General features: G+C 38.9%; 1 long non-coding RNA gene across 2 annotated transcripts; it reads right to left on the reverse strand.

Annotated features, from left to right (window-relative positions):
* Positions 1–4708: 4708 nt before the first annotated feature.
* LOC125121530 (uncharacterized) lies at positions 4709–105693 on the reverse strand. Of its 2 annotated transcripts, none has more exons than XR_007133487.1 (4): positions 105532–105693; positions 79469–79555; positions 69449–69583; positions 4709–4790 (listed from the first exon to the last, which is right to left on the reverse strand). It is a non-coding gene; the product is annotated as an uncharacterized LOC125121530 (long non-coding RNA). The 2 variants fall into 2 exon arrangements; XR_007133488.1 differs by lacking the exon at positions 4709–4790 and adding an exon at positions 55627–56014.
* Between the last annotated feature and the right edge of the window lie 38486 nt (positions 105694–144179).

Genomic DNA, 144179 nt, shown 5'->3' on the forward strand with positions numbered 1-144179 from the left:
AAAAAATATCTTTAAGCAATTTCAAATGATTAAAGAGCTAAAAAAAACCTTATTTGTGAATAATTTCCTGATTTTTGGTTGAGGAAAAACTTTCTAAATTCAGAAACAGTGGAAGACAGCCCTTAGGTATCACCAAACATAAGTAATCATAATATGTATTTTTTATACATTGAAATTTTCAAAAAATTATAAAATTATTTACCCCCAAAACAGAGAAGATTTACTATCCCTAAGTTATAAAATGTCTTTATACAATAATGAAATTATATTATTTTAATTATAAGAGGATTGGTCTTAACCAAAGCTAAATAATGTAAGTATGTATTAATTTTCAAAATCAGGCTGTTAAAACTCCTTAGAGAGCCATCAAGCTAAATGAATGTATACATTGTTTATTTTTTTTTTAATGGGATAAAATTATTACCTGCTTTATGGAGTTTTCGTGAGGATTGAATTAAATAAAGCACACACTGTATATGTACAGCGCACTACAAGGAAAAGAATTAAAACAAAACTTTTCTGTTTCCTATAATTCCAGAGTATGTCTAATTTCAGACTCATTCTTTTTTTTTTTTTTTTTTTAGGGCTGCAGCATATGGAAGTTACCAGGCTAGAGGTTGAATCAGAGATGTAGCTGCCAGTCACAGCCACAGCCACAGCCACAATCACACCAGATCAGAGCTGCATCTGCGACCTACACTACAGCTCATGGCAATGCCAGATCCTTAATCCACTGAGTGGGGCCAGGGATTGAACCTGCATCCTCATGGATACTAATTGGGTTCATTACTGCTGAGCCACAATGGGAACCCCTAATTTCAGACTTCTAAACTTTGAGAGAGTTCAGGTTAGGCCGGTTATGTACTAGACAGAAGCAGCCATTGCAGTTTGAAAAAACATGGAGAGATCAATATCTGAAGACATTCTACCTGAGGATTTCATTCATTTCTTAACCAAATGAAACACAAATAAGTCAATACCCCAAGAAGTAGGCTCTAGTGTTATTAATCAATGCACAAAACACAAAACAGGGCAAGCCTGCCTCCCATCTCTGGAGCAATGATAGAAGCTTGTCAGTTGTCCCAGGCAAGAAGCAGTACAAAAAAGGAGTCCCCAGGCTTGATTGAAATCACCCAGGATATCTTCAGTGATCTCAAAGGATGACCTGAGATCTTTGGACAATTCTTTTACCAAATTTCTTTAAAATTTGAATATGTTTCACTAATTTCTGTTAGGAAAGTCTAAGAAGGTAAAAGTGGACAAATGAGAGAAAAAAACAACAACAAAAAACACTATTTAAGGAGAACTGAAATCTCTGGCTGGTTCCCAAAGCAAAACTCAGTGGTTCTAACACATTTTTTTTTTTGCCTAATGTATTCATTATATTTTTCTACATTTCCATTTTAATTATCGTGAAGAAAAGGCAGCAACCCATTTGCCATGTGCTGTAATTTATACTTGCTCTAGCAAGATAAGTAATACCACTCCAAATACATCATAAACAAAATATTTATTAGGAAAGCCTCATTAGCATGCATTTCATTCTGATAATAAGGTTTAGGAATTTAAATTAATATCAGTGTTATTCGAGAACATGGCTATTAACATTTAATAATATTTAGCATTTATATAGTCCTTTGTGTTTCCAAAGTACCTTAGTCATTAATTAATTAAACCTCAAATTATCATTGTGAGCAGGTTCAGCTCATGGTTTCCTCAGTTATAAAATTATATTCTTAAGGATTTTAACTTTTCCAACTAGGAGTTCTCACTTATAGTTATTTTTTCAAAAATTGTTTCATGCACAAGTTCCTGTCGTGGCGCAGTGGTTAACGAATCCGACTAGGAACCATGAGGTTGTGGGTTTGATCCCTGGCCTTGCTCAGTGGGTTAAGGATCCGGCGTTGCCGTGAGCTGTGGTGTAGGTTGCAGACATGGCTCGGATCTGGCATTGTTGTGGCTGTGGTGTAGGCTGGAGACTACAGCTCCAATTTGACCCCTAGCCTGAGAACCTCCATACGCTGCGGGAAGTGGCCCTGGAAAAGGCAAAAAGACAAAAAAAAAATTGTTTCATGCAGAATGAGATGGCCAGGGTACCCAGGTGGGAATCACTCAGTTGCAATCTGTCGGGGATATTCTACTTGTTAGCTGTGGGAACCAGAGCAGAGCTCTCTTTAAATCTTTCCACAATGTCTTGATTCTTTCTCTGCTGCTGTTTCTCTTGGTCCCCTACCCCTGCATCATCACACCCTGACATGACCCAGCCAAGGCCTTAAAAGTGACCCCATGTTTAATATTTATCCATCTAAGACTATGCCATAAAGATACCCTTTGATTCAAAATCAAAGAGTTTAGTGCCAGGAAACATCCACAGGGCAGTAAGCTGGGGGAGGTGGAGGCTTTGGGAGTAGCATGGGGGAGGGGGGACTCTCACTCTACAATATTCAATGGCTCCCTATTGCCCATATGCAATACAAACCCAAACTCCTGGGATCTGATATGTAAATCTCCTACAGTGTCATATTTGACTTCCCATTCCTTTGCAACCCCCAGCTTCACACATCCCCTCCCAACTACATAACACATTGACACAGTGCGCAGGTCTATTTAGACAGTGTAAACATCACAGACTTGAGAGGTGGCCTGGCTGCTCTTGGAGAGATTGCACCTTGGCAGAGTCCTTGTTCAGCATTGCTACCCCACTGGAAGCAGAATGGCAAATCAGACTGTCCTGTGTCTCAGCTGTATGGGCCATTGGGCTGCTGTGTCACTGGTGTCCTGAGCCACCCCAGAGCTTCCTCAGCAGGGAATGCTGTCCTCCGCTTACCTTCTTGGTCCTTAATTATGATCTTGGGCTCTTTGCTTTATGTAGGGAATTCTTAGCTTTGCTAAGAGAGTCTCCAGGCTTGTTCTTTGCCTTACATGGTATGTGGGGCAGAAGCCAGTCCCTAAGGGTCCGTTCCTGAGGGGCCAGGGCAGAGAGCTCTATCAATGTCCTCCAAAGGATAATTTTATCAAGGCTGAGCTGAGAAAAGCTCTGGAAACATTTGCACACTGCTAGAAGAAAGCATAAATTTATTATCAGCAGGGAGAAAGAAAATTATTGTCATCCATCAGAGTGGCGAAGACGACAGGAAAAGAGTCTGAAGGCAGTCACCCTGTGGGTCTTAGCCCTGCCTTCTCTTGCTACCTGCTGATTCACAGGCCTGGTCGTCAAAGACAACCTGATTCACTGGAGCTGTCAGTAGAATGTTCTACATCTCCAGTGGTCCAGAGGTCACCAGGTTGGAGCTGCTTTTGATACAGGATCAAAACAAATGTAACAAAGTTTGTTTAAATAACGAAATGGGCTCAGCCTTACACGGCCATATAAATACCAAACATGCTTCAAAATTCCCCTCGGGGACTGAATTTTGGGGTTGCAGAGATGGCTCGTTTTCCATGGGTCTTCAGTAAGTATCCCGTTATTAATTGAAAACTACTGTCAGATATTTAACAAAGATCTGCTCTAAAAAAAAAAAAAAAAGAAGAAGAAGAAGAAGAAAAGGAGAGAGAGAAGCCAAAATTTACCTTAACATTGTGTATATAACTACTGAGCTGATACCTTGACACACACAGGATGTCCAAATATGCATTACCAATTTGAATCCTCACAGTATTTAATGGACCCCTATTATCTCTATGCATACTAACCCCAAATCCTAAGTTCTGATATTTAAACTTTCTACGATTTATTTAACTTCCCAGTGCCTGGCTCCACACACACCTCCCCAACTCTCACATACAACTGCGTTTCAGGCAAGGGTCATATTTTTTATTAATACACTGACTGATATCCCAGCTCAGGGCTTCTATTTGAGCTGTTTTAATTACCCAGAACATTAATGTATCTTTCAGTTGCTCCCATTGCATTGGAAATTCTCAAGGAGATGGACTAGATAGAACTCATTTCTTTATTTTTCACTGTGCTTATAGAGCTTTTTGAACATGGTCAACATCCACAAAATACTTTTTTTAAAAAAAAGGATTGGGTTGAAAAAAATAAGCCAGTTTGGGTGCCTGTGTTAGGGCAGAGGGTAACTGAGTGGCAGGAGTGGTAAATTCAAAGGCCAGACAAACAACATCAACATGTAAAGCAAGCCTTGTGGGTGCTGAAGGAGAGGGAGAATATAAGCTTTGTTTAGAGAGCCTGACAACCACAGGGCTGCCAGCTGACTAGCCAGCCCAGACTTGCCAGATTTTGAATTAAAAAAAAAAACAAACAGAAATCTGGATTTTTATATGGAATCTACCAGTTTTTCATACTAAAGACAGATTCAGAAACTTGAATATGACGGCATAGTTAAACAAAACACATTTGTGGGTTAAGTTAGCCTGGCAGCTGTCCAGGGTAAGAATCCTACTGCACAGGTGACAAGGCTGAGTCGGTGGCTTGGGGTATAAAAGGGAAAAAATAGTCACAAATCTGTTTTGTTTTGTAGGTGATGGGATGTTTATTCTCTTGATTGTGGTGATAGTTTCGCCATCCATACAGATGTGAAAACTTACTATACCTTTTAAATGTATATACTTTATTGCATGCCAACTATGCTTTGATAAAGCTATTTTTAAAAGTTAAAAAAAAATAGGTCTTCCAACATCAACAGGCAGTAAAATCAAAATAAATGTATTTCCTAATTGCAAAGGCTTTCCGCCATCACTTGCCTTGGGTACCTGACACAAGACAGCTCAGGGCAATAGACCAGAGACTTCTGCCAACAGGTGCCTGGGACTCTTCATTCCAAGAGCAACTGCGGACAAAAGCAACAAAGTAAAAGACATGAGGCCTGGTCCACAACCTCTGAGTTTCTAAGAAATGAAGAACTAAGAGAATCATACAAGACTAAATAAAGACCAGAGTTGGTAGGGGGATGGTGGAGGGTGGGTGCAAGAAAAGGGTACTGTCAGATCTGGTTGGTCCCAGAGCTTGTGTTGTTTTTATAGAATTTGGCAATAAGTTTTTCTACAGACCTCCTGAAATCCTTATTTGGACCCATCAAAAAAAAAAAAAAGAAAAAAAAAAACCGGTGCAAGCCACGATGTGAATAAAGAATGAGCAGTGCTCTAAAGCCAAACAGATTATTGCTAATCAGCTCACTCTCCAGGCTCTTACAAATTCAGCAGCCATACGGCCCACTTAAAACAGGAAGAGGGTCCAGGGCTGATTTGCGGTGGTGAACTTTTCTGATGAGCCTATTTTCTCCTCTTTCATGAGCTCAAGTAATTAATTAATTAATTAGCATAGTCTTTTTCGTTTGATTATCTGTAAGACATATATGCGGTCTCTTGAGACAATCCACGCAAGCCAGAGAACGCTGCTGGCAGATCTCTCCTGTGAGGGGTCTCTCCGGGGACTTCTATCACCTCTTCTTTTAAGGGAAGTTAAATTCCAAAGGAGAAAAATTATGCATTCTCCTGTATACAATGGCGGGGTTTCTTCTTCCATTTTTCTTCTTGACTGAAAAGGCAATGATAGAAAATAAAGAGTAAGCTTTAGAATTATATTAAACCCTTGTCATTTGCGAGCTGTTATGTTAGTGATGAAATTGTATCTGGAATAAATCCTCAGCACAATGGATACAGTTCTGCTCTGCGACTCACATTAACATTAATAAGAGCTGCGCAGCCAAATTCCACAAATCACATGACAAATTATCTGCACTGGATGTGAAACCACAGGGAAAGGTAGGAAATCAGAGGGGACTGGATAGGTCAAATGAGAGGTAATTGAACAGATGAAGGCTAAACCGCTAGGAAGGGTACTAGAAAGTGAACACGAGTCAAACAACTGCATTGACAGGTGTAAAGAAGGTGGACTGAAAGTCCAGCCTGTGGAGTCGGGCGGGACTGTTGACCCTGTGGATCCTTCTTTTACTCACACGGCGATCTGAGAAAAGGCACGAATTTCTCTAAGTCACATCTGGATCGTTAAGCCACTGAGCAAGGGCAGGGACCGAACCCGCAACCCCATGGTTCCTAGTCGGATTCGTTAACCACTGCGCCACGACGGGAACTCCTTTTTTTACAGCTTTTTTGAAGTATGATCATCGTACTTCAAGTGTAAATGAAGTACCGTGCTTGGTAATTAATAAATATACAGTAAAAGAGAGCTGATATGATCACCGAGTCATAGGAAAAATCCTTAAATATCATGTCATCCTACCAATCCATTGCACAGAAAAGCATACTAAGACTAGGTGTATAATGTCACTTGCCTAAGCTCACATAACTAGTTAGAACCAGCTGGAAATGGAACAGGAAACCATAATATCTGTCTCCTTTTTTTTTTACAGCTTTTTTTTTTTTTTTTTGTCTTTTTGCTATTTCTTTGGGCCGCTCCCGTGGCATATGGAGGTTCCCAGGCTAGGGGTTGAATTGGAGCTGTAGCCACCGGCCCACGCCAGAGCCACAGCAACGCGGGATCCGAGCCGTGTCTGCAACCTACACCACAGCTCACGGCAACGCCGGATCGTTAACCCACTAAGCAAGGGCAGGGACCGAACCCGCAACCCCATGGTTCCTAGTCGGATTCGTTAACCACTGCGCCACGACGGGAACTCCTTTTTTTTACAGCTTTTTTGAAGTATGATCATCGTACAATAAACCATAATATTTAAAAGTGTACAATTTGTGAGCTTTAGCACAGATACACTCCATAGAAGAGTCACCACAATCAAGGGAATGACATATCCTTTATTCCTAAATTTTTTCCTTCCTCCTGTGTAATCCTTTCCATCTTCTTCACCTGCCTATGGTCAGCGATTTATCCACCTTCTTCCCTTAAAGATTATTTTTCATCATCTAGGATTTTATGTAAGTGGAATCAGAGTATATGCATATATGGTATGCTATCTTTTTTGTCTAGCATCTTTTACTCAGAAAATTTTTTGAGATTCACCCATGTTGTTGCATTTTTCAATTTTATTCCTGAGTAGTAAGTATTCCATACTACAATTTGTTCACGCATTACCGTGTTGATAGACATTTCAGTTGTTTCCACTTTGGGGCCATTGTAAATAAATCTACTGTGAACATCTGTGTACAAGTCCTTATGGGACATGTGTTTTCATATCACTTGAGCAAATATGAGGGGTGGATTAGCTGTGTCTTGCAAGTAGGGGGATGTTTAGCTTTTTAAGAAATTGCCAAAAGTTGTGCCATTCTGTTTTCCTACCAGCAGGATATGAGAGTTCCAATTTTCCGCATCTTTTCTTTGTGGTGTAACAAATTTCCACAAACTCAGTGGCTTAAAAAAACACACAAGTAGGAGTTGCCCTCGTGGTGCAGTGGAAACAAATCCGACTAGGAACCATGAGGTTTCGGGTTCAATCCCTGGCCTTGCTCAGTGGGTTAAGGATCCGGCATTGCCATGAGCTGTGGTATAGGCTGTAGACACGGCTCAGATCCCGCGTTGCTGTGGCTCTGGCATAGGCTGGCCGCAACAGCTCTGATTCGACTCCTAGTCTGGGAACCTCCATACGCCATGGGTGCGGCCCTCAAAAGACAAAAACAAACAACAACAACAAAAAACAACTACATGTATTAGTTCACAGTCCTGTAGGTCCGAAGTCCAGGCCAGTGTGGCTGGATTCACTTCTCAGATTCTTACAAGGCTAAAATAAAGATGTCATGCAGCCTGCAGCATCTGGAGCTTAGGTTTCTGTGCCAGGCTCACCCAGGGTGGTACAGTTCAGTTCCTTGATGTTGTAGGGGTGAAGTCCCATTTCCTTGCTGGCTGTGAGCCACAAGCTGCTCTGGACTCTTACCATCTGCCTGCTTTCCTTGACACGTGGCTGAATTCCATCTTCAAAGCCAAGGCTAGTGCATAGAATCTCTCTTCTGCTTTTCGTCCTTCTGATGCCTCCATAGTGACCTCTAGATCCAGATTTAAATGGCTCATGTGATTAGGTCAGGCCCATCCAAATAATCTCTGTATCACGAGGTCAACTGATTTGGGAACTTAATTACATCTGCAAATTACATCCTTTTGACATCAGTAATATTTCACCACATTCACAGGTTCCACTACTCAAGGGGAGAAGATTAAACAAGAGTGTTACACTGGGGCAAGGGCCATTGTGGGTTATCTTAGAATTCTGCCTATTATGGTATTTTTAGTTTTAATGTAGTGGTATTTCACTGTGATCTTAATTGGCATTCCCCTTAGTGACTAAGGAGATGAAATATTCTTCTGTGTATTCACTTGCAATCTGATTACCACTTTTAGTGAAGTGTATGTTCAAAATTGTACTCATTTTTCAAGGTGTTGTGTTCTTATTGATTTTGTAAGTTATTTATATATTGAAGATGCAAGTTTTTGTTAAATATATTTTTCCAAACATTTTCTCCCCATCTTTGACTTTCTTTTTCCTTTTCTCAACAATGTCTTTAAAGAGTAAAACTTTTAAATTTTGATAAAGCATACCGTATTGTTTCTTTCCTTTTATAATTTGTATTTGTGCCATATTTAAGCTATCTTTGCTAAAATCAAGTTGATTAATTTTCTCCTACTTTTCCTTACACAAGTTTTATAGTTTTAGGTATAACTTTAGCTCTAAGATCCGTTTTGAGTTAATTTCTCTATGTGGTGTAAGTTAAGGATGAGGGTTTATATTTGCATATGGATATCTAATTGTTCTAACACCATTTGTTCAAAAGATACTCCTTTCCCTTTAAATTGTTTTGGCACTTGTTTTGAACATCTATTGTCCATGTATGTGTGGGTCTGTATGTGGACTGTTTTCTGTTCCACTGGTCTATGTGAATATCTTTTTTTTTTTTGGTTTTTTCTAGGGCCACACCTGTGGCACATGGAGGTTCCCAGGCTAGGGATCTAATCGGAGCTGTTGCTACCAGCCTACACCAGAGCTACAGCAACATGGGATGAGCCACGTCTATGACCCACACCACAGCTCATGGTAACGCCAGATCCTTAACCCACTGAGCAAGGCCAGGGATCGAACCCACAACCTCATGGTTCCTAATTGGATTTGTTAACCACTGAGCCGCCACAATGGGAACTCCTACATGAGTATCTTAATGCTGAGTAACAATATAACAACAGAGTCTATGTTACAGGTGGCTTTATGTTGTCTTAAAAATCAAGTAGCATTAGTTCTTTACTTTGCTCTTGTTTTTTAAAATTGTTTTGGCTATTATAGACTTTGCATGTACATGTAAATTTTAGAATAAGCTTGTGAATTTCTGCAGAAAGCGTGGTTAGATCTTGTTTGAAAATTGTATTAAATCTATGGATCAATTTGAGTAAACTTGATATCCTAAGATTGTTGAGCCTTCTGACCAATAATAAGCATGCTTAATTTTTCTATTTATTCTGGCATTTCATTTCTCACCACGAATTTTTAAGATTTTGAATGTATAGGTCTTGCAAATATTTTGTCAGTTTATCCCTATTTTCTATTTTTATGCTATTATTTCTTTAATTTCATTTTGTCTGTTTGTTGATAGTATATGGCAATTCAGTTGATATTTGTGTGTTCAATCTATAAGCTGAAACTTTGCTAAAGTTTACTTATTAGTTCCAGGAGCCTTTTAGTAGATATCTTAAGATTTTCTATATAAATAATCACAAAATCTGGGAAAAAAGCTTTACTTCTTACTTTCCAATATGGATGTTTTTCATTTTTTTTTCCCTTGCTTTATCACACTGGCTAGGCTCAGAAGTGTACTGCTGAATAGAAATGTTAAGAACACAAATCATTAACTGATTCCCAGTCTTATATTGAAAGCACCTAGGCTTTCATCATTAAGCACAATGTAGCCATAGATTTTTCCTAGAAGCCCTTTATTATATTGAGGAAATTCCCATTCCTGTTTGCTGAATTTTTTTAATAATAAAATAATGTTGGATTTCATCACATGCTTTTTCTATGTCTATTGTGATGATCATATACTTACTTTCTTCAACTCGATGTGGTGAATTATGTAGTTTTAAACAGTTATTGTGATGAATTACATGTTAAATCAACCTTGCATTCCTGGAATAACTTGGTCATGATAACTTTACTTGGTAATGATATATTATGCTGCTATATATTGTTGCAATTTATTCATTAAAATCTTAAGAGAGTATGTGTTCTATGTTCACAAGGAATATAGAGGTCATTGATTTAAGATGGCTCTTCATTTTTAACATAAGTTTTTTTTTTTTTTGGTCTTTTTGCCTTTTCTAGGGCCAGCCCTGTGGCATAAGGAGGTTCCCAGGCTAGGGGTCTAATTGGAGCTGTAGCCGCCATCCTACGCCAGAGCCACAGCAACGCAGGATCCAAGCCATGTCTGTGACCTACACCACAGCTCACAGCAACTTCAGATCCCTAACCCACTGAGCTAGGCTGGGGATCAAACTTGCAACCTCATGGTTCCTAGTCGGATTCATTAACCACTGCGCCACGACGGGAACTCCTAACATAAGTATTTAATGTTATAAAATTCTTTAAGCACTGAATAACCCTCATAATTTTATGGTAACATTTCAATTTCATTTAATTTAAATACTTTCTAATTTCCTTTGATTCCTGGGTTATTTAGGGGTGTGTTGTTTATTTTCCAAATTTTGGAGGAATTTCCAAATATTTTCCCATTACTAACTTTTAATTTAATTCCATTTTGGTCAGAAAACATACTTTCAAAAATGTCAGTATTGCCTATCTTGGTAATATGCTGTATCCACTTGATAATTATGTGTTTTCTACTATTGGTGGTGGAAACGTTCTGTAATTATCAATTACATCGATTTGTTTGTTTCTGTTATTACAGTCTTCCATGTCCTTGGTTTTTCTGCCCAGTTGGCCAATGAATTATTGAGAAAAAGGATGCTGAACTCTTTGGCTATAATTGCAGAATCATCTATTTATCCTTTCAGTCCTATCAGTTTTGATTTCGGCATTTGGATGCTGTTTCTAGGTGCATAAACACGTCACCTCTTAATGAATCAACCCCTTTGTCACCATTAAGTGATCTTCTTTACCTCTGGCAATATTCTTTGTTCTGAAATTTACTTTACCTGATAGTAATAGAGCTACTTTGGCTGTTCTCTTTTTGGTTAATGTCACTATGGCATATCAATTTCTATCCATTTCCTTTTAATCTATTTATTTCTTTATAATTAAAATAGGTATCTTAACAGGCATGCTTCTTAAAATCAAATCTGATAATCTCTACCTTTTAATTCAGTTGTTTAAATTTTATTCCTTGAATATGAACATTGAGTATTAATCCACCATCCTACATACTTTCTATTTATTCTATCAGTTCTTTGTTCCCTCTTTTTCTTCTGCCTTCTTCAAAACTACTATTTTTAATGATTGCATTCTATCACTGTTGTTAGCTCTTAACCCCATCCAATGTTATTTCTCATGTAATTTTATTTTCTATTCCATAAGTTCAATTTTTTTTAACCTTACATTTCTCCCTAACATGCCTATGCTTTCCTCTACTTTTGTGAACCTTATCAAATACATTTACAATTTAAAAAATATCTTTATCTACTAATCCTATTTTACACTTCTGTGTCTTTTCTAATAATTGAGTTTTATCCTCATTATTGAAGTTATCATTTCTGCTTCTTTGCTAGCCTTGTCATCTCAGGAGTTGCTAGACGTTGTGATTTACTCTACTGGATACTGAATGGATACCAAATTCTTTTAAATATTGTTGAGCTTTGTTTTGGCATGTAGTTACCTAGAAACAGATTGGTCTTTCTGAATCTTGCTTTTAAGTTTTGATAGGCAGGACAAGAGCAGTCTTTAATCTGGGATTAATTTGGCCCCACGACTGAGACGATATCCTTCTGAGTATTAAAACCAAAACCTCTATGTTATGAGGTTTTTCCCCTATAGTTATTGAGAACTAGAACAATTTCCACCTTGGTGTGACTCTTCTCCTTTCCTGTGATTCTCTTCCTGACTTCGGGTCCTTGTCTCACAACATGTGCTTACTTGTGCTGAGCTCAGGACTCCAGAGGCATCTCCTGCTGGTCTCTAGAGCTTGCTCTTTGTGCTACTCTCTTGTCTCTGATGCTGCTCCCTGCTAGTTCTAGCCACATCACACTCCACAAAATCCCAACTCTGTCTCCTCAACTCAAGGGCATAGGCTCAGTTCCGGCTCCCTTTCCCTGTGCTGCCTTCCTTCTAGAAACCCACTCCAGGCAGCCCGCTGAGACTTTGTCAAACTCACTTCATTATTTTCCCCCTTTCAAGGATTACTGTCCTCAGTCTCCTTTTGTCCAATGTCTGAAACAACTGTTTCATATATTTTTGTCTAGTTTTTCAGCTATTTCAAGTGGGAAGGTAATGATGGCCCCTGTTTCTCTATTTCCATCATGGCTGGAAGCAGAAGTCTATGTGCTTATTTTTAATTAAAAATAAACGATATGCAGAAAAACAGAATTAAAAATAAAGTTACTTGAAATTGCCTAGCCTAGACAAAGTCACCTTTAATAATTTCCCTTAATGTTTAATATGCACACAGCAAACAAAATATTCTCTGATTTGCTTTTCAAGTCAATAAAAATAGGCTTTTATCATCAGTCTTAATGATCACGTACATTCCAGTGAATTGATGCGTTGTGACCTACTTAACTCATCCTCTATTGCTGGACTACCAGGTTTTTCCAACTTTTTGACATTTTAAAAATACTCTGATAAACCCCAATAACTCAAATCTGTAGTCCATTGTTTTTTGCCCTACACAGATGTTTTTAAAACTCTAAAACTTTCTAGGCTACATGTTTGTTCTGCGGGTTCACCTCATGTATAGTTTGCTGGAATCCTTAATAAGGAGAAAGGTTAGAAGAAAGATGATTGATTTTGACAGATGTTTTGACCTGAGGTTGATAAAACGTGAAGTTTTTGTCTTCAGCTCAGTATAAGCCCTCTTAGGGGAAATAGAGTTTTGTAAAGCCTCATTTAGATGAAAATATACAGAAGACCCAGGCTGCCAGTATATTGACTAACTGAAAACGCATAGTACCTTGGCAAGTTAATTCAAGTTGATGCTAGAGGCAATCGGAAAAGAATACAGAAATTTTTAATCATGGATTGTAGCTAGAACATGCACTGGTGGAAACTTACACCACAATTGAGTGGCAGTTGGTTTAGCCTGCTGAAATAACTCCATGATCTAATCCATGTCCCAAATGACGGATATCCCTGAGTTTGGACCTAATAGTTGTGTTTTATAGCATCTCAGGAGAGAGCCCTGGATTATGGGATAAAGAAAAATGAATAATACAGGTAGAAGTGCCATTGAATTAGTGTTGAGATATGTTAATAGTCAGTGAGGTGAATTTGTAATAGACTAAGATAACCTACATTAATGCATCTTACATTTGCAAAGCTTAAAAAGACAAATAGCTTGGAATATGTCCTGCAGCACAAAAGGAAATGTAGCCTAATGTTTACACACCAATCAAGAGAATGAATTCTCTATGTATTTTACTAAAAGATGATACTTTTATGTGTGCACAGTACAAAGTGTGAAAAAACTTTTCATTCTGTAATTGGGATCGAATGTCACAAGTGTTAGGAAAATAAACCCAAGTCTATTTTTTTCTACTTCTTGAATTATTTTTGTAGTTTTGAAAAATTAACCAATCTTCCTTTGGATATGTAAAACTTTAATAACAGACAAGGAAGGAAAGACAAGCTCTTCATAACAAAAAATGATTTTTTTGTCTTTTTGCATTTTTTAGGGCTGCTCCCATGGCATATGGAGGGCCCAGGCTAGGGGTCAAATGGGAGCTGTAGCCGCCGGCCTACGCCACAGCCACAACAATGTGGGATCCGAGCCGCGTCTGCGACCTACACCACAGCTCGTGGCAACACCGGATCCTCAACCCACTGAGCGAGGCCAGGGATCAAACCTGCAACCTCAGGGCTCCTAGTTGGATTCGTTAACCACTGCACCACGATGGGAACGCCCCCAAAATAAAATTTTAATGGATATTTATGGTTATGATTGATATAGAAGGGTCAGGCTATTGAGGAATAGTTGAGTTGAGGAAACTTCTGGAGAAAGGAGAGGTTATGTAAAAATCAGAGATGTCTGACAGAAGAAAAGCTATAACAAATTATTGGACAAAAAAAGCCAGCCCCTTTGGGGGTGAGTAAATAAGATTTGGCTCTGAAACTTGTTATGTTCAAAATCTGGACTAGAGAAAATGAGAAGAATTCAAAAATAAAATTGGGAACAAAAGTTCCTGTTCCACTTAAAGAGATTATAACAGTTTTGGAAAATTTTTGTGTGTTTTTGTCTTTTATCAAATATCTTTTCATTTTTATGGCTTAAAATTGAGATCTTTAATGGTATTTCAGAATGAGAAATTCATTTACTCATTTATTCAGTCAAATGTTTATTGAACACAAACAACTAGTCTAAGAATGTACTAATCTGGGGATAGAGTGAGGCGATACAGTACAGAGAAAACATTTTTTTAAACTACAGAAACTCTTAATAACCGCAAGTGAGATAGCGTTGTTAAAAATACGAAGGTGCTATTTGATTTGATTTGTTACCCTTGACTGTTCCCAAAGGAAATAGAACGATCATCCTTTCCCCACCAAAATAGCTCATTCGCTGCCTAGTCTAGTAGTGGCCTGAGTGAGGTCCCCACAGAGGAATGCTCTTCTCTCCATGCGGCGAAATTGCAAGGACCAAGTTGCATACATGGCAGCTGACAAACTATGGCACATTTCACAGCATCCTTTCAGACCCTTCAGACCTCAAGCATCACCAATCCTAATTAATTGTTTCTTTGCCATGAGCAGGAGGTCTACTTAAGTAGTAACCCTTGAAACTTTTGAATGGTACCGTTCACTAATTTCCTTATTATTCACCCTTCATTTTCCATATTGACTAGTCTTCAGGCTTTGACCTTGAAATTTATAATGCAGCCAGGGATTTCCTACACACTCCAGTGACTCACAGTGCCTCCCGGTTTCTAAATACTTCTAAAAATTCTGTAAACTTAGCTCTTAGTACACATTCAGCAGTCTAAAACATTTAAACAAGGCTATGTGCAGATTTTTTGTCGGGGAGGGGGGCACATCTGCGGGATATGGAAGTTCCTTCCCAGGCCAGGGCTAGATTCCCAGCCACAGATGTGACTTAAACCACAGCTACATCAATGCTGGATCTTTAACCCACTGCACTGGACTAGTGATAGAACCTACACCTCTGCAGCAACCCGAGCTGCTGCAGTTGGATCCTTAACCCACTGTGTCACAACAAGAACCCCTGTATGGAATATTTTTTGAAGGAGACATTGACTTTCAAGATAGAGGTAAAAAGGGAGAAAAGGTGAGGCTTGTGATCTAACAAATAATTCAATAAACACTCAGAAAGCCTCTGCTAAATACCAAGAACTGTACTATGTGTATCTACCTGTGAGCCACAGTGTCTTCCTTCAAAGAGTGCGTGGGCAAGATCTAAATAAATCCTACATGTCAAAGCAGCCTGTGCCATAATGTAATTCAGGTTTCGTAAGAGCCTAGAAGAGGGAAATGAGAAAGGAAGTTTTAATTTAAATGGAGACTTCAAATTTAAAAATAAGTAAGAATCACCAGCTAAACAAGAATATAACATTCCAGCAATAGAGAACAAAAAGTGAAAAATGTGGAAATGTGAAAAACTGGCATATTTAAGAAGACTCAAGAAGTTCCATGTGGCTGAGTCATGGGCTGTCATATGAAGAGCTTTCTTCCTGCTCTCATGTAGTTTCAGCCTCTCTCTGGATTTTGAAAAGAATGCATTTGTCAGCATAATATTTTTTATATGCCTATTCTATTATTTACTCAAAAAGGCATGTTAAAAATCTCCCCCTGTGATTGGGAATTGGTTTGTTTCTCCTTTAATTAATTCTGTTAATTTTTGCTCTATATGTGTTGTGGCTTCTTTATACATGCATTGTATGCACATCCAGAATTTAGGCTTCTTATAATTTCTTGGTGAAATAAATATTTTATTATTATTAACTATCCCCCTTTATCTTTACTAATGATCTATTCCTTAAAATCTGCACAACTAAATCAGTGTTTGCATGAAGTATCTTTTTCTATCTTTTTAACTTTCATTATTTCTGTGTCCTAGTATATTTTCTCTTTTGTAAACAGCACACATTTGTTTTTTTAATTTAGTCCGTCAATCTTTGTATTTTAATTGGAACATTTAATCTCCATTTATATTTAATGTAATGATTATTTTTATTTAAATCATTCATCTTACTATTTGCTTTATATTTGTATCATCAGTTGTGTACTTTTTTCCTCATATTTTTTGGGGGGATTTCTCTTTATTAATCTCTCCTCTCTCTATTTGTTTACTCATTATATATTTTTTTGTTATTATTTAGGGAGTTAAACTGGAGATAAAAATATCATTGACATATAAAAATCTAATGTTACTTTGTATTTTTACTAGCTTTCCAGACAAAGTGTTAATTTTCCTCCCTTATACACTGCAGTTGTGTATATTAATTATGATTTTTTATTCAGTCACATATATACCCTTTTCATTCCTTCCCTCATCCTTGAGTTTCCACCTGTAATCATTTACATTCTGCCTGAAAAACATCTTTTGGTATTACATTAGTATAAATATGCTGGTGGTTAATACTTCTGTTTTTAACAAAATTGTTTCTATTTAACTTTTATTCTTCAAGGATATTGAAAATAGTCTTTGGCTTTAGTTTTATTCTGTTGAGAAGTCATCTGCCAGTAGAGTAATTGATTTTTTCAGGATAATTTGATTTTTTTCCCACTCTGGCAGTTTTTAAGAATTTTTTGGGGTTTAATTCTACTCTGATTTGTGGATATATGGTAAATTTTTTTGTATTTATTCCACTCAAAATTTATAAGAATTCTTGACTCTATGGCTCAACAACTTATGCTAATTTTGGAAATTCTCAGATAATTGTTCTAACCCATTTTCTCTTTTATTTCTGGGAATTCAGTGATATTTATATTATGCTTTCTTATTTACATCTTAGATATTTTTATCTCTTCTCTGTATTTCTGATTCTTTTGTTTCTCCATGTTTCATTTTGGATGTTTTCTTATATCTATCTTCTAATTCACTCATTTTCTCTTCAGCTGTATCTAAAGCGCTGTTAAACTCATTCACTGAGATCTTAATGGTGATTGTTGAGTTCTTCAGCTTAGAAATTTATATGTCTAATTTCCTATTCATTGGCATAATTTTCAATCCCAATTCTCCTTATTAATTATCTCCTTGGAAATATTGAGAATAATTGTCCAAAAGTTTATTTCTGATTACTCCATTATCTTCTTTACATTTAATCTCTTTCCTTTTCCTGTTTCTCTTTGATTTTGTTCATGTTGTCTCCTTAATTGTCTACTTATTTTTTACTGAATACTTGACATTTATTTTAAAACTAATAAAAATAATGTAAGGTCCAGGATGGTGTTGCCTTCCTCCAGAGAAAATGTAAGTTTATGTCTGGAAGGTAGTTTAGAGTATTAGCAATGTGAGATAACTTCATCTAAGGAGGGATTCACCCCTGAAAAGATCAATTTAACTGACTATATCTTACTCCTAGAATACTGTCATTCTAGTTCCCTAAATTAAGCCTCAGGAGTTACCAGACACCCTGGAGTTCAGTGGTACTTGGACTCTATTTTATGTCGCCCTAAAGTCTAGCAAAATTCTTCTTAGCTTCTCAGCCTCTCAGCCTCCCAGAATCAATGGACATTCCTAGTGGAAAAGCTTCAATCACCTTTCTGGGTTTCCATCTTCTATCAGATCTTGGCCTCATGATTTTTCCTTGTTTCATTAGCTCTTTAGGCAGATTAGTTTGGGTCCAGCTTTTCTAATCCCTATAGAGTCATTGATCCAAATTACTTGACCTCTATTACCCAACACTGAAATTCCCTCTCCTAGTTCTTCTATCATAATCTAAAAACATGTTCATATCTTGCTAATCTTAAAATTTTAAAGCAAATCACTTCTTTGTCTCTGTACCTTCTTTAAATGTGCTCTATGGCTTACCTTCTCTGCACAGCCATATATCTCAAAGAAGAGGCTGCAACACTCTGTCCACATCATCATTTTTCAGCCACCCTTTGATAGTCTGGCTTTTCAATCCATTTTTCTTAGCTTTTTTATAGCTCAGAAAGTGCTATAACTGAAATCAGCAGTGAGCACCCAACTGCCAAATCCAACGAACTTGTGTTAGCACATACATTACTCTTTAATATTTGAAATTCTTGAAACACACCAGCCAGAAAATCAATGTAGTCTTATTTTTTGTTTTCTTATCCTTAAAGTTGAACCACCTTCCATAGGTGTAAGGGCTATCTGTTTTTATTTATTTGCTGTAAAATATCTATTCATGTTCTTGCCATTCATGAACCAAGTGTTCATGTCCATTTTTATGGGAGCTATTTGTATATTAAAGATTTAAGATTTTATATGAAATGCAGTGTTTTTCCTAGCTTGTCATTTGTCTTTTGACATTATTTTTCTTACCATACAGGTATTTTTCTTTTAATGAAGCAAAGCTTATTAATATCTTGGGACTTTTGACTCATATATAAAAATATAATTATGGAATTTCTGATGGTGATTTGTGCTAAGCCAGACTCAGGGGCACCCCAAGTATTTTTTGATAGTTTCTTAAAATCAAAAACACCCTAAATTCCCTGCCAGTAATCTTAGATTATGAGCTCCTAGGACTTTTTGTGCCATTATCCCTGAAAATCAGACATATGGAGGGGCTTCTATCAGGAGTGTGTTCCAACTTTAGCTCCTAGTAGAACATGAGGATTCTGTTGGAATTATCTCAGATTTCAGGGTTACATGTAGAGCTGGACAAAACATGATAATGGTCTGATATCCTGCCAGACACAGCTTGTCCTTTGAAAGTTATCTGACCTTACCTCAAAGGCAATCAAGCTTCAGCCTATTATATGACCTTTGGAACTAAGTGTAATTCAGCTACGATGTGCTTTTAAGAACCGGCAACTGGGAGATAGAGAATCTATTTGTCCACAGAAAAAGGTGATGCACTCTAGAAGGAGACCATGGGCACCAAAATTTGGAAAATTTCACTTTATAGCTCTAGGTTGTCAAGTATTAGTTGTATGTTTTATCAACCTTTCTGAGCCTTTCAAAAATATTTCTAATATGGGAACAATCTTTTGTGTCTAAAATGGGTGATTGCAGGTATTAAAAAACAAAAATCTAAATCCTTTTCTTTCCCCTGTGTCCACCACCCCGTTCACTTCTTTATTCATATTTGGCAAAGGATGTTATGTTCTATCTTTCCCCATGACATTCAGGAACAGGATCCTATAAAGAAAAGATATTACATGTGTAAAAGAGAATTGAAAAGATCTTAATGATGGAGACGTATGATTAAATATAAAATGGATGGGAGAGGGTGAACGCCTCAAATAAATGATAATATATGAAGTTTGAGAGATAGGAAGAAACAGACACTGAATATTTCTAGAATATAATTGAATCCGAGGAGCATCAATGTTATCGCAGATTACTTAACATGAGAAAGTTCAGGTAAAGAAAATATTAATTCTTTGAGTAAAGGAGTGGGGAATTGCAATAAAGCAGAAAGGGTCAATCATGAGCCAAGATTAGTGAAAGAAATGAAATAACCAGTAGGCTAATCCAAATGCTGGTTCCTTCATAACAAAATCCTTAAGAAATTGCAACAACATAGGGAAGCTGTTACGTTAAAGATCTTACTTATTAAAACTGAGTGAATAGGAACAATTTCCTGGACACTAAAGAATTGCTAAAACATTAAAACAGTGAATTTTGAAAACAGGAAAAAAAAGTATAAACTAATCAGGAAATTATTTAATAAAATAAAATTGACAGTAAGTATAGAAGATGTAAAAGAGAAATATTTGTTATTATAACTACCTTTTTCCTTACTGAAATTTCATACTACAAGAATTAAATAGATATGTTTTAAAATAAAAATAGTAGTCAAGAAATAATGAGAAAAATTAATTATAATATGAATTTAAATGTCCTTATAATGCCCCAATCTATTTTATAGTTCACATATTTCTTTTTAGTGAAAAGGATTTTAAAGAAAAAAACAATCCTTTAGTAAACAATAGAAAGATGCCTTTGCAATGCTATAAATCTATTTGTGTAAGGGTGGTGTTCTTTAATGGATACATGTAATTTCAGTCTCTGTGGATGTTCCATTAAAAAACATAATCCTTGAAGTCATTTCATTCCCTTTGAGCTGCAGTTTGAAATTCATCATGTGCAAATGCTTTCAATAATTATAATGGAGGGGAGATAGTGGTGGTAATTGTTTGATGCTCCATGTACATTTGCTTTAAATAGTATTTCAGTATTAATATACAGTCTCAGATATCAGTATGATAGAATATAGCAAGTGGAAAGCGTCAAGAAAAATGTGTCATACTTTCAATTAAAAACTTTAAATTTTTTATTTTTTCAGAAAACACACTTAATTCAAGGCCCTCAGTTCCACTGGGGATCAGACACACCAACTCCATGGGCTGGTCTTCTTTCTGAACTGACAGTTCACATCTGATATGACACTCACCTGCTAAACACATTTATGAATATGTCTCAAATCCTCAAGTCCCCACCAGCAACTTCCCTCCTGGGAGGCCTGAGGAAAGTTTTATTGCTTTCTGGCTTATGCCAGATATCATTATCACTGAATATTTCAAAACCTTCTCTTTCCAACTTAGCCCTAGTTAATACCAACTGTCTTCTACAAGCATGTGTTTTCTGATATGCTTTCCTTTTTGCTAGGCAGTGTACAGTCCGTTCTAGCTTCCTTTATCCATACACAAAAAGTGAACTGTCATAGTTCCAGTATGACATAGGGCAATTCTCCCTCTGATGTTGTAAAATATTACCCCCAGATGAAAACAGATTCATCGACTGTCCAAATTTCTTAAAACTCTGATTCGATAGTTACCTTTAAGTAACCTAGTTCTCTGTGAAATATGAAAACCTGTTGTACTTTTCCTATTAATAGTAATTTAGAGTGAACTCAATTACAATTGCTTCCATAGTCTAGTGTTATAAATAAAAATCTGATTCATGACCCAACATTATGCAGAAATAAAAGGTATTCAGTTTGGTAATGTGCATCTAATCCAAATTGATTGTGTTCCACCCCAGCATTCCAACCACTAAATTATCATTTATCTTTGTCTGTTAATAAACATTACAGATTCTGTCACTGTCCTTTTGAGATTACTATGCCGACCACATGAATCTTCAAATGACGATGCTGAGTAAATACTACTACTACTTCTTAATGCTAATATAGATTCTCTGCTTTTACTAGCCCAGGGAAGCTCTGTCATTCTGTCATGTTGGGTGACAATGTGTGAGGCAGGAAGTAATGTAGCCAAATATTCAGGGCTCCACACATCCTGTGAATATGTTGCAGGCCGTCTGAAGCAAATGCAAAGGGAGGACACACTGTAAAATAAAAACAAAAGTCTGCCAAGGTAGCACAATTATCCAGCAGTGAATCACCCCAGCAATGCATGGAGAAGCCAAAAAAATTACATCTGTACCTAAAAATATTTTGTCTGACATAAGCCAATCACCATAGTGGGGCAGCACAAAGAATTCATCAGACAGTAAAAATGAGAACCCATATAATAGGCCACTCCTCAAAGTAAAAATAGATAACTAAATAAGATCTTTCATAAGAGTTACAATTTATAATGTCATAAATAAAACGTTATTACATGTTTATAAAAGAAGTGGGCTAAAACTTGATCACCAATGCCCCACACTGACCACATTTAGTTAACTAGTTAAGTTAAAAGTGAAGCTGGAAGAGTGCCAGTGTGAAAGAAAACCTGAAAAAAAAATTTTTAAAGGCTGGAATTTACCAGTCAACATGAAATATTAGTCTAAGCGGGACTTGACAAAGACAATGTTGTAGGAAAACAACGGATGTGGAAGCAGAAGCTGGAAATGGGGACTAAAGAGCTGGACATGATGACACCACAGAAGACAATTTTAATGCTGAAATTTCTGAATGTAGAGAAACTAACCATGGAGGTGCACATGTTTTTTGATCATTGGTTGTGGGTCTTTCACTGCACTGCTGAGCAAAGGGGACACACACAAAAAGAAAACTTAATCTTGCCCTAATCATGCTGAAAAATGTAAGTGGAGAATAAAGACTAATGAACAGAAAATAGAAAGAGAAACTCAGCAGTGAACAAGCATTAAAACTGTGCTGCACACTGTTCACAATAGCTAAGAGATGGAAGCAACCTAAATGTCCATCAACAGATGAATGGATTAAGATGTGGTACATGTATACAATGGAGTACTACTCAGCCATAAAAAAGAAGGAATTGCAGCAACAGGGATGGAACTGGAGATTCTTATACTAAGTGAAGTACGTCAGAAAAAGAAAGAAGTACCATATGATATCACGTATGTGTGGAATCTAAAATATTGCACAAATGAACCTATCTACAAAACAGAAACAGACTCATAGAGTTAGAGAACAGACTTGTGGTTGCCAAGGGTTGGGGGTAGAGAATGGGATGGACTGGAAGTTTGAGGTTAGTAGATGCAAACTATTACATTTGGAATGGATAAACAATAAGGTCCTACTGTGTAGCACAGGGAACTATATCCAGTCTCTTGGGATAGACCATGATGGACAATAATATATGATTGGTTCACTTTGCTGTACAGCAGAAATTGGCACAATGCTGTAAATCTACTATAATAACTTTTTAATTTAAATTTAAAAAATAAATTAGGAGTTCCCATTACAGTGCAGTGGAAATGAACCTGACTAGTATCCATGAGGATGTGGGTTTGATCCCTGGCTTCGCTCAGTGGGTGGGAGATCCAGCCTTGCCAAGAGCTGTGGTGTAGGTAGAAGATGTGGCTTGGATTTGGCATTGCTGTGGCTGTGGTATAGGCCAGCAGCTGTAGCTCAGATTCGACCCCTAGCCTGGGAATGTCCATATGCCATGTGTGCAACCCTAAAAAGCAAAGAAATATAATGAACTAATTAATTAATTGAAAAAACTGTGAGCTGAAAACTACATATGCTATATAACACAACAGAAAGTTAAAAGTAAAATAGGATGTTGCATTATCACTCAAAGACAGTTCAAAAACTGAATTCATACCTTTGGTAAGGACTGGATACAACAGTGGGCATGAAAGCCTGGGGGCAGAGGAGAGTTAGGTAAAAGACAATTTGCCTCATAGAAACACTCCCTGAGGAATGGATATAGCTTTAAGGTTATCAGAAACCTTTTTTTTTTTTTTGTCTTTTGTTTTTTAGGGCCACATCAGAGGCATATGGAAGTTCCCAAGCTAGGGGTTGAATCAAAGCTGTAACTGCCACAGCCATAGCAACTTGGGATCTGAGCAGGATCTGCAACCCACACCACAGCTCATGGCAATGCTAGATCCTTAACCCACTGAGCAACGCCAGAGATCGAACCCATGTCCTCATGGATACTAGTCAGTTTCGTTAACCACTGAGCCACAATGCAGAACTCCAGAAACATTCTTGAATCTCTAGGAAAGAAATAAAATTAGGACAAGTTGAATCTGTTTTATAAAATGTGGTTTAAACAATAAGAACAATGAGATTAGGATACAAAATAAACATACAAAAATAACCATATTTCCACGTTAATGATAAACTATCAAAAAAAGAAATTAAGAAAATAATTTTACTCCAAAGAGCATCAAAAAATAAAATATTAGGAATGAATTTAACCAAAAAGATGAAATATCTGTTTGCTAAAAACTATAAAATATTGTTGAAGGTAATTGAGAAGACACAAATATAAATATATCCTATGTTCATTGACTAGAAGGACTAAATAACATTAAAATGTTCATATGATTCAGAGATCTACACATTTACTGTAATCCTTCCCAAAATCCAATGGCATTTGCACAGAAATAGCACAAACAACTCTAAAATTAAAACCACAAGATACCCTGACTAGAAAAAGAAGGGTCTTGAGACAGAAGAACAAAGGTGGAGTCATCACACTTTCTGATTTCAAAATATACTACAAAGCTATCATAATCAACACAGCATAGTCCTGTCATAACAACAGATATATAGACCAATGAAACAGAATAAAAATCTCATAAATAAATCCACACATTTACAGTCAATTGATCTTCAACAAAGGTGCCAAAAACATACAAGAAAAATATCATCATTTCAATAAATGATGTTGGAAAACGAATTCTTTACATGCAGAAGAATAAAATTGGACCCTACCTCACTTCACACACAAAAATCAACTCACAGTCAATTAATGACCTTAATGGAAGACCCGAAGCCATAAAACCATTAGAAGAAAACCTAGCTTCTTGATATTGGTCTGGGGAGTAATATTTTAGATATGACCCCAAAAGCACAGGTGGCAAAGGCAAAAGTAGACAAATGGTATTGCATCGAACTGAAAGTTTCTGCACAGAAAAGGAAACTATCAACAGACGATCAATGGAATAGGAGAAAATATTTACATCTGATAGAGTCAAATTAAAAAATATATAAGGAACTCAACTCAATAACAAGAAAACAAATAACCCGATTAAAAATGGCTAAAGAATAGACATTTCTCAAAAGAAGATAAGCAAAGGGCCACAAATACATGAAAAGATGTTCAACACTGTTAAACGGGGAAAAGCAAATCAAACTCATAATGAAGTATCTCCTTGCATATGTGCAGATGGCTATTATTTTTTAAGAGATAACAAGTGTTGGGGAGGATGTGAAGAAAAGGGAATCTTTGTAGCTGGCTGGTGGGAACGTATATTGGTAAGGCCACTATGGAAAAGAGTGTGAGAAAAGGAGGAGCTGACTGAAGCCTCTGCCACCTGTTGGCAACCTCTGGGTGATTATTCTGTACTGGGTGGCTGAGGGATGCTCCCTTGGAGCTCACTGTTCTATTTTACCATTCCTACCATGGAAGGTTCAGTCAGGGAGGAGGCCTTTTACAGAGAGCGGAAGATTTCTCCACTCAAGAATATGGGAAGTTCAGGGCTTCAGGGCTGGTTAATCACACTGCATGCTATGGAAAGAAGTACCAGCTGCAATCATCCTGCCTCTGAGGGGAAACTTCTGAGGGAGTCCTTCTGTGGGAAGTTTCTGAGGAAACCCTTGCTGGAGGAGCGTTCCAAGGGGAACCTTCTATAGGGAACCTGGGAGAAAATCTGAAGGCATCTTCTGGGAGGAATCTTCTTTAGAAAACCTGGGAAAAATTCTGAGGGAATGTTCTGAGGGGAATCTTCTGTAGGGAACCTGGGAAAAATTCTGAGAGAATCTGGGAGGAAATTTCTGTAGGGAACCTGGGAAAAATTCTGAGAGAATCTGGGAGGAAATTTCTGTAGGGAACCTGGGAAAAATTCTGAGAGAATCTGGGAGGAAATTTCTGTAGGGAACCTGGGAAAAATTCTGAGGGAATCTTCTGGGGGAAACTTTCTAAGGCAAACCTTCTGAGGGAAACTTCTGAGGCACACCTGGGAGAAATTCTGGGAATTCTTCTGGGGCAACAGTTGAGGGGACCCTTCCATGTGGAGCCTACCTTAGGAAACTTTTTAAAGGAAACTTATGTGGGAAAACTTTCAGAATCACAGAGAGTGAGTATAGACTAAAGAACAGTGGTGAAAGGGAAGGGTGAACATTTGTAAGGTTTTCCTGCTCAGCATCCAGTCTCCTTTTCTGGTAACAGCACCCTAATCTTTCTTAGGAAACTGTCTCTTCACATCTTTCATTGATGTGGTTCAGATGCTGCTGCCATGATGTTTTGCCCCTAGCGGGGGACCCCAGATGGAAGCCAGGCCAAGCAAAGGGCTTCCAACCCACTGGCCAGAGCAATTGTGTCAAGGGTGGACAAGTAATGCCAGACATGCAACAAAATTCAATTCTGGGATATTTGTCTAGATGTGGGCAATAAAACATTCTTTTTGTGTTGGCCTTCAAGCTGTACAATATGATTGACCTGGAACTGCTAGAGGTCACCATGTAGAGACAGCCAGTCTAGGCTTTTGATTCATGAGGTAAAATAAAGTTAAAATACAGAATGAATAAATACCAAGCATTTACTCACCATATATCTACACCCAACTGTATCTGAAATAAATCTTTAGAATCCAAAACTTACATTTTTGTTTATGTTTGCTTAAGCCAAATTTGAGTTGTGTTTCTAGCATAAATAAAGCAGTAAAATAAAAGATAAGTAAATTGAAAATAAGAAGTACAAGTGGAAATTATTAAGGGTGAGCTTGTCATCTACACTTAATAAAAATCTAGCATTTTGCATTTAGGCCATGTCTGTTTAATATTTTAAAAAAATTTGCTCATGAAGAAAGAAATATGGGAAGTTAATGTTTACTAACTAAATGGGAATTAAAAAAAAAATCTACACCATGGTTGTCCAAAGATAAAAAAGTTAATCTTATTTGTACCTGTTCACTTACAAGCTTACATCTACTGGTAAGTAGGGGAAAATGTAACTAGGAGTCCGATTCTTTTTGAACTTAGTCCATTATATTTATGCAAACAGACCCTTTTTTAAGGAAAGTTTTCTGTTTTGAAACAGTCCCTCACCCTTCTCTCCGAAGCCCTGAGTGCAGAGGGTATGGAGGGCTTTTCACCCTCATGGGAGCAAACATGGCGTCAGTTCCTCAGGGCAGATGACCTGTTTTCTCTGGACTCACCCTGGGAGTTCAAATACAAAGTTGAAATGACTTTTGAGTTGGCCCTTCTTGGACTGCTTTGTGCCCCCTGGTGCTCCTGCAGGCTCAGGGCCATCTGGTCACCCATTCATTCCCAGCTTGAGAAATCTATTCTGGAGCCCTAGTGACAGCCACCAGGCATGTCTCAGCTCCAGAAACCCCAAAGGATGAGCTCTCAGCAAGACTTTCAGTGTGATTTCTGAGTCACGTCCAGGCCCATCCAGGAACAAGGACAATGTGGCAATGCTGAATGAAAGGGCCTTCCCGGGCCTGAACACACACAGCTGTTTTGCTATAACTCTGTTCCTCGATGATATAGGGCAGCGTGCAAGCTAGCCTCCTCCAAGCACCCCCAAATGAGAAGAAGGGCAAGATCCTCAGCCACTTGTGTCTCCTTATTTTACCGATGGATTGATTGTTTGCTTTTTAGGGCTGCACCTGCGGCATATGGGGGTTCCCAGGATAGGGGTCAAAGTGCATCTACACCACAGCCACAGCAACACCAGATCCGAGCTGCATCTGCAACCTACACCACAGCTCACGGCAATGTCAGATCCTTAACCCACTGAAGGGGGGCAGGTATGGGTCAGCATCCTCATGGAACCTGCTGATCCACAACAGGAATTCCCCTCTTATTTTATTTAAACCATTTCCTTCTCTCTGGGCCAAAGCTCCAAGAGGAAAACCAGAAAGCATGTATCCATCTGAGTGTTGCACTGGTTTCACTTCTTCCCATAAACCCTAAGGCTGGAAAGCAGGCGGGCTTTCTGTTTGTTCCCGTTTTACTTAGATCATATTTTCCTTCTAATTCCAGGAAAGCCCAATGGCGACAAGGTCTCTCTCCTACACTACAGGAGAATGCTGTGGACTGAAGCTTCCAAGTGGCTAAACAAGGAGAAAAAGGGATGTGGGGGAACATTTTCTCAAAGCAAAATATCTGCGAAAATGACTGTCTCGCTGCATAATCTTATTTTGCCTGGCTTTGCTCTCTGCCTTTCAGCTGTAACAAATCCCAGTACCACTTTCAGCGGATGGAGGCAGAAGGGAGCTAGGGCAAAGATCCACACTGGGTAAGACACAAAAGCAAAGCACATCTGATTTTTAAAACAATGTCTCCATTACACTACAGAGTTTCCATTGTCGTTTTCACATGTATTATCTTAACTGATTCTCTCTATGCTTAAGGTTTATTGAAAACACTGAACAAGAGCCCTACAAGATACAATTGTTTATCTATGAATGAGAACATGAATCTTGGAAAAGATAAGAAATTTGCACCCAGTCATATTACAAGCCAAATTTGAGTTTATTTGAATCAAAATCCACATAAATAAAGATTGTAAGTGACTCAAGGCCAGGAAAGGGAACTATTCCATTTTAGAAAAGAATTGCATTTGCACAGTTTCCAACAGGAAGGCATGTCTAAGACCTGAATCAAAGAAGATAAAATATGGCAGGTATAATTGTCCAGGGAGGATTTAGGTTTAAAAGTCTTTTGTGTATGAATGGGATGGAGGCCACCTGGCTTGATAGCAACTCCTATGAAATGGGGGTGGAGAGTAGTGGTTCGTGGGCTAGAACTCTGTGGGACCATCCGTCTGCTTCAGGCGATTAAGAAAAGGTGGGGAGAGGCACTGAGGAAATAAAGAGGCCGTGAGAGCTTACAGGAAGGCAAATTTTGACTTACTGCAAAGAGACGCTTCACACTAAATAGGAAGTGGGGATTTGTACAGCAGTAAGATTCAGACACAGAAATAGCCAGGCAGGGGCTAAAGGAGCATCTGTGTACGCAAAATACCTACAAATCACTAAGATAAGCTCACCAACTCAGTAGAGAAATGGCATATTGACTGGACACCCTCCAGGCAAGGTCCCCCCTATCTCCTCCCTGCCCTGGGCTGGTAGGACCACAGCCACAGGCTCCCTGCCTCCCCCATGGCTCACAATGGAAGCCCTGCCAGGAGGTAAGAGGGAAGGGACTCAAGCCAGTGAGTTTATCTCCCCCTCTCCCCACCCTTACTCTTCCCATATGAGGCCACCAGAGCCCTGCATGCTCCAGGGAAGGTCGCACGCCTGTCTCGGATTGATTCTACGCTTCCACCTTCAGGCCTAAGAATGTAACTAGTAACGACACTGTCGCCTGCCTTGGGGTCCCACCCACATGTTTATAAATCATCCTTTTATTAAAATTTCCTTTACTTGCCTACCGTGGGTGTGCTCTCTGCTTCCTTCTGGAACCCTGGCTGACTGAGTCCACGACTTCAAGAGGACCCTCGCATCAGAGGAACCTCAAAAGCCCCATAAAGATGCTCAATAGCAGTATTCATCATGAAAATGCCAAATAAGGCCAAAGGGTTATCATTCCACAGCCATGAGATTGGCAAGAGTTAAACACTTAGTGGTAATAAATTTTGGCAGAAGAGTGCAGAATCATGGGCTCACTCCTAAACCAATGGCGGAAGTGCCATATGATACAACCCTTTAGAAAATAATTTGACATTCCCTAGGAAAGTTAAAAATGTGTATAACCTGACCCAGCTCTTCTATGTGCAGGTGTGGACAAGAAGATACATTCTAGCCATGTTTATAACGATAAGAAAAGCAAAACCTGGAAATAGATAACTCAAATATCTACTGACACACAATAAAACACTGTCCAGCAATGGAAAAAATAATGAACAAAGGTGACACACATCACGATGATACTGTTGTTCAAAACATAATCTTGAAGAAAGAAATCAATTTTCAGGGCACTTTTTGCAAGATTCATCCATCTGAAGTGCAAAGTCATGCAAAAGAAAATGACACTTTGTTTAAAGGATACACACATGGATGGCACATTCACAAAGACAAGCCAAGGAGTGACAGACAAAAAATCTCAGGTATTCTTTACTCCTGGCGGATGGGGGGGTGTGGAGATGCATGTAGGGTCTCTATGGGGATTGGTAAAGACTTTCTCTTAAGCTGGAAGGCATCTGAATTATTGTTTCACTTTCTGTACTTTACATTCATTTAAAACATTTTTTTTATGTACTCAGACTTTAACACAAATATTAAAAAGGAAGTCAAACAAAAGAGTCTATAAAAAAAACTAATGTTAGTAGATTATAAGAACACCGTGACACTATATTAGTTTTACGTTGCTGTGTAACAATCACTACTAATTGAGTGGCTTAAAACAAGGCGAATGTGGGATCTCACCGTTTCTATGGGTCACAAGTCCAGGCACATCACAGGCTGCCTTCCCAGAGCAGGCATGCTCTTTTTTTTTTGCGGGGGTGGGGGTGGTTGGCTGAGCATGTGGAAGTTCCCAGGCCAGGGATCAAACCCACGCCACAGCAGAGACCCAAGCCGCAGCAGGGACAACTCCTGATCCTTAACCAGCTGTGCCATGGGGGAACTCCCCAGAGAAGACCTTCTTGACCTCCAAGTTTTTATTAAACTTTATGTTATTACCTGTTGAGGCTTATTTTCTTCTTCGTACCTATCACCGTTCACAATTATTTATGTGTCCACTTGTTAACGGTCTGCATTCCCACACCCCCAGACTAAAAGCTCCAGGAAGACAGGACTGTTGCAGAGTTATGCTCCCAGCCTCCCTCTCAATTAGGTGGGGGATGTATGACTAGTTCTGGTCAGAGGACTGTGAGCAAAGTGATGCGACATTTCTAGACTAAAGAGCTAAGAACCAGAACGCCTCCTCTGCCCCAATCCTCCCTAACATCACGACTGAATGCTACCTTTCCTAGAGTTCATGGCCACAAGGCGAAGGAGGCCCTCCAACCTCATCAGACTGCTAAGAGCAAGGAATAAACTTTTGTTGTGTGATTGAGAGCTCAGTTTGGTTTGACAGTATGACCATAGCCTCGTCTGATTTTTTTTTCTCAGTCATTATATTTTCAAGAATTGAAGGAGAGTCTAGGGTATCAAATCCTCATCAATACTTGTTTAAAGAAAGGAAGGATGGAAAGAATGGAGGAAAGGAGGAAAGGAAGGAGGGAAGGAAGTGGGACAAAAACAAATTATAATTGAGTGAATTTAATGCTCACGGAGATGTATGTGTTTATGCCGTGGCTTCTAGTCCCCCATGTGCACTCTGGGGTACCCCGTGCACACTCCTCCCACCATTTGGGGAACCTTAGACATGCCTACTTGCTCCACTGCTCTGTGACTTTGAGCAAATCACTCCCCTGTCTGATTTTCCTGATCTGTGAAGTGGGCCTAAGAACATTTATCTAACCCACTTTGCGAAGTTATGGTGACGATAAACGTGTAGACACCCTCCTAATGCTTTATAAACTGTAAAATAATATGTAAGTAGAACTCATTATTGCAGTTCAGTTTTCTTTGGCTTTGCCTTGGGCTGGCTCAATTAAACAGAAATTTACACAACAGCATTTGAGTAAAGAGATAAAGGGCTGAGAATAAAAGTGCAACAACAGTGAGCCCCAATAGGTAAATACGTATTTGACCCAATCGCAAGTAAATTCTTCCGTGCTTATTAATAACAAAATTAGAGGTTATCATTGTCTAAAATTGGCTGTATTGTGAAAGGAAGGATATCCTATCTAACAAGAGTTTATATCTTTCATTACACCTCTGTGTTGCCCTTCTCAACGAGGGGTAGTAGAGATGGAGAATGAGGCGTAAGAGCATTAGGCTTATAACTGTCATTGTAATCCTGTAATCATCTACACGGGAAAAGAATCTGAAGAGGAATGAGTGCATGCGTCCATGTATAACTGAATCACTTTGTCATACAGGAGAAATAATTGCAACAATGTATATCAACTGTACTTCAATAAAGCTTTAAAAAATGAAAAAAAAAAAAAAGTCAATGGTAGAACTTGACTTGAAAGCCCAAAGGGCAGGCACAGTTCCAGGTCATGTCACCTGATCTCGCCTTGCATTATTAGGGAAAGTAGAGGCTGAAGAAATCTAAGGACAAGCCTCCAAAGATGAGGGAATATTTTTGTAGCTAAAAAAAAACAGCAAATAGGATTGTGCCAATAAATCTGTAGGGGAAACATATCAAAGAGACTCTGTTTAAGAATGAACATGGGGAGTTCCTACAGTGGCTCAGCGGTAACGAACCCAACTAGTATCCATGAGGATACAGGTTTGATCCCTGGCCTTGCTCAGGGGTTAAGGATTTGGTGTTGCCATGCGCTGTGGTGTAGGTTGCAGATGTGGTTCAGATCCTGTGTGGTTGTGGCTGTGGCTGTGGCATAAACTGGCAGCTGTAGCTCCAATTGGACCTCTAGCCTGGGAACTTTCAAATGCTGCTGATGTGGCCATAAAGAAAGAAAAAAAAAAAAAGAAGAAGAAGGAATATGGGGGAGTTCCCCTCACGTCTCAGTGGAAATGAATCTGGCTAGTGTCCACGAGGACGCAGGTTCAATCCCTGGCCTTGCTCAGTAGGGTGGGGATCTGGCGTAGCTGTGGGCTGTGGTGTGAGTCATAGATGTGGCTGGGGTCTGGCATTGCTGTGGCTGTGGTGTAGGCCGGCACCTGTAGCTCCGATTCGACCCCTAGCTTGGGAGCTTCCATGTGCTGTAGGGACAGCCCTAAAAAGACAAAAAAAAAATTTTTTTTTAAAAAAGAAGTAATATGTTTAGTTAGTAAGAGTAGTCTGAGATACAGCCATTAAAAAAGAATGAAATATTGCCATTTGCAGCAACATGGATGGACCTAGAGATTATTACACTAAATAAAGTCTGACAAAGGAAGACAAATACTTTATGATATCACTTATATGTGAAATCTAAAAAATAATGCAAATGAATCTATATACAAAATGGAAACAGACCCACAGACATAGAAACCAAACTTAATTACTGAAGGGGAAAGGGAGGGTGGGAAGGATAAATGAGGAGAATGGGATTAACAGATACAAACCACTATGCGGAGAATAGATACGCAACAGGATTTACTCTATAGCACAGGGAACTACACTCAATATCTTGTAATAACCTATAATGGGAAATAATCATCTTGCTATACACCTTAAATGAACGTAATATTGTAAATCAGCTATACCTCAATTTTAAAAAAGGGCGGGTAGGATTTCCAGTTGTGGTTCAGAAGGTGAAGGACTTGATATTGTCTCAGTTGAGGATGTAGGTTTGATCCCTGGCCTTGCTCAGTGGGTTGAGGATCTGGCATTGCTACAAGCTGCGAGCATAGGGCGCAGATGTGGCTTGGAACTGGCATTGCTATGGCTGTGGTGTAGGCTGGCAGCTGCAGCTCCAGTTCAGCCCCCAGCCCAGAAACATCCATATTCCACAGGTGCAGCCATTTAAAAAAAAAAAAAAAAAGAGTCTGAGCTATACTCCAGTTTGCAAGTACTCTTTTGTATTTCCTCACTGTGCAGGATGGTGACGTGACAGCAGAGTTGAGATCTTTCTGAATTCTGAATGACATATTCTCAGTTTTAAGGTAATGAATATGAGGATGAGTAATCAAAAATTTTATATATTATGCCCACGTGTTTCAAAAATCTTGTCTCCCGTGTATTTACTCAGTACTCGGTGATGAATAAATTAAACACAAAGCATATAAATCAACAGAAACCATGAGTTTACACACACTCTAAGCTTCCTCGTCCATGCAGTGAAATAACTGAACCCAAACAGATTCTCTCGGCCATAAGGCATAGGCGGAGAGTCTTCACAAGACAAGCAAAGCCTTCTTTTTACATCACTTTGGTACACAAACATATTTTGCATTTTTGAGTCAGTGGACTTCTGATCTTCATTTTATAACTATCTCTGTTGGGCTCTTGACCAAGCACAGAAGTACTGACCTTTTTAGTTTTCAACAGAATGTCCTTTTTTATTTAGCTTATTGTTAAATATATTCATCATTTGAATGGGAAGTGCCACAGCGCATTGTATGACATATGTAATATATATAAATCCATGTGGAAGGTGGGTGTATGTGAATGCGGCTGTGTCTAGTACTCATAATTCATTTTTAGGATCTGAAATTTTAAGTCAGTCTTACTCTAGAAATAAGGATGGTGGAATCTGGTGGTTTTGACATCTCAGTGTGGGCAATCAAGTCTTCCGATTTCAGGATGGAACCAAAAAGGGCAGTCAGTATGTCTAGGAAAAAAAAACATGGACTTCATCCCCAAATTACCATATTTAATTTATTTGATGATAAATCTCAATTTGAGAAGTAAGTCACATGAGGAATATGACTGCTGTGGTTGATCCTTTGATAAAACTTCCTCTGCCACTTATTAGTCTGAACTAACACCTAGGTCTACTCTCACACATGCCTAGGTAACCTTGAGTTCATGGCCGTGACTTGCCTAGGGGATGTCTACATTACTTTTGCACCTCCAATAGCCAGAAATAGCTCTTCATCTTTTCCTGAATCAAAGGTCACACATTCTTTTATGGCTGCCTACCAAAGTCCAGGTTTCAGCCTGAAATGACTTTTGCTCTCAGCTGATTTGCAGACTATAGGTAGATGAAAGGTCAGAGATGAGCTCTTTAAGTCTTTCCAAGTTCATATGAATTCCCCTCACTTTTCTGGGGTTCTCTTTGATAATTTAGCTCTTATGTGCCCCACAGGAAGTGACTTCCAGAATCCTATTATAGTATTTTTACATCAAAAAGTTTTTATATACAAGTATAATTTCTATCAAGGGAGAAAAAGCTATCAAGTTTCTTGGAAATTTTATTGAGAGTTCTAGTTATTGTGGTCATAATTTTCAGATACAATAATCTTTATTAACAGGGTTTTTTGTTATATTTACCTTAGTAGTAATAAAAATATATTTTAAACTTTGGATTTCAGTAAGTGAGCCCACTTCTCTGAGCTGAGAAATTTATCTAACCAAGTAGGTGTCTAGCTAGGTCCTGTAATTGTCATTTACTATCGGGCTTATTACCCCACAAAGTGAATGCTCACCTCAGGGTGGTTCTTACTGTGTCTGTGGGGACAGAACTGGGGAGGTGACATAAACCTTGTACAGCTAAACAAAAAGCAATGGCATCCTCCAACACTTTCAGGAACCTCCTTCAGACACAAACTGCAGAGTACTGAACAAATACAATGAAATATGATTTTAAATACGTGGACCTAAGATATAACAACATTTGGAGGAATCATTCCATTGGCTGTCAAAAGAATGGCTGCATCCAATTTCTAAAGCTTCAAACAAAGATGAGTCTATACAGCACTAAAGGAAAGGACTCTGGTTATTATCTGGACAATTTCGGCAGTAGAGATTATCAAGCCTGATGATCAGAACCCCAGCTTGGAATGACATTTGGTGGTCCACATGTCTTAAATTAGCCAAAATCATTGGCTAGGCTCTACTCGACAGAGGGCTTTGTCAAGTCAACCTCCAAGAAGAATGATAAATGGCAGCAAAATGCAGCAGCAAATCTTTAATCTCTGACCCTAATTTCAATCATCATAAAAGTGGGCTAATGCCTACCTTGCAGGGCTATTAAGAGGAATATTTTCACAATATTTTGGCTTGCAGTTAGAACTCATTGAATATTTGCCAAATAAGTGAGCTCACCATGCTAGCTCAAAGGACATTTTTGAAACTCCTAATGGAAGCCTAAATATATTGGTTTAGGTAGGCCTGTATGTTAATTCTTTGACACAAACTGGTTTATTCAAATTACGTAACCCATTAAATTGACTAGGCATGCCCGGGGTATCATATTCCAGCTAAGAAAATTTGAAGTTGCTGAGAAGAGAAATTCACTGTAAGGAGCCCTTCAACTGGGGTAGGTAAAGAGATACAATCTGGAGAGAAAACTTTTTTATTTTTCTTTTTTTACCTTTTATTTTTTTTTCTACTGTACAGCATGGTGACCCAGTTACACATACATGTATACATTCTTTTTTCTTACATTATCATGTTCCATCATAAGTGACCAAACATAGTTGCCAGTGCTACTCAGCAGGATCTCACTGCTAATCCATTCTGAAGGCAGGAGTCTGCATCTATTAACCCCAAGCTCCCAGTCCATCCCACTCCCTGCTCCTCCCCCTTGGCCACCACAGGTCTATCCTCCAAGTCCATGTTTCTTTCCTGTGGAAAGGTTCATTTGTGCCATATATTAGATTCCAGATATAAATGATATCATATGGTATTTGTCTTTCTCTTTCTGACTTACTTCACTCAGTAAGAGAGTCTCTAGTTCCATCCATGTTGCTGCAAATGGCATTATTTTGTTCTTTTTTGTGGCTGAGTAGTATTCCATTGTGTATATATAATCCACATCTTCCTAATCCAACCGTCTGTCAATGGACATTTGGGTTGTTTCATGTCCTGGCTATTGTGAATAGTGCTGCAATGAATAGGTACATGTGTCTTTTTAAAGTAGAGTTTTGTCCAGATAAATGCCCAAGAGTGGGGTTGCTGGGTCATATGGTACTTCTATGTATAGATTTCTGAGGAACCTCCATACTGTTCTCCATAGTGGTTGTACCAGCTTACATTCCCACCAACAGTGCAGGAGGGCTCCCTTTTTTTCACACCCCCTCCAGCATTAAAACTTGAAAGCCTGAACCCAAATGTCTTCCTAATAATCTGGTCTAGATTATGGACTGCAAAAGAAAAATCTCTTGATAAGGCCTTGGTGACAAATATTACACTCCTAGGGAAAGAGCAGATCTTGCACACAACTATCAACAGTGTGGGTTTTGTTCTATCATGTGGGAAAAACCTACTAGACAATATTTCCTCCTTTTCAGAGAGTTCACACCTAGGCTGCCTTCTTTAGACTATATTAAAAATTATTTTTAAATAATAATAATAATAATTTAAAAATTATTTTATTTTTGTAGATCCTAGGTTAGATTTAAATACCAAGTTTACCACTCATGATTTAGAAGAAGAAAAAAAAAGTCTTTGCTCATAGTCCTTTTCACTGGATTAACAAGTAGATGATGCCTAGAGAGGAGGCTTGTGCTCATTGATTATTTACCATGAAGCATTCACAACACATGGCAGCTATAGTTTTACGCTGTCCATGTAAGTCTAATATTTTGTATTACTTGTCATAAAATATTAGGCCAATTTTTTTTACCTATGTGAAGTTATTCATCTTCTATGTTTTCTCAGTGCTTTGGGATGGGGTGGGGCAGTGTCTTTAACTCAAGTTTAAACTTGTTGGTGTGGAGTTCCCGTCATAGCTCAGTGGTAACGAATCTGACTAGTATCCATGAGGATGCCGGTTCCATCCCTGGCCTCTCTCAGTGGATTAAGGATCCAGCATTGGCGTGAGCTGTGGTGTAGGTTGCAGACACAGCTCAGATCTGGTATTGCTATGGCTGTGGTATAGACCGGCAGCTATAGCTCCAGTTGGACCCCTACCTAGCTTGAGAACCTCCCTATGCTGCTGGTGCAGCCCTACAAAGATGGAAACAAACAAAAAAACCTTATTGGTGTATGTACCTTAGATAAAAATTGGTGGTGGCCCAGCAAATTACCCACGAGGAGAGGTAATCACATTATAGTTCTTTCCATCTGAACCATTCAACTTGGCATGTGCTTTGTTTCCTATTTGTGCTTGTTTGGTGAATGGGAGAGAGGAAGCTCTAGTAACCTATGTCACCTGAGATTCCAGATGTCTCCCTGTCTTATCTTTACTTGTGGGTACCACACACCCACCTGAGCAATGAAAACCACCGCATTTTGGAGACAGTGGTACCCGAAGTGAGTACCAAGAAGTCTCGCATAACCATAAACCACCCTTAGCACACCTTGGCTTTTGCATAGCATCTGGAGACAGGAGCACGCGGGGGACAACAGAGCTAATGAGTGTCAACGTCAACGGCGACAAGATAAATGAAAAACCTCATTCTCCCAACAGTGTGGTCTTAGCGCAGTTGAGCTATATTTTATTCTCCAGAATTTAAAGTTTTGTTTTAAATTCTGCACATCACAGCCATACTAAATATCCCCTTAGACAAGACGCAGAGCTGCTGAGTAAGACCCCTGCAAATCAGCAATGCTTTTTCATAAGACCAGCATCCATAATTTATATCTGCATACAATTAGCCTGTTTACATTTATACATTTCTGCTTCCTTTTATGTGAAATATTCCACAGGATACTTGGTAATGCATTCAGATAACCTTTTTAAAATAAAGACTCCGGGACCAAACAGTTTATAAAATCCAATACCTAATAAATACTTTATATGAATAAAAAAGTGTTTCCTTAATCAGAACGTTATATTTGTATTTGAGCTAGCTTTTCTTGCCTCCCAGGCCAATGGCCTGGCACCATATGGATCTTTACTTTTTAAATGTATTCAGGAAAAAAAAAAATCCTACTGCTCTTCTTGATGGTTTCATTTGCACACAAATATCACATCCTTTCTCTTATCCATCATTAGGTTATTCTAAGGATAATTTTGATGACCTTGGCCATGTCAACCCCTGTACTAATGTGAAGAGAGGAACATTCAGACAGTTCTCCAAAAATGCACTACTCATGGTATTAAAATTCTCAATTCCCTCAATACGTTTAGCCCAATAAGTGGGTTTCACGTATGGAAAGTGTATGTGGTAGAGAGGGAATTTTATAAATTCCTGTAAGTTCAGCAGTTTACCTGCAATGGTCTGGACGACTATGGATTTGGTCATGTTGGGACCCAGGGGGTAGGCTAATAAGGAAGCCTTTCAGCAATCACTGCAAGGAAATCATCCTTTCCTCCCTTTCCACTCGGAAACCAGGATGGCACGACCTGAGACAGAAGGACCCCTGCAGCAGCAGAGGCTAGGATAGGCAGTGGCTCCCATGCCGGAGTGAAACCCAACCAAAGAAGAGTCTGCCCCCCGAGATGAGCTTGGCAGTGTTGAATTTCACCTGAGCCCTGGGATCAGAGAAGATTCAAGGAATCCCTTTATCATTTTTTTTTTTTTTTTATTGGCTGCACTTGCAGCATATGGAAGTTCCCAGGCGAGGGGTAGAATCAGAGCTGCAGCTGCCAGCCTACACCACAGCCACAGCAACAATGCGGGATCTGAGCTCTGTCTGTCACCAACACTGCAGCTCACAGCAAAGCCAGAACCTTAACCTACTGATTGAAGCCCTGGATCGAACCTACATCCTCACAGACACTATGTCAGATCCTTAACCCACTGAACCACAATGGGAACTCCCGCACTATCCTTTTGTATTCTAGAAAACAGCTTACTACACAGAAGCACCCTTCTCCATGGAACTTAGGGAAGACTGATGGATGCCTGTTTACCTATGAAGAGGCCAGGCACAGACACTCAAAATTCTTTCTTTACTTAATGATTAGCTGAACTGCTAATTATTCTAAACAAAATACTTATTGACCAAACTTTGGGTAAATGTCTCTCCTTTCCCCAGGTACCTGAACTTTAGCCCAATCTCAGCTGGATCCAGCAGACAACCCATTGTCAAAACAGGCTGGCCTCAGGGTAAAACACTCTCTGATTTTCTCTCTGGCCATGCCACCTTTTCATCCATCCTATTTACTCACACTCAGTTCTTTCTAGCTTTGTCTACTCATTTCTATAAAACAGCAGCAACAACAACAACCCTTTTATTAGGTCACATTAGGTCACACAAGTTCCCAGCATTTATCCTATTGCAATAGTCCTTTTCCTCCTCTTGCAATAACTCTTTTGAATAAAGGCTCTTCTCACTAAATCCAGATTTATTTTTTTCTTTAATAGGCTCCCACCTGAATAATAAACTAGGAGGAAAAATATGGTTTGGGGGGGAGAGAGGAGAGAACATTGGACTGCAAATTAACACATCAACGTATTTAGAGCTTCTTTTTTCTTTTTTTTTGGTCTTTTTGCCATTTCTTAGGCCGCTCCCGCGGCATATGGAGGTTCCCAGGCTAGGGGTTGAATCGGAGCTGTAGCTGCCAGCCCATTCCAGAGCCACAGCAACACGGGATCCAAGCTGCATCTGCGACCTACACCACAGCTCACGGCAACACCGGATCCTTAACCCACTGAGCAAGGCCAGGGATCGAACCCGAAATCTCATGGTTCCTAGTCAGATTCAGTTAACCACTGCACCACGATGGGAACTCCTTTAGAGCTTCTTTATAGGTGGATGAAAATGCTCCGAACCAAGACTTGGTACTAACTTCTTGATGGACTGGTTGTTGGTCCTTGCTTTCTCATATGCCAGCGGTAGTGTCCAGGACCCTTCCCCTGCAGGTGAGCCCTTTCTGGTCCATGAGCCATTCTAGAACCGAGCAGGAGGCAGGCAGATTGAGACCCACAGCCCCTCCAGGTGGATGAAATTAGCTGCGCATCAGGAATTAGGCTCAATATCACGGAGCAGACGTAGGGCTGACCTTGCATTTCCTCTTGGTGTCCACGTGTTTCCTCCTCTAAATGGTGGCCTGCCCCTAGATGGTGTCATATTGAGCCAGATCAAAATATGGGCTCCAAGAGTTCCTGTTGTGGCTCAGCAGAAACGAATCCGACTCATAACCAAGAGGTTGCTGGTTTGATCCCTGGCATGGCTCAGTGGGTTAAGGATCTGGCATTGCCTTGAGCTGTAGTGCAGCTCACAGACGTGGCTCAGATCATGCATTGCTGTGGCTGTGGTGTAGGCCAGCAGCTGTAGCTCCAATTCGACCCCTAGCCTGGGAACATCCATATGCCATGTATGTGGCCCTAAAAAGCTCCAGGATGGCTGTCTTGTTATGACATCAGCCTCCATCTTGTAGCATCCTTCCTGACTCTGGCCCTGAAATCACATTACCACCACCTGCTTACTTCCGAGCATCTCTGACAGCCACACTCCCGCTGTAACCACTAGTTTACATCACTGGTTTCCATTCCTGCTGAAATCAAACCTGAGCTCCCTAAGTGCCTTTGGAAAATCCACTCAGCTCCAGAACCAGGTAAGGTTCCCCAGACCCTTGTCCCTTCCTGATTCTGGCTTCCTCAGCCAGCCTTAAATCATAGTGCAGTATAATTTAAGAACTTCCAGAAAAATTACACAGACTGGACACCTCTTACCAACATCATTTTTTGATGCCAGGTCTCTTTATCAGCTAGAAGCTTCAACATTTCCCAGTCATTTACATCACAATGAAAAAATCAATTCTTATAGAGACATTGCATAAAAACCCTAGTTGACCGCATCTATTGACAAAACTGAGGTGAGAAGAGGGACTTCTCTTATCGTTAGAGTATATAAGTGAATTTTGAGAACTTGATATCATGAAAGTATACATTGAGAAATTAAAGAAGTCATTGCAAGCCTTAGCCAGAAATATCTCCTAGTATCTTTATTATTTAACGAATTTATTTATCATTTCATTTATTTATTCATTCATTTAAGTAAATACTCTTAAGGTCTCTGTAGACGCCAGGCATTGTGCTGATACTTGGAATGCAACAGTGAACAGGGGAGACCAGATACCTGTCCTCACTGAGTTTGGGCAAGTGAGCATTTAAAGTGGGTTTAAAGGAGTTCCCTAGTGGCCTAACAGTTAAAGATTCAGCATTGTCACTACGGTGGTTCAGGTCACTCCTATAGTGTGGGTTCAATCCCTGGCCTGGGAACTTCAACATGTCATAAGTGCAGCCCCCAAAATAGATTAATTAAAAAAAAATAAAGTGGGTTTTAAATGTAAATCAACATACAGAAATTTGATATGCACATATATTGCAAGGTGAGTCATGCCTGTCTATGTGCAGAATAACAGTTACTAAGAAAATGGGAGAGAACATATAATTAGTCAGCAGGCGTCCAGCTTGAGATCTTAAGCCTTTTTCCTCGTCACTGTCCCACCATCAATGAGTTTCCTTCTCAGACTGAAATCTGGGACTCTCTTCTTTTTAATTTGAGGAAAGGGGACTTGATGCCGACACTCACTATGAGAAATACGAATGAGTGGGCATGCATGACATGGCAGTGAAGAAACACAAGCATTTTTTTACACACCATGCTGGTTTCAGTGTATAATACATGTCAGCAGGAAGGTACTTTACATTCCTTGACGTGTATTGGAGAGTTTTCCTTCTGGATGTTGGGGATCTCGTTCTAAGAATGTCAATGAAGTATAAAATTCTGCATACATAAATAGAGTTACCATTGATTACATCTTCCATTGGGAAGAACGAGTTACAAGGAGATGATTTCATTTATTTTTCAGAATGAAAAATTGAGTACATAAGAGAATCAAAAAGGGTCTGCCGAGATACCCTGAAAACAAGGCCACTTTCATCATTGTTTGTTTGTTGTTTGTTTGTTTGTTTATACAGACTCTGTTCTCGTAAGGATTTAAGGCAGCTGCTTCTCATTTTCAAGGCTTTCAACACACACATACTTTATTTGGTTTGTGATCGGTAATTAAAATTATTATATTCCAGACCACAGCATATGATTGTGGAGCCATTTTTAGTTCTGCTTTTGGAATTCATCAGAACTTAGATTATGTGCGTATGCGATTCTTGATTCATACACACAGCAACTGTACAAAAAAAGAAAGAAAGAAAGAAAGAAAGCCACTGCAAGAGCAGAAGTAAAAAATCTGCAGAGATTAGAGGACCCTAAAACAGAGAAGAGATTATTTTCAGGAGAACTAGGAACAAAATTTACTTGAAACTCTAAAATACTCCTCCAAACCTGAACCCATCCAAAAGTACCAGATGTGATGTTAGGATAAATATTGATACATCCTTATATTGTCAGGATGTGCCTGTGGCAATAATGCATAGAATGTTGGATTCAAAAGATGTCTAGACCACTCTGCTAGACACAACAAATATAAAACTTTGCACACTATTTTAGGAGCTGTACAGAACCCTCAAATCCTTCCACGGCTCAGAGAGGAAGAGAAATGACCTTGTGTCCCTTCTGAACAGACAAGGAGCTAAAAAGAAAACTGATTTAACATTTCCCACCACTTTCAGATATTTCTGAATCTGGCCCTAATTCTCCCCATGGAAGGGAATATAGTTCCATAACAGGAAAGCAAGAATTTTAAAGTAGTTAAGAATCCGAAAATGCTCCCAGATATAGATAGATAGATAGATAGATATCCTCCTGTTATATAAAACATACTTATTATTGTCATAGCAATCTAATTACAAGGTAAAATTATTTTGTTCATAATTTGCTTTCTGTTTCAGGTCTGTTTCTCTCCATCAGTAGGTAAGTTCCTTGTGAGCAGAGAAATTTCCTCCTATTTACTGCCATGCCTAGAAGATACTCTGGCATAAAGCACACTTTTTAATAAATATTTATGGCTTGAACATGTAAATATACTGGAGTGACATTGTTTCTGATTAGATGGGTGATAGATGATATCCTATTAGGAGTTTTTGCTTTAAGATATACATATATATTTCTTCGTGTTCATTTTTTCTAATGTGCATGTTTTTTAAAAAAAACAAAACCCTTAAAAAGAAATTCAGATCACTTAGAATCCCAGATATTATTCAGCTCTAATTTCATCTTGGCATATTTAAAGGAATAGACAACTAGCCACACCTTCCATTTTGACCAGAAAATAGGAATATTACAAGCAAACATAACAAAAACCTCTATCCATGAATAAATTTTAAATGTTATTTGCTATTTTTTTTTTCAGTGTCCCTTTTCTTTCATGGGTCTTTGATGGATAGATATGGAATAAATGCAGAAGAGGGCAGAATAATCAGAGAGCTGGAGGACCAGTCAAGAAGCAGCAAATTTGACCCTTTTTTACTCTGTTTTTGTAACATAAATATACACACGGCCCTATTAGAGAACACATCTTTTTAAATATTGTAAGTTTAGAGGGAAGCTCACAAGAACTTACACAAAAATGTTAATGGCATTTATTTCTAAGAAATATGGATGTTTCTTCCTTCTTTCCCCTCTCAATGCTCTTCAGTATTTTCAAGTTTTCTATAGTTTAAAAATACTACTTTTTCATAGAAAAAACTACAAACATTGAAAAATTATTTGAATTTTAGTTCTGAAATAGGATGTTAATTTGAAAACTCTAGAAAAAAAAACTTTTATACACTCCCAGAGAATTAATGAAAAGAAGTACTTAAAATGCCACAATTCAGATTTGTTAAGAAATGCTACGTAGAGAGTTCAATTGATCAACAAAGGAGAAAAACAAAGTGGAATTTAAAATTTTAATTGAAGGTTAACATGCCTTCACATCTCACAGCAATAGAGGACTTCAAGATATTCAAAGAGCATTGAGAGGAGTTGCTGGAAATCTTGATGGATTTCTGCCTACTGTGAAGTGAATTTTATATTTATCTTGGAGACCTCTGTGTTTAAAATGCTTGCTGCATGGGTTAAGGATTCAGTGTTGTCACTGTTGTGGCTAGGGTCGCTGCTGTGGCATGGGTTCAATCCCTGGCCCAGGAACATCTACACGCCCATGACGTGGGCACAGCCAAACAAATAAATACATAAAATGCTTGCTGCTGAAGCTGGGGAGGTTAAAGGAAATTTGTTTCTACCAGATGTTACAGAACAGTAAGATCTAAATATGATAATACATTACCAAAATCAAAGGGGATGCAAATAGAGGGGTAGCGTCTTCATTGAGTTTATGCTTCAAACCAGCTGGATCAGGAATTGCATCTGGGACACCAAACACAGTGTGGTGAACACTGGGGTGGCAACTGTTTATTTCTGGATCTTGCAGAATGAATCAAAGATAGTTAATTTAAGGGCTCTAGGAAGAGTAAAGCTGTTGATACTAACTAACCTAATAATATGCAAATATTACGACCCCACCTCTGCTTAATTTGTCTCCCTCCCTAGGGTGCCAGGAGAGTTCTATTAACCTTGAGTATGTGGTGAGGCCTTGCTGGATTCTTGCTTCTGCCCTAAGAAGATGCATGGTGCCCAGAAGTCAGACGGCACAACTGGCACCCAACCAGCCGTTACCAAGGGAAGAGAAGCAGTACTTTTGCCATAAAGAGTTTTCAGACTCCAAACCTCCCCAGAGTTGCTGTGGAGTCCAGCTGGTCATCCTGAGAAAGAAGAAGCCTTTATCCTCTTTCTGATGTTTTCTTCTTGTGCAGGTAAAGCTACTATCTTAAGGCTCCTGGCCAACCCATGCCCACCCCATTCCTTGTCTCCAAGGGAAAGAGGGAGAGAAAAGCAAGAGGTAAGAAGAATTCAGGGCAACAGGGGAAGAGCAGGTCTCCTAAACATCCATCAGAAACATTTCCCCCCATTTCTCATTCTATGTTACGGACCTTGACCAAGAAAAATTTTTAACGATTTATTTCATATGCACAAAAGATGAATTTTTATTGAAACAAATTCTGGGATGACCAGTGCCAGAATTTTCTCCAACCCAGTACATAATTTATTTTATGCATAATATCAGTTGAATCGCCTCCTTTGCCCCAGATCATATGCCTTATTCCTTTTATTGCCCCCATATCTAACCCTTAGACTCCATGTTAATGGCCAGATTCTGAAGGCAAATGGAAATTTGTGAATATTTAAGATTTAGAGGAATCTGTTGGTGCTTATTCTGTAAATCAACAGACACTATGCCTATGTAGCCTCTATGCTTCTCAGCATGCCATTATTTCTGTAGTGCAGAGATTAAGCCCAAAACGGCCAAAGCCATTTTCAGTAATTAGATTTTGAAATAGTTGATACTGAAATAGTTAATGTTGAAATAGATGATATTTCACAATAAAATAGAAGCCGTTTTGATATTTCATTTAACCTATTAAATAAATGAGAGAACTGGGAAAGATGTTACAACCAGGTTAGTGGAGAAGTTAAAGAAGCACAAATTTATCTAAAGGAACGTTGAGATGAATTTACAAGTGGATACCAAACTGGTTTTACCAATAGAAAGGGGGTATGACAATTGAACCTCCACTGGACAGAATTAATTTTATGCCTGAAGACAAATTTTTTTGTCTCTTTGCTCTCCGTTATCTACAGTCAAGAGTTGTAAAATAACTCAAAGCCAATTAAAGGCTAAAAATTAGATAATGCATAAAAGCATGCTCTAAACAATGCATAATTTTCCACTGGAGATACCCAGTGGAATTGGGTATTTTGTATATTTCAAATTTCCTTACAATACAGAAGATTATGAAAAATAAATAAAAATAAAGGAAGGAAGGAAAGATAGAAAGAAAAGAGAAAAAAGGGAAATAAAGAATTAAAAATAAAGACCCCATCTGAAATCCACTACACAGGTAAAACCACTGAAACATCTTGATGTATTTTTTTCCAGAAATATATCTCAACAGAGTTGTACAGCATCATACTATGTCCTGTTCTATGGGTACCTTTCAATGAAAAAAACTATATAAATACAATGAACATCTTCTTATGTCCCATGCTCTTATACAACACGATTTTAATATAACACAGCTGTATGCAATTTGCTTAACTAATCCACTGTTATTGGGTATTTTAAGTTTCCTTACTGTAAATAACTGCACAAGAAAAATCCCTTAACAAATACCTTTATACACATCTCTGATGCCCTCCTTAGGAATTCCTAGAAGTGGTGTTTCTGGGTCACAAGCGAGGTACCCTGGAATACATTTTGACAGATGTTGCTAAATTGCTCCACGGACATGCTGTACCAATTCTAAAATCATGCCAGCTGTGTGTAATTATGCCCATTTCTCCACACCCTAGCCGACACAGAGCATTATCATTCTTCATAAGCTTTGCCAATCTGATGGGCTCAAACTGGTGTGTCTTTGTTGTTTTAAATCTGCATTTTTAAAACTATCGAGGTTGAATTTTTGTATCGGCTAAAATAAACATTTTATAAAACTTCATGGGAATGTGGATGAAAAGGATAAAAGATAAAATTCTTTCTTTTCTCTTTTGGTCTCTAGTTGGGAAGAGCTGAGAACCTTTGACAACTAAATGAGCAGAGAGTCTCATTTTCAAAAGAAAGGCCTAGACCTCAAGTGTGACACTTGTATCCCATATAAACTTGATTTTAAGAAACGTTTAAGAAAAAAGTCATACTCAAAGCACATCTATGAAAATAATTCCTAAATCGTGGAAGTGAAAAGTAGCCTCAGCATTTAACGGGGAGCTGGGGGGATTTGGTTAATAATGAAGCCTTAGCACTTCTTATTGAATTCTGATTTAGTGAGATAAAAAGCATCTTTGCTGAATTATACATAAAGGGAACAGTTTGTAGATTACTCTTGCCTGTGTCTACTTGAGGGTACTGTATAATTTAGGCCTTAATATATTTGGAGCCTCTTTTCTTTTATTGTTCAGAAGCCGAATGAATACTTACCTCCCCTAGCATTTGGTTGATTTTATTTGTATGCAAAAACAGAAACATGGAGGATTAGTTTCCAGCTTTGTATGTAAAAAAAAGGACACATAACTGTTCCTCAGATCTGTCCCTGATATACTGCATAACGTTCAGCAAGATGAAGAAGAGAGCGATGAATGTATATTATTTTATTGTCAAAGAGAGAGGAAAATCTCTAGACTAGATCCAAAGGGAATGTTGGCATGGATTGAAGGAAACAGTCTTTATTTCCATTACTTCTCTTGCCTCTTATTATAGTTTCCTTCCATTTGGCCAAGCCAAGGGTCAGGATGAGGGGCAAAAATCATGGGAAGTCCCAGCAGGTGCCTGGGTAATTGGCAGGAGATGAAGTGATGGAGGTGATGAGCGCGGGAGAGACCACGTCAGCTCAAGACTCATTCTGCCACCGAGATTTCATTCAACTGATACCCACTGGTGACCTTGTGCGACTCCTTTAACTAATCAGAGCCCCCGTTGTCTTCTCGGTAAAATTAAGTTTATAACTACCATTTAGAGAAGGCTGAGGTAACGGACATACACGTCTTTAGCAAATTGACATACGAATAAAACCCTAAATTATTATGAGACATCAGTTTGGCACCTCTATTATCAGTCAGGAATGGAGCAATTCCTCATTTAATTGTTGGAAACAAGCAATTTCTCTGTTCAAATAAAGGAAAATACAGGCTGAAATGTGTTCTTAATTTGAGAAAAAGAAGTGCTCTTACTTAAGAATTGACCAAATACGGGCTGTTAAACTGATGTAAGAAGATTATATGCTTGTTTCAAAGTCTTCTGTTAAAAATAAATTCCTGAAAAAAATTATGTCAATAGGCTTTTAATTGGAGGGGGCCGAAATCCCCTACACCATACTATTATCATTAATTTTATGTTAATAGGGTTTGTTAACTTCAGTTTCTACTATCACATGTGCTTTGTGGATTTTTGAGTTGAGGGATTAGCTCTGGCCTATGGCCCCTAATTGGATATTGTCTAATTATTAATATTCATTTTTTCCAGAGAGATTTGCTTCACAGAATTAAAAAAAGTTGATGAGTCGACAGTAGCTACTATTCCCTCCTGATTTATGAGCATAAAAGAATATATAAGTCAAACATGACCCTCATAAACAACTCCAGTATCATTATTATAAAAAGAAGTTCAAGGCTCTGATTCCAGGCCTTACTTTTCAGAATACTGAGTAAAACTGGAATCACTGACTCAGTAAATCCCATGGATTCTTTTGGCAAATGTGTAGCTTACTGTGGATTCAACTGTCTATCAATAGACCTATGTTAAAGTTTTCCTGTATTAAATTTTGAGTAGGAAGGGAGGGAGCTGTTTTTCTTCCCTTGATGGAAGAGGCAATTCTACTGGAGAAAAATGATCTCTTCCTAACCGAAATATAAATGGGCAGTTCTTAGTGTTTTGAAGAAATACTCCCTCAAAAAAAAGGCCAGCTCTCTAGAAGTCCACAGTCTTTTGTCAGGACTGATTTTTAAAAAGAAGAAGGGAAAAAAAATGGTAGTCTGGGAAGAAGCCTTCAGAGTTGACAAGGGCGAAAGAAATAAGAGGAAGAAAATCAACCTGGAGAAAATCAAAATAGTCACGTTGAATGATAGACAATATATTAGTGAGAACTTTAGCTGCAGAAAGGCAAACGTACATCCCTATACATCTCTATATCTCATTGTCCGTGATCCAATATAGTGAAAGAAATAGAAATCAAGATGACCTTTGTGATAGAAATACTGTGCCTGGTTTTTACTGTCACATGGTTTAAGTAAAGGTCTGTGAATTTCTGAGATCAGTCACTTAGAGGAAGAAGGAGATGGCCTCATAAATTCTAACCGATAAGATGAAAAGAAGGCAGGTCTTTATAACGTTTTGCGATTGGTTTTAAAATGATTTTTATTTCATTTATTTATTTATTTTGCTTTTTTAGGGCCACACCCGTGGCAAATGGAGGTTCCCAAGCTAGGAGTCAAATCAGAGCTGCAGCTGCTGCCACAGCCAGAGCAACACAGGATCCGAGCCGTAGCTGTGACCTACACCACAGCTCACAGCAACACCACATCTGTAACCCACTATGCGAGGCCAAGGATTGAACCTACAACCTCATGGTTCCTAGTTGGATTCATTTCTGCGGCACCACGATGGGAACTCCTAAAGTGATTTTTAAATGACTTTCTAAAAAGCTAAAAATAATCTAGTAATGATGGGGAAAATCAATTTATGTGATATTCATAGAGAAAATATTGATGAGGCTTTCTACTAATACACAAGTTAAAAAATTACTTTTTTCAGGAGTTCCTGACTTGGCTCAGTGGAAACGAACCTGACTAGCATCCATGAGGATGCAGGGTTGATCCCTGGCCTTGCTCAGTGGGTTAGGGATAGAGAGTTGCTACGAGCTGTGGTGTACATCACAGATGCGGCTCGAATCTGGCGTTGCTGTGGCTGTGGTGTAAGCCAGCAGCTACAGCTCTGATTTGACCCTTAGCCTGGGAACCTTCATATGCCATGGGTGCGGCCCTAAAAAGACAAAAAAAAAAAAGATTACCTTTCTCCATGAATTGTTTCTATCTCTGTGCATCTTCACTTCTCTATAGAAAGACTAGCAGGCGTCAAGTTCAAATACAGTTGCATTCATTCCTCAAATGTATACCAAGAATCCCCTGTGATCTGTGAGGGGCCGGGACCAAGAGACAACAAGCCCAGGATTTAGGGCCTGGGATGATGAATTTCTCATAACAGAGGGGCTGAAATTCCCTCAAAGATCTTAGAGTCATTAGAAGTCTTTTAAGAACACGCCTATCACCTGTGTAGGAGCCCACATCCAGATAGATTTAAGTATTTAAAGAGAAGGTAATAATGTGTCTCCAGGGACCCCAGACATGCACTTGTGTGTCTATGATCAGATTTTCCTAACATCAAGATTTGGAATCTGGACCCTATAAAAACTGAGTCATAAAAGTCTAAGAACAGAATAATCACATTTGTGAGAAATTTCCCCACTGAAAATCTAGATTTGATTTGCTATAGATGGAGCTGAATTTCTTTGTGAAGTTAGAAGAAACTCACCCTTTTCATCCTCAGGGATGCTTGGGGGTGTAAGATCATCCCAATATTCTAGCCTATGGCTCAGTTTCTGTGTGCTTCCCAGGCCCAACCCTGGTCACAGTTCAGGAGAAAGATGTGAATTTTCTTCCCATCCAATAAGGACACCTATAAATAGATTTATACTAACCCAAGGTTTGAACTCCCAGAAAACTGTTTCCTACTTCATGGCTCCATTTGGCCCAACAGTAGGTAAGAAGCAACTCTTACTGAAAGGTTCAACCTAGTGGATTATGAATAATGAATTTTAAATCACTGGAACTAGAAATTCTCATTAAGAATGAGAAGTCCATTGTGAAGTCCATTCTAGACTAACTGTGGCAAATGAGGTTCTGTAATCTCTGGGTAATATCCAATTTTTCAACGTAGACTGACCTTGCTGATGACTTTTTGGGGCCACTGTGTTCTCCACGAATACCAGTTCAAAACCAAAGAACCAAAATTTGACATGACTGTAGTGTTTTCTTGTTAAAATTAAACTTAAAGAAAAAAAAAGCTCATGAATCTAATATTAGAAGAAAATTTGGTATTATGTGTATTGTCTCTGGGATATGGTTTTGAAATTTTATATCGCAATGTGACATTGTAAACATAAATACTAACTAATAAAGTATTTCTGTTTTAGGTTCTAAGGTTGCAGATTTAATCTTGTTGTCGTTGTTGTTTTAGCTTTTGGCCATGCCCATGGCATGCAGAAGTTCTCAGGGATGAAACCTGCACCACACCAGTGACCTGAGCCACAGTAGTGATAACGCCTCAGCCTTAACCTGCTAAGCCATCAGGGAACTCCGAAAATTTAATTTTTTAAAAGCCAAGTGGCCATTATGCCAGTAACTAATGCTGTTGATGAATAAGGTATTTCAATGCCTGTAAGCTAAATTTGGCTGTAAATGCTTTGAGATAGCAAAAAATCAAATATTTTAAAAATCACTTAATTTTTCTGAGAATTATTTTAAAATTCTTTCCATTTTCAGAGATACTAGATTATTACAGCCAGTGGATCTCCTTTGGTTTAACTTGTGTATGTTTACTCCTAACGCATCTACTCAACAAGCTGGTTTATTGATTTACTTTTTTTTTTTTTGGTCTTTTTAGGGCCACACCTGCAGCATATAGAGGTTCCCAGGCTAGGGATCTAATTGGAGCTGTAGTCGCTGGCCTACACCACAGCCACAGCAATGCAGGATCTGAGCCGCATCTGTGACCTACACCACCCCTCACAGCAACGCCAGATCCTTAACCCTCTGACCAAGGCCAGGGATTGAACCTGCGTCCTCATGGATGCTGGTCAGATTCATTTCCACTGAGCCATGATGGGAGCTCCTATAGTTACATTTTTAATCCATGGCTATGTTTAGATCACAAATTCTTATTGTTCATGATGAGATTATATAACTGTTTACAATCCTGTAGCAAAGATTGCCAGTATCACCCAGTCCATCCTCCAGAAGCTCTCCAGTTGCTTAGAAACAGCACTTCAAGACCTCCTTTGTCTACAAGGAGAAAGCTGGCACCTCCCGTGGCCTGGCTAGAAGGGTCCTGCACTGCTGCCTACTACCCACTGGGCACAATGCTATAGAGCAAAGTGGGATTCAGAGCAAGAACTCTGGAGACATTTTGCAATTTCCTCGCTGGAACAGTAGAGGTTGTATAGAACCTCGTCTGGGAGTATTGTTTCAAGGATTAAATGAATTAATAGAATCAGAAGCTTTTGAGCAGTATCTGGCAAATAGAAAGTACTTTACAAGTATTCATTGCTATAATTATTTTCTAGTAGTAAAAGACCTGCAGCTGCAGGTCGTCTTTGCTTAGAAGCATCACAGGTAATTTTGAAGAGCATATGATCCATCAATCCCACTCCTGGGCATATATCCAAATAAAATTTTCATTCAAAAAGATACATGCACTTCTATGTTCATTTCAGCAATATTCTCAAGAGCCAAGACATGAAAACAACCTCAATGTCCATCGAAAGATGAATGGATTAAGATTTGGTACATATACGCAATGGAATACTACTCAGCCATAAAAAAGAATGAAATGCCATTTGCAGCAACATGGATGGAACTAGAGATACTCTTACTAAGTGAAGTAAGTCAGAAAGAGAAAGACAAATACCATGTGATATCACTTATATGTGGAATCTAAAATATGGCACAAACGAACCTATCTACAAAACAGAAACAGACTCATGGACATAGAGAACAAACTTATGGTTGCCAGGGGGGAGGAGGGAAAAAGAGAGACAGGTAGGAAGTTTTGGGTTGGTAGATGCAAGCTATTACATTTAGAATGGGTAAGCAATGAGGTCTAGTGTATAGCATAGGGAGCTATATCCAATTTCTTGGAATAGAACATGATGGAAGATAAAGTGAGAAAAATAATGTATATAAATCTATGACTAGGTTACTATGCTATACAGAAGAAACTGACAAAACACTGTAAATCAACTATACTTTAATAAAAATAAAATAAAATTTGAAAAAAGTGAAGACCAAGGCTTTGTTGGTTCTAGAGCTGGGCTGTGTTGATTCAACGCCATTTTTTTCCCCTTATGAGCTCTGTGGTCTTGGGGAAGTTACTTAACTTCTCTGTGCCTCAGTTTCCCCCTCTGTTAAATGACACTAACTACAATATCTACCTTACAGAGATACTATGAGGATTAAATGAATTATTACATTTAAAGAATACCCAAAACATATACTAAACTTGAGAAAAGATCGCTTATTACCACTACAAATATTAGCAACGATACTATCTTTATATCTAACTTTTAATAATGCTTCAGCTCTCATCCAAACTCTTCGTTTTTTAGGGCACCCTTCACTGACTACATCAGTGTTTCTGACCCACTAGGTCTCCTTCTCCTGGTTGTGATTCTACATTTCTGTCTTATGATACTTTGATAAACATCTCTCTCATGATGCTTCATTAAGGCAGGGAGTAAGGCCAGACTTTGCTCACTATTTTTTCCCAGATTCTTAGGGCCTGGCACACAGTCAGCCTTCAATAGGTCTTTGCTGAATAAATGAATAAATGGCATCGAAGGCTATAATTTCTGTGATTTGTCTTGCTAACTCGGACACAGATCTCGTAAGAGAAGTGGAGTGGTGCCAGCAAGGGCATGGGGGTGATAAAGTCTGAATTTGCCAAGGCTTGAAAGTTACACTGGTCAGTATTTTCCTGACATGGTTTCTCTTGGTACACTACAGGTCCTGAACTAGCCCCAACTAATAGCTTTATGGCTTCTGTGCCAAGTTCAAAGCCCATGAGTCTTCTTACTAACATAGGACTCCTAGAGTCCACGGCCACCTCATTTCCTCTCACGCTACAGACTGAGGTCACTCTAGGATCCAGGATCCAGGATCCATCCACCTTTTCTCACGACACAGCCATGTGAGCTGTCAGACCTCCTGAGGGCTGCCCTCTTTAGATCCCACAGTAGCCAACAGAGGACCACCGAGAGACTAGAAAATCCAGCTTAATTGAAATTGTGAACCCTGTCAGACTTAAATTACAGGGTTTAGGCAGAAATGCTAGCCCCTCTCAACCCAGCAAAGAAACCAAGGTTAACAATTAAGCTGAAAGGCCTTTTTAAATAAAACCACAATAGAGAGGGAGAAGAAAATATTTATTGAAATATTGTTCAGCAGAGAAGCAAGGGGAACAGGCATCTCATTTTCCTGAGCATCAAAAGTGCAGTCGGCATAAAATCTTACAGTTAAATTACAGAATACCAACACTTTAAATCATGCATACATACATACAAACAAGATGTTTAAAAAATAAATGTAACCTTATTTCAGATCGTCAGTGCTTCCCTCCAGAATAAATTTAACAATTTAGTCCTTAAAACCCTGGCAGAGTTTCTATAAAAGTATAAGCAATTTCAGCCTCAATTGTCAGATACTAAATATATAAACTATATTTAAAATGTCTATATTTTAAACATTAAAGTGTTTCTTACTCTCACAAATCAAATCAATGTGAAATTATAGTTCAAAACAGGCTATTTTGAGCCCATCGGTCATGCTTGTGTTGTTGGGCCAGATTTAACATCTCTGATAGAACCATTTTATAAAAATAAGTTTAAAAAAAAAAAATCCAGAAAGCTTGAAATTATCTGCAACATTATGGTCAATTGGGCACACAAACTTGCTTTTGTCCAATTTTTCTGAGTTGTTTTATTTTTTGTCCCACAAACGTTTGCTCTCGTTTTACCCTAACACGTGATTTTTACCATCATCCATCGCTCTAAACTATGGGTAACGATCTATCTTAACATATGAGGAGAAGTAACCTGTTAGGAGAGCAGTATGATAAACAACAGCTAACAGTTCAAACCAACAACCCTTTTTAGCAGTAATTAATTGAAAGAGTTTAAACAGACACTGGCATGCAAAAGGAAATGAATTTTGGAGTATGTGTTAAAAACATAGATTATTGACTCAGGAGACCATAATGGCCCTTTCATTATCTTCAGGGGCTATTGTATGAAAACACTTTTGGAGAGTTTTCTTTAAATGAATATTATTGACCTGAGAGACCACAATAGTTCCAAAGAGGGCATTAGTATCCATCTTCAAGCAAGTATTTATATTATTTAAAACCCTTATTGGCATTTGTGCAAAAATCTCTTTCAACGGGAGAGCAGAAGCTGCATAAGAAAGTAGCCCCGTAACATCCATTTAGAAAAAAGTTCAACTTACTCTTCTTTTCCTCCTCCAAGCAATGCAATGATAGATGCTAATAGATTTATATCTCATGAAATCGGATTGAATGCTTTGGCTTCTTTGAATTAAATCTTCTTTTAATGTAATCAAATGCCAAAAATAATGGAAAGCGGGCTTTTTTTTTTTTTAAATAAGAAAATTAAATTTATCCGCACACTAACTTGTTGAGTGGTTACATTTGGTCTTTGTGGTAGCAGATTACATCTGCCATTAATTTCTCAGGGCTCAAGCAAATCTAAGTTGTTTGAGCGCTAGCCCTGACAATCACTGCGTGGATGAAAGCATCCTTGCTTCCTGGCTCACCTGTTAGAAGTACACGCCCCTTAAGGAGCAGAGCAACTCAAGGATATACTGCAGGGCTTTTACTGTGTAGAGAATAAATGGGGACTGTGAATTCTCATGGTATCTGACAAGTCTGGAACGCTTGAAAAATAGAATGTGGAAGGTGAAGTGGTATCTCCTGCCATTCACAAGGATTTTGACCTAAAAATCTAGTGTGTGCTTACTGGACTGTAATCTCCTCAGATTTAGGGTGTGTGTCTTCATGAACTTGGATGCTTTGACTGAAAACATCAGAAATGAATTCTGGCTAAATTAAGGGAAAGGGGGGAAGTCAGTGGAAAAATAAGAAGGTTATGCACAGAAAGATTAAAAAAAAAAAAAAGCAGAAAGAGCAGGTCTGCTAATAGGCAGAAGCACTAGAAGTTTTCAGTGACAGGAAATTCTCAAAGACTGCCCCCTCTTTTTTTCTCAGCCACCAACACAGGAATGAAGCTAACTTGTTCTAATCAAATTTCTCTTGGTGAAACGTTCCTCAAAGTTTATCATCTAGGACAGTGCTGAAAGCGCCAATTTAAGGACTACATCAGCACACTGGCACCTCCGGGATAGCAAAAGGAAACCTGTGGAGAAAAATTCTCCGTGGCGTCCTTGGACATCTGGAGTGGAACAGGGATCCTTTCACTTGCCACCCAACCAAGGTTTCAAACAGTGGAGGGAAGTCAGTGTCCCCAGAAGAAATCCATGGGCTCTTACACGGGGGAGGTTTGCCGGGTTGCCAGAAAGGTCCACACGTATTAGACACTCGGTAAATATTTCCTGATTAAATGAAAGAATAAATGAGCAGGTGAGAGAATGAATGGTTATGAAGGTGACATGGAAAACCTTATTGCCTTCTATTTCCTGCAAATGTAAGTCAGATAATAGCCATCACAGTCCCAGCAGGCATCCAGTGATGCCTTGCTGTTGGTGCTGAGGCATTCCAATGGTATTCAGTCAAGCAATTTCATGCCAAGCAACCTTATCTTCTAACTTACTTACATGATGAAATTGGGGGAAATGGACAGAATAGAATATGATTCCTGGGTATGTTAAAAATGAAACAGATTTATAATAATAATATATTTAAAAGACTATAACTTTTCTTTAAAATGTTAATACCATCGCTCACAATGTCAGGAATTATGTTTTTCCATCACATTCAAATAAAGTGAGCTAATATTCTTTCTTTCTTTTTTTAATAATGATGGTAAAATGAGAACTGGCATTTATTGGTAATGGTATTATTAAAATTATACTTACGAAGAACCATGTCTTTTAAAATCTTTATATTTCCTTATTGCTGAAATGCCTTAAATCATTTTCTCATCCTGATTGTTATGCTTGGATATAAGAGTTATAGAAGAAAAAACAGTGCCTACGTCACATAAGGAACAGGCAATTCTTCAATTCTACCCAAGTGAGGTGTGATTTAAATATTTAGCATGTACGGTATGAGAAAGAAAATTTGCATCTTATTATGTGAGGTGCTTATGCACCAATTTACTTTAATAGAATTTCCACTGTGTGCTAAAGGCTTGTTCCAGGAAGCAGATATAAGTTAAAAGATACAAAAGAGAGAAGTTTCCACTGTGGCTCAGAGGGTTAAAAACCCAACATAGTCTCAGTGAGGATGCGGGTTTGATCCCTGGCCTCACTCAGTGGGTTAATGATCCAGCATTGCTGTGACCTGTGGCATAGTTTGAGGATGAGGCTTGGGTCTAGTGTTGCCATGGCTGTGGTGTAGGCCTACAGCTGCAGCTCCGATTTGACCCCTAGCCTGGGAACGTCCACATGATAGGAAAATGGGCAATACCCAATGGGAAGGGAATGAGCTGAATGCAGAGAGAATATCAGAATTTTACTGACCACCCTCCACAGGGGACACTGCATAAGTTGGGTATGGTTCCTATAGTTTAAGAACTTACCCTTCTGAGATGTTTTTTGGCCTCTTTTTCAAAGTGATAAAATTTGCTGTAAAATGTCACTGTGCTCTCAGATAAAGAGATTGGGTATCACTGTCTGGGCAGTTGCTCAAGCGGTCTTGGATTTCACTCTTTTCCCCACTCCATTACCAACATGACTTAGTTTTGAACTTCTTAAAACTTTCATTTTCCCATCATTCTTCCCTAGTTGATGTTCCTTGCATCTCTCCCTGCACTGCTGCAGTGTTTCCTTGTTCTCAGTTTTGTTCTGTCACATTTATTCTCAAATACAATTTTACTTGTATCTTTCTTCTGTGGGTTTCCAGGGTCCCTAGAATCAAATCCAAGTTCCCTACATGTCTAAGGCATGCCTCTTCTTCACCATCCCCATCTTCAAAATTAATTCATACTCAGGACCCGCTACTGAAGTTCTTTGCAAAGCTCCCAACATTCTTTTTTTTTTTTTTTCTTTTTTGCTTGCTTTTTAGAGCCACACCTGTGGCATGTGGAAACTTCCAGGCTAGGGATCGAATTGGAGTTACAGCTGCCAGCCTACACCATAGCCAGAGCAAAGTGGGATCTGAGCCCCATTTGCGACCTATACAACAGCTCACAGAAATGTCAGATCCCTGATCCACTGCGTCAGGCCAGGGATCAAACCTGAATCCACATGGATACTAGTCTGATACGTTTCCACTGTACCACAATGGGAACTCCCCCAATATTCATTCTTAACACTGGCTCCTTGAGTTGCTTTCCTTGTTGATTTTTATGGGATGGGATTTGGTTCAAAGAGATGCTGTGACAAGACAAGAAAAGAAAAAGCAATCAGTCAAACTCTTCGGATTCAAGGAATTCGAGCACAAGGTGAGCTCAGTTGACTCCCTTCAGTCAATCACTCATATGGGACTACACCGTTGGGATTGATTTGAGGATCAAAAAGTCCCCAATGCTGGATGTTCGATGTGGTGCTATTGGTTGCCTTAAATCCCAGAACCTCAATTAACATTAAGTGATTCATGGGGTAAACATGCCAAAGACTTGTAGCATTTTCTGTATGTTGTAAATTCAATCTGCAGTTGAACAGAGGTGCTGGACGTTGTGGGGATAAAGGAGTGGCCAAGTAAGATTCATGATGTGAAAGAATTTAAGTCTCATTTATGGCAGTACCTTGGAAGCACAGAAGTCTAGATTACCTCATTCTGCAAATATTCTATATATGCAAGCCAACAGGTATGTAGGAAATAAAATAACTGGAATCCACAAAAAGCTCTTAATATTTTGGCAGCAGAAGAGGCATTTCTATATTTGTGCTAAATGGTCATCTGTTCACTCCAACCTGTAGGAGGAGGTTATGATGGATAATTTTAAGAAAATGGTAACTTATGAACATTTACTGCTCTGGTGGTGGACCTTGTTTCTGTTTACTTCTAAACCAACAAGCTTTTCAGAAGGAAAATATAACTTCTGAGAAATTGTGCTGAACTTTCTGAGCTATATGCAAAAACAAAAAAAAAAATCTGACAGATCTATTTAGGTTTAAAAAGGTAATAACAGCTCTTTGCTCAGCTAAACTGTTGAAAGTCCTGATTGCTAGAATTCTCTCTCATGCTGAATAAGTGCATGCATTTTCACAGATTTTCAGGTTTCTCTCCACATAACAGTTTGAGAATTGAAAAATAGAGCTTCTTAGTTGTAGTTCAGAATTAATTGTTCACACTGGGTTTGGAACAATTTGCATGATTTTTTTTAAAATTTTGGGCCAGTGTAGTTCTGTTCATTTCCTAAAACTAATATCTCACCACCATGTAAAACACACACACACAGTTTCAATCAGAAACTTCAATTTTTAGAATAATCAGAATCTTCATTGATTCATCTCCTCAGAACTGAGAAAAACAGTTCAGTGTTTTCTGTCAGTGCAGCAAAGTATGGCTTTTGATTGGACATAGAGGAAACAGTTCTGTTTCAAGAAGATCTCATTAAAAGCCACCTGCTGCCTTAATAATTATGGCATAATTAAAATGCTGTCCCCAAATTTGGTATTGCTTAGATACTGTGGACAGAAAGAAAAAGCTGATTGAAACTACCTAATTTGAGCCTGAGGTAACAATTTATAGAAAAGGTGTCCTGAATGTGTTTGACAAATGCAATAGGAAAATATTGCTGGTATATATGATTTGGAAAAAGAAATGAATCCAGTTATCCAGCCCACAAGCCCAGGCGCTGGTGTCACCCATCAAACAGTCCTTTACTTCCCCTACTTTATCTTTACTTTGGACAGGAGATTTACCTTAATTTTTATTTTTGAACTAAACCTACTAATGAATTTCTAGAAATGATTTTTCTTAGAAGAAATGAACTGGCAGTGTTCCAAGGTAATCATTTCAGTAACAAAGATGTGGAGTCGTGGGATGGGAATTAATTAGGAATTAAGTAGGAGAATCGTGGGAGAACTGGTCCCAAATGAACAATTGCACTGAAACGTCAATGAAGCCAACATTTCTTCTGTATTAAAGTAGCAGACCAGGTAAATAACCCAGAAGCAATAATCAATGGATGGTCAAATCAAATACTACAATATTTATTAAGTGCAAGACACTGTTTAAAATACCATGAGTGTACAGAGATTACTTTTTCCATATATCTTAGCCTTAATGCCCTCCAGGTGAAGTCTGTAGACATAAGGACGACCCAAGGCCATATCCTGGGATGTCTAACCAACCTGGCTCAGCTTACTTGATCTCCGCTGCCAGCCAGCCACACCCCTCATTTAGGCTGCTTGCTCACTTTGGTTCCTTTGCCTCTGCCTATCAACATGATGAAGTAGCTCCCAGAAGATGGAAACAAATAACGAACCCATCCCATCTAGCCTCCCATCCCCGTCCACAAGCTTTCTAACTCTCCTTCCCCTTTACCACTTTATTCTTCAGCTAGAATTTGGCTTCCATCCTCACTACACCACTGGACCACAGTGACAGATTCCATTACTGTGCTTCCAACTGGCAACTCTAAAGAACCTTTTTTAATCTTTCTGTTACAGAACCTCAATGATGCATCTTAGCTAAGCCTTTTGCTTCTGAGACAACCCTCTGACCACTTGGCTTCCTTTAAAATTTTCTTTTCAGGTTTTCACATTTCAGAAACTTATAGTTCATCCATTGCTCTTCTCCTATCTCATGTACCTTAATCTTTTGGCTTTAGTTTTTACGTGCATAAACTGACCAATGCCTACTCTCTCCATAGCCACAATGCCTCCCCCAGAGCTTCAGGCACCTCCATCCAACTGCCATTCGGGCATCTGCATGGGGCTGTCCACAGGTCCAATCTGTTCAAATCCATTATCTTCTTTCCTCTTCTTCCTCATCCTCTTCTATTGACCATTCATTAATACATCATCTCCCCAGCAGTCAAAACCATGACGTCATCTTCAACGCACCATTCCTTCAACCTCATGTTTAATTCCTAAATTCAACTGACTCTTACCCTACCTTGAAGCATATCTCAAATGATCATTTCCCCCTTCCTCTATGGCTATTTTCCCACCTGCATGGGCTCATTTGCCACCCTCTCCTCCCCCATACGAACTGTAGATGTTGAAGTTGTACAAGCTCAGAGTTATATTTTATCTCATGAATATTCTCTTCCATAGGAATCTTATTCCCATTCATGACTTTAATTTTATATATAATTTGGAGACTGCCAAATTTATTTCTTCATCCCAGTCCTCTCTCCAGTGCTTCAAATCTGTATTTCTGAACTACCTACCTGTATTTACATGTGTAAGACTTATAAGCATTTCCGCTTAAAAAAAAAGGTGTGTAAGCAAATTTTTAAACAGCTGTGGCTGAGATGGCCATTGTCCTCTATTAGTCCATCTGTTCTACTCTTCCTTAATAATAACTCCCTTGAACTATAGCTGGCTACAGAATTAACATTGCATTTCCCAGCCATCCTTGCCACCATGCAGTCATGGGCATAACTGGGGTGCAATGGGACTGTATTAGTCAGAGCTGCCCATAGAAACAGAACCTCTTCTTCGGCTCTGTCTTAAGGTACTTCATCACACTGGCATCCGTGACCTTTTGATGCTTCAGCTAATTTTTGTATGAAACAATGTCCCCAGGTGGAGGTCTTCCTCTTCACCGACATTAACTTGGCCCCTTTCCTTTAGTTTCTTCATGTCTACATATGTTTATATAAACATATAAATAAATGTATAAATATAAATTATACATACGCACACACACATATACCTAGAGAGAGATTTTAAGAAACTGGTTCACACTATTGTGGAAGCTGGCAAGTCCAAAATCTTCAGGACAGACTGGCAGCCTGGAAACCCAAGGCAGAGCTGATGTTGCAGCCCCAGTCAAAGGCAGTCTACAGGCAGAATTCTCTCTTCCTTGGGACATCAGCCTTTTTTCTAGAAGATTCAAATGATTGGATGAGGCCCATTCACATTACAGAGGGCCTCATCCAATGCACTTTACTCCAAAGTCTAATATTACTTTTATCTAAAAAATACCTTCATAGTAACATCATCAGTGTTTGACCAAATATGGGGACCCTAGCCAAGCTGACACATAAAATTAACCATCACAGGAGTGTAAGCAAAAGTTGAAAGGGAGGGGATGCTCTATTCTCCCTCTCCACTTCTGTCTTCATGCTCGACAGAATACAGAGGTAATACTGGAGCACCCGCAGCCAGCTGGTCCATGAGGTGACATTGAACAAAAGCCACGCATGTGCTATAACCAGACAGAATTTGGATCCCTTACACTGTGAAGGACCAGACCAGCCCATATCAGCTTGCAATTTTTTTTTTAATGTGAGGAAGAAACAAACCTACTTCTTGCTACACTACTGTTAGTCGGGCTCTTCTGTTAATTCCAGCCAAATCCAATTCTAATTCATGAATTCCCTCACTGACTTCTCCTCCAGTGTGATGCTTCGGATAGACCAGGACATCAATGTCCACCCAGGTTGTAGGAGCAAGAAAGCTCAAACTCATCCTTGACGTCAGTCTCTCTCTTTTCATTCCCCTTACATCCAATGACCTGCCAAGTTCCACCACTGCCACCACCCCTTTCAAAGTCACCGTTATAAAGACTCTTATTATATCAGTAAAGTAGACTCCTAATTAGTCCCTAATGATTTTTTGCACCCCTCTCCATTCTCCATGTTGTAGCTTAAGGTTCTCTTCTAAAAATATAAATCAACCATGCCTCTCTCTTACTTGAAACAATGGCTTTTAAGAATTCTAAACCTTCCTTGGAGTTCCCATCATGGCTCAGTGGTTAACGAACCCGACTAATATCCATGAGGATACAGGTTCGAACCCTGGCCTTGCTCAGTAGATTAAGGATCTGGCATTGCCATGAGCTGTGGTGTAGGTTGCAGACGTGGCTTGGATCCAGTGTTGCTGTGGCTCACCCAGCGGGCTACCCTCATCTCAGGACACTTTCCTCATTTACGACAGTGCAGCCATTCTGTCCTCCTCTTGGTTCCTTGAACTCGTCAACCCATTTCCAGGCTCAGGGTCTTCACATGTGCCCTCTGCCTATCTGGAACAATCTACTCGGATTGACTCACATTTATCCTTATAGGCTTGTCCTACTTGATACTTCCTTGTGGCCACTAACCTGTGCCACAGCACAGCAGCTTGGATCCTGCATTGCTATGGCTGTGGGGCAGGATGGTGGCTGCAGCTCTGATCTGACCCCTAGGCCTGGGAACCTCCATATGCTGTGGGTGTGGCCCTAAAGAAAAAAGAGAGAGAGGAAGAAAGAAAGAAAGAAAGAAAGAAAGAAAGAAAGAAAGAAAGAAAGAAAGAAAGAAAGAAAGAAAGAAAGAAAGAAAGAGAAAAGAAAAAAGGAAGGAAGGAAGGAAGGAAGGAAGAAAAGTAAAGGAAGTTGCCCAACATTACACAGAAGTTGAACAGCAGAGCTAGGGTTCAAGCTCAGAGAGTCTAGTTTAGTCTTGCATGTACCCGCCAGGCTGTATTGATACCATTATGAACTGTACTCTTAACCACACTGCACTCTCTCTGCTCCTAGAATATTACTGCCATAAACGAGTACCTTCTTCTCAAATTATTTGGATGATACCTTCCACCACTACTATATTTATAAATTCACAAGAACAAACATGGTATTAATCTCAATCTCTCTGCATCCAGAGGGTGTGGCACAAAGTGATATTTTTACATGAATGACAAGTGAACTAAAACAGATGCATGCTCTATGTTTCTACTGCAAATGTCTCAGTGTGTCTTCTCTTGTTTGGATCATATTGAGTTTCTCTTTTTCCTTGGTCTTCCACCTTTCACAGAGCCAACCAAGTGATCCTACAGAAATTCTGAGTTCTCAGGTAAACCCTTCAAGGATTCCTGATTATCTGCAGAATTAAATTCTCTGTGACCATAAGGTCCTCCATGGTCTGGCCTCTGCCTCTGTTTTTGGACTTACTGCCTGTCTCTGCCTTCCTCAGACTTGAGGTTCTGGTGGTTGCAGGTCTGCATCTCTTCGGTTCTTTGCACTTCTGTGCTAGAAAGGAAAATGCACCCTAGTGGACCCCTCCTCCCTTCCTCTGTCCACTTCGTCCAGGCTGTTTCTTCTAGACACCCTTCCCCTTCCTCCTCCTCTGGATGAACTGATGACATCTCCAAGACTCAACTCAGATGCTGTCATCTTCTCCAGGCACTCCATCCAGTTTGGGAAAAGTAACGACTTTGTATTCCCACAGAAATCTACACACAATCCTTTCATCATCGCTAATATTTATTGAAGGCTTATTATTAGGTACTGTTATAAATGTTTTACATATGTTAACCCATTGAAGGAAATACTCTTCTCATTCTAGAGAGGAGGAAACTAAGGAATAAAGACTTTAAGTAATTTACCTGAGACCACATAAGCAGCTTGCCTCCAGAGCCCACCCTGTTAATGGCCAGGCTACACAAAACACGCAGATGCCTGCGCCCTGAGTTTCTATGATTTTGTGGCTTTCCTGCTCATGGTCTCCCTCCATTTTACTAGAAACTCCTTTAGGGCAGAGATCATGTCTAATATATCTTTGAGTCTCTAGCACCTATGGAACAGTGCTGGGTCACAGTAGGTACTTAATAAACATTTCTTGAACTAAATGGAAAACAAAGTCCCTAGACTCAAGCAAAGAGCAAGGCATACACATGAAAGATGAAACAATTACAATGTGCTTAACTCTCAGTACTCCTTTTCCTTTTCTCCTTCACGACAGCCTCATGCACGTGCTAGCAAAACATGGTCCACCCCTCATCCCAGGGAGGCAGACGCCAAAATGACTAGCCGTTGGCATTCCTGGAAGCTGCTTTTTGCTTCCATCATCTACAGTTGTTTTTCAGAGGTAACTGATGTTGAGTGGGAGTGGGGGGTGGGGAGCAGAGGTGGTCTTAGGCCTTTCAATCACTGTCAGAAGTGAAATTCAGGGCAACTAACAGATATATATCCCTTGTCCTCCGCTGGTGCTGTGAAAATTGATCTCTAAACGCTTTGACTTGAAGTGAAAGGAGCTGTATATCATAAAAGCCGCCTTGCAAATATCCTCTCACCCAAAGTAAGCAACAATTTTCAATGGGCAAATGGGAATGAAAACTTATCTTTGTTTTATGATCTTTGGCCACTGGAGTAGAAAGCAAGCTGGGGAAAGAGGTTTTATTTATGCTATGATCAGTCGCTTATCTGGATTCCTTCTTTATCTTGTATATATTTCTAGGATTCCACGCATCATCAGTTCGTTCGTCTACTCCCTTTCCAATTTTAATAAGCTTCATGAGATTAGAGATGATGCCCAAGGAAGACCCTGGCGTAGAGTAGGTACTTAATGCACATCTGAAAGGAAATTGATGGATCTGGATGCATCCTTAAATAAGTGCCAGTTACTCAGGATCAGCCTGGAGAGCAGACCTAGGGGCTCAGTTTTACTTTAGATAGTAAACAGTCTTCTCAGCCCCTGAAATTATATCAGAGGAGGACACTGAATTGGGAGTATTTTTTTTTTTTACCATTAAAAAAATTTGAGGGAGTTCCCGTCGTGGCAAAGTGGTTAACGAATCCGACTAGGAACCATGAGGTGGCGGGTTTAGTCCCTGCCCTTGCTCAGTGGGTTAACGATCCGGCGTTGCCATGAGCTGTGGTGTAGGTTGCAGACATGGCTCGGATCCTGCATTGCTGTGGCTCTGGCGTAGGCCAGAGACTACAGCTCCGATTAGACCCCTAGCCTGGGAACCTCCATATGCCACGGGAGCGGCCCAAGAAATAGCAAAAAGACAAAAAAAAAAATTGAAGTATAGTTAATTTACAATGTTGTGTTAGCTTCAGGTGTACAGCAAAGTGATTCAGCTATCCATATAGATATATCTATCTACATCTATCCGTATCTATATCTATTCTTTTTCAAATTCTTTTCCATTGTAGGTTATTAAAAAATATTGAACATAGTTCCCAGTGCTATAGAGTAGGTCCTTGTTATTTATTTATTTTATATATAGTAGTATGTATATGTTAATCCCAAACTCCTAATTTATCTCTTCCCTCCCACCACCCTATCCCCTCTGGTAACCATGTTTGTTTTCTATGTCTGTGAATTTATTTCTGTTTTGTAAATAAGCTTATTTCTACCATTTTTTTAGATTTCACACACAAGTGATAATGTATGGTATCTGTCTTTCTTTCTCTGACTTCACTTCGTATAATTTCTAGGTCCATTGCTGCAAATGGCACTATTTCATTCTTTTTTATGGCTGAATAATATTCCACTGTGTGTGTGTATAGACTTTGGATTGTTGCTAACAAGTCTGAAGCTTAGAGTAAAATTCAGATGTCCGTATTTTGGAATTCATGCTAAGCTGAATCTGGAAAGAGGTAAACCACCTATCCCAAGGAAGGTCTTGTGCCAAACTTTAAGTACTGAGGAAGAGTAAGACCTTGTCCCTGTACCGCATCAGCTCTGGATGAGGCAAGTGAGGGACTACCTTGTATACACAATTTAAGGGGCTACCCAAGCCCTTCTCTAATCAAGATAAATCAGAGTTTAATGCAATATTTTAAAACAATGAAAATGAAGGCAAAAATCAAAGATGCACAAAACATCAACTTTTTAAATAAAGACAGAATCAGTAACAGGGTTGTACCAAGCCATATTGGAGCCTGAGGCAGAGAAAAATTCATTATGCAAATCTTTATTTATTTTAAAATGTTGATATTTCACTCATCATAATTTTTGGCATTCATTTTGATTCTTTATAAAATTGCACCCAAATATTCTTTCTTTTCATTATGGAGGGTTTTGATGCCCCTTAAATATTGTGCCTGAGGATACTGCCTCACTAGCCTCACCCTAGGCCTGGTCCAGCCCATGAGACTCTCATAGGGAAGCTGGAAGCAGGACAAATACTGGAAAGTAAAGGGACGTTATTAAAATAAACTTGTCTTATGGAGGGGTCCTGGAGATGCTGCAGGTGCTTGGAGCACCTGGTCCATCAGGATTCAAGAGAAAATGATAAGTTTAGGGACCATTAGGTTAGTAAGGGTTAGTCCAGTATCTATACGGGATGATGGAGTGGTGGGCAGAACGGAGTGGGTAAGCCATGATGAGATGAGTCATGGTTTGCTCAGGGAACCACAAGGACAGGGCTGTCATCATGGAGGAGCTGTGCCACAAGCAGGACAGCAAGGATGGGTGGCTGGAGGGAAGGGTGAAGCCAGCTCCCGGATGCCTCTTTCCCTACACGGAGGCGCTCAGACCATCTTTCTTTCTGTTGTCTCAAGGGGACCCTGCTCCCTCACTGCCTTTTAGTGCCTCAGCCTTCCACCTGCAGGACCACTGGGCTGCAACCCAACAAGCTCTGTGGTCCCCATTCAGAGACAGCCAATCCCCTGACAAGACCCTAAGGTAGCCTATGTTTGGGCCAGCTACCTGCTCTTCCTTCTACTAGGGAGAATATTTTCCTTTTTTTTTTTTTTTTTTTTTTAAAAAACAATGCTTTAATCCAGAAATGTGATTCTAGAAGTGGGACATGTGCTTAATGTGGCAAGCCTGAGGACGGGTGGGGACTAAGTATATCCACCAAAAGGCATGGTCCAGAGAACCATGCAAAGGCCCTATGGCTGCATCCAGTGCCCTGGAGACAGCGGACACTTCGGAGTCAATTCTCGTAAACTACTCTCTGCTGAATGAAAAGTACATACACCTCAGAGTCCAGGGTTGAGAGGAGAATAGAAAGGAAATATAAAGTATAGGACATCCCCTTCCTTTTGGGAGATGTCAGGCACACCAATTGGATATCATGGTTTAAGTGATAATATCACTGATATGGATAATGAGGGCTACCACACTTGAATGATACTTGGAAAAAGAATTTAGTGATGACACTCAATTTGTGTCTAAAACACAGAGCGAATCACTCAAAGCCCTTTCTCGAGTGGTTCCCAAATCCCCTGACTAACCTCATGTCTTAAAGACCCTACAGAGCAAACCTGCATCAGGTTCTCAGGCCTCTCCTCTCCCCCCAGTTCCCACAGGGACCATCCATGACTATGTTCATGTAGCTTCCTTCTTCTTACAAAGCCCTTCTCTGTTCTCCAGCAGGGGGATTTCACTCATCCTCCAGGAACTGACTCCCTGGCACCTCTCCTTCGACAAAGGTTTCCAGTCACCCCCCTCCAGGTGGCTGAGCTCCAGGGCAGTGTTTCAGTACAATTTTGCATCTCAGAAGCACAGATATTATACCCAGGACATGCTATTATCCTTTGTTGTCTACATGACTCTCCCTTTTCTCATACTTTTCAAGTACCAAACGCCTAGAATAGCACCAGGCTTAATTAAAATTGCTTGGTGAAGGTTGATCTATAGACTTTAGCGAAGAAAATTTTAAACAATTAACGCGTTACACAACTGAAAAGAAGAGAAGGGGTTACATGAGTTGCGATGTTTTCATCCAGAGAAGAAAAGGTTACTTTACCCACATCTGTTTTCAGAATGTCAGGTGGAAAAACCATAGTCGGTTTGGAACCTCTCACAAACCCAGCAAACTCTTCATGGAGAATGCCACTCTCAGCAGCCCAAGATAGGAATTCTTAACCTGCTGTTGTGGCTCAGCAGGTTGAGAACTCTCACTCAGTGGGTTAAGGATCCAGAGTTGCCGCAAGCTGCCTTGTAGGTCACAGATGCAGCTTCGATCCGGTGTGGCTATGGCTGTGGTGTAGGCCAGCAGCTGCAGCTGATTCGACCTCTAGCCTGGGAACTTCCATATGCTGCAGGTGTGGCTGTAAAAAGAGAAAAAAGTCCAAGAAGATAATTTCATAGAAAATACGTTAATATGTTAATATCCTAAAATGTATTTTCAACCATCCACCAAAATCATGAGAATGCTCACAGTGGAAAAACAGCTTGTTCAGAATCTTACGGTACCAAATCCAGGATACGAATACAACAAGACAAACAAGAAAGAGTTAATAAAATGTAAAAACCACATTTTAAATTATATCTTTACTCCCAAACATCAAAAGCCAAGGGCAAAATGTGAGTCTTTACTTGAAACGTTCAGTCATTTTGTCACTGTTTTAAATATTAGCTTTATCTGAAACACTGATGTATTTTGGGGGGGCCATGAAATTGACTATGTAAGTGCAGCAAGTCCATGCATATGATTAGCATGATAATGGGAAACATGCACAGAGCTTGGGTTTGTCTTGACCTCTCTGACCTTCTGGAGTCAGAAACGGCTGGAGTCAGAAACAGCTCTGGGTTTTCAGACTTAGTATGCAAAGGTGAGGAGAGATGGCATAATTTCTTAAAAATCATTGCCCTCAGAGACTGACAAGGTGTAAATTTCCAAAAGGTTTGAAATTTCTGTCCTCTGGTTCTGATGTGTTGCAATGCAGAGAGCCAAGTGCTAGTTAAGGATTTATCTCAGGCTCCGAAGCCCCAGGCCAATGAAAGCCCGAGCGCGCTGTGAAGGTGAAACGCACGGTCTCCAAAGCTAAAGAGCCATCCACATCAATTTGCAGCCCGCTAAGTGGCATCAGCGGTGGGAGAGCTATTTACACTCCCTTCCCGGCCGAGAATTATGGTGCTGTAACCAGGAGGAAAGCGAGGGGAATTGAAGGGGCTGCTCAGAAATATAATGGTCATTTATGGCTAAAGTACCCCCATAACAGTAGGCCCCCCAGCTCTCCTTGCAGCAAATTTGAAATGAAACGCATGCACACACAAAACACAGCCCCCCTGGAGACGTTTTGTGACATACCCATTCATAAGGACGCACAGGATGTCATTTGCTTTGCTGATCCAATGGGACAAAGCCGAAGGACCTTTCTGAATTTTGTCCTCAGCCGACAGATGCGGAGGGAGAGGTCTCAGCCACGGACAACTGGACACTTATCTAAGGAGCAAAACAAGTGATGAAGGAGAGGATCAGGAGGAAAATAATTAGATAACATTCATCATGCACTTGGTAAACTACTGTATTTGGCTGCCATGTAAATTACAGTATTACATTATCAAGATAATAATTTGTTTTGTGACAAGAAATCACACCATTATGTGTTGCATCTGTATTATTGTTTAAATTAGGCTTTTTTTAATTACGAAGATAAATTATGGATGTAAGAATCCCACTTTGAAAATTTTATACAACATGTCAGCTTCCATCCCATTAAGGGTTGGCGTCAATTCCTCTCTTGTCTAAATGCTCCCTGGTAATCAGGGTTCACCTTTTCCTAGGAGACCTGGGTGCCCTTCCGTGTCCTCACTCCCACTCAACTGCATTTCTTTCATAAAGTGATAACATGTTAAGGGAACAGAGACCTCTGGGCCCACCTGGTTTCACTCCCAAATGCAGCCATTCAAACTGGCATAGAGGGGGTTCCCATTGTGGCTCAGTGGTTAATGAACCCAACCAGCATCCATGAGGACACAGGTTCAATCCCTGGCCTCGCTCAGTGGGTTAAGGATCCAGCGTTGCCCGTGAGCTGTGGTATAGGTCGCAGATGTGGTTTGGATCTGCCGTGGCTGTGGCTGTGGTGGATGCTGGTGGCTACAGCTCCGATTCGACCCCTAGCCTGGGAATATCCATATGCTGTGGGTGCAGCCCTCAAAAAAAGGACCAAAAAAAAAAAAAAAAAAAAAGCTGGCATCAAGCTGGCTTTTTTTCATCTGCTATGGGAGAAAGCTATTTTTCTCCCCCCTGTTGTAACTGCCTGAACGTTTACAGATGTCACAGAACTCAAAAAAAAAAAAAAAAAGAATTCAATATGAAGTAAATGTTGTCAATATGAATGGCCCTTGTAGTCTAATGTGATATTTGGGAGCCATTAGATCTGCTTCAAATCCTGGCCAGGTAAACAGCCTCTCCTGGGTCTCAGTTTCTTTAGCTACATAAGATGACAACGGTAATTCAGGTGAAGGGTGGGATTAAATGAAGCTTTGTCTGTGAAGGATCAGGGTGGGCGTGGTATATCACTAGTACATAACTAGCACTCATTACATGAGAGTATCTACTCCTATTGTGTTCATATTCATATTCTCCTTCCCCAGCAATGATTTCAGACTATTTAATCAGAAACTACTCTTTGGATTTCTCTGATTTCCAAATGGCCCAGATTATCACTTGATGCTACTTATCAACAAAGAATGAGATTAATATGACCCCCTCGGAGTTCCCACTGTGGGACAGTGGGTTAAGAATCCAATTGCAGTGGCTCAGGTTGCTGTGGAGGCACGGGTTCTATCCCCAGCCTGGCACAGTGGGTTAAAGGATCTGGCATTGCTGCAATTGTAGTGTAGGTTGCAGCTGTGGCTTGGATTCAGTCCCTGGCCTGGGAACTTCCATATGCTGCCAGTGTGGCCACAAAAACAAACAAACCAACAGACAAAAACAAAAAACAGAAAAAACTGCACTCCCCCGCTTTGAGCCAAGCAAGAGAAGGAGGCAGTTTGGGGGAAATGCAAGCTTAATGGCCATTCTGTCTTTCATTAATTATTTTCCAGCAGAAGATATGCCAATTCCACTTACATCTACCATCTAGTCACTGTTTATTTGTCTCTATAGCTAGGAGGGTCAATGGCCTGCAGTCAGCAAGGAATAAGACAAAGAAAAGATGTCTCCTGGAAGACGACTCAAGTGGAGAGAATAAGCCTGAAAACAAAGACTGGAGCTTCCAACACACTCTTGCCTAATTTCTCACATGAGTTATGGCTGGCCCCACCCTTGAAATTTCTTTCTGAACATTTCAAAATGCATGATCCACTTTGAAGAATACTGAACTGGATAAATAAGGAGATAATAAAATGTAAATTCTCTTCCTGCCAAATTAACCAGGCAATCTGGTTAATTCCTCTTCCAGTTAACAAAGGAATCTGATTTCTTTCTCAGTCATGTCTTTTCTAGTAAACATAAGCTCTCCCAAGTTAGTAAAGCTAAGAAGAATTGCACTGTTAAATATGCAATCTATGTGAAATCTTTTTTAAAAAGCATAAAAGAGCTCAGAGGCACAAAAACTAAATTGGTGGTTGCCAGAGGTGTGGAAGTGATGAGTATTGTCAAGTGAATGGAGAGGATCGGAAGTTACAAACTTTCGGTTAAAAAATTAAGGAGTTCCCGTTATGGCTCAGTGGTTCACAAATCCGACTAGGAACCACGAGGTTGCAGGTTCTACCCCTGGTCTTTCTCAGTGGGTTAAGGATCCAGCGTAGCCATGAGCTGTGGTGTAGGTTGCAGATTTAGCTTGGATCCCGAGTTGCTGTGGCTCTGGCGTAGGCCAGTGGCTATAGCTCCGATTAGACCCCTAACCTGGGAATCTCCATATGCCATGGGAGCAGCCCTAGAAAAGGCAAAAAGACAAAAAATAAATAAATAAATAAAGTTAAATAAGTCATGGGGATGTTATGCACAGCATAGCAACTATACTTAATAACACTGTATTATACATTTAAAAGTTGCTAAGCATATATCTTAAAAAGTCTTATCACAAGAAAAAATTCCATAACTATGTGAGTTGATGGTTGTTTTCACAATATGTACAAATATAAAAATCATTAAGTTTCATACCTGAAACTAATATAATGTTGTTATGTCAATTATACCTCAATAAAAATTTAAATTAAAAAAAATACAAGAAAAGCCTATTAAGTAGCTGGTATTATAAAAGCTGGCATCTTTTTATAAGAATAAAAATGCCTTCCACAAATCATAAACAAAAAAATAAATAGGGAGGAAAAGGGTAAGTTAGCCTTGACAAAAACATAAACCAAGGAAAGCACACATGTTCAGAAATAGAGAGTTTCTCTGGGCCTGAGTTTGTGGGTGTAAGAGAGGAACTCAGATCCCAAGAATTGGCATTCAAGCAAACAAAAACGTAATTTCACAAAGAACTGAATAGGAGGAGAGAGGCAAAATGTACAAAAATTCTTATACTTGGTTTTCGAACAAGAAGAACAAACTCTGAGACAGTGATTTTGAATAGAGAATGAGAAGAAAGGGATGATCTTGGTTTTGCTTCTCATGTTGGAAATTCATTACTATGGAGGGAGGTAGATTGCCTCGTCCTTCACAAGCAGATTGATTCTGATACAAGAACCAGTTAAAACGGAGCTCATGTGCCCAGAGAAAAGGCTGGAGGTGTGGGGTCAGACTGCACCACGGAACGACAAAAAGGAGAGGAAAATATGCTGGGTGAAGTCAGAAAACACAGCCGATCAAGTTAGGCCTGAGGAAACACCCAAATTCCAGAAGAACCATCCAGCTAAGCATGTTTGTAGTCAAGCTAATTTGCTGTTATGGGGGCGAGGACAAGGCATCAAACGAAATCTGTGTCTGTACGAATAACCAGATAAAGATGCGAGTCAATGGTCAGGGTACAGTCCTGCAAACTTCTGTGCTTTGATGCCCTTCTGTCTCTTCCCCCCCATCTCTTCCAAAGGGATTCAGGTCACGGGTCAAATCCAGCCTGCCACTCCTTGTGCGAGAAGAAGAGTTTTTATATTTTTAAATGATTGGGAAAAAAATCAAAACAAGAATGATATTTTATAACTCATGAAAATAACATGAAATTCAAATTTCAGTGTCCATAAATTTAGTGTTATGGGAACACAGCCATGGCCATTTACTATCGCTAAGGCTGCTTTTGCATGACGGCAGCAGAATGAAATAGTATGACAGAGACCATATGGCCCACAAAGTCTAAAATATTTACTATCTGGTCCTTTCCAGAAAGTTCAGTGACCCTTGACCTAGGAAAACAGCACAGGCTGTAGAATCCAGAGCATCAGATTCCATGTCCAGCTTTCTCACCTCCTATGCTGTTGTCCAATCTTGATCAAATTAACCTCTCTGAGCCTTAGTTTCCTAATCTATAAACTAAGCGCGATAAGAACTGCTTCCTAGCTTTGCTGTTTATTAAACCCAAGGCATGCAGCTCTGGCTCTGGTCCACAGCACGTTCTCAGGAGAGGTATTTCCTATCCACTTTCTCCTATTGCCCTGTCCTCTTCCAGAGTTCCTTCTTCCTACTCTCACAATTAAGCATTCCTTGGAGTTCCCGCTGCGATGCAGTGGGTTAAGCATCCGACTGCAGCGGCTCTGGTCGGTCGCTGCAGAGGTGTCGGTTTGATCGCTGGCCCAGCACCATGAGTTAAAGGATACCACGTTGCAAGAGCTGAGGCTTGGATTCAGTTCCTGGCCGGGGAACTTCCATATGCCGAGGGTGCAGCCATAAAGTTTAAAAGAAAAACGAAAGCGTTCTTTAAACATCCACAGCATTCTGCCTAGGATTGTTCCCGCAGGTCTCTCCTTGTTTCTCTCATTTCCAACCCTTCAGTAAAGCCAGTGACTCCCATATCTATATTTTCATTCCACTTTTCTAATTTCTGGGCATATTTTTTCCCACTGTTTTCAGGATATCTCCACTTAGGTGTCTGCTATAGACAAATTTTTGCATCCCCCAAATTCATATATTAAATCCTAACCCCTAATGCGATGATATTTGGAGGTGGGGCCTTTAGGAGGTAATGAGGTTATGAGGGTGGAGCTTTCATGAATGGGATTAGTGACCTTATGAAAGAGACCCCAAAGAGCTTTCTTGCCCTTTCCACCGTGCGGGGACACAGCAAGAAGACCAAGAAAGTGGATTCTTACCAGACACCAAGTCAGCCGTTACCCTGATCTTGGACTCTAGCCTCTCAAACTGTGGGAAATAAATTTGTATCCTGTTCAAGCCTCTCAGTCTATGGTATCCTGTTTTGGAAGCCCAAGGGGACTAAGACAGTGCCCTGTGAGCGTCTCAACTTCAACTTCCACTAAAGCAAATAAACGGATCCTCCCCCTCTAAAACCGAACAAACATAAAAACCCATGTTCTCGTCCTACTGATGTCTTCACTTATCCAGCATCAAACTCTTAGAGTCGTTCAGATTTAAGACTCCTGAAGACACGTTTCACTGTAGTCTCCTTTCTCTCTTGCACAGCTGCCCTCGCCTTTCCAGCTTGAATCCCCTGGATTCATCAACATGTCCCTGACCAGGCTGGTCTTTTACGCCGTTCCCAGACTCACCTGGCGAAAGCACAGCTATGATCATGTCTTTCTCTGCTCGCCAGAGTTTGGTGCTGTCTAAAATGTTCATGGAGGCCTTTGGTGGTCCATAACAAAAGCCTTCGATACGGAGTCCTTGATATTGGGCATGTATCAAATATGCGCATGGGCATTTTCCTACCTGAAAACACTCTAGAACTCTCTGTTACTGTCTCAAATTAAATACCAATTTTTTAGCCAGAAATGGAAGGCGCCCAACAATTACACTCGACCCACTTTTTTTGGACTCACCCATCCCTCTCCTTCCTACACACCACATTCAAGCCGAACGTCACTCTTCACCCTTCTGGACCACGTCTTCCCTCCTCCCCGCTGCCTTTTCCTCAGTGAAGCCATCCCATCCACCGAGAATGACCTTCATCCCAGTAGGGCGTAAAGCTAGCCGTCCTCGAGAATTCCGGTCAGAGGCCACCACCTCAGTGACATTTCCCTGCTTATGTGGAGTCTTCCCCTCCTCTGAAACCCCATCGGAATTGAGTCAGTCCTCTCTGACGATGTTTATCATCTTCCTTCTTGGATTATAAACCCGTGTCTGTGTGTTTTATGCATAGACAAAGGCAATGTGTTACTATAAGTCAAAGTGACTTCAGCCTCACTCCTACTACACCCCAACTGTACGACCCTAGACAAGTTACCCAGCATTTCTCACCTCAGTTTCCTACCTGTCAAATGGGGGGGGTCATGCCCACTACCTAAGCTATTGGGGGGATTAAATAAGGTAATGAATCTAAGGCATTCAGCACACAATCTGTTGTGTGGCTACTGCTATGATTTATGTCTTTAATTCTATTTTTATTCCATCTTTCTTAAATGACGGTATAATTCCCTGACTAGAGATTCAGGCAACTGAGGGCAGGTCTGTGTTTTATTCATGGTGAAATCTTCCCTGAAAATGGCTGTCAAAAACCTCAAAAAATGTGTTCTAATGAACTGAAATCCCAGTGAGATTATAATCAAATACAAAACGGTGTTTATATGAACTCTGAAGTATAAGTTGAAAATAAAATTGAATAGCTGTGGATACAGAACATTGAAAATCACTCAGGAGCATTGTGTGAATAAAGATAAGGTGTAAATTCTTTCTGATTTCATGAGCTCCTTAATTAACAAAGGAAGACACTGGATAGTAAATTAATGAAATACAATATGACCTTAGCAAAACATTGACTATTAAATTGATCAAAACTGTTCTTTCTTGGTAGGACGCAAGTAGATTGTTGAGGTTCAAATGATCGTGTGGCACTTAAACGACCCATACGTTTCTTGGATCCAATGAGGAATCCTGATGGCTGCCGTCAGGCACAAGGCACTCCAGTCCTCACCTAAAGGGCTCCCTCATAGAGCACTGGGGCCACAGCTGGCATGTTTTCTTGGGCTTACTCTCCTCCTTGCCTGAAACTGATTAGAAAACTTAACACGGACTTGAGAAGCATTTTTTTTCTTGCTTTTTAGGGCCAAGGCAAATCAGAGCTGCAGATGCGAACTACACCATAGCTCACGGCAACGGCAACACCGAATGGTTAATCCACTGAGCGAGGCCAGGGATCGAACTCACATTCTCATGGATACTAGCTGGGCTCATAACCCACTGAGCCACAATAGGAGCTCCAAGAAGCATTTTTTTTTTTTATTAAAAAGACAAAGAATTATTTACTTACTCAGGACTACATAAGAACCTCACATCCTGCATTAGGGGTTGCCTGAGGGGTTGTCTAAATACTGATGCATTCAGTATTCAAAGAGCAAAAAATATAATCCAGGGTCCTGAATATACATTCAGTTGTGTGATGATACCTTTCTCCTAGTTGACCTTGTAAATTAAAATTTCACACATCCAAGTTAGAATTTTCTGAATTGAGTTTACATTGAATATTCCATTGTCCACATTTTAAACTATTTGCCAGCTAATATCCTGCCATTAACTTACTGTTGATCAGTAAAGACTAGAAGCCTGAAGAGAATGTCATTATTACCCACTGGAAGGTCTGAAACAGACAGGACCTCTTGAGGGAATCTGAAATTGCTTCAACATTCAAGACTTGAGCTTTAATTGGTCTTTGTACGTCTGACTGGGGAAAGGAAGTGTCTTTCAGTTTAGAAGAGAAAGGATGCTGTGTTTTGGACCAGGAGTCAGGACAGTTGGATGTAAGGTCAACCCTGAGACTGCAAGGAAGTACCTGTTACGTCTCTTGGAGACGGTGTAGATTATGTGGGAAAAAAGGTCATTCTTTTTCAGGAGGATTTAAAAGCCAAAGTGCACCTGATTTAGGAAAAAAAAAAAAAAAAACTCACACACAAGAATAACTGATTCTTTCTATTTTCTAGGATATCAGTGGTTCATTGCCCCAAGAAATGTGCCAAAAGTCTACGGAATGTACACTAATAATAAAAAGTGAGGTTACTAAGCACTCATTATGCCTGGTTCCTGGCTGTGTTTTACTATATACAATGACCACTGAATCCTCATAGCCTATAATGCAGCTCTGTTTTACAGATGGTTCAACAGAGGCTCAGAAGACCCCAAGGTCACAGAGCTTCTCAGTGGCAAAGCGTAAATTCAAATCTAGATGTAATGGCCATACAATATCACCTTGCTTGTAAGTGAATACATAACATGTATTAAACAATGTTTATACTTAATTATGAAATAGAAAAAAGAAGTATTCCTTTTCATTACCAAAGCTGTCCATGTCCTAAGATTTTAGAGGAAGAAAGTGGACAGTAATAAGTGAGGAAATTGTTTACATCTGAAGCGCTTTCCTGAGAGATAAAATCCCCACAGTAGGGAATTGTTACTAATTTTAAGGACAAAACACATTTTGGAGATTCAATTTGTTTTTGTGTAGCAGGAGATATATTCAGTTGTAATTTATTTATTTACTCGGTTGTATAGAAACATAATATAACGGTACTCTTAAAAACACTCTCAACCCAAAGGAAAAAAAGACAGGGCAAGTGAAAGAGTAGTTTAAATTGGATTTAACCCCGGTTTTGCGGTGCTTAACAAACTTTGAAAGTCATCGTGTACCGACTTTCATCTTAATCATGTATGCTTGCATCTAAAAATACTTGGGGATGATTCTTAGGACTGCTAAAGATGCCTCTTGAAAAAATACTAAGGATGCTTATTAAGAATTCACGTCTTAATCAATGCTTACTCCATTAATAATTGAGACTCCTGTTTATCAGATATGGCCTTATAAGGATATGGATTCTATCCTTTTTCCTGTTAGAGGCTCTGAAAATATGAACACTTTCTTCTTTAGTATTTAAAAAGCAGACAAGCAAACGTTTCAAAAGCAGCTAAAGTGATCTCCTTTTCCACACTCTATGCAGATAACAATACCTTCATAATTAAAGGACTATTATTACTATTTAATTGTCTGTTTCATTGTTTAATGAATAGGAACTAGTTAATTATGGTGATGGGGAAAGACAAAGGACGGTTTTCGAGTGGGGGATGCAAAGCTCTAGTTTCTACAATGTGGGCTGCAAATTGCTTTATTTATACTTCTGAACATCAGAACCCAGATTCACACATCCTTGTCAAATTATGAATCTCTTTCAACATGATTTGAAAATGTGTTTAACAATTTTTTCGAATCGTGCATATTTAAATGATATCACACTTATCTCTTAATAGATTAAAGTGGTTCTTCGGGATTCATTCATCAAACAATGGCTGAGGGTCAGAGGGCCACAGCATCTTTTTAACCACTCCCCAACAAGGGCAGTTTTCAGGTACATTAGGTCAAGGATGCAAAAAATAACACCGAAAGAGCAAAGCAGATCTAACACTGATGAAACACCCGGGCCTGCTGGCCACACTTGGGCTTAAACCTCATGATTGCTTTGTAGCCCCTGAATGGACCTGGATTTTTTTTTTTTTCTTTTTTACAGCTGTACCTGCAGTATATAGAAGGTCTCAGGCTAGGGGTCGAATCGGAGCTGCAGCTGCAGGTCTATGACACAGCAATGCAGGATCCAAACTACATCTGAGACCTATGACACGACTTGCAGCAATGCCACATCCTTAACCCAATGAGCAAGGCCAGGGATGGAACCTTCATCCTCATGAACACTTTCTTGGGTTCTTAACCCACTGAGCCACAACGAGAGCTCCTAGGATCTGTATCTTGATGCAAAATTTGCCTTGTTGCCACCTCTACCAACAACACAGTTATACATGTGGGCTTTCACATTGCAGGTCCCAGGCTGAATGATACCTCGCATTTGTGTAGTGCTTTGCCATTTTCAAAAGCACTTTTATACCTATCGTTGTATTTGATTGGTATAGCCTGTAAAAGGCATGCACTTCAGATATTTTATACATCTCACAGATTAGGAAACAGAGTCAATGAGGTTGAAATGACCTGCTTTGATCTTGTGACTAATAAGTGGTACGGATGCCTCTCTGAAACCTCTGGAAAGCTGGGTTATTACACAAAGGAGTTATTAGCATTGACAGTAACTGTTGACACTAACATTTTACCAGAGCAACAAAGCAGGGAAGAGAGGTCCCTGATCTGATGGAGTACCTACTTCAGGGGCCTAATCACCACTGTGCAAAGAGGTGTTGAAAATGCCCTATGTAGTGACAGACAAAACTTTGCTGCAGTGTGCAAACATATCTCAATGCAAAATTGTTCTCTCATGGAGACTCAAGCCAAAATAAACATACCGAAACTGAATTTGTTGTTTAATAATGTTTGTGTTCCAATACACAAGGCTGCTTCTGGATAGGCGATGGAGAGGCTAGGTGACAATTCTGAAAGATATTAAGGGAAAAGACCCTCATTCTATTATTCAGGGGAGAGAGACAAAATCCTGTAGGATAAATAAAATTATATTTCTCAACTTTTGTTTCCCGTAGTGACACATCAGAAATATCACCAAGAAGATGTAAATTGATGTATTCACTATGGAAAACAGTATGGAGTTTCCTTAAGGGAAAAAAACAAAAACAAAAACAAAAACCTACAAAAAGAGTTTTCATGTGATCCGGCAATCCTGGGCATATATCTGAACAAAACTATAATTTGAGGAGTTCCCATCATGGCTCAGTGGAAACGGATCTGACTGGTATCCATGAGGACACAGGTTTGATCCTTGGCCTCACTCAGCGGGTTAAGGATCCAGTGATGCCGTGAGCTGAGCTGTGGTGCAGGCCGCAGACGTGGCTCGGATCTGGCATTGCTGTGGCTGTGGCTATGGCGTAGGCCAACAGCTACAGCTCTAATTCACTCCCTAGCCTGGGAACCCCCATATGCCACAGGCGTGGCCCTAAATAAGGAAAAAAAAAAAGAAAGAACAAGGTCCTACTGTATAGCACAGGGAACTATATTTAATATCCTATAAAAAACCATAATGGAAAAGAATATGAAAAAGATTCAGATGTACATATCTCAATCACTTTGCTGTACATTGTACATCAACTATACTTGAATAAAATAAATTTTTACAAATAGAAATGTCATCAGTAAGTGCATACACCCAGGCCTGCCAACCTGCCCACTCCCTTGCTCAAGGCTGCTGCCACCGCCAACTCATGCCTTTTACTGTTCCTATACCCAGGCTTAAAGTAACACAAGTCATACCTACCAATGGTACCAGTATCTCCAACACGAGCAAATGACAAAAATGGTCAAGAGAGTTTGAAGCAAACTTGACACAGGCAACAGGCGCATAAAGCTGGACCTTATTTCATGAGAGCATGGTGCAAATCATCAATGTCGCTAATACAAATTTCTTCACTTAGCAGCAATCTCACAAAGAAAATAGGTGAAATTTTTGTCCCTATTTTGGTCTCCACAGGTTTTCCATCGGCCATTTTCTTTGGACCAATACATACTTACATTTAATATTGATTTTAATACGTTTCTTTGCTGCTGAAAAGTTTGGTATTGTGTTTTTCCATGTAACAGTAAGTATTAAACTGGAGGTTTCATATTGATTGTGCTCCACTCCTGCCAAATACTATCTGTAGAAAGTGTACTTCTATCAATTTTTGCTCCCTCTGCACTGACCCCATCCTATTAAGCAGTAAGAATTCAGAGATAGTGTTTCCAGAAATTCCTCCCATCTGAGAAGAGGTAAAGACTAGGTTGCTTGACTTTCTTTAGAGATTTGAGGATTACGATATGATTTTGATGACCTACTGGCTCATCATGACAACACATGAAAATCAATTTTACTGGCATTATTATAACTTTTCTTACCTTGTACAGTTTGTTGTGTCCTACAAACAAGTTAGGCAAATAAAATGAGCTAACACGGTAGAGATACATTAGGCTTATCAAGATGTTGGGCTTTATTTAATTTTTCTGTTTAATGACACTAAAGTATATATTCCCTGAAAATTGATGTTTCCAATTTTAGCCATACCTTTAATGCAGTCATATCATCCATTACCAGACACATTCATATCTGTTGCCCAAAGCGTTGAAACATTAACTGTGTCAACTCAAGATTTAGAAACAGAGATAAGAGTTATCTGCCTCTGATTATTGTAACTGCTGCATCTTTATTTCCTTTTCTTGATTATTCTAAAAGTTTTCATAACCAGATTGGTGATAAGTGGTTTTCAATAAGCAGCTGCCCATATGAAGACTCCTGAAATCACAGAAATAAGTACACTCAGACAATAGACAGATATTGAGACTGAAGCAAGCTATTGGGGGAGATCCAAACTCCTAGAAAAGGCAAGGAAGACAGACAACATCTGGGAGAAGCAACAACAGCACTCCACGTGGACAGGAACCAACCTAAGAAAATGAAGAATAGCCCCCATCTAGGTGCTGAGTCAGAGACAGAGGCATGAGAAGAAAAGAAAAACAACACTTTAGTTGCACAAATTAAGATGCAAAGCAAGACAGTAGAAGAGGCAGAGATGGAAAGCTGTTCTTGATGCTATGCCACAGAACACTGCTGAGAGCTCCATACATATTAACGTTGAAGTTCAGGATTGATCCTTGGGTTTGGAAAAGTGTGAAACGTGCAGTTGGAAGTGAAGTGATCCCAGAGGCTGCAGGAATAGAAAAGAAAACAAGTTGTTAGCATGCCAGATTGAGACCTGATTTTACGAGGGTTCTTCATCTTTTCCATTAATGATTTTGTATTAGAAGGAAAGTATTGGTTCACCTGTCCAATCCCAAAGAACAAAGTCAAGACTAATGAAAGCCAGATTTGGAATAAAAGACATTTGTCTACTTTTAGTTTAAATTTCATGGATATTTATGACCGAGCTACTTGCTGCCCTAAAGACCTTGCTGTTCTGAAAGGGATGAAATTGGAAACGTAGTAGACGAGGGTTAGAAAAATAGGAATTCAGAACAGGAAAGAAGCAGAGGCAGCCTATGGGAAAAAAGATCAAGTTAGCAAGCCACACATAAGAACCATACAATGTCAGGCACACTCACAGCATGATTCGAAGTTTGGCAGAGACGGACCACCAACCAATCAGCAAACTTTCCCTAAATGCTTTCTTTATCCAGTATACTGTAAAGATGATGAAGGATACACAACTACAAAGACATGGTGCCTGACGCCTGTAGAGCCTTATGAGTTAGTTGTTAATTGTAAAGAAAGAATACCAAATAATAGGTAGAGAGAGAGAAAACCTATAGAGCTTACAGTGGTATAAGCAATAAGAACCGCTGGCATTGGAAGATGAGAGTGCACCCCCCACAGTCTAGGGGGATGAAAGAGATTTCCCATGTATATATAAGGAAAGTAGTCTTAAATATCTTGCTAGATGTTTTTCTTTAATATCCTGTTGTGATATTACCTTAGGGTGCAGATTAATGTTGGGAGTGGAAAGAAAGAAAAATAAAAGAAGATAATGATGAGAAATTTCTGGGTAGAATTACAACCATTGCAGTTAAAAGAAAGAATATATGAAATCCCAATGGTTTTTGCAAACTATTTGTATATGACGTAGCTTGGGCATTGATAAAAACCCTAAGAGTTCCCTCCCCCAATTCTCTTCATTTTCAAGTTGGTCCACTGTTCCAGAAAGTATTAACCAACTTGAACTGGCTAATGAGATAAAAAACACAGAGCTTAAAAGTAGCTTAAGATGCCCATGATTGATGATGCCCCAGACACCTTGCAGAAACAAATCAAAGCCTATTGGAAAGAATGCTCCTTCCAGCCAAGTCTCAAGTAATTCCCATGAATAAAGTTCTAATGAAAACAGTGTATCATTTAAAAAATTATAACATGAAAGACAAAGGCACATAACCCAGAGACAGGAGAAACAATTTAACAGCAGATTAAAACCTGAAGAGACATCAGACATTGGAATTATCAGACACAAAACATAAAATACATATATAATGTGTTTCAAGAAATATAAAACATGATTTAAAATGTGACAATGTGACAAAGGAAGAAACTATAAACTTAACTAATGAGATTTGAAAAATAACCAAATAACATTTTTAGAAATAAAAAATAAAATATAAATAAAAATAACATAATAAAGTGGAAATATTATAATATAAATAAAACACAGCATTAAAGTAACATAATAAAAAGTACAATTTATGTAATATAGATATAAAAATTGAAATTAAAACATCTTCTAATTTTTGAACTATTTTAAATCCTGTTGAAAAGGTAATTAGTGAGCTGGAAACTAGATCTAAAGAAATTATTCAACATATTGCAGCATGGAATATGGAAGATGGAAAATAGGAAAGAAGGAATAAGTGATAAAGAATGAGAGGCTCTAGGGAGTTCCCATTGTGGCTCAGTGGTTAACGAATCCAACTAGGAACCATGAGGTTGTGGGTTCAGTCCCTGCCCTTGCTCAGTGGGTTAAGGATCCTGTGTTGCTGTGAGCTGTGGTGTAGGCTGCAGAAGCAGCTTGGATCCCATGTTGCTGTGGCTCTGGCATAGGCTAGCAGCTACAGCTTCAATTAGACCCCTAGCCTGGGAACCTCCATATGCCACAGGAGCAGCCCTAGAAAAGGCAAAAAGACACACACACACACACACACACACACACACAAAAGAATGAGAGGGTCTAAAATATATTTACTCTGAGTTACAAAAAAAGAAGAGAGATAAAGGAAAGGTAATATTCAAAGAAAATTAGCTCAGAAATTTCAGTAATTGGTAAAAGACTAAAATGTATTATTCAGTAAATACAATAAATGTCAAACAGGAAAAATAAAAAGTAAATCTAGCTACATTAAAATAAAATAGGAGACAAGAATAAAGAGATCTGAAGAGTAATAAGAAAGAAGAGATTGCATGTAAATTCATGACCAAGATCCTGCTTCTAAACAGAAATAATGGAAGTCATAAGGCAATAGAATAATATTATCAAACTGTGACAGAAAAATAGTCAACCTAGATTGCAAAGCTTCCCTTAAAGAGCAAAGGGTTGAAATAAAAATAAGTTCAGACAACACAGTAAAGGCATTCTCTAAAGAAACTCCTGGAGTTCCCGTCGTGGCGCAGTGGTTAACGAATCCGACTAGGAACCATGAGGTTGTGGGTTCGATCCCTGGCCTTGCTCAGTGGGTTAAGGATCTGGCGTTGCCGTGAGCTGTGGTGTAGGTTGCAGACGCGGCTCGGATCCCAGGTTGCTGTGGCTCTGGCGTAGGCCGGTGGCTACAGCTCCAATTCGACCCCTAGCCTGGGAACCTCTATATGCCATGGGAGCAGCCCAACGAAATAGCAAAAAAAGACCAAAAAAAAAAAAAAAGAAACTCCTAAAAGTAGTAGGAAAAAGATTCCAGAAGGAAGGTGTAATATACAAAAGAATGGTGAACAAATCAAGTGGTAAACACGTATGGGCACTCAAATAGGTATTCCTTACATAAAATATGTCTAATTTGTGGAGTTATAAAAACAATACATAGCCATCGAATGGGAAACTAAATATAGTATTCACGAGGTGGGAGAGTTTTAAGGCATTCTAAGCTTCAAGTATTAGTCTGGAGGTAGGTAAAATATTCTGATCAATTTTAGATGTTGTCAGCATAGGTACAGGCTATGAAGTTTTAAGAGTAATCATAAAAAAGAAATGGAAGCAAGAATAATAGTATGATGGATTACAAGAAATTCGACCAATTGCAAATGAGGTAGGAAGGAGAAAAAAGAAAGAAAAAAGACAACTATAAAGCACAAAAGAACAATTCTAGAAATAAATGCACATATAGCCCTGATAATCAATGTAATGGGAGTTTGGTTGTTGGACACAAAAAGGAATAGGAATAGATGTTGATATAAATACATAGATAGCTTTCTATCATATCCTATTTACAAAATGCACACTCAAAACATTAAGACACAGAAAAGGTGAAAATATAAGATGGAAAAACTTATACCAGGCAAATACTATCAAAAGGAAATTATCAACAATGTTATTGAACAAAATATACTTCAAAGCAGAAAATAGTATTAGAGATGGAGAGAGGGAAATCACTTATTTACTAAACACTTTCAGATATAATTCTAAGTGTTTTACAAACATTAACTGCTTCAACTCTCATTAGAATGTGACAAAGTCCATTATTATTCCCATTTCACGGATGAGGAAACGGGGACACAGAAAATGTTCAGTAAAACTTCAGTTCATCAAGGATATACAATAATTCTGAACTTATAGAAACTTAACAGAAGAGTTTTGAATTACGGAAAGCAAAAATAAACAAAATAAGGAGAAAAAAATCTCCATCAGAGTGAGATTTTAATATACATATCTCTTTGTCACTAAACTGAGACAAATATAAAAGATGTGAATGATATAAAAAACAAACTTGAGGAGTTCCTGCTGTGGCACAGGGGGTTAATGATCTGGTTGTGTCTGTGAAGAGGCTGGTTCGATCTCAGCCCAGCAAAGTGGGTTAAGGATCCCACGTTGCAGCAGCTGTGGTGTAGGCTGCACCTCTGGCTTGGATTCAATCCCTGGCCCAGGAACTTCATATGCCACAAGGGTGGCTGAAAAAAAAAAATTTGGTAAAAGCATGCATGTCAAACAGCCCTTTCTATAAATTGAGCATATTTCCACAAATTTCAAAGAATTGATATTTTTCAAATTATATCTTCTGTCCACAACACGATTAGATTTGAGATGAACAGCAAAACACATAACTAAAAAAAGTGAATGTCTGAATATATATGTATATATTCTACTGGTTATTTTAAGACAGTGATAATCTAAACAAAAATCTACATAGCATACATGGCAAAACTTGTGATATGCATATGTCCATCAAATGACATGTTTAAGAATTTAACAATTTTATTCATGACAGACAAATTCTGGAAACACCCAAATGCCCACTAACCTTAGACTATTAAATAAAGTATGATACCCTCATACTTAGTGAAAAAAAAGATGAATTTCTGATATGAGGATAAATATCAGGAGCATTGCTTGGGGTTAAAGAAGCCAGACACAAAAGAGAATGCATTGTATCATTCCATAAGACAGGACAAAAGAGCAAAACTCATCCCTGGTGATAGAAGTCAGTATAAATGATTATCTCAGAGTGTGGGACGTTATTGGGTTGAGATATGAGGGAACTTCTGAGTACTTGCAGTGTTTCACACCTTGATCTTAGTGTAGTCACAGGTGTATAAACTTATATAAATTCTTCCAAATGGATGCTTATGATCAGTGCATTTTGTTCACTTTATTACACATGGTTTTATTCTCAATAAAAAGTTAAAAAAAAAAAAAGCAAGCTTGTTGGATGTAACAATACGGAGACCTTAGAGAAATGTATGTATCCTCCAAAACATTACATTTAGCAAAGACTTAAAAGCTAAAATTTAGTGAGCTAAGCATAGAACATGAAAGGATAGAAAAAAGCAGGGGGAAAAAGGCAAAATAGAAAGGAAGAGGGAGTTCCTGTTGTGATGCAGCGGAAACAAATCTGACTAGTATCCATGAGGATGCAGGTTCAATCCCTGGCCTCGCTAAGCCGGTCAGAGATCCAGTGTTGTCATGAGCTGTGGTGTAGGTCACAGTGGCGGCTTGGATCCCAAGTTGCTGTGGCTGTGGTGCCCTAGGGGGTCTAATGGTTAGACCCCTAACCTGGGAACCTCCATATGCCAAATGCAGCCCTAAAAAGACAAAAAAAAAAAAAAAGGAAGGAAGAGGTTTTTTAAAAATCAATGAGCCAGATAAAGAAAATGTAATAAAGATAATCTATAAGTTGAGGAAAAAAAAAAAAAGACAGTTCTTTTAAAAGACTGCTGAAATTAACAAAGCTCTAGAAAGTTGAAACAAGGAACAGCTAAAAGAGAGATGTGACAAGTAAGTGTTAGACATAAAGAGTGGCTATAACTGCAAATAGAGCAGATATATAAAAGATATTATACTAATGACAATTAGCTAACATTTATTGACTATCTGATAGGTATTAGGCTTTTGCTCTAAGTGCTTTGGATATTTATTATTCCATTTAATCCTTATGGCAACTCCTTGAGGTGGGTATTTTATTACAACCCATTTTTTAAAAGTAGATTTACGCCAATAATTTTTAAAACTGAGGCAACATTAATAAATTCCTAGGGGGAAAAAAAACATAGTTTAACAACACTGTCTCAAAAAGAAATGAAAAATCCTGAAATATAACAAATAAGTTAAATAATTAGTTAAAATGCAAATACTATGCAATCAAGAAGCAGGTCATTCCAGTTTTAAGTAAACTCTTCCATATAATAAACAAAAATAGAAACTCCCCAATATATTTTGTTATTAAATAGAAAAACAAACATACAAGATAGAAAAACTAAAAGCTAAATTCATTCTTAAGAAGAGCTGTAAAGATTCTAAACAAAACATAAGCAAAGCAAATCTACCAATATATAAAAAGATACTTCAACATACTCAAACTGAACTTATATTAGGAAAGAAGGTTTGAGTTACTTTTGGCAAATATTGATTAGAGTAATCTACCACATTAACAGATTAAAGGTGAGGTGTTCCCATCGTGGCTCAGTGGAAACAATTCTGACTAGTAATGAGATTGCAGGTTCGATCCCTGGCCTCGCTCAGTGGGTTAAAGATCTGGCATTGCTGTGAGCTGTGGTGCAGTCACAGACACGGCTTGGATCTGGTGTTGCTGTGGCTGTGGAGTAGGCAGCTGAAGCTCCGATTCGACCCCTGGCCTAGGAACTTCCGTATGCCGCACAAAAAAAAAAAAAAAAAAAAAAGATTAAAGGTAACAAAGCATATAAACATTTACATAAATGCAGGAAAAATACAGCATATTTCACTAATTCTACTAAAACCCATAAAAGATATTATCTTCATCTTGTCAGTAAGTAAATCAATAATAGTAATAATAAAAATAGCCAACTTTATCAAGTGCTTGTTTTGTGCTAAGTGATTTACAACTCTTTTTTATTCTTCATAACGATCCTAAAAGCTATTCACTTTCTGTATTTTACCGGCCTGTTATTTTTGTACTCAATTTTCACCAGCTTGAGTTTGAAACAATTCTGTTCTTGTACCTTCTCTGCCCAATTAGAATCATCGCTTAGTTAAAATAGTTTGCTTCAGTTATGTCTAATAGAGAGAAACAAGCAAAAAGATTCTTTTCATTAGCTATGGGTCCAATTTAAAGCTATTTCTGGAGTTCCCTGGTGGCTCAGCCCGTTAAGGATCTGGCTTTGTCCTTGCCGTGGCTCTGGTTACAGCTGTGGCACGGGTTAGATCCCTGGCCTGGGAAATTCTCCCTGCTGCCCGCAAGGCCAAAAGAAAAAACAAAAACTGCTTCTCCTTATGAAGAAAAGCTGAACACGTATGTTTTCCCTGTGTATATACTGCCTCACATTTAAAAGATGACAGTTTTTAGCCATTCTTATCTTTTAAGCATTTCTGCATAGCTGGTTATTTATTTCCTTTTAGGAACAAAAAGGAGATGTTTTGAATTACGCACAAATATGAGGATAAATTTCATCTCCCTACACTTTTATCCTATTATTTTTCAGTCCATAAAGTGAATTCTTTCAAATGCAGAATATAAAAGTATTTTGCATAGATTATTCCTTCAAAACTGATATCTTAACAGGAATTACAAAAGGATAAGAAATAAACCTAATACCCATAACGTTTAGAGAATGTAAGATCTTGAGGATTTTACCTGTGTTTGTAATTTGAGACTTTATTTTAAAGCTAAACCATAAGGACATTTCATATCCACAGAAAGGAATATGAACCAAGAAAAAAATGACCAAAGCACATTTTTAGAAATACAACTGAAATAGATGTTTCCATATTTGATCATATTCCCAGGTTACAGAGAAAACTTTGGCATTAAAAAAAAAAATTCTTTCAAATGTTCTAGACCTCATTTTTGTTAAAGAGCAAACCCTAAACCTTTCTGAAATTATTTTCCTTTGTGTGTGCGTGTGTGTGCGTGTGTGTGCGTGCGTGTGTGTGTGTGTGTGTGTGTGTGTGTGTGTGTCTGCACATATATTTTCCAAAGTGGTGACTAATCTTAATGCATCTACTCTGCCTTCTCTGTCTGGTGAATGCTTTTATGCTTTTCTTGCTCCTGGGATGCTACCAAGCTTTCAAAATCTTACTCAGGTGATGTGAAGAATTAAAAAAAAAAAGTTATATATATCCTTTCATGGCTGCCCTCGTAATGTGCAACACAGAACATCACTTAGGATTTAAGGGCCCATAAAATAGAAAGCTTGCTTAACCCCTTGACTGCTCGGTACACATAAGTTGCTGTACCCTGTGAGATTGGAATTTTATGAGTGTTCAAAGCTGCCGTGTTTTAAGCTTCAGTAGCATATATTCGTTCCGTTGTGGTAACCCAGGTCAAAAGAGGCAGATTTGCTCCCCTCTGTTTTCTTTGTCTTTGAAACTGTTCATGGAAATTCCAATCTTGGAAATCAGAATGCCTGCAAGCAGAGAGTCATCCAGTAAATCAGTCACAAGAAATAGAAAGTATATATTTTGTTTCATGGAATGAAATAAAAGTGAATCCATTTCTAAAGAAGTCAGAAGTATCAGAAATAGTGTTGCTTTTTTCCTTAAAAATGGCAGGAGCGGAGTATAATATTTGGAACTTAAAAAGGAACAGAAATCAATCCTACTGGATGCATATTCCTGTACAATTCTGGTGAGGCGTCATTGGCTAGATGTGGCTGTGCCAGGAGTGTCAGCACAGTGGGACTGTGCAGGGTATTCTAAGAGGGAAGGAGAGGCTGAAATCAGCTGACTGGGTAGACAGGATTCCTAGTGGGTGTGAGGAGGGAATGTGAGCCACTCCTGTAGCTGGGGCTCCTGGGAGCTGCTCGTGGAATGCTTTGGCTTCTTCTCTGAAGATACAATTTGATTATGCAAAGCCCTACATGACCTGAATTTGTTTTGCTATTTTAAAATATAGTTATTTCAAATATATACATATATACATAGAGTTATTGCAATTAAAAAAAGCATTACTCTACTCTGCACAAACCCAGAGTGTTAAGTTGTGTGTGTGTGCGTGCGCGCATGTGTGATGAATAAGAAATAGTGATTAGCCCCGAGAAATGTGAGCCTTCTGATAGGAGGTGTGTGAACAATATACAAGAAAATATAATAGAGGTAGAACTGAGACATAAAATAGAGTCACCGCTGCATTTGAACAATGCTCATTTATGGTTTCTGAAGCACTCAGCCTATATCATTTTATTTGTCTTTCACAACAATCCCACGTGGTTGATCTGGCATCAGGGAGAACCAAAGCTTAGAGAGGCTGAGTGACCTTTCTAGATGGCCCAGCTTGCAAGCTGCAGAGCAGGAATTAAATACCATTCCTCTTACATCAAGTTCAGTTTTCCTTTAATTACACCAAGAGGCCAACATTATGTCTTATACATTTGGCCCTTCAGTCTCCTCACAAGAAAGCCAGGCCAAGATGTGGAATGGGCCAGAGAGAGAGAGACAGACAGACAGACAGACAGAGAGATTGAGAGAAAGAGAAAGAAGGCCGGTGGGAGAAAAGAGAGAAGGACATGAGGGTGAGAAAAGTGAATAAAGAAATCTGAGCATAGGACAGGAAGTGGGTTTCTCCCCAGATATGCCCCATCCACCAAAGTTCCTAGGGCCCCTCCGACACTATTTAATTGCATGTTAATTTCCTCCTTGAAAATTCTCCCCTGCTTAAGATTCCAAAATTTCTAGATGAAGCATTCTTTGTTTATATTTGTTGTCTTGGACTATCCGAGGTTTGGATAGGTCTTCTTTTTTAACTCTGTTTACACACTGAATTGTTTTTATTCCTTAGAGTTCATGTCCTGCCCTGGAATTAAGCTGCTGAGGGAGAATAAGAAACTCTTCTAGACTTTTAAGAATTCGCACCCTTATTTTATTTTATTTATTTTTATTTTTACAGCTGCACCTGCAGCATACGGAAGTTCTCAAGCTAGGGGTTTTGTCAGAGCTGCAGCTGCCGGCCCACAGCCATAGCAATGCATCTGTGACCTCCACTGTAGCTTGTGGCAACACCTGACCCTTAACCCACTGAGCGATGCCAGGGATTGAACTCTCACCTTCATGGACACTATGTCGGGTTCTTAACTGGTTGAGCCACAATGGGAACTCCACATCCCTATTTTAAAATAAGAAACTTATTATTCTAAATTCCAATGTTTTCAAAAGAGAAATTGTGATCAACTGCTTAAAAGTTATAGTAGTCACAGCTTGTTGATAAGATCAGAAGCTTTGATGGCAGAAAGTAATTGAGGGTTATGAAAACTGAGTAATTTACTTGCATGAGCCTTTTATTTCATAAGTCCATGACAAAATTAGAAACTGTGCAATATTAATGCTTGCAACTTCTAACGATAATAATAAATAAGACACTGAAACCTCATTTTAATTCTTAAACAATTTAATGAAGAGACTACACATGCCCCAGTTTTTGTCACATAGATAACTTGCTGTGAAAATTGGAATCCGTGTTATGGAGAGTGAATTAAATTCTGGGTGAGAAATCTCTTTCTGGAAAGTCTTTGACTTTTGGAGATGACATGGCACAGGGAAGAGGTTGTTTCAGAAGAATGACCTTGGGTTTGGTATGTTCTGCCCTGACCTCAAGTTGAAGAGCTGTCTTTATGAATGTGGTGTCACTACTTGGAAGGCATTTTAAACTTCCTTATCTTGTGAGATTCCTTGAGTTCCTGGATTACCTTTTAATAAGAAGTACCTAACTTCTGATTGGGATCAATATCTCAACCAAAGAGCTCTGCAAGAGTTTAATTACCCTTCATGGTTCCGCTTCATGATTTCATAGAACAGGTCTAGGAAAGTCATGTCAGTGGCTATCGGTTTACTGCTTGGGTCAGCATTTCGTGACTTCCAGGTCACCATTCATCAATGCCACATCCTGTGCTGTGCAGCAGTCACCACTCTTAAGAAGGCAACAGTGTTGCAGGACTGTGGTGCATAAGAACATTCACACATAATAGAAAACAGGAAGCCTCCTACAATTTCATAGTCTTGAAGACTGTGTTGCTTTGGCTAAGCCTTTCTTTTGAAAGTGGTTAGTCATGGCATGTGCTCTGACCCTGACAGCTGAGCTAGAACACATGGAAACAAAGCCTTCATCTATCCTTGTGAACAGAAGAGCAGAATTTTCCTGTTGTTTGTGTTCATCTAGTATGCAGGCCAAGCCAACATTTGGACACAATGGAACATTGTTCCACTAGATTGAAAACTGAACTGAAATTTATTTGAAATGATGATTTCTTGTGCCTCATATCCAAGGTGCTGGAAACTTTACAAATAAATTTGCATTTTTCAGTTTTTTCTGGAAATATGTCTGGACCCAATACAAAATCTAGAGCAAGTCCAAACGATGGATTACTAAACCAAGAATAGATGTGTCCCTAAACAAGCAAATAAATTTACTTAGAGCAAACTCATCAATCAATATTAAGAAAAACCAAAGCGGATGATTTAGAAAATAAGTTCCCTAACATGACTGCATAAATTGGCCTAAAAGTAAAATCCTATAAATCAGAGGTACACGATAAAAGAAAGTTAAATTGTAGTTGTTAATATTTTTAATTTTCATGTCAAATAAAAACAGATCGAGTTCTAATTCTTACGATTCTGCCACTGTAACTACCATCCTAAGTTTTTTTAGCAATACACTAAAAACAGACAAACACAAAAGAAAACGGTAAGAGCTATCTGAGGGTTCATCAGGCAGATTTATTTTAAAATCTGAAAAAAAAAAAAAAAGAAGATTGTACTTTCGAATCTTATGAAATGTTTGACAACCGGTACTTGAAACCTTTGTTTTGGGTTTACTGCATCTTCCTCTTCAACTTGTACCTGTTATTTTCTAGATGAATGACTTGCAGATGAGAATATACATGTACTTTTTACCTTTTAATGTTTGTCTTGCTTACTAACATTCTTGTGCGGAGACCATGTTACAAACCAGAGAAGTTTAAGTGCATCAGATACTAACGCAGGTTGGCCAAGGTTGTGGCAAAGTAATACAGAACAACAAAGTAATGCAGAACAAAGATCACTGCATCAGTCACACCTTGCATTCTAAGTGATGGTTTTATGCTATATCAGAATACGTTTCTGTGTCTTAGGCTGTTAACAGTCAGCTACCACTTCAGTGACAAAGAAAAGCATGAAAGAAAAAGAGACCAGCTAATTACGACGTCAATACCGTTGTCTTTATGAATTTGTTACATACAACACAGTAGAATACACTCGACATACCAGACTCAACAACCAGATATTTTGTCAATACTTTTTAGAAAGCACATTAAAGACGGGAGAATTGGTTTGGTGATTCATTTTTGACTTGATTTATCTAATACAGTCATTGGCTTGACAGGACTCCCAAATCAAAACTGTCCAGAGAGAGTAATAGTGTATCTATTGCCTTTACAGTCTTAACATTTGGATTGTCAGCTATCAAAGGGTATAGGCAGTCCCTGCTGTTCTCCATGGCTCGTTTTCCCACTCTGCTCATTCAAATTGTCTAATTAGCAGCCACACTTATTTCTCATTGCCTTTAGCTCCTCAATCAAGGATTTCTGCCGAAGGAACCCTGCTGCTGGTGCTAGAATTTAAAAAAATCATGAAACTCATATTCATGTAATCAGCCTATAAACACCACCCCTTCATCACCAAGGGAAAAAGTATGATTATCCTTTTTTTCTTCTACATGCACTATTAAGACTATCCTTATGTTACTTTCCTCCTTGTATGTCTTATCTTGGTAATTCTTGTGTCAGGATAGACACAGAGAAGAAGACAGAAGGAAGGAAAATGGAAAATCTTTAGGGTTAAGTGCATTTTTTATCAAGTCTGGAAATATAGGTAAACATCTCTCTGCTGTCCAGGACATTTTCAGTCTGTAAAAATACTAAATATGTCCAATACAAATTATCCTAAAGACTTAAAACTTTCATTGAAACAAACAAAATAGATCTGTTAGATGTTTAATTGGTTATTTAAACTTGTACATTTTTTAAGAAGGTCAGATAGAGTCATTTATTCAATAATATTTCATGCAATCCAATGTGCCAAATAGTAGGGATAAAGAACTGAGCAAGACATAATCTTTGCATTTAGAAGTTTCTAGAAGAGGAGTTCCTGTTGTGGCACAGTGGAAACGAATCTGACTAGTATCCATGAGGATGCGGGTCGGATCCCTGGCCTCACTCAGTGGGTAAAGAATCCGCTGTTGCCTTGAGCTGTGGTGTAGTCTGCCAGCTGCAGCTTTGATTCAACCCCTAGGCTGGGAACTTCCATATGCTGCAGGTGCTGCTCTAAAACACACACGCACAACACACATACATACCACACACACACACACACACACATTTTACAGAAGAGACAGATGAGAAATAGACAATTAAGAAATACCTGTGAAAAGTACAAGGCATTGTGGGAGCTCTAGGAAAGACACAAATCATATAAAACTGACAACTAACCTGTGTCCTAAACTATGAGAAAAATTAGTGAGGCAGAAATTGAAGCTCTTCTGGAATGGTAGAGTAATGACCTCCGAAAATCTACTCCTCCATTAAAGCAACAGGAACACTTCCAAAACATAGTCAAAACTTACATTTTTAGAACTCTATAAATTAACTAAAGGTTTTCAACAATCTAAGAAGCATTATTAAAGAAAAGGAGTTGAATTTTGGTAAGAACAACAGGTGTAGCATTTGAACTTGCCCTATCCCTATCCCCATCTCTGCACCTCTGGAGCAGCCTTGGAAACCAACAGCTTCAAAACCACCACGGCTGTGAAAGACAGCCCAGCAGCCACTGGGTGGGGCAGAGTGGGTATGTAGCTCAGAGCTCACTCTGCAATCACTTGTAAAAAACAATCAGCAACAATTGTTTAACATCAAAGTTGCCCAAGGCAGTGATTCCAGTTGGAGCTAACAAGAAGCTGACCAAAACATTTAAAAGAAACAAACTGGGTAGTAAGATGTTTACAAAGGGCTTTTAAAACATGTTTCTGGAAATCTAGAAGACCAGGAGTACATATAATATGGAACTGTGATATGCTGTGGAAGATCTGGGGGTGTTCTGTTCTCTCATCTCTGACTGACTATTAGGCTCTGCGCAAGCAGGGAGTAAAAGCTAAGATAGAGTTGTCAGCTACCTAGAAGAGCTTTGAAGGTATGCCACAACATGCACAAAGAACACTCCGCAAAACCTGAGAGACTTAGTGGGTCTGTTCATTAGCTGACCACCAGGCTGATCAAGCAGAGACATCAGTGGCCACAAATGACAAAGGATACAGATTATACAGAGTTAGTCTAGGAAAGTCACAGTACAGAGAAACAGCCACGAAACAAACAATAAACAAAGAAAAATACCTTGTTGAATGGGGAATAGAGATTGGATTTCCAAACATTAAATTATTTAAAATATTCAATTTTCAAGAGTGATCATGCCCTAATTAATCTAATAGTAAAGTGAAATGAAATGTCCATTCAGATCCAGATTGGTACATTCACACAATAAAATCTTATACAATAATGAAAAATTAAATAAATAAAATATTTGATTTTCAATGAAAATTACATGTGCAAGGAAACAGGAAAATATGACACACAAACAGAAAAAGCAGTCAATAAAAGATGTCCCAAGGAAGTCCAGATGTTGGATATACTAAAAAAAAAAAATCAGCTATGTAAAATAAGGTTAAAGAATTAAAGGCATCTATGTGAAAAAAATTAGCAGAAAGTGTGAGAATTCTGTCTCGCCAAATAGAAGATATCATTAAACAGACAGAAATTATAGAAGTAGTCAAGTAGAAATTCTGAAGTTGAAAATTGTAATAGCTGAAAAAAAACACTAAAGCAGATTTAAAATGTCAGAAGAAAGAATTAGCCAATTTGACTATATTTCTATTAAGATTATACTGTCTAAGAAATGTAAAGAAAAAATGAAGAAAAAGCAACAGTCTCGGAGACCTGTGAGACAATATCAAACCTACCAATATATGCATAATGAGAGCCCCATAAGGAGAGAGAAAAAAAGGCAGAAAAAATATTTGAAGAAATAAAGACAAATAACTTCCAAAATTTGATGGAAAACTTTAATCTGGACACTTGAAACTCTCAATATATACAAAGAAGGATAAACTGAAAGAGAGCCACACTGTATCTCTCATATTCAACCTGTCAAAGAAAAACAAAGCAGAATCTTGAACCAGCAAGAGGAAAAAAGGTCCATCACATACAAGAAACCTGTCATCAAAATAGTAGTGGCCAGAAGGCAGTGGAGATTAAATGCTCAAAATGCTGACTCTTACCAAATGACATTGTATTTTAAAAATGAAGAAGAAATTAAAATATTTTCAACTCAATAAAAACTGAAAGCATTCATCATTAGCAGACCTACACTTCAAGATATGCAGCCCTTCAAGCTGAAATGGAAGAAAACATCGGACAATAACTAGAATACTCCCAAAGAGACGCTACTAATAAAGTAACCATGTAGTGAATATAAAGATAGTAAAAATGCATTTTTGTGTGTAACTCTTTCCACTTAAAAGACGACTGGAATCTTAAAATAGTAATCCAGAAACTGTATTAATGGGTACACAATGCATAAGGACGTAATCCCCTAGGACCAAGCATTCAAAGTAGGGTGGGAAGGAACAGAGGTATGTAACACCAAAACTTCTGTACTATTGAAACAAAGCTTGTGCCAATCTAAATTAGATTGTTTTAAATTAAGAGATGAATTGGAGTTCTGGTCATGGCTCAGTGGTTAACGAATACGACTAAGAACCATGAGGTTGTGGCTTTGATCCTTGGCCTTGCTCAATGGGTTACGGATCGGGCATTTCTGTGAGCTGTGGTATAGGTTGCAGACATGGCTTGGATCCTGTGTTGCTTTGGCTCTGGTATAGGCCTGCGGCTACAGCTCCGATTCAACCCCTAGCCTGGGAACTTCCATATGCTATGGGTGCGGCCCTAAAAAAGATGACAAAAAAAAAAGAGAGAGAGAGATGAATTGTAATCTCCTGAATAACAACTTAGAAAATAACCGAAGACAATATAGTAAAAGACACAAAAGGACATTAAAATGGGACGTTAGAAAATATCTCATTAACACAAAGAAAGCAGTAATAGAGAAATATCCTTCCGTATGTTTTCCAACCACACTGGAATGAAATTAGAAAAAAAAATACCAAAATTAAATTTTGGAAATATACAAACAGGAGAAAATTAACCAACATACATTTCTCTGAGGGGAGAGCTGAGAACTCAGAGGGCAGAGCCCTGATTCCAGAGGACAGAGCCTTGAACCTCAGATGGTTATTCCCAACTTTGAAAGCTTATGAATTCTGCCCAGTTGGTTTTCTAAATTGCTTGGGGCTGGTGACTTCCATTTTCCTTCCATTTTCTCCTTACTGAACCAGAATACCTATTACTATCATCCTTTGCCCATTCCAGCATCATATTTGGGGAGCTGATCACTTCTCCTTTTTAGTTTCACAGGTCCACAGATAAAGAGAAAGTGTGCCCCAGAATGGATTGCATCTAAAACCTTACCTACGCTAAATTTAGGTGATTTTGATGACAAGGGACTTTTCAGATGATGATGTTTAAATGAGATTTTTGGACTTTTGATGCTGTAATGGGTTGACTTTCCAGCAGCTTGGGGTAAGGTGAATGCGTTTTGCATTTGGGATGCATGTGAATCTTTGGGGTGGAGTGGGGGACCCTGGTAGGTAAAATAATAACCCAAAATTTTCCATGTCCTAGTCCCTATAGCTTGTGGCTATGTTATCTCTCATGGCAAAAGAAACGATGTGATTAAGGTTATGACAAATGCGATATTGACATTTCCTACTTAGCCAAGTTTCTGCGGAATGTATGGCATCTGTATGTTAATTCTGTAGGGCTGAGAGAATAATTTTTCTAATAATTGCTAACAAAATTCCTAAATTTTACATGTTGACTTTTATGTTTTTTAACTGATTTCTACAATTTCTTTGAGGCTGGATTCTTGATCAGAAACACAGCTACCAATAAACTGAAGTGTTTGGGAGTTCCCCCTCTGGTGCAATGGATCAGTGCAGCACCAGGGTGCAGGTTGGACCCCTGGCCTAGGAATTCCATATGCCACAGGGTGGCCAAAAAAAGAAAAAAATAAATGAAAATAAATAAACTGTAGTATTTGGCAGGAGATGGATGGTTACCCTTTTGGTAAACATGGTATTACATGTACTGATTCCATCATCAGAAAATGATAGCCTGAAAATCAGTCATTCTTTTTAGTATTATTGCCTTCATTTTTAAAAATTTGTTTCTGGGAGTTCCCATTGTGGCTCAGTGGAAACAAGTCCGACTAATATCCACAAGGGTGCGGGTTTAATACCTGGCCTCACTCAGTGGGTTGGGGATCCCATGTTACTGTGGCTGTGACATAGGCTGACAGCTGTCGCTCTGGTTCAACCCTTATCCTGGGAACTTCCACATGCTGCAAAAAAAAAAAAAAAAAAAAGAAAGAAAAAGAAAAAAGAAAAAATAAGTTTAAGATTTCTAGCATAAATATATCATTTTTTAAAGGTGGATAAATAGATGTTTATTATCTGAGGGGTCACTTGGTTCCAGCAAGATCAAGTTCTCTGTTGTGTAAATAGGATGAATATTGCTTACCTACCAAGTCAGGAGATAGGGCTCTACCAATCACGAATGGGATGTGTATCTTCACAATTTCTCTTCCTACAGCCACACTATCAAGAACTTTGAAGGGTCTGAGGATTTTATCTAATTTTCAAGCTAATAAGTTATCCTGCCGCCATCTCAGGATGCCAACAGAAGACAAAAATAATCCTGGGTCACAGACAAAGCTCTTTATTCCTCACAGTGATATCAGTAGCCAGAGTGTCAGCCTTTGCATCACTTTCCAGAGTCCCAATTCCCACAGAGTGAGGTGATGAAGGCCAGGTGAGACCTGCACCTGCACACTGTGGGTTGCATTCCAGAAGAACCTAGAGCTTAGACCCTTACAAAAGGCCCCAAATCTTTTCTCATGAACAATAAGCATGCTTGTCTTATTTTATTCTAAGAGAAATACACCCTCTATCTTCCAAGGTTATAAATATGGGCTATATCTTCTGAGACCCTTTGCTTTACAAACATCATTGAAAAGATAGTCCCTAACGAAAGTAGTTAGTGCCTAAGGACAAGCTGCTCTCATTATGTGCACCCTGGAGAATTGTTTCCCAAGGAACAGAGAGGGAAACTTTGTCTCTGAATTTATATTTATAGTTTTCCCTCCAACACCTGGATATAGAGCCTTCCTATAAAGTCTATCATTGTGTGCTTTGAGTCTTTCACTGCGTGGTTTCAGCTTACCTCGAGAAGAGTTTAATACCAGTAAATCCTGCTTCAGAAACAGGACTGTAGAGCAAAGTATTGTCAAGCCCAAAGCAGCAAATTCAGGGGCCATTACAACTGGAGATGACTCCTTTAGGGCCCACTTTAAATGTTTTCCCACATGGAGATAATCAGATAAGGGTTAGCTAGCTCTTAACTAATATGTTGCTTCATTCCTTCCCTCAACTAGAAAAGCAAGGGACCACCCTCTTCTGTGTATCTCTGAGATGGTCAAACAACAGTAGTAAGTCATTGTTACAAATGTATTTGAGTGTATCTTTCCAATTTGGATGAAGATATCTTCCCTAGAAACATGACTAGTTAGAAAATGATTATTATTTCCCCAGTGTATTAGTTTCCTGCGGCTGCTATAACAAATTACCACAAATCTGGTGGCTTAAATAAGCAGAAATTTATTCTCTTATTGTTCTCATTTTTAAAAATGTCCTTATTAGAGTTGACTTACGATGTTGTGTCAATTTCTGCAGTACAGCAAAGTGACCCAGTCATACATATTTATACATTCTTTTTCTCATACTATCTTTCATCATGTTCTATCACAAGAGGTTGGATATAGTTCTTGTGCTTCATAGAAGCACCTCATTTCTTACCCAAACTCTACCCATTGTAATAGTTTGCATCTATTGATGCCAAACTTCCAGTCCATCCCATTACCTCTCCATCCCCCTTGGCAACCACAAGTTTGTTCTCCATGTCTGTGAGTTCTCATTTTAGGGGGACACAAGTCCCAACTTGGTTTCACTGGGTTAAAATCAAGTTCTTGGCAGGACTGCACTCTCTCTGGCATCTCTAGTGAAGAATCCATTCTTGCTTCTTCCAGCTTTTTGTGGCTGCTGACACTCCTTGGATGGTGGCCACATCACCAGACCAGGTCTTTCATCTGTGGGGCTTCACAGAACCCTACCTGATATTTCAGTTTAAAGAAACTTCAATTTCTTATTCTCTACATGCTTAGCAGTTATCCAGTTTGAATCAAGCAATTACATAACCACATATCCTTGACAGTGGAGTTGTCAACAAAATCCAACAGTGGATACCAACAATTAATAATAAAATAAAGGTTAAGCAATCGTTTTTACATGGAGCATCTTTTGGCGTAACATAAAAATGTTAATAATATGACTCTACTGGAAAACCTTCCGGTGAATTTCACAAAAATCTCAACATAACAAAAATATCTACATCAGAAAAAGATTTTGACAGTAAGACTACATTTTAACATCAGAAGGAATAGCCCATGCAGTGGTTTTCAAATTCTCACGACCATAAAAATCACCTAGGCAACAGAGCTTGTTAAAATACAGATTTCTAGGCTTCCCAACAGATATTCTGGTCCAGCTGGTTAAGGACAATAACCATGAATCCGTATTTTGAAAGGTACCCTCATGCAGGTGCTCTGACTGTGATTTGAAAATCACCTGTGAAGTGAGTGCTGATGCCAAGTGGGATTTCTCATTCACTCTAGCTGATCATCAGAATGGAGGTACCAGCGCTATAGTGGTTCCTGGATTGCTACCTACCAAGCTCTCTCTTACAGCGCTGTGGGACCCTGGCTATAACTCTGTTGCCTTCCACATATAGTAGAAGCACAGGAAAGTCATCCGGGCCTCATTCCTGTATTCATAAGTCCTTCAGTATCATTTTACTTCATCAGTCATTTAAGCAAGGTTAGCTTCCCAGAGAAATGCAACAAAGCTCTGCTCTGATGGTGAGGCTGGTTAGGTCAGAGTTTTATGCGACGCTGCTTAAGGACACAGCGAGAGGCATGACAGCTGGTGAGAGAACTCTCTTGGACTCCTTTGAGAAACTTCCAACTTCACAGGCTATGAATATCACTAAAAGCCACTCGGGCTACCACCGGGGCCTGCCACAAGTAAAACTGTGAAGTGTAAGAACAGAGGTCAGATTTCCCTCTCTAGGTCCACACCAGCCGTATCCTGTGCTCCCACGGGGCCGGGGATGGGCAGCACAGCTTTGGGGTTGCTTTGAAGTCTCCTTCAAAGGACACTAAGGATGCAGTGCCTTGGCACTCCACCTCTGTGCCCCACCAGTAACAGGGCTCTCCCCTGCTGAACCTCTGTCAGTTATGTTTCCACAGTGATTAAGTCTAAACCCCTTTGGCCTGCCTGAAAAGACCCCATGGAATCTTGTTCCTACTAACCTTATTCATCTTTTTCCTTTTCCTCTCCCCACCCAAAGCCCCCATGTACAGCTAACAGATACAATCTTCCTGGCTCCAAACTGACCCCTCTGAGGGCACGGCAAACACCAACTTCTCCTGCAAACCCAATTTGCCTTATCTCTCTTCAGACAGAGTGGACTGTGCAGTGACCATCTTTAGGAAGTGTCACTCGCTCACTGTTCACTGGAACAGTGCCCCCTGGAGGTGAGCAGCATGGCTCTATGCTGTTCTTGCACTGATGGAGGATCTCTTCTCAGGGGTTTCCAGCTCACTGTTGGCTATTTTCTCTCTCAGTCTGTTAGATTGAATTGCAGTTCTCATCTTACTGGTCTTTCTTCCTGCCTCAGCTGGAAGCCTCTTGAGTACAAGTACAATGCATGCTCTATCATACAGTAAGCATTCAATAAACATTTGGGGGTGGGGAGGGGGATGGACTGGGAGTTTGGGGTTAGTAGCCGCAAACTATTACATTTAGAATGGGTAAGCAATGAGGTTCTGCTGTATAGCACAGGGAACTATATCTAATCACTCTTGATAGAATACGCTTGAAGATAACATAAGAAAGGAAATGTATTTACATGTATGACTGGGTCACTCTGCTATACAGCAGAAATTTACAGAACATTGTGAATAAATTATACTTTAATAATTTTTTAAAATAAAAATATAAACATTTGAGGGGTGGATGGATGAAAGAATGGATCCATGTGTGAATGAAGCAAGCAATCCATCAATCACTAGGCCTTCAAACAGGCTCTTCCATATGCTGAGAGGTGAGCCCTCAGGACATTTGAAATTAGTCAAAATATAGTTCATGAGACTAATAATAAACCTGCAGAAGACTTACTGTGGACCTCATCCCCAGGGACAGTTTATACTGAGCTGTCTTCGTTGGCACTGAGAATGAAAAAGGTGTCACCAGACACCATTCCTGCCAATAATGAACAGAGTTGACCTTCCAGCAACTAGCAAGGTTGAGAACTGGAATACTGAAACCCACCGTAGCTTTCAAGAGCCCAACAGAGAGAGTGAGGCTGAAAAGGCCAAGCTCAAAAACGAGCTGCTGTCTGGTGATGAGGTCTTGCCTTCATCGTGGCCTTGACACATAGGTTTGTGGAGCTTTCATACTTGGCTCCATCATCAGCGTCTTTTAAGCTGATTGACAAGAAGCTAGACTCTAGGCAGGATCAGAGCCCTTTGTCCCGTGGACTTGCACCATGTAGCAGATATGGCACCGGGTTTTTGCTGGGTACTTGATGGAATGGATGTCCTTGGCTGAGAGCAATGCTAAGTGCTGCTCTGAAGTCAGTGCTTATCCAATATCAGAGCTTTGCAGAAAGCAGGCTGAAAATTTTACCTCCAAGAATTCCCTGATAGCAGCACCACTAGAAAGGGGCCCCCTCTCCCAACAATGGCTTTTGAGTTGTTCTGCATGGCTCCACCCTCTGTTCAGTCTTTGAAAAGTTGTTAAGTTTTTTGTTTGTTTGTTTGGTTGGTTGTTTTTGGCCACTCCTGGGGGCATGTGGAAGTTCCTGACCAGGGATGGGACCCCAGCCACAATAGCTACCTGAGTAATAGCAATGAAAATGCTGGATCCTTAATCCACTGAGGCACCAGGGAACTTCCAAAAGGTGATAACATAGACACACGCTCTTCTTCACCTCTAAGAACCTGTTACTGAAAAATGCTATAAGAGAATTTTTTCTTTTCTTTTTTTAGGGCTGCATATGGAAGTTTACCTGGCATATGGAAGTTCCCAGGCTAGGGGTTGAATCTGAGCTGCAGATGCCCCCTATAGCCACAGCAATGCTAGATCCAAGCCGCATCTGTGATCTATGCTGCAGCTCGCAGCAATGGTGGATCCTTAACCCACTGAGGGAGGACAGGGATCAAACTCACATCCTCATAGATACTGGACGGGTTCTTAACCTGCTGAGCCATAACGGGAACACCAAATAAAAGAGTTTAATTTTTTTAAGAAAATCACGCCATCTCTCAGACCCTCTTTTTTCTTCCACTTGACTTTAAAACATGCCAGAATATGCTCTGAAGTATTATATGTGAAAATAGATGGCTTGAAAACAGCATAGCAATGCGCTGTTCAAAGCAAAAGGAGTTCATTAATAAGCTGCCTTCTCTTTTCCTTTTCTGCCTTTTCTTCCCACTGAGCAGCTCTAAATACTTGATGCGGCGTTGGGGTTTTATTTTTATTTTTTAAATTATAGCCTACACATCGTGCAGACCTCTCCCTGAGACATATTGGCCTGGTACATAAACAGCTGTGTGCTCCAGGGGCCGTATATATTTTACTCTGGATGGAACCCATGATGAGAAACCGAATTTAGAAAGCATTTTGTAGGAAACTAAAGTCAGCTACTGAATAAAATACAAAGAAAGGCCTTTAAAATGTGTTCTTATTCATTAGAATTTAATGCATCAAAAGTTATTTTCTGTCTAAAGTGAGAAGGACAAGAGTAAAAGACCAGGCTTCACAAAACGAAATCCCCTAAAGACATTTATATTTTTCTTTCAGAATAAAGCAAATCCTAAGAAATAATTTCACATGAAGGGAAATAGCCTGCTTGTTCAAAGAGTAAACACAACGTGTTTCTTCTTGCTCTGCACAACCTGTATGCTTAGCCTCCTCTTGGAAATTGAGTCCTACAAAGTTTTATGTAGTGGAGGAAAACTGAACTTGAACTGATTGGCGTTGCTGCCTTATTATCGCTGCCTTGACTCTGTGGTCCCCTAACAAAGACTACACAGCCACATGAATGTCTAAGTAAATGTTACCTTTCCAAGACGTTAACTCCAGAGATCACAGCTTTCCACCCTGCCCCACACCCGGGGTCTAAGTTGAATTAATACATGAAGGTTAAGAGGAAGTTAATCAATAGAGTATAATCCATTAGGAAAATATCTGCTTCTTATGCATAAGGGAAAGGTGAGTGAGAGAAGGGGATGTTTTCCATCAAGTCTAACACCTCGCTGCTGATATGAAACCCATGGAACAGCAGCCGGGTGTTTGTCAGAATGCACAATTCAGAGGTCCCACTGTGGCACAATGGGAGTAGCAGCCTCTTGGGGGCAAGCACTGGGACGCAGTTTTGATAACCGGCCCAGGACAGTGGATTAAGTATCCAGCTCAGGTTGAGACTGGTGCTCAGATCTGATCCCTGGTACAGGAGCTCCATATGCCATGGGGCAGCCAAAAAAGACAAAAAGAAGGAAATGCAGAATCCCAGGTCCCACCCTGGATTCAGAGCTCCTGACTCAGAGTCTGGACGTACCAAGATCCCCAGGTAGATCTTATACACGTTCCATTTGAGAAGCACTGATGGAGGACACAGAATCCTGCTAAGAGGAGCTCAGAGACCAGGTGGGACTGCAAAGTGTACAAGGCTAAAGTCAGAGCATGACACGGGATCTTCAGCGAGAGATGGAGCCCTTAAATGCTCTTGAGACTCGGAGGAGAGGGAGAGGGCAGTCAAGGACAAATGCCCGTGTAGGTGAGACTTAAAGGGGAAAGGAAGGAGCTGGAGAAAAACAGAGGGAAAGAGGAGAGAATTGAAAGAGGAAATTAAGCTGGTTCTGCACACAGGGCACCATGGAAGCAAAGACACAGAGGGGAGGAGGTGAGAGCTGACCAGGGAGGGGCACATCACCAGACATGGGCATTCACTCACCCGTTCACATTTCGGGATCCCTGTAATGTCCTCAATGTGTCCGGCTTGCACAGAACTGCTCTTGATACACTTACAATCACGTAAAGGAAGAGTGAATGATATGGACTTAATTGTGTCTCCCCCAAACTCGTATACTGAGAGCTTAACTCCCTGTAGGACTGTATTTGGACACTGGGCCTTTAAAGAGATAATTCAAGCTAAATGAGGACATAGGGTGGAGCCCTAATCCCGTTTGACTGGTGTCCTTGTAGGACCAGGAAGAGACACCTGGGAAGGGCAAGCACAGAGACAAGGCTGTGTGAGGACAAGAGAGACGGAGTCCATCTGGAAACCAAGGAGAGCAGACTTAGTAGAAACCAACCCTACTGACACCCTGATCTCACCTTGGACGTGTAGCCCCTAGAGTTGTGAGAAAATATATTTCTTTGTTAAATCCACCAGCCTGGAGTACTCTGTAATGGCAAACCTAGGAAACGAACACAGAGGGCTTATAAGGTTGGGAAGCAACATTGATGCCTAACTCAAGTTTGAACTTGAGCCTTTACTTTATGAATAGTATTTGGAGCTAATAATCTAAGCAGACTGGAGAAACGTAAGAAAAAAATTACCACGAAGTATTTGGGCATCACTGTACCAGCACAGTGAGAGAGGAAGAAGGGCGGTGATACAGGAGCTGTTGCAGAGAAAGGCGGCTTAGAATTACTGAATTTTAGAGCAAAACGGGATGTCACTTTAGAAATCACCTAAGTCAACCTTTTCATTTAGGCTGATAGGGAGTCTTCACCCAGAAAGATAAATAGCAAGGCTGGCATCATAGGCTTGTGACTTGAGAAGCCGCAAAGAGCCCCATGCTTGGATGCTTTAATGCTCTGCTGTGGTCACCTCAGAATTCTTAGTAATTTTGAACCAGGAGCCCCGAGTCTTCATTTTACACTGGATCCCAGCAAGCAAATAGAATAGCTGTTCCGGATCAACCATGTGGTGGCTGTCACACTCAAAGCCTTGTTAGTAGGTCTCTACACCGCCCCCCACCCCTTAGCCTGACTTCTAGTCCCTACTTATCTGCCTTCTTCTGTAGCCCCAGGGGCTGCTTGACCAGAGTGGGAGGCAGGGTGGGAGGAGCCAAAAGCAACTACCACCCGTAAAAGAAAGAGCCTGAGGGATTAGTGACAGAAAAGTCGAAAATACATTAGCCCCAAGCCAGATGGGTAAAGCAAGGGTAATATGTTTTGTAGAGTTTCAGGGGGATAGTTTTGTTTTTATTTTGTTCTGCCTTGGGTTTTTATTTGCTTGTTTATTTTGTTTTCTGTTTTTGTCTTCTATTTGTTTGGGGGGCAAAAGTCAGCCCTTCAGGTAAAACAGTTCAACAAGAAGGAAATTTGGATTGAAGATGAGGAGATACTATATATACATGTTTGTACTGACACCCAGAAGAGTGGATAAGTTGAAAACAAAACAAACAAACAAAAAAAAATGAGGCACTGGAAATGGGTGAAATCTCTCAGGAAAGGACTTAAAGAAAAAAAAGAAAAAGGCAGAGATATTAGAGTTAAGACATTAGTGGTATAAGGGGACACATTCTGCCCCTAGAAAAGGAAAATGGAAAAGAAAATAAGCAGACTAGGAATTGAGAAGGAAATCAATGTAAAGCAATATGAAATTCAAGGGTAGAAAGTTTAAGAAAGCATGATCGATAGTTGCCAATAATGAAGAAAAAGAAGAATGAGAAAAATACCAAAATTGGCAATTAGGAGGTTATTGGCAAACTTGACTGCATAGTCAATATTATCAGAAAGGTTAGACTAAATTGTATGGGATTAAGGTCAGAATTTGATGGTTCCAAAAAAAAAAAAAAAAAAGCTAAGATCATTTATCAGCTGAAGTAAAACAGAAGCATCAAATTAAAAAAAAAATTTCTTAAGTGGAGGCCAGTGTGTATTTGAAGGAAGAGAAGAAACAGGCAGTTGGGGGGGGGAAGAGAGATTAAAATATTGGGAGGAAAGTGAATAATAAAGAGAGTGAGAGCTCAGAAGAGAGAGTAGATGCTGAGATCTGAGTCACAGACAGAGTGGCTGGCTTCGGAAGGAAAAATGCTTGTTCTTTCTGTCTGAAAAAAAAAAATAGAAAAGCGAAAAAAGGGTAGATAAATTTAAAAAAAAAGTCATTTTGAAGGACAATGGGGAAGTTCATGCCTGAAAGTCATCATCTGAGTAAAATGGAAATGAAAACCACTTGCTAAAGTATTTTGTTATAATCTACAATTTAATAGTTTTCTACCAATATTGGAGGCTGGCTGGGCAGTCTATCAGAGACAGGTTATGAAAACAGAATTTTTAATCATGCCACATAAACTCCTTTTCTAGAAACAATGTTATGCAGCAGATTTGCCAAGGGAGAATAAACAACTTGCTTATTCAGCAGTATGAAATATAGCATCTTTTGAATATTTCATAGCGGAGCTTCAGGTATAAAATTTCAGGAGTTGAAATCTGTAGAGTAATAAGAAACTGAAAAAAAATTATCAGCAAAAATATTGTAGAGGGGAACCAAAGTGACTGAACTGACCAAATTATGGAAGGAGAATAGAATCACTTATTATGAGCCTTGGAGTTAGAGGCTCCAAGAGAAGACACACACACACATACACACACACACACACACACACACTCTCACAACTTGACATTCCTGCTTCTACATAAGGTACCTTATAAAGTGTGTTCATCTTAAGAAACACAGATAATGTGACTTAAAATCAGTCAGTTGCTATTCTTACAGGACACAAATGAATTCAATATATCCTATTAGAGATGAGCTTTAGGAAAGAAGATAGAGTGTTTAAGAGTTTCTCATTCATTTATTTATTCATCATAGTGTTAACTCTTTGAAATAAAAAGTCATCTGCATAGGAGCTTTCTCTAACATCTATGCTGAAAGTTTGTGAACTCATAGAACATCAAGCCCAAAGAAAAACCTGTTGCCGGAACCTGGAGGAATTTCCAATGACAGAAAGACTGGATGAAGAAAATGGGTCAGCGACTTAGTTTTCACCACTTGAAACGAAGCAGCCCACGGAGGAAAGACAAAGTCAATTTTGCCACTCCGTGGTGACCAGGTCCCTGTTTTTGTAGTACACATGTCGTCCTCTAGGAGGAGCTCCACATCGTCTCACGTCTCCCCATGCCCTACCCCATTCTACAACTCAGGTCTGAGAAAGAACAGGCTTGATATGTGTCACCAGGATTTCAAGGAAACGAGATATCATGATGTAGGGCTTTTAATAGACATATAGGGTTTAAAACTGTTTTCCTGAGCAGACCTTCTTTGAGTTCTTTCTCCTCCTGTTAAACTGCTTCAGAGGGTCTCCTCCTTTCTCTCATGCCTCTACCATGTCAAAGAGCTTCCTAAAACATCAGTGACACCCTGGGTGAAGTTCAAGATAGAAGACACAGAGAAGAACACTTAAACCTACTTTTATTTCCAGCCCTTTACATCTCAGCTGTGCACTTTTGATGTCTGAGAAAGCTTGTGGAATTCTCTCCTAACTTCCCACAGTCTCTTCACAATTCCTCTTAAATCTCATTAGGTTGAATTATTTAAATTTAATATATTACATATTTGATGATTACTTTTAAAATCAAATAAATTAGTATCATTTAAATGAATAATAATATATGTTCATAAGTGAAGTAAGTCAGAAAGATAAAGACAAATACCATATGATATCACTTATATGTGGAATCTAAAATACGGCACAAATGAACCGACCTACAAAACAGAGACAGATCACAGACATCAGGAGCAGAACACTGGCTGCCAGGGGGGAGAGGGAGGAAGTAGAATGGACTAGTAGTTTGGGGTTGGTAGATGCAAACTATTGCATTTAGAATGGATAAGCAATGAGGTCCTTCTGTACAGCACAGGGAATTATGTCCAATCTCTTGGGGTAGAACATGATGAAAGATAGTATGAGAAAAATGTATGCATGTATATGTGTGACTGGGTCACTGTGCTGTACAACAGAAATTGACACAACAGTATAAAACAACTGTATTCTAGTAAAATTTTTTAAAAAATAAATGAATAATAATGCATGTTCATAAGAGTACAAAAAACATATTTAAGCTAATTTTAGGAGATAGATATATTTTCTCATTTAAAAAGAATATCACACAAAGCTCTACACCTTAACCACCTTATTCTCTTCTTTCTGATATCAAAGTCCAACAAATATATTATTTAGCATTAATTATTTGGCATTAGTCAGAAAGGATGGGTAGATACAGTTAGAGTAGATGCCTCTATAACTCCAAACCACGGAAAATGTGAGAGGTGGTCATAGGGTTGAGCTACCATTTAGCAAGGATGTGTCACCTCACTGTGACACGTCAGTAACACTCTATGAAATTCTTTATATTCCTCTCTCCTATAACCTGCCCAATTAAAGAAAAATGAGTTTCACAGAGTCTAGAGAAGTGAGAAGTGGTAAGATATTTGCCTGTAGAAAATATGATGCTTTATTAAAAAGACAGCTGCAACATGCTCATAAATTTATCTTTGACCACATAAGTTCATCAGTATGTATTTGACTCTGTCCTCAACCAATATAATTACAACCGAGGATCAGTAATGCCATTCCAACCACATAATTTTAAGAAATTTATTCTGACATGGTGCCTAGACATTTTCTCCCACAAATTAGTCCCACTCTTAAGGGTTGAGCAAGGTTGGAGATGGTCTTGGGAGAAGATGGGCTTGATGATGGGCTCAAATGTCAGGCAGAGTTGGGTTTGGGTCTTACTCATGACAATTATTAGATGTGGAATCTTGGAAAAGAGAACCATCTTCCTTAATCCTCTAATGTGTCAAATGAGGCTAAGAGTCATGCCTTTCTCATCACGTAGGTGGAAGAATTAAATAGAATAATGAGTGCTTGGCCAGTAACCGCTAGAGCTGGTTCTTGGCAAGGGTTGACCATGACCTGTTGGCTCCTCTTCAGAAGTATTTATGATGCAGACTCATTCAAAAACCTCAGGTCAAAGAGTAGCCATACTTGTCATGACAGCCATATGGTGAAAAAAAAAAAAAAAAAGAATTAGACTGCACAGGGAAAACAGGTAAATTCCAGAGGTTATGGAGAAATGGCATGGATTTGAGCTAGAGGATAATCCACACAAAAAGGGAAATTTCAGTGTCCTTCAAACTGCAAAAGCAGTTGTTCTTTTTGAAAAACAGATTGCATAAGAAAAATACCCTGTCCTGCACTGGGGACAACTTAGGTGCTGTGGACAAAGCTACAACCAGCAATTAAAATACTGACTATTTGTATGCTTATCTTCTGGGAACTATTATTATTCCTATCCGAATGCTTTGCAATCAAGAAGTATCTGTAAAAGAGTAGCTGTATAATAACTGTGCTGTGACCTTATATGATTTTGTACTTTTGAGGCCTCCCTCTCACCCATCTACAACCATGTTTGTCTATCTTTCGCTCCACTTGGGCATCAATGGGAACAATTCTGGGTCCTGTGGCTGTCACTCCACTTAGACATCAACAGGAGTAATTCTATCTCCTCTAGCTGGCTATTTTCCAGTCAGTGGCAGCAATTCCAGGAGTTTCTTAGATAGATGGTACTTTTTTATCTGCCAGGTTCAGCAAAATTGAACCAAAAGAATCCTTTGAACAGAGTACCATTCTCTTCTTCCATGTTTCCCAAGAAGCCTACTGTCTATTTATTGGCCTTGCCTTCCTGTCATCCCAAGGAGATAAGAACTTGAACTGTTCTTGAACTGTTCTATAACTTGGCTATAGAAAGGAGGAGTCAACTGTTATCTCAGAACTAGCATTATTATGGAATAAATTGTTGTGGGATTTATAGTGTTTATATTCACATTAGAGGCATTAAATAGAGAGATCAATCTATACAAAACTGGATTAGTGATGTTGAGTAAGTTCCAAAACTTTCCCAGATTTAAAACAGAGGAAAAAGACACAGCAACAAGACTGAGAGAAAAGATAATAGAAAGATTAGTAGACAAAATTAGATAGGATCAAAATTGAATTTTAGAATTAGAGGTTTTTCTGAGGAATACAGAATAATCAGAATGGGAGAGAAATTCAAAGATATAATTAAAATATTTTTTCATTAGCCCAATAGACATATTTGCACATAGATTGAAAAAAAAATTCACTGTACTCAAGAATCAGTGAGTCTCAATCCTAAAGATAAAGTGGAAAAAAATTTAATTAGAAGAAAAAAGTAGAAAAATAGCTTACTGAATATCCTATTCAGCCAATAGAGAGAATTCAGAAAGGTTATACATTATGCACAGATTATTTAAAATTAAGCATGTTTCAGTCATCCCTGCGATGCAACATTTTAGAAAAAAAATGGAAGAATAATTATAGAACTTTGAAAGAAAAATGTGAAGACTCAAGAATGCCATGCCCAGTCAAGGTTTTGATTTTGTGTGTGTGTTCATATGTGAAGGTAATAGGAATACATTTCATATACATATGATTCATAAAATACATCACTGATTTATCCCTCTAGGAAAAATAGATACTTAAAAATGTTTTCCATTTGACCAAGGTTCAACATAGAAAAATGGGAAAGTTGTTTTATATGAAGATTATCAGGAAGATGTTGTTAACCAGTTAAATATAGATTCATGCCTAGAAAATTATAGCCAATTAGTTATAAAACTGAATTTACATGACAAGGATTATATTTAAGGAGAAATAATTTAGTAAAAGAATACATTTGTGGAGCTCCTGTCATGGCTCAGTGGTTAATGAATCTGACTAGGAACCATGAGGTTGCGGGTTCGATCCCTGGCCTTGCTCAGTGGGTTAAGGATCCGGCGTTGCTGTGAGCTGTGGTGTAGGTCACAGACGCGGCTCGGATCCCGTGTTGCTGTGGCTGTGGTGTAGGCTGGTGGCTATAGCTCTGATTAGACCCTTAGCCTGGGAACCTCCATATGCTGCGGGAGTGGCCCTAGAAAAGGCAAAAAGACAAAAAAAAAAAGAATACATTTGTAAGACTAGGGTTATAAATAAAGTAAAAAAGTGCAAAAATTTGAGAGAGTCCATATAGGAGCTTTTACAGATACAGCCAGTATTCCAACCCAGAGAAGCAACTCTAAAGATTCCAATTTATTCTTGAGCGTCATATAGAAAAACAATATGAGGAAAAGTAAGACAGTAACTCTTAGTAGAATTAAAAGATGAAAAAGATAACAACTTAAAAATAAAAGTTTGTACATCAAGACATAGAATACAAAGCTAACATTAAGAAAGAATCAAAATCAGAAAGTAGGGAGTTCACTTGTGGCGCGGTGGGTTAAGGATCCAGCATTGTCACTACAGTGGCCTAGGTCACTGCTGTAGTGCAGGTTCGATCCCGGGAACAAAATGACAGATGACTTAAGATTTGATAAGGTAAATGCTTTGAGCTCCTTGTTAAACAGCAAAGATTCATATCCATTAGGCTATAAACCAGAATTCAACAATAGTTTCCATATTTTCCAATATATTCCAATATTTTGTATTCTAAAAGCTAGAGAGTGAATCAGGTTAATAGTATGATTGTATGACTATTTATAAGCAAAATGTAAACACGGGATAAGTTGCTGACAACATTATTTTAGGATGATGAAATTCAAGTTTAAAAGATGACAAGTGTGTAAAAGATAATAAATTCATATTGATAAAATATAAAATATACAATGAGGACATGATAGTGAACCTTTTGCATCAAATTCATGTCATTACATTATTTCAAATATAAGGAGAAATTAACAGAAGCAAAACAAAAAATAAATTTAATAGGACTAAAAATAAGTTAAATAATTTTATTAATAAACTTGGATTGAGATGGATATTAAAAGATGTAACTTACAAAATTAAAGAGGATTCCAAGAAATGGAAAGAAATTCAATGCTCCTGAGTTGGAAAAATTAATATTGTAAAAAATGGCCATACTACCCAAAGCAATCTACAGATTCAATGCAACCTCTATCAAATTACCCATGACGTTTTTCGCAGAACTAGAACAAGCAATCAGAAATTTATACAGAATCACAAAAGACCCAGAATTGCCAAAGCAATTCTGAGGAACAAAAACCAAGCAGGAGGTATAACTCTCCCAGACTTCAGGCAATATTACAAAGCTATAGTAATCAGGACTGTATGGTACTGTATCGAAACAGACATACAGAACAATGGAACAAAATAGAGAACCCAGAAATAAACCCTGACACCTACCGTCAATTAATATTTGACAAAGCAGGCAAGAATATAAAATGGGAAAAAGTCTGTTCAGCAAATGGTGCTGGGAAAACTGGACAGCTGCTTGTAAATCGATGAAACTAGAACACACCCTCACACCATGCATGAAAATAAACTCAAAATGGCTTAAAGACTTACATGTAAGACAAGACATCATCAAACTCCTAGAAAGGAACATAGGCAAAACATTCTCTGACATCAACCATACAAATGTTTTCTTAGGTCAGTCTCCCAAGGCAACAGAAATAAAAGCAAAAACAAACCAATGGGACCTAATCAAACTGACAAGCTTTTGCACAGCAAAGGAAACCATTAAAAACAACAACAACAACCCCCCCCCCCAAAAAGACAACCTACAGAATGGGAGAAAATAGTTTCAAATGATGCAACCGACAAGGGCTTAATCTCTAAAATATACAAACAACTTATACAACTCAACAGGAAAAAAACCAACAATCCAATTGAAAAATGGGCAGAAGACCTGAATAGACATTTCTCCAAAGAAGACATACAGATGGCCAACAGGCACATGAAAAAATGCTCAACATCACTAATTATTAGAGAAATGCAAATCAAAACTACAAAGAGGTATCACCTCACACCAGTCAGAATGGACATCATTAACAAGTCAACAAATAACAAATGCTGGAGAGGGTGTGAAGAAAAGGGAATCCTCCTTCACAGTTGGTGAGAATGTAAGCTGCTACAACCATGATGGAAAACAGTACGGCAGTACCTCAGAAAACTCGGTTTAGAACTACCATATGACCCAGCAATCCCACTCTTGGGCATATATCTGGACAAAACTTTCCTCATAAAAGATACTTGCACCTTTATGTTCGTTGCAGCTCTATTCACAATAGTCAAGATGTGGAAACAACCCAAATGTCCATTGACAGATGAATGGATTAAGAAGATGTGGTACAGGAGTTCCCATTGTGGCGCAGTGGTTAACGAATCCGACTAGGAACCATGAGGTTGCAGGTTTGGTCCCTGCCCTTGCTCAGTGGGTTAACGATCCGGCGTTGCCGTGAGCTGTGGTGTAGGTTGCAGACGCGGCTCGGATCCCGCGTGGCTGTGGCTGTGGTGTAGGCCAGGGGCTACAGCTCCAATTCAACCCCTAGCCTGGGAACCTCCATATGCTGCGGGAGTGGCCCAAGAAATAGCAACAACAACAGCAACAACAACAAAAAAGACAAAAAGACAAAAAAAAAAAGAAGATGTGGTACATATACACAATGGAATACTACTGAGACATAAAAAGGACGAAATAATGGCATTTGCAGCATAATGGACAGAACTAGAGATTCTCATACTGAGTGAAGTCAGTCAGAAAGAGAAAGACAATTACCATATGATATCACTTATATCTGGAATCTAATATACGGCACAAATGAACCTGTCTATAGAAAAGAAATCATGAATTTGAAGAACAGACTTGTGGTTGCCAAGGGACAGGGGGAGGGAGTGGGATGGACTGGGAGTTTGGGGTTAATTGATGCAAACTATTGCATTTGGAGTGGATAAGCAATGAGATCCTGCTCTACAGCACAGGGAATTATATCTAGTCACTTGTGATGGAACATAATTGAAGGTAATGTGAGAAAAAAATAATATATGTATGACTGGGTCACTTTGCTGTACAACAGAAATTGACAGAACACTGTAAATCAATTGTAATGGAAAAAATAAAAATCTTAAAAAGTTAAAAAAATACATATACTTTACAGAGCTCATATCTTTTAAAATGTCCATAAAATATAAATATATATAAATAGATTGTATAATTCATATCAGACCAAAAAGAGAGAAATTACTTAGTCTCTGACACAATGAAATGAATTAAAGTATTATAAATGAACATTTTTTTAATCTCAATAACTTTGTAAATGAAGGGGGAAAAACAAAACTGTAATTATAGAGTATTTATAAAATATCTAAAGAATGTGTACACATCTCCTTTTTCCTTTCTACATATATCTCTCTATATAAATAGATATCTTTTATAGATAAGTAGATAGATAATCTATATTTATAGATATATACACAGATATTCGTGGCTTATTCATTCATGGCTTACTTCATAGTTGAAACCTAATATAATTAACTATGTCCAATCTTTAGATCAAATTAACATTTGTTCTTAATTTAAGGCAGGTTAAAAAAAGGAAAATAAACTTAGAAAATCTTAACATGGTAAAAAAAAAATCTTAACCAACAGCCAACATTGCACCTAATGATAGGAACCACTAGATATATTTTCATCAAAATGAGAAGAAAAACAAAGACATCCACTAGCATTATAGCTATCTTTCATTTCTTTCATCAATGCAATTAGACATAAGACAGAAACAGGAAATACACCATCAGAAAAAGACTAAAGAGAGTAATCATTATTTATACATTATACATATTTTTTTATCTAGAAAACACAAAAGAAACAAATGAAAACCATTAGAACCAAGATAAAATAATTCAGTCAGGCAGCAAGAACAAAACAAATATATTTTTGTTCAATAATTGTCAGTAACAAATCAATATTGTCCTATACGCTAGCATGTTAACATCTTAGAAAATATAATGTTAAAATAGAGCTCATTTGCAACTATAAATACATGGAAAGCACACACCATAATGAGCTGTGTCAACATTACTGATGGATATAAGAGAATACTTAAATGAAAAAATGATCCATATTATTTCATTGCTTAGCTGAATATTTTAAAGCTATTCAAATATGTGTATTGATTTTTTTTTTCTCATCTGATTAAGATCCTAATGGAATATTGAGGGAGGGGCGACAGTTTTAATGTTCACCTAAAAAATCTGAATATCCAGGATAATTGAAGAAATTTTTGAAAGAAAAGTAGGGAATAAGGTAGAATGTGCCATAACATACATTAAACACTACATGATATAAAGCTATGACAAGCAGGACAGGACTAGACAGTGTAATACAGTGATGCTTGAACAAACAATAAAATGGAAATGATAATAAAACCCAGAAATACCATATCAATAAATTATTCTGGAAAAATCGATTAACCGGAAATCACAGTACATGAACTACACCAAAATCAACCTCAGAAAGTTTATATACAATGAAAAACCTAGAAGACAGAGACATAGCTATCCCATTTAGCTCAAAAGAAAATGAGATAGGAGTTCCCACTGTGGTTCAGTGGGCTATGAACCTGACTAGTAACCATGAGGATGCAGGTTCCATCCCTGGCCTCACTCAGTGGGTTAAGGATCCAGCATTGCCATGAGCTGTGGTGTAGGTCACAGACGTGGTGACTCGGATTCCACTTCGCTGTGGCTGTGGCTACAGCTCCAATTCGATCCCTAGCCTGGGAACTTCCATATGCCACAGGTGTGGCCCTGAAAAGCAAAAAAAAAAAAAAAAAAAAAAGGAAAGAAAAGAAAAAGAAAATTGAATAAATAACAAATAACATAGGGAGAAAACCTAATAGATTTTTTAATGAAAAATTAAAGCTTCTATGTCTCACACTGTAACATCAGGAGTCTACTTTCAGAGATAAGTTACCCTTTTGGCTCCCTCTGGCTTTGAGCTTTTCATAAATGGAATAATGAGGTATGCGTCTTCTACCTGGGGTCTCTTTTGTACAAAATTATGTCTGTGAGATCATCTGTGTTGCTGGGGACCATTGCTGTCACTCTGCTCATTGCTGTGTCACATCTCGAGGTGCCTGGAAGGCGGAGGGCCTCTGGAGACCTGGGAATGGTTTGTACTGACAAGACTATATTCAGATTGTAAGGCTGCATATGCTGTACCCTTACAGTTTGCGTACTTTTTTTATGCATGTTCCAATAACAAGATACAAAAGTAAACTTTATAAAGGACTCTAAAAGCAGGGTTAAACCATAATACAGTAAAATAGACAACCAGAAACCAGAAATGATGAGTAAGAAAAATTTCTCCAAAGAAATCTGCCAATCCCTGGGGCCCTAGAGCCTAGATATGAAAAGGTCACATGAGCACAGAGGGCAAGAGACAAACCCTGGTCCTGAGTGCGAAGTCTGGGTGAGAAACGAAATCTAGCACCTCTGCAAAGTGATACGTTCAATGGACGAACCAAGCAAAAAACCAATGCTGGAAGTCGGCTTGCCAATTTCACCCTTAGCACAGATAGAGTGAAAGAAAAAAAGGCATGTCTCCAAGAATCCCTAACTATAAGTGGTGTTTGGGGCTTGAGTTCACACTACTTTTGTGGCCTGAAAAATCCAAATGAAAAATTTATTTTCAAGTGGTCTCCAGGTAATGGACAGAGCAAATGTAAATCTTTTCCAGTGCACCAATCATTAAATTCAGTTTCCAAAAAGTTCCACAGACAGTGAAACTGAGTAAAGGTTAAAAAAAATAAACCGGGAGTTCCCGTCGTGGCTCAGTGGTTAACGAATCTGACTAGGAACCATGAGGTTGCGGGTTTGATCCCTGGCCTTGCTCAGTGGGTTAAGGATCCGGCATTGCCGTGAGCTATGGTGTAGGTTGCAGACGCGGCTCAGATCCTGCATTGCTGTGGCTGTGGTGTAGGCTGGAGGCTACAGCTTCGATTAGACCCCTAGCCTGGGAACTTCCATATGCTGCGGGAGCGGCCCTGGAAATGGCAAAAAGACAAAAATAAAAATAAAAATAAATAAATAAACCATGTTGTGTTGGAGGAAAGACAGATAAACAGGAACAGAACACAGCACCTGGAAGTGCCCACGTAAACATATGGAGACAAAATGGGGCAGAGGTGGAAACGTAGACAGTGAAGAGGCTGCTTAATAACTGGTGTTGGAGCAAATGTTCATTACATGGAAATTTTTAAAACAGATCCCTTCCTCCAACTATAAACAAAAATAAATTCCAGGTGAATTAAAGACTTAATTGTGAAGTTCAAAACTGTAATATTTTCTACGATGATGCAGAAAGATATATTTGGAGGAAAGAAAGACTCCTAAAGCCAAACACAACATACACAAACCATAACAACCATAAGAGCAAAGATGAGAAGTCCCAACTATAGAAAACGCAGATTTTTCTGGTCAGAGAAGGCACATAAAGACCAAAGCAAACAAACAAACAAAAACCCTAGCCCTAATCTGGAAGAAGATTTTTGCAAAACCCTATCAATGAAACAATTATTATTCAGAATATATAAAGATCTTACATGAATCAATAAGAAAATGTACACAATAGGAAACTATTAAAAGGACATGAATACTAAAGAGGAAACATGAATGAGCAACATACACAAGTTGAAATCACACAAAAATATGATTTCAAACACATAACGTACAACAGTTAAATCACTGGATGATAACCATATTGCAAGAATGTGGATCAACTGAAATTTTTATACAGTGCTGAAGGGAATATAAATTGGCACAATGAGTTCGAAAAGCAATTTGATGTAAGCAAATAAAACTGCACCTGAGCACAAAAGGAAGGCCCAGCAATTCCACTTTTAGTTCTATTCCTAGAAAAATCACTGAGCACCTATACCAGATGAAAAACACTGGGATGGCATGTGTTGACAACCCTGTTTACAAGAACATAACAATGTAAGTTTTCCAGATAGGTGTCAATGAAATAATATAAAATAATGGAAATGAAATGAACTACAGCTTCATGGATGAATCTTTAAAAAAGGTTGTGAAAAATGAATTAACACGCCACCATAGAGTACATATAGTATTAATCTCATGGCAGTAAAGTCAGATGCAAAATTAAACAATATGATGGTTAGTATGCAGATATTCTTAAGTTATAAAAAGGCAAGAGGGCAATTTATACAGATTTAAAGCTAATGGTTACCTCTGGGGGAGGGAGGGGGGAAAGTGATGAGGAAGGAATATAAACAGGCCCTAATGTACTGGTGACTCTCTATTCCTTAAGGCTGAGTCTGGGAATCATGGGTATTCATCACATTTCTTTAAACTGTATACACACATACACACTCACACACATGCACACTGCATATATACACAGTTTTAAGTGTAATACACATAATAAAAAACACCTATAATGTATACAACAAATTTTTAATATCTTCACCATATTGAACCACACAAACCATTAGGAAAAACTCTAAATTGCCCTTAGAAAAAAGTGAATATAATTAATTTTTACTACTCTTTTAAAATGCAAATTAAAAGAAATAATGAGGTAGCATTTTTTCATCCATGAAATTAAAGTGGTTTTTTTTTTTTAATGCAACTGACTATGGTTGTTGAGGGGATTGTGCAATAATTTCTCTCACTATCCCTGGGAAAATAAACTGGTATAAACTTTCAAAAAATAATATATTTCTATGCTTGTATTAATTTCCTCCTAAGATTGTATTCATATGTACAAGAATGTTTATTATAGCATTATTTACAACATTTATAAGAGTAAAATATTAGAAACAATGTAAAAATACAAAAAATAGGGAAGGATTAAATAAATCATGATATAGCAATATGATGGAATAATAAATAACATATAAAAGTCATAAATTTGTAGAATAAAACAGTGGGAAATTCTAATGATATTTTAAATTAGAAAAGTCAGACACCAAACTATTTTGCAACAATATATACTTAAAACATAATCCTCCAATAGTTAAATATGTTTGTATATATGTTACATATACATGACGAAAGGAAATATCTATCATAAGATACTAACAGTAATTACCTCTGGGTGATTAGATTGTAGATAATTTTATTATTATCCACTCAAAATTCCATAATTCCCCTTTTTTCTCTGAGAAAGCATTATTTTTTTAATCATAAAAAAATTAATACAGTGAGTTTTAAAGGTTTATGAATGACTCCAATATTCAAAGGTGTTTAAAAATGTGGTGATGGCTACGAATATGTGTCAGACTGTCTCAAGAAACCCACAGGCTGGATTTAAGGATAAAACTAGCAGACAACATGCACCGTCCCGTGATAAAGACACCACAGGCATTGAGAAAGGTATGCGTGGAAATCTTGAGAAAAGGGAAAGTTCTCGTCTTGTTGGGATGGCTGAAGATGGGTTAGGAAGACTCTGCGTCATAGACTTTTAAGCATATAGCACAGACAGGTGGACATACGTATGCTTTAAGACATTCTGTGTTGTGTCTGTGCACGAGGATGGAACCCAAGACACTTCACTGACAACGCCAGATCCTTAACCCACTGCACCACAAGAGAATTCCTAGATTACTTGACTTTAAATTAATCCTTCAATCAGAACAGCATTTTTAAAAACTGATAGACAAAATGAACATTTTACTTTGACAGCAATCAGATTGCTACTTAAAATTAAAAATATTATATGCAATATTTTTGCATGTTAACTATAAATATCATATAATACTTAAATGTGCTAATCAGTCTCGGTGGCTCTGAGAAAACAAACATTTTCACAATTTATACTGTATGGGAAAAAAACAGCTCTGAGGCGACAAACACCCTTAGAGTAAAAATAGAACCCCCTCCTGTAACAGATAAAAGAGGAGTCCTGCTTATTTTTATGAACATGATGGAATGATAAAGAAATTGAAGAGAGGCCCATAGTAAATTCATTACACAAGTGATAAGATACATCAGTACATTGCTTATCTGCTCTAAGTTTGGTCTGCAGCCAACTTTCATTCAACAAACATTTATCCATCTACCGTGTTGAATACATTATACTAGACTTAGGGTGGGGAAGGAGTTTGGGGATGAGGAAGGTCAGTTTTTTGGAGGAGGGCTCATATACACATAATTTGTTAAGAAAATGCTCCCAGAAAAAAAACAAAACCAAAAACAAAAAACAACTACAACAGTGAGAAGTTGGGGGTAGGGGGGAACAGGACTCCGAAGGAGCAAGCAAGCACACTATCTCAGGCAGTCATGGAGCAGTGGGATGGAGGCAGCCTGACTGCTCAGAGGCCTCTGGAATGTAAGGAGTCGTCCCAATCTGAGACAAGAGTGTTGGCAGTTACCCCCCAGGGACTTAAGCTCCCCGGCACCTCTTGCCTTCACTCTTTGGGGCAAAGCTGCTGGAGTAGCTCAAGCTATTTAAAGAAGGAGGAGGAAAAAGCACTCACAGGGGACTGTTGGAAGAGATGGGGACTAGTCCAGGGATCTGAGTGGAGGTCCAGCAGGGTCCACTCCAGAAAGCACAGGGCAGAGGACAGGATGGAGACAGAGATTCAGATGCACCTTCATCCTCAGACTGATTACGGTCCGTGGCGGCGCTGAGGGCGAGAGGGCAGCAGCTAAGAATGGAGACGACCCCAACTCCGGCAGAAGACCAAGGTTCTGCTTCTGGAGCCTCAGTTCCAATTATGTGACTCCGTGAAACATCTTTCCTCTTCTGCCCAACAGCGACCATAAGGATACCTCCTTTCCAGGTGAGTTTTGACCATCAATGAAGCTAATGTATGTCTAAGTACATTATAAACTATAAAATTCCCTATAAACAAGTAATTTTAATTGTGATACAAGATAAAACAGGAATGGCACCCAGTATATGTTGTGAAAACCCAGAGGAGGGACAGTGAGGGAAGAATTTGAGTTGATTCTTAAAGGATGAGTAACATTTTGAGAACAAAGAAGAAAGAATTCCAGGTGAAGAGAACATTATCAGAAAGACCACAAATGAATCTATCTACAAAGCAGAAACAGACTCACAGACTTGTGGTTGCCAAGGGGCCGGGGGAGGGGGAGGAGTGGGATGGACTGGGAGTTTGGGGTTAGTAGATGCAAACTATTATATTTAGAATGGATAAGCCATGAGGTCTTACTTTACAGCACAGGGAACTATATCCAGTCTCTTGGGATAGACCATGATAGAAGGTAATATAAGAAAGGGAGGAGTTCCCGTTGTGGCACAGTGGTTAACGAATCCGACTAGGAACCATGAGGTTGCGGGTTCGGTCCCTGCCCTTGCTCAGTGGGTTAACGATCTGGCATTGCCGTGAGCTGTGGTGTAGGTTGCAGACGCGGCTCGGATCCCGCGTTGCTGTGGCTCTGGCGTAGGCTGGCGGCTACAGCTCCGATTCGACCCCTAGCCTAGGAACCTCCATATGCCGCGGGAGGGGCCCAAAGAAATAGCAAAAAGACAAAAAATTAAAAAAAAAAAAGAAAGGGAATGTATCTATATGTATGACTGGGTCACTTTGCTGTATAGCAGAAATTGACACTTTGTAAATCAACTATACTTTAATAAAAAAATAAACATAACAAAAGAAAGACCCAGATATGGAAACCCATTGCACTGTCTTTCCTTTTAACAACCTTAGCTAGTTTACCAGCCTGCTGTGTGTGACATGATCTTTGTTCTGCTCCGCTCCTTTGTGCTTTTTTACGGTGAATACAATAATGATACCTTAGGAGTTCCCATCGTGGCTCAGTGGCTAGAGAACTCAGCTAGTATCCATGAGGACGCAGGTTCAATCCCTAGCCTTGCTCAGTGGGTTAAGGATCTGGCATTGTAGTGAGCTGTGGTGTAGGTGGCAGACGCAGCTCTGATCCAGAGTTGCTGTGGCTGTGGTATAGGCCAGCAGCTACAGCTCAGATTTGACCCCTGGCCTAGGAACCTCCATATGCTGTGGGTGTGGCCCTAAAAAGATAAAAATAATAATAATAATTATGATGTCTTAGGTTATGGTCCACCCACATTTCCCTTCTGGCTAAATGTGGAGGATAGAGGCCAATTTTCAGATCAATTAAGAAACTGTGGAGTTCCCGTTGTGGCTCAGTGGTTAACGAATCCAACTAGGAACCATGAGGTTGAGGGTTCAGTCCTTGCCCTTGCTCAGTGGGTTAAGGATCTGGCGTTGCCGTGAGCTGTGGTGTAGGTTGCAGACTCGGCTCGGATCCCGCGTTGCTGTGGCTGTGGTGTAGGCCAGGGGCTACAGCTCCGATTCGACCCCTAGCCTGGGAACCTCCATATGCCATGGGAGCGGCCCAAAGAAATAGCAAAAAGACCAAAAAAAAAAAAAAAAAGATTGTGTTTATCACGCTAGCTTTTCTTTGTCCCTTTCTTTACAATGACATCTCACTGTGATTTTGGATTTAAAATCATCTAAACACTTTAAATGCATAACAATTAAGCTTATGTAAAAATATTTATACCCTTAAATATGAAATATGGTGACCCTTAAATATGAAATACTGTGACAGGTGTACTTTAAAATCAATTTTTAAATATATTTGTATATATAACACATACATTATTCAGGTTCATGAGGAACTTATGATCCCAAATGACAAATATTACAGAAATGTAATGAATATTGTACCTAAAATTTTTCATTAGTTATTTAATTATAATAATAACTGATACTTGAATGGTGAACACCTGAATAGCACCTTATAAAAGGCTTTTCTTATTATTTAATTCTCAAAACAGCGTTAAAGGGAGTTATCAACATGAGTAAATTGAAGTTTAAGGCATTTAAGCAAAGTGCCAAAAGTTGGACAGCTAATACTTGCTTAAATGCCATAAACCAAATCATGAACTCCCAACCTGGGCTTCTTAGATCATGTCACACTGTGCCATTTATAGAAATTACTTTAAAATATATATTCATCTTCCAACAGCTTTATTAATAGTTCATAACCCAAAATGTGGAAGACAAAGATTACAGCAAAGTGTGGGAAGCAGTCCTTCTCCTTGTCCCCTACTATGTTAAAACAGCTAGTACTTTATTTTATGACATCCTTCATCTTCAACCATCTGCCTCAACATTCTTCATTAGACCAACCTTCTATTTCAGACCTAGCCCAGCTCAGCTTTTGTCGTCACCTGCTCAGAGACACCTTATCTCAGAGCATGACTTGAGACTGTCATTTATTTGCTCATTGCCCATTTGTCTAGATTTTACAAGCACTGAGGGGAAGTTTTCATAAGTCTTCTTATCAAGCATTAGGGCTCCAGCTCTGCCAAGTATTAGCATCCGGACTCTAGATAAAAGATAAGTATCTCCCCTCATACTCCACCTTCCAAAACATAACAATACAATTGTTTGAATGAGAAAAGTCAGACAACTTCTGACAATTATTGGTTATTAATCACTTTTTCTAGGCTAGTAAATATTAGTTGTTTTACCTACCTTATCTCATTTTAATCCTCAATTCCTTTAATTCCTTATATTACCTTCACTTTAAAGATGAGGGTACTTGTAACAGAGTTGCAAGCCTAGACCTGTCCAACACCCAGGTTAATTATCTATCCTCTAGATTCTAGACTTAAAGTTGAGAGTTGAAATGTTCCTCATTTATCCCTTCCTCTATTCTTTGGTAAATATTAAGTATCACTGATAAACAATGCTAGCACTGAAATTGTAATAGAGAACAATATTCACCCCTAAAGATGAAAAAATACATCAGAAAAAAATAAGTAGAGTCATCTTAAAGAAATAGAATGAATACCAGACTTGTAAAACTTGATTTAACATGATTAAATACATTAACATATATTAAAAAGGTGTCAAAAGGGGGGGGGTAGCTGCAATACGAGTCTAGAAACGGGGTGCTTGGCCAAAACAAATATCTAGCATAATTTCAGCCCCTCTGGCCATAATATGCCTATTTTGGAGATGAGGATGTCAACCTGTCTTAACTTTGTGCTATTAAACATTTGAATTGTCTAATTCCTTATCCTGATTTCTTGTTCATGAAGCTAACTTTTGATTATAATCTGACCTACAATTTGTATAGATGCACCTGCACAAAGGGAATGTGCTGGTCATTCCAGTGCAAGTATTTACCTCCTGTGACAGATGTACTTCAAGTTCACAACCTGGCATTCCCATTTAACTATCTGGCTTAGGAGCTTTGTTACTATAAGTCTTATCTCGAAAGGCAGATATGCCTCTTAAGGTGTTAACAAAATCAGGTTTCTAAGTCTCCTGGGGTGAAAATGAGACCGTAGCCTGGGGTTGAATTCACCTAGATTGTCTCTTGAAGTAGTCTCCTGGGAAGACTCTAGAAACCTACTATGATGGTTAATTGTATCTGTCAGTATAGCTAAGCTACAGTGGCCAGATATGTGGTCAAACACCATATCCAGATGTTGCTAGGAAGGTCTTTTTTAAGATGTGATTAAGATTAACATTTAAATCAGTACACTGAGTAAAAAGGATTATCCTGAATAATAGGAGTGGGCCTCATCCTATCCCCTGAAGGCTTTAAGAGCAAAGATCAGTTTCCCAAAGAAGGAGGCACTGGGCTTCTAGATGGTAACATCGTCTTATTTGAATTTCCAGCCTGCCAGCTGCCCTACAGAGTTCATACTTGCCAGCCCCATAACCATATGAGCCACTTCCCTTAAAACCTCTCTTTCTCCTACTGATCGATTGATAAATAGATACACATATAAAAACTAACTCTTGTTTCTCTGGGGAGCCCTGACTAATATACTATCAATCACCATCTCCCAAGGTGGTCATCTACCTTTTCCACTGAAGATGTCTCAACAGGCTTATTTTTTTCTGTTGGCAGCTTCACTGAATCCTAGAATTTAGGGCAAGAGCACACTTGCTCTCCAAGCAGATCAAGTGACTTCCTTGAGTCAAACATGAATATAATTCACATTTCTAGTTTCTCAGGATGATACTCTTATAATGATTTTCTTGTTAATCAGTTGCCTCCAGCCATATGGTGTTTGTTGTTCTTCAAACTGCTGGTTCTTAGCCCTACATTTACAGTTGTTTTAATGTTAACTTGCAGTTCAGGGTCTTGACTTTTGATTTGTCATTGGCCTTTGACTTTTGATGTGGACATGAAATCTTCTAATCTCAGCCTTAGGCATAAATCTCCTGCTGGGGTGTTTTTACTGAATTGCACATCTTACCTTTAAAAGTAATGTAGGTGGCATTTTAAGTTTTTCTTAGATGTTTTCCAGGATGCTTCAGGGAAAGAAAAAAAAAAAAGCTACTGCTAGGTTACTGGTAATGCTCTTCAATAAGTCTACATTTAGTGTGGAATCTTTAGAAAGGTCCATTAATTTTTGCATTCTCAGGCACTGGAGTTTGCTATCTGATCTGCTAACAGGATTGAATGGAAAAAAAAGAAAAAAGTTTGAAAGTCTTCTTCAGGTTTCAAAGAGTAGTACTCTGTAATGAGTTCCAGCAGGGTTAGGATTTTCTCCAACCTCTGTTGACATATCAACAGTTGTGCCTCCTCAGTTAGCCTGTTGTCCTTTCTAACTCTCTACATTAAACCAAATCAAACATAACTTCACCTTCCTGCATATGTACTGCTATGCTTACGAGGTTGCCACATCCCCGTGGGTCCAGATTTACGGATCCTTGAGCAGGACTCAGGAATCAAAACCAGACTTTGGTAGAATTTAATCGATTGGTGGTATCTTTCTTTGTAAAGGCATAGAAAAGAGAAATAGTAACCTCACACATATGTGCCACGTCCATGTCTGCATTCCAAACGTTTATTTCAGAAACAAAAACAACCTGCAACCCAAATAAGCCCACTGTGGCCTGGGAGTGACACTTGATTTTCAAAGGCTTTTGGGGGAATTTTTTTTGGCTTTTCCCTAAACTGTCATCCAATGTTCATGTACAAGCAAAAGCAGATTTCGTTTGAGATCTGACGATGTTTATTTGAGCCTTGTTAATTTGTTCATTCATTCACTCATCAGGCCTCTGGCAGTCTCTGTGCTTTGGATAAAACTTACGTCATGGAGTGAACAATCTAACTGATGATGCTGATGACATCTGTCTAAGAGACGTAAGGATGGAAGTGAAAACGTGGACCACCTTGTCAGTCCCTAATCGATGTTTTCATGTGAATGAAGATAACGTTTCCAAAGGAGCAGAGGAAATTCAGAATAGGTTTGTCATTGCGCATTCACCAACAGTTTGAGATGATAGTCTCCTGGCTGTGTTCGATGATGGCTGACCTAAACTCCATTCTCAGTGAGGAAGAGACACCTTCTTGAAAACTACCACCCTGTGCTAAGCGGATATTTATGAGCTATTAATCATACGTTTGATTATTTTGGTATAATACTTACCATGTATTGATGCATTAAAATATAACATGACTGTATTGTCCCCTCAAGGGAGTTTGCAGCTGGAGTTCCCTGGTGGTTCAGCAGTTAAGGACCTGGCATTGTCACTGCTGTGGCTCGGGTTTGATCCCTGGCTCGGAAACTTTTGCATGCCGTGGGTGTGATCAGAAAAACAAAAACAAAAAACCAACCAAACAAAACACACACACACTCACACAAAACAAAACAACCAAAGACAGCTTGCAATCAAAATCTTGGCATAGAGCCCCATTCACATGAGAGAGGACTAAAGACGGATCATGTGCGTCCCCAGAACCATTTCTGAGGTATCATCTGATACGAGACAGTACACCACAGAATTCCCTTCACTTTCCCAGATTTAGCTGAGGCTGCTCCTACAGTGTACAAGAGTGTTCACCTGAATTCACAATTCCCTGTATGTCTCCTCCACCACAGCAAACCTGAGAGTTTCATAGATCAAGACTTATCAGTACCATCAGGGCTCATTAGAGCTGTATGAAAAATGTTGGCTCGCACAAGAATCTTCACTCAGGTCTAATTCCAGTCTCTATGTTTAACAGCTGGTGAAACCAGACTGCTTGAATCTCGTTTTCCCAATACAGGGAAAATCAGCTTCTTGCCATGCAAATGCAAGTTGCTGGTAGTAAAACCAGGAGGGCTTAGACAGGGTACCTCACCAGGAAAACTGAAGTTTCACTCAAAACCGAAGCCCTCCTTGGGATGGAAATGTTTTAAAATTAGGCTATGATGATGGCTGTACAACTATAAATATAATAAAATTCAAAAAAGAGAAAAAATTAAAAACAAACAATCAAAACAAAGCCTTCCTGGAGATGTTGTGACTCTTCTTATCCCTGTGAGACATAAACATCTGGGAGCCAGACCTCATCCATTTAGGTGATCCCAGCTGAATTTTAAGATGTGGTTGCCAGCAGGGAAGTGTAGGAAATCTCATTCTATACACTAATCAGCCAAATTAAAACAAAACATTTTGAAGATCAAAAAATGCATCTCTTCCCGAAAATGTCCAGGGAGCACTTGGTAGAATAATACCACATCTCAAAGTCAAATAGTGATGCTGTTTAATTTATTTAATATATATTGACTCTGCCAGAGTGTTTTTAGTACTACATAGGTAAAATGCAGCATCCTTTCCAATCTTCCATTTAAAAGTTAATTTCTGGGGAGTTCCCGTGGTGGCTCAGCAGTTAACGAACCTGACTAGCATCCATGAGGATGTGGATTCCATCCCTGGCCTTGCTCAGTGGGTTAAGGATCCAGCACTGCTGTGAGCTCTGGTGTAGGTTGAAGATGTGGCTCAGATCCCGAGTTGCTGTGTCTGTGGCATAGGCCAGCAGCTATAGCTCCGATTCAACCTCTAGCCTGGGAATTTCCATATGCCATGGGTGTGGTCCTTTAAAAGCAAACGAAAGAGTCAATTTCTGTATTAATCGCTATAAGAACCACCCCCCCCTACACATACACACACATGCTCCACTCTACTGTGTCCTTGATATTAGAAAGGAAGAAATATCAATCTTGCACCATTTCAAGTCTCGTAAAATTCTCATTTTATCTGCAACAAAGTGGATAAATACCAATGGGACATCTTCCTTTTTCATGTGTACATTATATCATGTTTAAGAGCCTTATTCTGAGAATAAATGGGCAGAATTTCCCCCTCTACCCTGCAAAGTCTTTTAATTCTCTCTCTAAGAAGATATTCTCCTGGATGAAAAGGGAGTTTGTCGTCTTTTACATTATTTATCTGGAAATCATTTCACTGTGGAATTTCTGATGAGACCATCACAATATTTTTGCTTATGACTGTGCAGGGTTACATAAAAAATAATGACACGATGCAAGTTTTCAATCCAATATCATTGCTAAAACCCCTTCCAAAGGCTTTCAGATATAACTCTTTTCCCAGGATCTTCTTCAGTGAGTGATAAGAGAGCTCATCAAGAAAGGAGAGAATTTTAGCTCACTAATATTTATCTCAGTAGTACAAATCTTAGTGACAAGTTGTCCCAACAAACCTTAAAGTGGCGTCATCTAAACAACGATTCCAGTGGAGCTGGGCGCAGTTTCCGCACTGCAGGCGTATAAATTGCTGTCACTGGGACAAGAGGAAAGGTCTCTGGGGCAGGACGGTCTTCCTGCGCCCTTGGAGAGCACTGGAATGCTAACAAGATCGCTATTGTTCGCTCTTCAATGAATGTTCTGGTCTTCCGTGGGTAGGGGCCAGAAAAATTGCATGACATTTCGTGAAGGTTGCCGTGCGCGTGTGTGTGTGTGTGTGTGTGTGTGTGTGTGTGTGTGTTCCTTTACTGCTGATTTTATTTAGACAGATGACTCTAGAGATCTGTGGATGCTGTTGATATACACTGAAATTGAGGAGCGCCATGATACCACAAAGGGTGAATTTTACCGTACCTAAATTTAAAAATAAGTTTGAAAATCGGGAGAACCGGTTTGACACTTGAATAACAACAATCGTTCCTTTTCGAAGCATTTTCTGAAGTCTGTTTGCTACTGCTTGAAAGTGCCCAGCTTCTCTCCGTCGATGTGTTTAGTGAGCTTTTATTAGCTTTCTCCTCCTTTCCTTCCCTGCCTCTTTGCTCCCCGTAACTGCTGATGCATTTTTTGTTACTGTTGTTTAAAATGTCTTCCTCATCCCACTGCCTGCACTAGTTTGTGATATTCACCTTCTCACTCATTGGGTCTTATTTGGAATATAGAGTTCCCAAAATACTTGTTTGGAGGAAAAAAAAAATCTTTATCACAAATACGACAGTGGCATCTGTTCTAGGTAGGGAGATTACAATTACGTAAACCTTTCCATGATGGAAGAAACAGCAGGTCTTTGGAATTTTGCTTTTTGTTTAACATTCGTGTTTGAAATTTCACAAGATCAGCAATGAGTTCATTCCAGTCTTGTATTTCAGTCTGTTTGTCGCCTGGTGGAGAAAATAGGTAAGAAGGAAACATAAAACTATTGCTCTCTGAAGCTTTTATAGAGTAGAACTTTTTCTGCTGATTGTGGAGCAGTAAGTAGCATTAAGAGTCTATTTCATACATTTCACTACATTAGGTATGATGTGGGTTTCCATACCACAGAAAAGATGGATTTTTGGTCCTCTAGGAATTGGTAATCTAAAGGAAATACTAGATAAACTGGCAAATATTTTCCATAAATATTCATAAAATGGCTTTCTAAAGGACTTTATAATGGAATATTAAAGCTTCTATATGAGTATTTTTAAAAAGAAAAACTGATATTAATGTATATGGGAGAAGCAGTATGAGTGTGTGTGTTTGTGTGTGTGTGTGTGTGAATGAGCTTAGATTGTTGGGTATCAGAATTTCTTTCATTTCATAGTCAATTGTGCTGCAGTTTCTTGAACACACTTTTAGTTATGTAATTTTGCAGGTATGCTACCGTGGAGTAATGCTGCATCAAAAAGAATATCAATAAAGCCTGAGTCAACAGTGTAACATAGAGGGATTTTACTTTTTTATTTTTTACTACTTTAAATTGGAAGAAGGGAGCATGAAAGGAAATTTGTGAAATTCCTTTGTACTGCCTGTACTTCTGAGAGGCAATGAAATATGTAATGTCGAGACTGTCAAAATTCTCTTCCCTCTTTCTCACATCTTCCCCCTAAGCTCCCTCACTTTCTATTACTCTACTATGCAGCTTGGATTTGCGAATTGATGCCCAAGGCCATACGTATAGTCCACACAGAAGTCAATCTCTAGCCATCTTAGAAAATGAGAGCCGTTGCTGTCGAATTATAAATGTCACTGTTGAGCATTCCTTTTGTGGCTCAGTGGTAACAAACATGACTAGTATCCATGAGGTCAAGGGTTCCTTCCCTGGCCTCGCTCAGTGGGTTAAGGATCCGGTGTTGCTGTGAGTGTGGTGTAGGTTGCAGATGCGGCTTGGATTCTGCGGATTCTGCGTTGCTGTGAATGTGGCATAGGCCAGCCACAGCAATGATTCGACCCTTAGCCTGGGAACTTCCATATGCCATGGTTATGGCCCTAAAATACATACATACATACATACATACATACATACACACATACACACATAAATTTTTTAAAATGTCATTGTTACTCCCCTGTCACGGGTTGGCCACAGTGTTCCTCACTTTAGCTATTGCTATTGATTTAAACATTCAGGCCAGCAAGCCTCAGATAAGATGACCAACACCTACAGCCCTTGTGGATACATGTGAGGTATCCAGCTCTCTAACTAGATGCTGGTCATCTGGAGTCAAATATATGCTGGCAAGTATATCTCATCATCCTCCCCCTGATTTAGACACAGCAGCAGCTCTATAGTCACCTTACTTGAAAAGGTTTCCTCTCCTGTCACTGCATTTCCTCCTGTATTGGCCTGCTTTGCTCTCCTCTTTCCCACAGCTGAGTTAAACACTGTAATTTCCTAACAGATAACATGTACAGCAACAATAACATATTAGGAATAAATATAACAAAAGACAAACAAGACCTTCATGGTAAAAGTTATGAAAGTTTCTAAAAAGTCACGATAGAAAATATAAATAAAAAGGAAAATGTGGGAAGAATAAGCTCCTAAAATTCTCCCAAGACTAACCTATAAATTAAATGGATACCAATCAAAACTCTAAAAATATTTGTTATAAAAACTGATAAACTGATCCTAAAATTTATATGGAAAAATAAAAGGCAAAGAATATCCAGGACAATTTTCAAGAACAACAACAAAAAAAATGGATTCTATACCATATGTCAAGACCTGGAGTTCCCGTGGTGGCTCAGCAGTAACAAACCCAACTAATACCCATGAGGATGTGGGTTCAATCCCTGGCCTTGCTCAGTGGGTTAAGGATCCGGTGCTGCTGTGAGTTGTGGTGTAGGTCACAGATGCAGCTCAGATCTGGCATTGCTGTGGCTGTGGCACAGGGTGGCAGTTATAGCTCTGATTTGACCCCTAGCCTGGGAACTTCCATATGCCTTGGATGAACCCCTAAAAAGACAGGAAAAAAAATATTTTCACTGTATGTCAAGACCTACTGTACAGCTGTGGTAATTAAAACAGGGAGAAATTAATACAAGAACAGACAAATATTCCGTTGGTACAGAAAACACAACATAGAGGGAGTTTCTGCTGTGCTGCAGTGGGTTAAGGATTTGGTATTGCCAGAGCTGTAGGGTAGATTGTAGCTGCGGCTCAGAGTCAATCCCTGGCCAGGGAACTTCCATCCACCATGGGTGTGGTCAAAAAAGAAAGAAACAAAGAAAGAAAGAAAGAAAGAAAGAAAGAAAGAAAGAAAGAAAGAAAGAAAGAAAGAAAGAAAGAAAAAGAAACCCACACAACATAGAAACCAATCCACATATAAATGAGATCTTTCATATGTAGTAGAGGCGGCATCATAAATCAGTGGGGAAAAGCCACATTTAATAAATGTCAGTGAGGCAATTAAATGTTCATACAGAAAAGGACAAAATGTGATCTCTACCTCACACCATACACTGACATTTATCTCAGAAGGATTAAGACCTAAGACCTATGTTTTTATTATGTTTTTAATAAGTACATGCTATAATAATAACTACTTTTAATAAACAGTAAAAAAATAAAACATTCAGTTCTCCAAGGAAGATATACAGATGGCCAGCAAACATTTGAAAAAATGCTCAATATCACTGATTATAAGAGAAATGCAAATCAAAACTACCATGAGATACCACCTCACACCAGTCAGCATGGCCATCATTCATTAAGTCCACAAATAACAAGTTCTAGAGGGGATGTGGAGAAAAGGGAACCCTCCTGCACTGCTGGTGGGAATGTAAACTGGTACAGCCACTATGGAGAACGGTTTGGAGATACCTTAGAAATCTATACATAGAATTTCCATATGACCCCACAATCCCACTCTTGGGCATATATCCGGACAAAACTCTACTTAAAAGAGACACATGCACCCACATGTTCATTGCACCACTATTCACAATAGCCAAGACATGGAAACAACCCAAATGTCCATCGACAGATGATTGGATTTGGAAGAAGTGGTACATATACACAATGGAATACTACTCAGACATAAAAAAGAACAAAACAATGCCATTTGCAGCAACATGGATGGAACTAGAGAATCTCATACTGAGTGAAATAAGTCAGAAAGACAAAGACAAATACCATATGATATCACTTATAACTGGAATCTAATATACAGCACAAATGAACAGAAAAGAAAATCATGGACTTGGAGAATAGACTGTTGCTGCCTGATGGGAGAGGGAGGGAGTAGGAGGAATTGGGAGCTTGGGGTTATCTGATACAACTTGGAATGGATTTACAATGAGATCCTGCTGAGTAGCATTGAGAACTATGTCTAGATACTTATATTGCAACAGAACAAAGGGTGGGAAAAAAATGTATACATGTAAGTGTAACTTGACCCCCATGCTGTACAGTGAAAAAAATAAATAAATTAATTAAAAAAAAACCATTCAGCATAGCTTAATGATATTACAGTAGGAAATCATTTCTTAAGTCAGACACAGAAGTCTATCTGATAAATAAAAATTCATTAAATAGGACTTCATTGAAATCAAACTACTGAATCTATTTATTTATTTATTTATTTTGTCTTTTTGTCTTTTAGGGCTGCACCAGAGGCATATGGAGGTTCCCAGACTAGGAGTCGAATTGCATCTATAGCCGCCAGCCTACACCAGAACCACAGCAACAGCTGGATCTGAGCCGCATCTGCAACCTACACCACAGCTCAGGGCAACACCAAATCCTTAACACACTGAGTGAGGCCAGGAATCCAACCCACGTCCTCACGGATGCTAGTTGGGTTCCTTAACCACTGAGCCACAATGGGAACTCCCTGAATTTATAAAAATACCAATGGAAAGGAATGTCATTTATGAGAGAAGATATTTGTAACCAATACAACTAGTAAAGCATTTGTATACAGAGGATAAAAGATAGTAAAGTATTTGTATACAGAGGATAAAAGAATATCTATAAATCAATAAGAAAAATGCAAAGGACTTACAGGAAAATTAACAAAGGATATTAACAAGCAACCCACAGAGCGAGAAATCTGGGTGGAAATTAAAAGGACATTAGCAAACTTTAAAGTGACAACACCAAATGCTGGTGAGAGTGTAAGACAGTGGGAGTTGCTGGTGGACGTGTAAACCCATAAAACTTTTTTGAGAAAATTTAGGCATATTGAGTATAGTTTCATCTAGAAATATCCTATTACCAACCAATTTTACTTCTAAATAACCATTCTAGAGAATGTATATCTGCAAAGGAAAACAAGCAAAAGGATGGTCATCACACAATTTGTACAAACAAATTCAGAAACAATGTTTTGCAGTAAATCATTGAATGGCTTACTCACAATTAAGCACTATTTGGAAGTTTCAAACTAGATATATGAATATCAACACATATGATAAACCTAAAATATTAAGTGAAAAAACTATGCATAATAATGTTTACTATATGAGAAAACTTTGCATACTTTAGACATAAAACAACAGTACTTAATTCTTGACACATAAAATTATTAAAAAATACATAGAATGTTATACATGTATTCTCTTAGCAAAAAAAAAAGATGAGAATGACTGGTGAGCTTTGGCTTTATTTATTGTTTCATTTCCTTGAAAAATGAAAAATGAAATGAAGATATGACAATTCTATTATCTATTAGTACTTAATATTTACTGTGAACGTTAGATAATGATGCCATTTTCACTATTTTTATATACATGTAAATATTTCAAAACGTTAAAAATTTACATTATAAAGAGAACAAAACAAGATTTTTTATTTAGAAATAAATGAAAATGCAAGTGTTACCTATCAAAATCAATGGGATATTGTCTAAGCAGCATTCAAAAAAAATAAAGTCTTAAAGCATACTAAACAGACTTAAAATTAAATTGACTGATAATAAATTCAAGAAGCATTCAAATCAAGGTGATAGAAAATGAGAGTTCCATGGTGACCTAGTGGTTAAAGATTCAGCATTGTCCTGCCCTGACCTAGGAACATCCACTTGCCTCAGGCACAGCCAAAAAGGAGAGAAAGAAAGGAAAGAAAGAAAGAGAGCAATAATTTAAACTTCTTACTATTTCTCAAGTCTAGAATCAAATGTTGCTGTAGAAAAATCTGAAACCAAGGTAACATCTTCGCCCTATAGTTTTACTGTACAGAGGTTTCTTTACTCTCCTTTTAAGATCAAAACTCAGTTAGGCTCCCTCTCAGTATTGATTATTCTGGCGTTCTTTCCTTTTGCATGTGGTGTGTCTTTAAATATAAATGTACTTTTGTTTTTTAAAGCCTGTTTAAATTACATCTTTAAATATTTGTCCACTCCACGGTTCTTTTTCTTTCTTTCTTTTTTTTTTTTTTGTTGTTGTTGCTATTTCTTGGGCCGCTCCCGCGGCATATGGAGGTTCCCAGGCTAGGGGTTGAATCGAAGCTGTAGCCACCGGCCTACGCCAGAGCCACAGCAACGCGGGATCCGAGCCGCGTCTGCGACCTACACCCCAGCTCACGGCAACACCGGATCGTTAACCCACTGAGCAAGGGCAGGGACCGAACCCGCAACCTCATGGTTCCTAGTCGGATTCCTTAACCACTGCGCCACGACGGGAACTCCCTTTTTCTTTTTCAGACTCTAGTTATATATATGTTGCACCTCCTTTGCCTTATTCTGTATTTGAATACTCTCTCTAATCAGTGTATTATTTTCCATTTTATTTTGACCATTACTCTTGGTCTAGCCTTTAAGTCTCTGTCTGTCCCTCATACCACCCTGTATGATCTGTTTTGGGCTTCTCACTATTTCCTATCTGTATTTCACCACTATTTTTTATTCTGTTGCCTTTTTCCTAAATTCTGCCAGGTCGTGTTTCAACTCTTGCTATTTTCTCGCCACCTTTTCTTTGAGTGACTATGTTTCTGCCTTGTGATGTTTTCATTTTTCAGCCTCTTTTTAAAGGTGTGTCATTGTTGTTAAATAGCAAAATCTCAGTTTTCAGTTTGGCCACAGCAGCCTCTTCTGGTGAATGTTCCTCCGGGGCTCGTTCTAGCCTTTCTTACCTACTTCCCTGCTGCGTCTGTGAATCAATGCTATGACATCTCCTTTTCATCAGTCTAGACCCAGCGTTATCCTAGTTATCCTAGTACTTTCTTCGTATTTTCACACCACCTCATTACACTCTGAACTTCCTACCACACGTATCTTCTGCTCCATCTCCCTGAGATTCACGCCAGGTTGTGCAGATTTTGTTGTATGAAAATGATATTGACTTATTGCTTTAGAGTGATGCCTCCTCCCACGTAGAGGAAATATATTTTCCCGATTTTTCTTGAAGTCTGCTATCTTTAGGTCGTCACAATTTTTACTTCTTCTAACATTTCAGAAGTACCCCTGGGGTTTCTGTATTACTTTTGATTAGTTTTGGTAACAAGGGTGCATGTTAATATACTATATTATAGCATAATACAGTAAAAGATAACATAATACACTATTCAATCTCCTAGTTTTGATGAAGATGGAGCTTACAGAAGGTTTAGTATTGTTATTACTAATCTCTTGCTTTTGTATCATGCCATACCCGTTCAGGTTATTCAGGACTCTGGAGCCAGCCTACATGGTTTGAATTCTAGCTCTGCCATTTATTAGCCAAGTGATCTTAGGCTAAAATAATAACAATAATACTATGTATCTCATCAAGGCATGTAATATGACCACTTTAAAATCACAAAGTCCACTATAGGTGGCTTAAGAAAAAAGGATCAGTTAGTCACAATGGACACTCCCTTGTACCAGCAGGATATATCCACACATCTGCCATCTCTCATACTTTTCTACCCCATGACTTTGGGCTTAGCCATTTGATTTGCTTTGGCAAATAGTGACACGACAAGTCTGAAAAGCTGGAGATGTGATTAAACCTACGGGCTTTCTCTATTGGGCTTCTGCTATTTCTGTGAGAACGTACATCAGGGAACCAACCTTCTTTCCACCTGAGCTTCAGGGCAAAGGATATCCAAATCAGACTCATACCATGACACTTCCCTAACCAAATTACAGACATGCAAGCCCAAAGCAGAGTCCCCCAGCCAACTTAGCGAAAAAGATAAACTATGAATTCCTAATATTTTAGGTCCTCACTCACAAAGTTCACATGTGTGGCATATGACAATGTGAAATATGGAATGCAGCATACTGTTCCCATCTCTAAATTTTATGTATTTTATGATAAAATTTAAATAATCCATGAAAAAAAAGTGTTCATATTTGAAGAGGCAGATTCATGATGGATTTGGAGTAATTTAGAAACTATTGTTAATTAGTTCTGATTTATATTTAGAGATAAAATTCATCCACTTTCATAATTCTGGAAACTAAAAAATTAATCAAAATGACAAATCAAAGGAAATTTTGTAAGCTAAGCTAAAATATGAAAGCTGATGAATTCACCCCAAAAGAATCTGAGTTCTTCATTCACCTATCAAAAACCATAAAAAAGGGAGGAAAGAATACTTGCGAAGGACTTGATAATATGAAACAATGAATAAGTTAGAACTGCCTGCTTGATTTATCAACTATTTCCTTATCTTAACCTTTGGGAGATTAGAAAAGTATACAGAGAAAACCGTTGTGTCCTGCAGTGATTTAGTAGAACTAGTCAGTTGGATAAAAATATAATCTGAAAGTTTTATTTAATAAACTGCCAAAGTCTATGGATTCATTGTTTAGAAAATTGCAGCTTTTTCTTAAGGAAACCATAAAGTAGATTATCTGAAATTTCTGAATGGTACCAACACTGGTCTCTGATGTACTTTACTGGGGTGTCTACAAAAGGCAAAGTTTTATACGTCCACAATACAGAAAAGCCCCATGACATCTACGTGGGCATTGTTAATTATCAGTAACATTTCCTTGGAATTAAAAAAGCACAGTGATCTGCTTGTCAAAGGATTCAAACAGAAAAGCATGCTGAAATATTAGAAAGATTGCTACAGCATGACTATAAAATACATGTTGTGTCTTCTTTTAAAAGAACAATGATAGCCTTAATTCTTAGTCTCTACAAAGCAGACCTTCCTTGTAGCATTTTTATTTCATGTAGTGAAAGGCTTGGAAGTTCTAAGTTATGATCAGATCCTGCCATCACACAGCAGCAGCACAAAACTCACTGGCATCTGATGGAAGTTTCACGTTTGGAACAAGACAATGCACAGAGCATAAGGCGCTTCCTATAAAAAGCACACATCATCTTCCTCCCTGACAGCGTTCAGGGCTACACTAAAGGTTATGTTTGCTGCTGCTCTGTGTTGTCCTTAACCACTGACATTTTAAAAAGTCTAAATGCACTGTGTCTTGGGACTCCTTTGTAAGGGGGGCTTTATAAGTGTAAATGGTTGTTGGTACAACCTCTATTTGACTTCTGACTCTCACCTCCAGTTCCAAGTGGAACAAATTTTGCTGCTTTTGCAGAGCCCTCGGCAGTCCTCACAATTCCTTGGGGAGTCCATATTCCATCTGGCAAAACCATCATTGTAATTTGTCAAAGGAAGAATTGTGCCCACAAAAGCACGTGTTCTAAAGAGACGGAGAGTATTGTCTGCCTGCCTTCGCTAGCGTAAGCACATTCAAAAGCCTTCAGTAAATGAACAATCAGCTGGACACAGATAATGGTTTGGGGTAAATATGAGCGTATGCTGTTAAAGCGTAGGAGGATCCATTAGAATGGAAAATGGATGGGGCTTTTGCTATGCAAGAGGCATGTTCCATGAAGTAACAGTGCAGATGCTAGAGGATTGTCTTAACTCTTGGGATGGAAATCTACGCTGATAAAGAAAGAGTCAAGGAACATGATCTGCATCATTAATGTGAACCTTTTCTTTGTATTAATCACCTAAAAAGAACAGCCATACAGCCACTCAGCATGTGGAAGCAAAACCCTGCTCTGCACATTTTCATGCAGTTGACAGAATCCAGCAAGACGACCTCTTTCCAAAGAGAGAGTTTATTTATCTCTTTTATCAGTTGAGTATTTTCAGCGAATCCTCAGGAGATAATATCTGAGGAAGTTCCAGGTAGCAATTCTCTGCCTCTAACATCACTGCCAACTTTGGTGATGGTGGAGCCCAGATGTTAGTCCTGTCACTTACAGGAACTCTGGGCCTTGGCCAAGCTATGTGTCCTTTCTGAGTCCACATCCCCCCAACTGTGAAATATTCTCTTCCTCATAGAAATGCAACATGTCAACAGTTAGCACAAAACACTAAAGCACTGAGTATGCTTTCAAGAAATGTTAGTGATTGTTAGATTTATTGACACCCCTTGAAAGAATTGGAGGTCATTTGTAATAAGAAACGAATATGCAACAAAAACAAAAGACTACAAAGGCTTATAAGACAGAAGAGGAAATAAGTATACCAAAAACATAGTAAAAAGGCGGTTTCTGACAGCCAAGGGCAAAGCCAAGTGGGATAAATAATTCAGGACTCCTGTATCTTATGATGGGACAGGAGCAATGTCTCAGCCACAGGGCTGCTCCAACATCCCCAACACGCCTTCCCTTTTGGCTGTTGCCCTTCCCATTCCAGCAATATGGCAGCTTCACAGTGTTTTGCCATACATAGTTCTCTAGATATCGAAAGATAAGTATGAAGCACCAAGACCAAGAGGGTATTAGCACCAAAATGTCAGTTCATTTTTCTTAGAAAGTTTGAAAAGAAAACAATTCGCTTTTGCATAACTAGAAAGATGTCAATCCTTTCTGTTGCATATTGAGCCTACCAAAAAAAGGAATCAGGAAAACTACCAGAAAATTTCCATATCATTTTTATAGAGGGGCTGGCATTCTAACTACAGAGAATTCTCAGCCTTTTTTAATACAGCTTCTCAAAAGTCAAGCTTTAGCAACGACAGCTTTCATGCAATAATAGCTGATTCTGGCTTGTTCTGAACTTTTAGCCATTGAATGAAGACCTACAACTCCTGAGCTGAAGACGATGTAACTCTCCTCCAAGATGACAAACAGGTCTATTATATTTGCGCAGAAAAGTCTTCTCTCCATATGTTCCTGATAATTGGGAGGGTTTACAGATACCTGATAGATTCTAGAAATAACCTTACTTGCCAAAATTCTGCTCAATGATTACATTTATATTATACGTACTTCTATCTACAGTGAATAGAATTTTCTTTCATTGAATGTTCATTTATATAATTCCATACCAAGATGATAGATTAATTAAATGGTCATGAAAGATAACAGATCAAAGTTTATTTCAGAAGATCAGTCACGTTAGAGCATGCTCAGGAAGCATAAGATAAATCACAACACATGATTAAGTTCCAAGTCTAGAAATAATGTATTTCTTATCTCTTTCCCTATTTTATTAGTCTACTTGAGCTGCCATAACAGAATGTCACAGACTAAGTGACTTACACAACAGAAACTTATTTTCTTACAATTCTGGAGCCTGGGAAATCTAAGATGGAGGTGCTGGCCAATTTGGTTCCTACTGAAAGTCCTCTTTCTGGCTAGTAGACAGCTGTGTCCTCCTTAGGTGGGATTGAGGAAGAGGGAGGTGGGATGGAGGGAGATGGTGGGGGAGGAAAGAGAGAAAGAGAGAGAATAGAAAGAGCTTGTGAGTACAGGTGCTCCTTCCAGGGTCTCCTCAGAAGCATCCTAACCCTACTGGACCAGGGTCGCACCCTTACGACCTCATTTAATCTTAATTACCTCCTTACTGTCTCCAAATACAGTCACGTTGATGGTTAAAGCTTCAACATACAAGAATCTGGGAGGACATAATTCTGTCCACAGCACTCTCTAACCCAAAATAGAAAACTACTCCGTTGGGTTTCATCCCCTTTCATGTAGTCCAGCTAAAACTATGAGCTGACCCAGTCAGTCAGTCAGTCACAGGAAGAAAAATCAGAGGATCCAGAGCTAGGAGTCTCTCACTTGGTGTTAAAAAGTGCCAGTCAGTCAGTATTAGATGGTACCCCAAATGAAAAGTGTGTGGCTTAGGGTGTCCATTGGAGAAATCCAGGGAGCCTGGGAAACACACATTGTCACTCAAATTACAATGGAAAATGGAATTCCAAGGCTCCTGAAAGAGGCATTGGGGTGGGGGGAATAGGGCAGGGAATGGTGCAAGCTAACAGGTAAGATAGAAAGTGATCTGAAAGGATTCCAAAGACCAGGCAATGCCGTTGGGTAAAACTGCACACCTTTTTTTTTTCTTTTTTCTTTTTTTTCTTTTTGTCTTTTTGCTATTTCTTTGGGCCGCTCCCGCGGCATATGGAGGTTCCCAGGCTAGGGGTCTAATCGGAGCTGTAGCCACTGGCCTACGCCAGAGCCACAGCAACGCGGGATCCGAGCCGCGTCTGCAACCTACACCACAGCTCACGGCAACGCCGGATCGTTAACCCACTGAGCAAGGGCAGGGACCGAACCCGCAACCTCATGGTTCCTAGTCGGATTCCTTAACCACTGCGCCACGACGGGAACTCCTGCACACCTTTTTCTATGTGAGATCAGCTTAAGGGCACCAGATGCAAGCAGGCAGCACCAATCATCTGTAAAACACCTTCGGTAAATAAGAAGATCATATGCATTTAAAGCAGAAGAAACTTCCCCACCTCTCCGTTTGGGTGGACAGTATATTTACGGCGTCACACACGTCGCCCTTCACATAGCTGGCACAAAACAGTTCCACACTGCATTAAATGTAAATAAAACCCTCCAATGACAACAGTCGGAAGGAATAACAAAGCATGTTTATTTTGGCAAAATAAAATTTCCACAGCATCAACTACATTCTGACAAGATGGCATTTAACTTTCAACAAATTAGAAGAATTCCAAGAGAGGGACTCATTTCTAAGAAAAATAAAAATCAAAAAGAAGCATTACCCATCCTTTCAATTCCCCCTTTGTCATCTTAATGGTTTAATAAATGCCTGTTTATAGATGTAATTAAATCCCTTTCCAGAATTTTGGAGAGTGCCTTTCTTTCTTACTCATTTTTTTTCCCTCAAGTTTTCTGTATTCTTTTTAATGTTGCTCTCTTTTATACAAATATCAGTGGAAGACTTTTATACTAAGACTCTGCCTAAAATTTGTCAGTGCCATCTCTGAAAGTTGAAACCGTCACCTTTGGTGATTAATCAAATTTTCCCTAAATGGGATTAATTCAGGTGTATGTAAGAAAAAATGGTCAGGATGCGTGTCCCCCTTCCTGCCTGTCCTGGGGTCTTTTTTTATTTTTTTTTCCCCTTGCTGAATTGGAAATGAAGCTGAGCTATAATCTTGTGTGGCAGATACTGGATCCTTCCTTTGATAAACATCTAAAATGCTAATGAATGTGGGCTGCAGCTCTGAAAGAGCAAGCCAACGATTTGACAAGAATCTGGAGGGTAAAAAAACGAAGAACTTTCTGACTTAAAAGAACTCTTTTTGTTCACATTCGGTATTGTTTCCTGGAGTAAAAATTTTGTTCCTCGGAAAAACAGTCAAAAAAAAGAAAAAAATTCTGCTACATCAAAATGCGGAAGCATGAAAAACTGATGAGCTTTCAGATTGTCCTCTTTTGCATGCAAATCATATCAGAAGTTCTCATTAGCATAAATGCATGAGCAACTCTAAATGCTTTTAATTTCCAATCTCAGCCAGCAGAGGAGTAATTTGTCACTGTCAGGGTGAAAATCTAAAAAGAAAAAAAGGAGAGAGAGAAGGACTCCATGCTAAATTGGAATCATATAAATTTTTGATTTGCTAATTGACTGATGCTACAGTTCAATCAGCTGCCTTGAAGGTGTAAATAATTCAATGTACAGTCAGAAATAAAAGCATAATGTGCCTCTACTGAAGGTATATTAGTATTCAGTGCAGCAGGGCATATACCTGACCATGTCTTTTTCACAGATACCCCTTTAGACAAATTATAAGTCTTTTGAAAGCAACTACACTCTTACAAGCCAATAAAAACACCTCTCATATACCGCAGGCTTTGCAAGGAAGGACATTAGAACCAAGGAAACAGAACTCAGCCGTCTTTTTACCTGTGCGTCCCAGCATGTTACAACCAGGGTGTCATGAACTGCTCTCCTTGGGTAGCTCACTAATGCCACCAGAAAGAAAAAAGAGAAGTTAGGAGATAAAAATCTTATCTCTGCTCCTGCTCGCTTTCAATCTGTCCTTTCCTTTAATCAACTGCTTTAAATGTCATATGCAAAATGTATTTATTGCAAAAATATCTCATTAGTGCTGG

The sequence above is a fragment of the Phacochoerus africanus genome, chromosome 2 (assembly GCF_016906955.1).
Source record: "Phacochoerus africanus isolate WHEZ1 chromosome 2, ROS_Pafr_v1, whole genome shotgun sequence".
Lineage (NCBI taxonomy): Eukaryota > Metazoa > Chordata > Mammalia > Artiodactyla > Suidae > Phacochoerus > Phacochoerus africanus.